Source organism: Phalacrocorax carbo, chromosome 13 (assembly GCF_963921805.1).
Source record: "Phalacrocorax carbo chromosome 13, bPhaCar2.1, whole genome shotgun sequence".
In the NCBI taxonomy this organism is placed as follows: Eukaryota; Metazoa; Chordata; class Aves; order Suliformes; family Phalacrocoracidae; genus Phalacrocorax; species Phalacrocorax carbo.
Window position 1 is genome coordinate 17,587,919 of NC_087525.1, and position 102,375 is coordinate 17,690,293.

The following is a 102,375-nucleotide window of genomic DNA, read 5'->3' on the forward strand; positions in this document are numbered from 1 at the left end:
GGATAGCAACAACTAAAACATCAGTGCATTAAGTAGTGCTTACTCTGAGTCAAGGACTCTTCAGCTTCCCGTGCTCTGCCGACAAGAAGCTGGGTGGGGGCACAGCTGGGAAGCCAGCCCCAGCTGCCCAAAGGGATGATATCCCATACCATGCCGTGTCATGCTCAGTACATAAACCAGGGGAAAGCTGGCCGGGGGGCCTCTGCTCCCTGCATCGCTTGCTTTGTATATTCTTTTATTATCATCATCACTGTTTTATTTCAATTATTAAACTGTTCTTATCTCAACCCACGAGTTTTCTCACTTCTGCTCTTCTGCTTCTCCTCCCACCCCCCTGAGTGGGGAGCGAGCGAGCGGCTGGGGTTAAACCACAACATGGGTGTTCATGTGACAAAAGCCAGCACTTAGTACTCCTAATGCGCAAGCATACTTCTGGCAGGATCCTGGCACTCCAGCTGTTACTCCGAGCTGCGGACTGGCTGCTTTCCATTAATCACTTCTGGCAGAAGAAACGGCCGTCCAAAAATCCTTCTCCTCTGGCCTATACTAAAGCAGCAAAAAGGATGTTGCAGCATATAAGGCTTGTGCCAGAAGGGACCTTCAGCCTAACACAGAGCATGAGTCTGAGGTTTTTTGCCATGAGATTCCCCACAGATCCATCGTGGAAGACTCGGCGGTCTTGTCAGCCACACCACATCTTTGGTTTCTCTGTCTAAATAGGGTGTTAGCCCTCAGTTACCCTGCCTGTGTTTGTAGCTAGCTGGCAAGTTAGTTCATGCCTAGCAGAGATCTGGCAAGGCAGTATTACAAGGGTGATGACTAGAAGACGGATAATGCAGCACAAGCTTTTTAAGGCTTCTGTGGTTGAGGGGAAAAAAGGAGGAAAAGGAATCAAGAAAACATGGATGCGAATCCAACTCAACCTCAGCCCTTTCTCCCCTGCACTTAGGAACATGAAAGTACAGAAATCCTTCAACAAAACTAAATTCCTCTTAGCGATCTAAAAATGAGAAAGCTTTTCAAGAACAGCACATTTCACTCAACATTACAATTAAATGTTTAACAAAGTCAACACATTTGATTAAGGAACCTGAACTACCTTTATTCTCCTTCTGATAAATGCCCTCAGAAACCTTGATGAGTTTATTTGCCTGTCAGCACGCTCTCATTAATCACCCTCATTTCTTACCAAGGGAGGTATGAAAGCCTCCTTCCTCAGCCAGCATTTTCTTACCTGTCTCAGGATGAGTTCTCACAGTTCTTCCACGGTTAGTTTGGAGTTTGGGATACCAGGGATCTGCATCCCAACCACCTACTGCCCCAGGATCCAACTGCATTTAAATTCCCACATCTTACACATCTGGAGATGGAAGACAAGAGCTCCCTTTTAAGAGCTGAAACAAAGAATGATATTGAGAAATATATATACATTTAGTCTGTGACTATACACACCAGGTAGCCAAAGGTAAGCTCAGGCTACTGTCTTCTCACGGATAACGTGCTCACCACACCCTGTGCTCGTAGGGAAGATCCTGTGACTTCCTTTTGGGCTCGCTTTCCTTGCCAGCTTCCCACGCAGTAGGAAAAGTGGAGGGGGGTTTAGTGTATAAATAGTATGTGGAAAATCGGGGGCAAATCAACGGCCACCAGATGGTAGAGCCTACATCCTCGCTGAAAAGCCAAAGGGAAACGACAGAAGTTGTGAGGCATCCATCGACCATGCCAGTTAGCGCTGGTCTGAATTTAACTCAGCCACATTTAGACATAGTAGAGAGGATGCCTGAGGAGGAGCCTGACTATGGATTTCGCTACTGGTGTAACTTGTAGGCAACTATTACTGGAATAAAATATGCTAATTCTGGCATATAAACCAGTTACGCCATCACACCAGACTGTCCCTGCTATAAGAGTCGGAGCCTGAAGCGGCACTGGGACGGAGGTGGCACCCGAGCCGGCTCCCACGTTGCCAGCTGGCCAGCAGCAGACACCAGCCTCCCGCTAAAGCGCTGGTTTTCGATTACTGCAACCCACAGCTTGGAGAAACTGCCTGATTCAGGGAAAACCAGACCTAAACAGAAGACCACCTTTGTGAAAGAGGAGTTGCCTCAGGAACAGCCAGAGGCCTTCAGCAAGGCCTGTGTTTAGCAGAGCCCATTGCAAACTGCTCTCCCTCTTCCTCTGCTGTCCCCTCTTGCTTATTTAATGCAGCCTGCAGTAAAGCAAACGCTCTCCTAGGTATTGCCAGTCTGTTGCGCCCCTCGGCATTAGCCAGGGGGACTATTTTCAGTAGACAGGGCAGAAACGGAGGTTGAGCCTTCGGCTGAGAACGCCACAACCCTCTGTTACTCACAGATTGAGTCACTTTTTGGCACTCCCATGAAAGCATTTGGCTAATGAACTCTGCCTGCTCTCCTCTTCAGAAACGGGTATCAGCGAGGAGCCCCCCTGTAACACGCTGGGGTCTGTTTTACACTGGGGCGGGGGGCACACCTTGCAGTCGTTCCTCAGGGCACTGCTAACCGAGGGGACGCCCCCCAGGGCCAAGTCAGAACCTCGCAAGAGGAGGCAGAGCTCGCTAAGACACGCTGAAACCTACCGAGAAGCAAAATAAGGCCTGCAAGAGCCTGGGCCTCATTTGGGCATCGACTACAACCTGGCTTGGCCGGAGCCTGATCTGGTGCAACACATTTGCGGTTTTACAGAAGCCGGAGCTGGTGCTTCGTGTTTTTATGGCCTTCTCTGTAACTTTGGCTCTTGTTTCTAGGTCAAACTGCCGCTTTGCAAACAACCCAAGCGTGCCCCGCAGGCCTGCTGGAGCAGAGCGCTGCCGTAACCCTGCTCCCAGGCCGGGCCCACTCTTCCTCGCTCCCGCCGTAACACGAAGCACAGCTTGGGCTCGCCCGGGAGCACAGGAGGAGGAGGAGGGGAGCACCGCTCACCTGACTTCTGCCAGAAGCATCCACAAAATACTTTGTGATGTGTAGCAGTTTTTATGCATGTGCAAAAAACAGCCTTATCAGGTTATTGTTCTGTACATAGTATTACAAGCCTCCCCACAAATACTAAAAAAAAGACAACCAAGGCATCTTTTTAAAAGTGCCATTAGGATATAGAAGGCTTAACTTCTAAGCTTTGCTAAAAAAAAAAAATCCCCACAAAACCCTAATATCATGAAATAATTTTAATCCAAAAACTTAAGTGCTGGAGAGGGGCTTTGTGATGAGACTTGTACGGAAGTTACAAAAGCCAGCAAAATTGCGGGTTACAGGTTGACCAGCCCATCAGCGCTTCCATTCGTACACTAGCGAGACTCCTTAGCAGACACAGTCACCTCCTGAATATTTGTTGGTAATCCCCCGAGCTTCATTCTCCACTCTCCTTCACACTATTTGTGAAATTAATAGCTTTCCCCTACATTTACTGAAGGCCTTTCTTCAGCGCTACAGTACAAATCGCAAACTCATTGCCTGCTGCGGTCTCCTCTTCCTCTCTGCCCCTTTCTTTTTAGGGCTATTGCCTCCAGTTATAGTATTTGAGAATCTCCCAGTGATCAAGAGACAGATGCAGTTTTGTGGACCTCATCTACCAGAGAGGGGTAAAAAAGTTAATTGCTTTTTATATTGAAATTGAATGATGCTTCTTTGAAAATAAGCATTCCCTATCTCCTTTCAAATTGATCTGGCTTGCTGGGTACGTTAGATTGGAGCTTGAGAAGTTCCTTTTGAGAAACTAACAACACCGTTAGGAAAAAAAAACACTGTTACCAAATTGGCCACCAATTTGTGTGAACACAAATCAAATGACTGCTATGATCACCCAGTGAGTACCTATCCTAGTACCAGACTTCAGTACAGTTTTGACAGCAACAGTAATTATTTTAGTATTTGGCATCTCTTCGGCGACCCAGAGAGAACCAGTAATTTCACCAGAACATCATAGATCAGCGCCAAAATGAAAAGCAAAGCAGTCATAGGTAGCAGCACACTTCAGACCACAGCTGTAACCTTTATCATAGGATCATTTCCATACCAGAGAAAGAGCTTGTAACACCAATTTTATTCTCATACCTACATTTGAAGAAATCACTTTCAGGTAGTCTGAAGTTAGTTGTGAAAATATGCCCCGTCTTTGTGAATTGCATCATCAACTCCACGAAAGGCGAGGATTATCAATCCAATATACATTTGGAATGATGAACAGTGAGACGGGTACCTGCACATTTAATAGTAAGAATAAACTACTTTCTTGCAGTCAAGTTCACTGAAGAAAGAGATAAGATGCAATGATATAATGAAACAGTTTGCAGATGCTAAAGGTGTTTTAACTCAGGAGAGTAGTTTCTGTTCTGTACCTAATTTCCTTACGAGAGTTTTGAAAAGAAATCTGAACAAAATGGTATGAGAAGGACAATCTGAAGCTGATTCTCCTCAAATTCTACCCAGTAAGAGCGTAGGCTAGCAGGGGGTACTTCCCCTGCCTTTTAACACCAAACTTAAACCAGAGCCTATACAGACAGGCTTATTTCTTCTCACTACAGATAGCAGCAACTACTTATCTTTCTAGCCCTGGTTGTAGGAGTAACGCATAGAAGAGCAAGTTATTGTGGAGGGAAAAGTTTTTTTAATTCAAAATTCACATCCCTAAGCAGTATTGTAACATATTCCGGGAAGCAGACTATTTTCCCTGGAAGTTATCCAATCTATTTACAGCGCACAAAGCACATACTTGTTTAAAGTTGCTCAGAACACAACCTACTGCTTCCCAGAATATTAGACCAAAGGCCACGGTAGCTACTCTGCAACCAGTACATGGAACCTCATTGCTTTCGCTTCCCCTTCCTCCCTATAATTTTTTTTTGTTGTTAAAAAGGTGCCTTGCCACATCGATTCTCCTTTGTGAATCTGGTCTTTAACAGCTTATTTAAAGGGAAAAAAAATCACACTAAGGAAAGGCTTCATATACAGCATTCTTTCTCTAAATTATCAGATTGATCAAGATTTTATAATTCAAAGGGAGGTACATGAATAGCTTTCTAACGGGTCAGTACGTTAAGTTTACCTGGCTCACACTAACTGGAGAATGTTTTAGCTGGATTAAGATCACAAAACACGTTTCCAAATCGCCATTTACAGACATGCAGATGCAACTCCAGGGCACGGAGCATACCTGGGACACCGTGTAAGTTTCTCCATAAGAATCGCTGTACATCTCACATACCAGATGACCCAAATCCTTGGCTGAAGGCAATAACAGGCCTAACGTACGAACCCATCAGAGGAGTTTGTAGGTATTCAGAAGTTAACTTTACTCTTTCACAGTTTTTCCAACAGTTGTTATACTGACTGCTGACTTACTGTTAACACTATTCACCACCATACCTAGAGTTGCTGAAGTTAGTTCAGCTGAAGTGTCTTTGAAAGCCCTCGTCATACTTAACCGAGATCTCACAAGGGGGGAGACATTTTCTAACTTTTTAATAACAAAAATACTTAAGTGATTTGCCAAAATAGTTTACAACTGGCAAAAACATCAGGCACACCGATACGTGCAGCATGCATTTTCACCCCAGTGAAACAGAGCTTTGGGGAAAAACAACTCTAATGCCCAGATGACTCAGGTATACTGCTGTGGTCACAACGCTAACAGGGGCGATGAACCATCATTTTACACATAAATTAAACCAGACATTTGTCATCTCTCAAATATTTTATTTTAGTTCTTTTAAATACGTTTTAATACAACAAAGATATAAAACAATATATTAATTCAATCTGAGTTTAGAATCAAAACAGTATTTACTTATTTACAGGACTCACTTTGAACTCCACTGCCATGCCTTCCAGCCATTAGGTAATACTATTTTCTCTGTTGGAACAAAACTGAAGTAACTGTTCATTGTGAAAATTCATGTTTCTACTTAAGTACCATGTACAATGCAACTCGTGGTTTCTCACCTTTGACAAATTTCTCATATTTGATAAAACTGAATTGAAAGAGCAAAATTAAGTTACGGTTAGTCTTTCTAACTACGCCGTCACTGAGCTAACAGGTCGGGTTATCGTGCTCCACATTTATCACCTGAAGTTCTTACATACCTATTACAAACTGGCTTTAAAAGTGTGCATGTCACTGAATTATGCACATAATACTCACTGCAAATGTCTTAAGATACAACGGTAAGTAGGCAGGATACCGCTATACGGACAACTCAGTCCTCACAATACTGTAGTGTTTACAATAGTGTTTACAGGGTTCTGAGGGGTTTTTGGGTGTTTTTCTTCCTATAATGAACAAACCGTAAGTAGGTTCACTCCAAAGGACCTTTCTTCCTCAGAAATACTGTTTTAATTAGAATAGTGACAGTGCCAAAGATACATCGGAAACAGAAACCAGTATGAACCATCTGTGGTCTACCAATTAACCCTTGGTTGCTAGAGTCTGTACGTGCAAAACAATTCAGAGGATCAGGCGGCTCACTGCTGGGACTTCTGCTGAAGGTACTGCCACCTTGACAGGACTATGGCAGCTCTAGTATTTACAGGTCAAGTTTCTGTGAAAGTATCCTAGATTATTCAAAAAAATCCCAGAAAAATCAATACTGTCTGTAGATTACTGCAAATTCTCCCCAGCCCTTCAGTAAAAACTACATAGGCAGGATGAAAAACTACCACTGTTGTTATAGGTTACTTTTCCTTTGTTACACTCCAGGTCCACAAAACCCACTTTTTTTTTCTTTCCCTTTTCTTCTGTAGACATCGGCTATTTCTTCAAATGCGTATGTAATGATTAAGACTCAGCTCCACAATAGTTTTGGTGCTTGGAAACCTAGTGGACTTTCGTACATCAAAAAAAACGGCTAAATAGTAATGACCACGCCTAACACTGAAGTATGCAAGCACTGCTCAAAAATCCCAGAGATAGTAACTGTTGCAAAAGACTTGTACTGATGTCCCAGTTCCACCCTTCCCCCTTCGATACTCTTTTTGGCACTACCTGAGACACAGCCGTACAGAAAAGATTATAGGAACCTGCACTTCTATCCTCACTGAAGGGTTTCAGTACTTCTGAATAAGGTTATTTAACACACTTGCATCAAAAAAGAAATTTTTTTTCAGATCATTTCACTGACTCTTGCTCCTTAAAGCAGCTAACGAACAATGCTTTATTTTGATACTTTTAAAAAAAAAACAAACCAAAAACCCAAACCCCCAAACAGATTTATTCTCTCAGAACCCAGTTAAGTAGTAAATTTTTTTTTTTTACATTTTACTGGAATGTTTTCTTTTGTAGTAGATGGGGGGAAGAAATCAGGGAAAACAAAGAGACAGGGACATCACCCACTCCCATTACTGCAGCAGTACAGCATGCATAGCACGTGCTGGCCTTGTCCAAGAACACGCTTAAACTAAAATGGTAACACCCTCACTGAAGTCAGAGGATTTAGTGATTTGCTTAAAGTTAAGCATATAATTTGCCTCATCCCAAGCAGCATATTTACAGGATCCAATTCTTACTGGTGTTGGACATGTAAATACCTCACGCCTATCTACATTTCTGTACCAACACGTGTGTGTTATCTTGCTTGCCAGAGGACACAAAGATAACCTGTGGAATCGTTCCGTATCGTTGTTCAAGAACAGCTGGAGGAACCACGCCTAAAGATCCTCCCAGAAGCTTCTATCAGTGTAATAAGAATTTGCTAAGACCCCACATCTATGAAAGCCTGATTTTTGCATGCAGGTGTAACGTCATAAAACTGCTAGTTTAAGGGATCTTCCAGAAAGGAAAAACTAAAGGCAAAAGGTTTAGGAAAGCTATTATAAGAAGCTGTGTCATAAGGTACAATGAAAAAAAATAATAGGAGAGGGGAATGCCTGTGTGCCTGTCACCTTCAGGTAGGTGCATACATATCCCCAAACTGATATTAATAAGGAAGAGCTCAAGACTATTGTAAAGTCTCAAATATCACTAGATTTGCTAAGCTACCAAAAACCCAACACCCTCCCCTTCTTTTGTATATCCAGTTACCGAGTTAGACCTTTCTACTTGATTAGTTCGTGCACTCTGTAGCAGTAACGTCGTTAGACACATGCACTTGCTGGCAAACACAGTAATCCATTCACTACTCCGAATTCAGATCATGCGTGCGCTCCCACAGAGCGCAGATGACTTTGCACAACATAGGTGCAGCAACTTAAAGGGCAGCAAAGGCTGCTGCAGGACGTAAGAGGGAAGGACGACCCTGAACGCATTTAGCATTAAATCCAAGGCCCAGCGATGCTCTGCTGCCTTTACTTAAAAAGTGCTTGTCAGCAGCAGAGAAGCAGCAAATTGCTTTTAAAACACTCTTTAAAAAAAAGGAAGTACGGAACTTTAAGCGTTGCAACTTGTTTCCATCTAATTAACAGCAAAGCTTATGTTACCAGCTTTACCAACTGACGGTGCTCTTTTGCATGGAAAATCAGATCTTTTTCTGTCTTCTATCAATTTCAAGCCGCCTTCTTGCATGCTTATAGACAAACAAAATAACTTCCAAAATAGAAGACAACAATTGTCCTGACAATGTTTTAACCCACTTCAATGCTCACGAAACCAACCACTGTATATTACTTATCCTGGACTCAAATATTTAGCACAAAAGAACAAGCTTCCTTTAAAAAACAGATAGGCAATGCTGATTTAAAACATGGATTTACTTAACAGAATTTGAAAAATTAAATTAGAACAAAGAGAAGCCTTATGTTTCAACATATATGAACTTCATTTTTTAAAAAAAATAGTATTGAAATGATTACTTTATGTAAACATTGTTACACTGGTCTGTGCTTGAAAATTCTCCTGCACGTCTAAGTTGCAAAATAATTTTCCAGTTTAGACATGTTATAACTCAGAGTCCAATCCTGCACGTCCTGAGAACAGATGTTTCCTAGGGTTTAAAAAATAGCATTCATAACTCTGTGTGTATTGCAAAGGCAAATATAAACTAACCAAGAGAGCTCTTTGATTGTAAGGTCTCAAGAGGAATGTTCAACTTCCTTTCTGAAATCAGAAAGGTAAGAACAGCAAATGAAAAGCCTTTAAACCTTTCAGAATATTTTCTCCTTTTTTTTCTTAAGTATAGCATACTCCTCCAATTTGGATGGAAAGAGCCATCAGGCTATGCCAGATTGAACAATATAGTATTATACCTGAAATTTTGCTAAAAAATGTGAATGTTACAAATCTAAAAGCCTGCAGAATAGTACAACGTGTGTGTGCTCAGTACAGTTGGCAGGAATACTCTAAGGTATCACAATTCCTCTGTGGAACCAGAGCTAAATTAAGTTACAAAAGTAATATACTACGAAGAGCAGAAGACAGTCAAGACAGTACAATCCAGGTACACAAAAGGAACACAATACAGCAAGGGGGAGCCCACAGTAGATTACAAGCCTCCAAATACAAAACTGTCTCGCAAAATTCCACGGGGATTCCTTTCCATGCAAACAAGTACATTGTGGCCATTAAGTCAGCTCGTACCAAGCTGGAAACGCTCCATGTAACCTTCCAAGGCTGACTTACACTACCTTTTGCACATACCACCTATTCTGAAATTGCAATAACCAAATTAAAAACTCAACACAGTTTTTCTGCTTTGCATCTTTTACCTATCAGTTTGCATTTAGCATAAATCTAATTTCAAGTCTCTACAGCCAATGTTAGCATTGTCCCCTTACACAGCACCACAGAAGAGATCACCAACCGTGTGACCCCTGCTCACACCAGGGACTCGAGCGTTGGTTTGGGGCATGTTTTGTGGTGGTCTTGTTTTTAGGGTTTATTTATTTATTTTAAAACATCCAAACCTCAACTGCTTATGGTACTTTTATCTTTCAGCATAGTAAATGAGCAACTCAAATCAAGCCCTAGCCTCTTTTCATACTTGTTAGAAGAACATATACTGTGTGTATCGAGATATATATATAAACAAATATACTGTGTATATAGATCCAGAGATACTCACCATATTGTTGACACCAGAGTGCTAAAACATACATCAATATGAGCACTATTTCCAATACTCACTATTATTACTTTTCCTGAAAGAGTTACTACATGCATTTTCCCCATCCATTTATGGGACAGTAAGATATATGAAGATAACTGTTCTGTTTTTCAAATGTTAAAAGAGCTGCTCCTAAAAAGCATGCACAGGTTTGGGTATAAAGCAATTAAAACCACACAAAAGTTATTTTGTGGCTTTAAACTCACTAAAGCTAAATTAACTTCACTTTCTGTGAATGCAGCATTTAACTCATTTATTTAAACACAAAAGGGAAAACTTTCAAGTGCTAGAACAACCATATAGACAACTTATGGACTAGACTAAATAAGCTCTCATTAGAAAAACATCATCACTGCATAGCCACAAGGCAGACTTTCATTTTTGGCAACCTGTACGCAGACCATTTATATTTATATTGTCAATTATACTTTAAGACTTGTTATTTAACAGTTAAGAGACCCTTTCAGCAAGGAGCTAGACTGCTTTCCTCATTATGACACACTACTCCTCAATCTTTAAGCACACACAGAGATTGTTTCAAAAATTACATTTATGACTGTTTTAAAAGAAAATCTTCATAAAGTTCTAATTTTTTAGTCAGTATATGTAAAGGCTGACATGTCAGGTAACGAAGGTTATTTGGAGCTGTAAAGGGCACATTATATTCAGTACAAACACATATTTGAGGTTAAAGTTAAACATTCACACAGCACCTTACTTAAGGGTAGCGGGATTCTGGTTCATATTCGTGGTTCGCTGATAGCCTTAACCGGTCCCTGCGTTGTTTTGTACTTAGCAACAAGAACGCAAAAGACAGCCCTGTGGTGTGGGAACCTCATTTTACGGCTAAGGATCTACAGAACAAGACAAGGAGGCGGCAATCACAGAGTGAAAAATCTTACTTAATATCCGCTGCCCCAGCCCCCCGCAGCTAGCCTTGTAGGATCTTAGTCACAATGCTTCAGAAAACCACGCGCTCTTCAGCCAATTAATCTTTTCAGTATAGTAGGTTTGGAGAAGGGCCAGCAATACTCATTGGGAACGGTACCATTAACATTGCATTCAAAAAAAGAAAACATTGGAAACCAGATCCTTGCTCTCCTACTCTGTTGATATGCTCTAGTATTAGCCAGCGTATGGTAATACAAAAAGAGTCTTGTAGTGATGTAAAAGGCAATGAAGACATCTATAGAATAATGTTCATGTGCAGCCAAAATGAAGAAAATTCCGAAGAGATTCAGGACCCAGGATAAGGTATGCAAGAAGTTCCAGCTCCTTGGTGTATCTAGGAGAAAACAGAAAGGGACTAACCTTGAATGTCTCAAAAATCTGGGTCATTACGAGATCCAGGCCTAGACACAACAAGGTTTCACACAGATTTTTCATCCAAAATGTGATGAAGTTACTGTCTTCACCTGGATATTTTTTTTTACATCTACAGGTCCAATAAATCCAATGAAAACAACCACACAAGTTATAATCTCTCATTTCATGACTTCACTTACGGCTATCATGCATTTCTGGGTTAATAGAGCATCCTAAAATAGTTTTGGACCATGCAAAGCAGAATTCTTCAGTCAACTAACTTCTTTCAATGAAAATCATGCCTTTTTCACGTAATAAGGGGAAAACTGTCACAAAGCATATATTATTCTGTTATCGCAGTCATTCCATCATAGGTGAACTCAAACTAATTATCTTAGCTTGCTGTATAATGTATCAAATAGCACTTCTATTTATGGGAGACTATTATTGTTTCATATATTCTCACTCATTATGAGGGCTGGTACTTTGGCTTTATGGATTACACTAAGTGTACACATGCCTAGCCTGGTATTTTGCCCAAGAGGAGGCAGATACCTAGGGAAGTGTACAGGAACAGCCAGTCATAAATATCTTCCCTAGTATTCTCCCAGTAGCAATCTAGAAGCCTTTCTAATTTTCTTGGCTCACTTGTTCTTTCAAATGTGCCCGCCCTACTCATCCTTCCGTTACTCTGGGAGGTGCTGCTCCTTTCCTGGGTGCAGGTGAGCTGTCACAAATCTGAGAAAGAGCAGAGCAATCCGAGTTTATAGCTGTTTGCTTTAATGTTACGCTCTGAACTCTGAGGAGGCTGAGCAGCAGATATTCTTAACACTTAAGGACATTCAAGTGTTTACGCTCTCGCCCCCTTGGTTGACAGCAAGCAGTACATACTCTTCGCACTTAAGGACATTCAAGCATTGACACTCTGTACTTACATTCCGTGACAAAGAAGTTGAGCATGGTCAGGACGACAGTGTGGCCACTGAACATGTAATCTCCACACGTGTGTACTCCCGTCAGAGTCATTCCAAAGCCACTCCATATTGCAAATGCCCGCTGGAGTTTTGCCCAAACATTGCCGTACAACTAAAAGAAGTGACATTAACCTTCAGTAAGTTCCAACCCCACCACCGAGCAGTATGTCCTTAGAGTGAGCTGTATAGCGCTATGTGTGTTTGGTGCCACTTGTCATGTCAGGGCTTTCATTAAAATGCAGGTCAGCGCATCTTTGTATTTTATTGAGGCAGTGAGTCACAATTTAGTAACGACAGTTATTAATTGTATTCATCATACCTCTGATGAATACTGGAATTTAGGGCAAGCATTTTGTTGCAAGTGATTTATATACAGACACTGCCACTTTTTAAAAAATGTATTCAGCCTCCCAGTGTGTCATTGCCAAGCTTCCAACTCAGCTCAAACCTCTTCTAACTAAAAGTTAGGATAAAACCATGAAATCCCATGTTCTATGGAATATCCCTTATTAGAAAGGGTGACATAATAACAACACACATCTAACATCATGGTCACAACAATCTTAATCATATCTAAAATAAAATTTTAAAAGAAAAAAACAAACAGAAAAGGAAACAAGAAAAATAAGTTAAAGCATTTGAAGTTTTTACCTTTCCAGTACACTGCAAGTGCTGGCCCGGCACAGAGAGTGAGGTAACAAACATTGTAACACAACGTAATAAGAATACTGTCCCCATGAGGCTGCACAGCCTTCGCAGAAGTATAGATCTGGGAAAAGTACATAGGAAATGTTTGCAAGAATCCTAATATATTGTATTTTTAAATCTGGAAAGTTATGATAAAAACATTTGCCCCCATCCAACCTAACCCCATGAAGTCCCTTCTCCATTGCTGCAAGTTTCACAGTAAAAAGTCGTTTGGGTGGTGGGGTTTTGTTTGTTTGTTTTTTTTAATTTTTTTTTTTTTAGTAGTACTATAAAGGTACACTTCCATATGACAGGGTGAGACACTAGCAAGCTCTCTGTCACCGAAAGGTACAGCCCTGCTCCTCTACAACTACACTTGTACTAGCTTTGGCACTCACCCCTTCTGTTGGCAAACTGATAAAAATCAGCAAACTGGTAAAAATTTAACTTAAAGTCCTCATGCACACAAAAGGGTTTTCTACCCTTCAGTGACAGCAAGCTGCTAGGCTGGCGCAGTCATCCTGTGGAATTTCATTCTCATAGGATTTTATTATTTATACACAAAGTTGTTACAGTATGGGAGTATATACTCACAACCCTCTGAAATAAATATGTTCTGAAGGAAATTACACATAAATCTGGTAGATAAGTAAATTCAGACTACTCCTTTGTAATTCACAAGTCACCATTCTTGATGAAATCCTCCCTAATCCATTTTGACAGGGACATACTGGAAGCTTACAAGTATCTTACTAAATGGAAAACCTTAAGCAATCATCACTAATTCTTGTTACAGTCCTTTCTCTGAATCAAAGTACCAGTTAATTGGAATTTTATATACTGTACCTGTGTTTGTGAAGCAGAAGAACCAACAGCCAAATGTAGCACAGAATTACACCACATACTTCAGTCATAGCAAAAGCCCACGGTATCCTAGGGACGCTAGAAAAAAAAAAACAGGATGAAGGAAGAAAGTTAAACTTACAATACAGAGGCTTAATTTTCCTCTCTAGCCTCAGTATTTAGAATAAAGGCATATAAAGTTCTAATTACAAGACTAACTTGCATTAGTCTGACAACAGCTTAAACTACAACCAAATATTATTTTGTTAGACTGAATTAAACAGAATTTGAACTAATCTTTAATTACACTATCTCCTTTCTAGTATTTTCAGCAGACATTTACTCAGAATTCACTACGTCAAAGAAACTCTCTAGCGTGCTCTCTGAATTTATGCATGCGATTTGCTAACAGGATGCGTTCCTCTACCATTGTTTCCCAACAACCTTTTTCATTCTGACACAAACTTGCATCACATCAGTTATGCTGCTTATGCTTGTAGGAATGCCATGTCAACACAATGAATGAAATGCTGCAAAGTCTAAAATCCTAAATACTTGTGATGAAGCAGAACTGTACGGGAAAGTGTTAGGAAAAATAAAAATTGTTTCCAAAGTTAGATTTCAATGATAATCACTATATGTGAACCCTTTAGCCTCGCTTGTCAAAAAATTTAAGCCTTCCTTGCACACATATGGCACCCGTAACAATTTCCGCTCTGCTACTTCACCAAAATACAGATTGACAGATTTCAAGAGAGGCTGCTCCTCGCACCTTTGTGTTGCCCTTGATACAAAGGGGTAGCAAAGCGCTACTCGGACGCTGGCTGTGTAGTAATCCCCTCGCATCGTTTTGCGAGCTGCTGCTTTCTGACCTCCCCCGTCCTCCTGCCCACTGAACACCGTGGTAGTGCCCCGGCAACAAAATCCAGTAGTGCCATAGCTCCCGGTCTCTCTCCTCTCTTCCACTCTGCCGGGTGTGGTCCATCCTTTCTGAGTTTTATCTAATTTTATGGGGGATTCTGCAAACTTACAAGATTAGACCACCACTGACTTCACAAAAACCATTAATGGAAATGACTGGCAGGAATAAGGAGACCACAAAGACTGAAATCTTGAAAAGTTTATCTAGTCTTTTAAAACTCTCTAGGCAGCAAGTTCTCTATGGTAAGTACACTTGCTCACCGGCAGCTTTTAGCCCCGGTTAAATCTGCAGTCAATGACTAGAATTTCACCTTTGCTATTGTGTCTCTTTTCTGCCCAAAGTAGAATATCTTCTTTTAAAAATGAGCAGGTACTGTGTAACTTACAACAGTGTTTTAGTACACAGATACTGTATGGTTGAAAAAGATACTGGTCTACTCAGTCTACTTCAGAGTTTCCCCAAACCATCTTCAGCGAGTTGGCAGTGGGGAGACAGAATCATACATGCTGTATGATATTAAATACAGTATCAACGCTATCCCCCTTCAATTTCCTTGCTCACTGGCAGACCAAAATACTCCTTCATCAATTTTTTCTGTTCCAAGACATACTAAACCTCATAGCAGCATCTGGATTTCAGAAAATGCATACGGCTGCTTACCTATGCCAGCTGACCATCACCCTTTTTACTAGAATGCGAGGCTGGACTAACTAATTCCTGTGTTGTGATTAGCTAAAAACGTAGAATTAAATACAAACTGGGTAGAACAGCAGCTCGATTTATTTTCCCACGACAACTAAATCTCTGCATCCAACTGACACACATTTCAGTCTTAGAGAGGGGTTTACTACACTATAATTACTATTTTGCAGCAGCATCTTCAAGAGCATATGAAACTTTGAGAACGAAGAAAATACAGCCTATGCCTTAACCTCTCAGTTACTGCTTTGCTTTAAAAGAAAAATTCTTACCTGTCTAGAAATATGTCTGGCAGAGGTGGATATGTTTGCATGTCGGGTACTCGCTCATGCACTATAACCATAACGAACGATGTAAAGCCAAACACTATGAAGACATACACACAACTTAAAACTGTCTTCCAATACTCTGGGTCCAGCCTTCGGGTAGAGTGTTTGTTTTTGCCATTCGCATATTGATACTGATCACCGTTCAAGTCAGTAATTGGTCCGTCACAGTCCCGTGGTACTTCACCGTTACAAAACCAGTCCGTCCCCTGCAGTAAGGCAACACTCGGGCCCGCTGTGCCAACATGACTGTCGCTGTTGTAACCCAGCTCCTCCAGGACATCAATATGTTGCTTCTGTAGCTTGCGTATGGACAGCATTAGCCTTTTGATATCCCCCAGGACTTTGATTTCCAAAGGAGGGGATCGTAAATCATACTCGGTAAGTGTCAGCAGCGTAATTCCATCTAGCCTGTGTCTATTGCACAAAACATCCACGTATTCACAGAAGCCTTCTTCCTTCAGCCACCTGGCCACGTTCTTGGTAGTCCAACGTCGAATGCAAAGCTGATTATTGCCCGCCATCCTCCTCCTTTATCCAATAAAATCGACCTGTTACATATTGGAGAAACAAGTCCTGAATGTTTAACAAAGATTACTGAAATGTCAGTGTATTTTGTGCAATTTTTGATGCTTAATTAGCCAAAGGCATTTTATGTAAGAGCCAGCTAAAAAACAGGCATATAATTTATTAGCTAAGTAATATAAAAATGCTTTCTAAAACATTTTTATTCAAGCAAAGCAAAATTATCTCACCTGCTCCTAAGCAGAAATTTAAAGCTACCAAGAAGCAGAATATCTCCTAGATGTACCCAGTCTACTTTTATTCTTTTGTTAAAGAAGAAAAAATCCGAGTTTGTTCATTACACTAGGCAATGAAAACCAAAGATTACTCTGTTTAAATACCAGCTTAATCATTAGTCTTTTTCACTGTTTGCAGTTTATGAACTAAGCAAGAAAGTATAGCCAGCAACCATGTCAAACTGAAAGCTAAAATAATACATTACAGGTCCCATTCATTCCACTGTTTTAAAAGATATACTGAGGCTGTGGTGGCATGACACTTCCCACTCACCCCTCCCAAGTAAACCTAAGACTAAGTATCTACAATGATACTGACCTGAGGCATCTTAGTTGTACGTTGATGGTGCAGCCATCATATTTCTATCTTAGTTTGATCTCAGTACTTAAGACAGATGCCTATTATATTGCAAATCCTTTAAAATAGTCAGCTTTCAAAATAAGGTTACTAGAAATCAAGCATTAGCTTTAATTCCAAAGCATCTTCAGAAGTGATGTGGTAATAGATAACACACACCAAAAGCAGAAGAGATGTGTTCTCTTCATACAGATTTCTCATTAATTGTTTTCTTGACTCAAGAATTGTTTGAAAGAAGGCAAGACATCTCAGCACCACTTCCACCACATGGAGGTGACAAGTCACCAGAACCACCAGCTTAGAACAACCACCAGCAAAAAATTAATCACAGACTGTTACGTGGAATACATGAAGACAACTCTAAAAGGCTACCAGTGACGTAAAAGTAATAAAAAGCTTATCTAATATTTAAGACCCACAGCAGTGTGGAATGGACTTGTGCATAATTTATATTTGGTGGCTTATGTACAGCTACAGTCTAAGAAACAGCTACCATTCCACCGCTCTTTTGTACTCTAAAAAACAGTCTAGTTCTAATTAACTAGAATGCTTCAATCATGCCAGCCAAATCTCAGAAAATACAAGACAGCACAATACACATACATCATTCAAGGTTTTCAGACTGAAAGCAAGGAAGCAGTCTATTTAATCTATTATTTAGCTTCTGTATACAGTAAACAGGTCCTCAAACTCACCATGAATATTCAACACAAAGTTTTACATGGTCTTGAGGGGCACAGCTCTTCCACAAACAGAAGCTCTTTCCTCCTCACTTCTCTTTTTAAAGAGGTGCTGTACCTATTGTTACAAGTAGCTTGTATTGTAACTGGATGCAACTTCTTCCAGATTACATGTAATAGGACCACACATTATTCTATATCAGGAGAGATTTGATGCATCCAGTGAGATTTCCCAGAAGTGCAAAAGAGATACTTTAGAAGAAAAACAAGCAAAATCAAATCAAAGCTGCCCTTCTAAAAGAATTAAAGGAGCGGTACTTCTGAAGATATTCTCTCTGGAGTTGATTGTTTATTAACACCATGCATAGTGCATAGCTTTAACTTCTCTAAACTCCATATACAGTCAATGCCTATCTATGCTTTAATACCTTGATTTAAGTAGCTGCCAATATATCCATAAACCACTGCTAGAAACTATGCATTTACTATACCCTGCCTTATAAAAGGGTATTTGCTCATTTCTATGTCGTCTTACTATTTTTGAAACTCTTGCTCAAAACAACTGTAACTACTTTGGTCACACAGCTATTCACAAAATAAATTATTAGATTTAATTTGTAATTAATGATCAGTTAATTGACCTTATTTGTACTACGTATTTTTATCTTACTCCAGTAAAAACAAACAAACAAACTTGAGCTGCTTATCTGGACTGCCAGCTTTCCTTACCCAGAACTACAAAATACTGAAAAAAAAAGTTAATCATGGTGGCTTTTCTAACACTGTAATCATCACAAGTTTTCTAAAAGCAGTGAATTTAGACTCACCATAAATACACTCAACTTACTGATTTGTCTTCTAGCCAAAGCAACTTCTGGAGGCAAAGGCAGGAGACTCTCCCTAGCCTACGAGGATCCTGTTCGTTTGTCACAAGTCAAGTAGCCTAACACCAGCCTAGTGTTTCTTCATCTGGCACTGCAGGAATAAAAATACGTGCAATAAAAGTGACCTTACAGCACTGAATAAGCACATCCACCAAAGGTCACTGCTGAAAGGGCTGGACCTGGGAGAAAGTCTACATTAACCTTAAGATGCACCTGAGAGCACTTGCTCCTGTTTTTAAACGCTGTCAAAGACATTTAACCGACTGGAGAAGACAAAGACATCAACAAAAGAAACCAGCACTTTCACAAAACACAAGCTTAAACCATTCCACACAGCTGGCAGCTAATTTCATCACAGCAGTTAAGTTCGGTTTTGATGATGAGGCAGTTTTTAAACTCAGAAGCTGCCTTCTCCAGACTACTCATTAAGTGCCACTTTTGTAGTTTAAAGCACTTTCCCTAATAACCTTAGCACCTGGAATACAATACAGATCCGTGTGCCCAACTGCTCCTGTTCAGTTTTGAAGCTTACGAATGCTACGTAACATTCCCAGCGCTACCCACCTGCGAGGCAAGACTGACTAGTGCAGCAGAAGAGACCGAGCCACCCGCCTAACTGTACTTGTCTTCTGAAAGAGAACAGCACTGGTAACTACTTTGCCTTCCACATTACTGGTTTTATTGCTGAAACCAAATAATGGATAACATTATTTAAGGATGAAAAACATGCATGAGTAACAGAGCAAGCACAGACTTAAGCGTCAGAGGGCAAAATATACTTTTTGCCTGACATCAGCAGTGTCTGTAGCTAGCGACTTGATTACTTTCCTGCTCCTGTGACTTTATATTTAGTCAGCTCATCAGCAGTACATATCATGTGTCCCGCTTCCCTTTTTCCTCCCCCAGTCTTTCAATTAACAGCATGAACACAACTAAATATGAACTTCATCGGTATGTGTAAAAGTATTTTTTTAAAGAAAAATGTTACTTTATGAGCCATGAACATTTCTACAATCTCATTAGGACATTTTAAACAAAATGAGATGCCTCCAAGAGGCTGAGTATACCCTTAGCACGGTATTTTTCCTAAATATATATTTAAATATGGAAAATTAATCTATCTCAAAGTGATTATCCACAATTCTATCATGCTTTCCTCTACTGAATTACTCCTAGTCAACCGTGAAGTCCCTAATCTTCCTAGCATGCAGACTCCGAGGCAGTATATTAAGGTAAAAATGTGGAAAGTTGAATATGATTATCACTACTCTAGCCAAGGAAAATTAGCATTAACATCACACTAACATCAGGCTGCAATCTAGTTCCAGAAACAAAAAGCAATTACACCAGAATCATAGCTGAAGCGTTAAATAAGACACTAGTTATGCCCATGGCAGTCAGCAGAGTGCTGACGGGATGCATTTATTCCAGACGCGCATGCAAAACTACCAGCACCATGACTGCTTCACCCCCTGCCCTCATGAGCCTGGCAGAGCCTAGGCCTCTCCTTGCTCACATGCCTCTTGGCTTTTTTCCCCAGGTGGGTTCAGTTCTCACCATCCACAAGAGGAATTTTAGGAAGGACACTGAAGAACTATCACATCTCAGGTGATTTAGCTTAGGTTTCTTTGTGGAAGGTTTCAAGCTGAAGTTTGAACATAGGCAATTCCAGCTCAGCCCCTCCTTCGCTGGGTCTGCCGGCCCAGGAGCACGGCATCTCACACCTCGGGGGGAAAAAGTTTTGCTGTACGAAGGCTGCTGGTTCACAACATGGAGAGGACCCAGGTTTGAGGCCCTGGCTCCGCAGCACAAACAAGCTTGCTCACAAAACCGCCTCGTTGTGCATCCGAGGTCTCAGATACTCTGCTGACTTGCACCAGAAGCTCATCACTTGCTCTTCCTGAAAACTCTACATTCTTCAGAGCTGATTTAAAGCAAATAGCAAAGGTATCATTGCCATATAGTACACAGTGACTTAATCCGTACCTTCTAAATGCCACCATATATAGTACAGTAACGTGTAAACAAGAGAAGAGAAAGAACACTTGCAAAAACAACACATAATTTTTCAAGGGTCTTTTAATACAAAAGCTACCATGCTATATGTAAAACTGATTGAACACAACAAAATGCCCACTGCGAGACAAACAAAACTGGAGAAGTGTTCTCCTGGAGCAAGCATACAATAACTTCAAATGCAGAATTATTCCTGTAACACTTGCATTCGTGTTTTGCTTAGCAACTTTCTGTCAGTTGTTTCACAAACATTTCTAATAACTGAGATTACCAGCAGTGTTTTAACCATATTCAAAGGTCTTCGTGATTTTTATGAAGATAAGAAATCTCATGAAGTAACACTTGTTTAGTTTATTGTATGTCTTAGGTTTCAAACCATCAAGGAAGATGTGCTTTCCAAGAATTATTCATTTGGAGTGCTGCATTGTGGAAAATACAGAACTGATACTGTAAAATCAAAGATTAGCTCCTTGGGCTCAGATGAGTCCCTCTCGGAACGCCTCCATGCAAAACTGACAGCAGCTACTACAGAAAGCCCTGAAAGCTAAGCATTCATATGAACCACTAAGCGCAGCTACCTATCGCAGCAGGCTGAACAGAACACATACTGCTCCCTGACTTTTACACCTCATTAAACCAAATGGGTTGTACTATACCCAAGTGAACACTGAGTGGCTCAATTCCTCACCTACTAACAAGCTAACAAAACATTTTTTATCCTACCACCATAATTCAAGGCACACACAAGTGATTTTTAAACAACTAATCAAGTACTCCACTGATCTTAGGATGTAATTCACAGTATTTCGTTAATATTTGTACAAGATCTTGAACATTTCACATGCTAAATGTCAAGTGTCAAGTAGTTTTTCTTCCAACTTCAAGAAACAGTACACCCATCTCGTAACAGAATGTTTGCTGCTCTTTACCCTTATACACCTTAGCAGTGAAGCAGTTCAGGTTTGCTTTTCCCCATTTATTTCTTTGGTTTCTTCCCACACCCTCACGGTTGGATGGAACTAGGGGGAGACACGAACAGCCTCTCCGTACAAATTAATACCAGGACAATATCTGAAGTGAAACTGTGTTTGTTCTCACACTCCACAACCATTTACAACCTGATCTTTCTGATCTAGTGAAAATCTAGGAGCCTTCTTCATTTTAAATGCATTAAAATAAAACAGAAATACAAAACTTTTAGAAGTTATGTGATTATCAAATAAATATTTATAACGTAATATGGTTTATGGATCTCTTCCAGCTTAGCAGGCTGTAAAACTGAGCTCTGTACAAAGAAAAGCGATCGCACAGAGCCTGAAAGATTGCAAAGCCTAGGCCAACCTGTATTTTTAATTGTATACTACAAAAAAACCAAAACACCCAAAAACAACCCAGCCAGCCGGCAAAAAGAACATCACATAGAAGGGCAAACAACATAATTGAAAATTCTTGGTCTTTACAAATCTACAGAATATTTCCTTCACAGCTAAGCAGCACTTTGGGAAGTTTCAAAGATTTTTGATCCGAAAGAGCTTCTTTCCACTGGGTATAAAAATCACTTCACCCCAATCCCGCAAGCTAATGCCACCTTTTTTCTATATCGCAGAGAGCAAAAGGAAGAACGCAACCCCAGGCATTTCCTTACCTCCGATACCCAGCAAGAGGCACCCCCCACCAAACACGAGGGGCACTTAAATGCCAGGGAGCATCCAGCTGAGTTCCTGCACCCCAGAGCACAGCGCGACCGCGGCTCCGTGGGGGTGGCACAGGCACCTGCGCAGGGCCTGGCGGCAGGAGGGAGCTCGGTGGGGATGGAGCATGCTTAGCGCGAGTGGGGTCTTCGTCGAGTCATCCTACGGCGCCCCGCGTGTGGTGGGGTCTTATAGAATAAGCTTTGCAAATGGAAGTGTCAAATACAAAGTCATGAGACCACTTCAACTCCAGTTACAGGCCAGTAAGTATGTGAACGTTAAAACTGCCTCTCCTTCCATTACCTTATGGAGCTGAAAAACCCTACCCTCTCGAAATATACTTTTAAAAAGCAGCAAACAGCAACCCAGTGAGGAGTCTGAGGGGCATTAGCCACGCGGAGTGGGGAGGCTGAGCGGGTAACAGCCCTGCAGAGCTCCAGCTTTCTAAACCCACGCAGGCCGTAACCTCACGCCAGCCCTGTCCCACGCAGGCAGGCTGCTCCTGGAGCCGCAGGGTTGCGCGGAGCAGCCACTCGCACCGCTCCTCCACGGCGCTAATCAGCAAACCCCACCTGCTCAAGAACTCCTTCGCCCAAAACTAAATACTCTGTCCCCAGAAAACCCACCAGTTTTACTCAGAGGGAGGTGAAGGACCTGCCCTGACCTGGCACGGCCGCTCCGACAGCCGGCTGCCGTAGCGCGGACCCGCAGCCCGGGCGCCCGGCACCGCTCCCGCAGGCGGTCTGCTCGCTGCGGAGGCCGGCGCGGGAGCGGGCAGCCGCGGGTTCCCCTCGCCGGGCAGGCCCGTCGCCGCCCCGCCTGCCGGCCGGCCGCCCCTCCGCCTCGCCGCGGCCTCTCCCCGCTCCTGCGGCGGGCCCGGCGCCTCGGCCCCAGCGCGGCCACTGCGGCGGGGCGGAGCGGCCCCTTCCCTGCCGGGGCCCGCCGAGCCCGCCCGCCCGCCCGCCCCCGGCCGCGGCAGGGATGAGGGGAGCGCCCCCCGCCCAGCCCCGCCTCACCTCGCCTTGCCTCGCCCGGCCTGCCGCGCCCTGCCGCCGCGGCAGCGCTGAGTGCCGGTGAACCGGAGCCGGTGCCGGCCCCGGGGCGGCGGCGGCTCCTGCGCGCCCTCCCTGCGGCGGCGGGCACCGCCGCCACCCCATCACCCGGGCGGAAGCGGCGGGCGGCGGAAGGGGCGGGGGCGGGGCGGCTTCCGACAGGGGCCGCGGCGGGAGCGGGAGCGGGACGGTGACGGGGATCGTGGACGGCGATGCTCCCCGGCCGCCGCGCTGCGGCCTCCGCGGCCCAGGCCGCCGCAGGAGGCGATGGCGGTGGCCGGCCGCGGGCCCTGCTGACAGGGCTCTGAGGGCCCCGGCGCCCCTTCCGCCGCCCCCGGGCCGGGGCAGCGAGGCCCCGAACGCGTACCGGTACGGCCGGAACCCGCCGGCGCGGGCTCTTCTGAGGTCATCGGGCACAAGTGACCTCATCTCCCACGGCCCCAGCAGCGGGCGGCTGCAGGGAGCAGCGAGGGCGTGCCTTGCTTTTCTGAGACCGCGCTTACGTGAAGAACATGCTTAACGTGGCTCTTACCGTCTTAATACGTTCTTAGTTAATGTATTAATATGTTAAAGTACTTATTTGTGCATATGTTACACATACATGTTATGTCTACGTTCAATATGTGTCAACTTACGTGCTTAAACCAGGGCAAGGCTCTAAAACTCCTCCCAGAAGACAGCGTAGCGTGTTTATTCCCAGTACGATCCCCCTCCGACATCGGGAAGTACCTTAGTACAGCCTGGACGTGAGAAGGAGCTTGAAGTTTCTAACCACGCTAAATAGAATTGTCACTGATTTTTTTAATGAGAAATTACTAACACAGAGCAATCCTGCCATCATTTAAAAACCCACTAGCAGTGTCATGAAAATACCTGCACCCTTCATTTACAGGCGTATGTCAGGAGGAAGTAGAGGAGACGTGCAGGACCCTCGTGCTGTCAGTTTTCGTATCAAGCAATTGCTACAAAACATTTCTCTTTGGATGCACCATTTTTTTCGCACTGTTTTTCTTTTCTGATGTCTGTAGAAAAAAAATAAATCTGAAAACTGGCAGGTGGCCGGCAGCACTCAGTCATTTATCCACAGTGATCCAAAGCACCAAGGTGAACAGCAGGGATGACTTGGGAAGGCCTCAACAAGACATCGTAACTTCAGGTGCTCTGTAACCTATAAATAATACAAGCGGAGGGGATAGAAGGAGACAGACGAATTAGAAACAAATGACTCCAGAAATAAATCTATTTTGTGAATCAGCTGGCTGTGGGGGCAGCCAGCGCTTTGCAGCAGCACGATGCAGCCTGAAGAACAAGCAGAATGCGCTCGTTGATGATGCCATTACTGGGAGGGCCAAGACAAGTCTCAGTCGTAGCTCCAGTTGGAAGTAAAAAGCAGGTGCCAGGGCAGAAGTTGGCCTTATATTCTTTCTTCACAGAGCGAAGAAAAAGGATCTTTTGCAATCTGTAGGCACGTGGAGCTACAGTGAAACAAGGAAATTCTGCATTTCAAAATGCTTCAAAGCTAAGTCGGCAAGTCACCATGCAATCTAATGCAAATGTCCACGATTGTACAATCTCAGTTGTAATAGGCTATATACCTTTTAAATAGATCAAATACTGGATGTTCAGGACAGAAACAAGCTGTAAGAACTTGTGCTCATTGCCACATGCCCTGATACTCATTCTAAGATGCTTATCTGTTCCATCCTGCTTTTATTTTTTTACACCAAATGATGTGTAGTTTCCCAGAGGAGTTGCTGAAGTTGGAAGGAATGTTCCGCTTTCCTTGCCAGTTTAGCAGCCTCTGCAAACAGCGTAGGAATTAACCACAATTTCAGTCCTCACAATGTTCCCCTTCTTTACCTTTACATGAACTAGATGAAAAACTGACAAGTCTGAATTCTTCAGTGACAAACTGTAGAACAGATGTATGAATCTGAAAAAAAAAAACAACCAAAAAATGAAATGGACATTGTCTTCCTGTTAATAATGGATCTGTTAATAAAGCTGGTTTAATTGAGGTAATTGAGGTAATTTTGCTTACTCCAGGTCCACATATTCATATTCAAAGTAACTAGCAGTTATCTGACAAGGAAGACACAATTACAGGAGAGCCAGGCAATTCAGTTACACAAGACTTCATGCTTCTCAGCTATGTGCATTCTTGCTTTTTTCTGCTGTGTATTTTTCTTCACCAACCACCCGTCAATCACCACTTTCTGCACGCTTCCAGGTGCCAAGTTGGTACAATTTACAAAGCATTGCCGCATTTGCTTATAGCTGAAAAACTGGTTTGAGCTAAAAAGGTAAAAATAAGTAAAACCTGAAATTAGAAATGGCTGCAAACATAACTGTAGCAGGCTGCAGAGCTCTCTCATCACAGAAGAGGTCACCGTGTCAGCGCCTTAAGCCCAGCCGTAAGCTAAATCACCTTTCGGGATCTCCTTAGCCTTTTCACGGGAGGTGCCGGGGAAGCGCTGCCTCGTTCAGAGTGCTATGGCTTCGCTGTGGGGGGTTTTAACATAAACGTGCACTAGAGACCACCAGCGCACCAGATGGCAGGGAGGAAGCAGAAATGAAAGCGGAAGTTTCCTCATCCCTTTCCCTGCGCTGCTTGTAGCAAGGCCAGCGATCTGCCTACAGATGACTTCACAAGTTCAGTCTCCAGACTGTAGAAGTCCACGTTGGAAGATGAGCCATAACTGTATAAACCTGTGAATCCAGGACTACCTGAAGCTTACAGGCCCTGCGGTGTGTTATATCAGCGATAGATCTCTGTGCAGCGAACCCCTGGCCCGGAGCTGCATCCGCGGTGAGAGTGGGGAAGGCAGAGCCTGGCCACACGCCCTTGGAGGTGGCCCCGTGCCTGGCTCTGCTGGGCTGGTTTGCAGCCGTGATTTGGCAACCTGGCTTCTGTCTGAAGTTATCACCGCTAATGGCATTTTTCTGCTCTGTCTAGTTTCATCACCTAGCAAATAGTTTGAAAAATATCAAATAAGCTTGCACAGAAAAGTGATAAAGAGCACACTTTAAAACTCGTAACTCTCAAATCGAAGTAGGCGTGTAGTAGCTGCTTAGCCACTGCACTTCCAAGCTGAAAACTACTTCTCCCTTCTAACATTTGATGTTCTTTAAAAGGGTGAATTATGTAAATAGTTTGTGCTTTATTTAACAGAAATTTCCAATAAACCTCATTCCGTCACTTTGAGTTATGTCACTTCATGCCATGTGACATGAACGCGTTGATGTAAGTTTGACAGGCAGTGCCAATGCTGACATGTCAGTCTGGGAAGTTATGACAAATAATATGTTACAGATATTTTTAGAACTACTGCAGATTGCCATGAAAAAAAGGTCTTTAAAATGTGTAATTACACTGGGTGCATCTTTAGATTGAAAACTATTTATTCAATTCACATAGTTATAAAGATTCAATGTTCAGGCTGACACTTAATCAGAAAAAAAGAAAGGAAATTTATATTGAAATTTCCCAACTAGCTCTAGTTAAAATATATTATATAGCAAAGGAAAACGAGATGTGTTAATGTAATGGGTTTTTTTAACACTCTGTTATTAAGTAATACTGTTAGCATTTAATAATAATTTGAAATAATCAATCTACCTCAAATAAATCTCAAGACTGTATGCAAGTGAGAAAGGCTCCAGCTGACTGGAGAATGAATTGCTTATGAAAATTCTCTTCTAGCAAAGGGAAGGGTGGGATCTTTCACTAGAAGTGCTAATTGATCTAAATCATGCTTTTTTCCTTTTTCTGGGTTTTGGGGTGGGTTTGTTTGGTAACCTAATTTTTTTAGAGATCAGGTCCTGCCTTAAAGTTGCTTTGTAATCTCTGTACTTCAGTTGAAGCACACTTAGATCAGTCATGTGTGAACTTCCAAGCATCTATTTTATCTTCAAACGTCTTACTCCCGTAATGGAAGAAACAGGGACTGAATGCCCAAGAACTAATAAAATTAGTGAAACATCATTATTTTTTCAAGGCAGAAAAGGAGCTTATTAGAGGGGGGTGGGGGAAGAAAGAGGAAGAGAGGGAGGGAGGGAGAGAGGGAGGGAGGGAGAAAAATAGAGTAAGCCCCACGTGCTAATCAGCCAAAATTGTTCCATATGTTAAGAATACATTAATGTTGTAGAACACCAGAAAACGGTCTCACTTAGTATTGACCTAAATGTACCAGTGTTCAGTTAGTTCAGTTCTTCTCCAATAGCTAACCATCCCAAAACTCACATCCCCAAACCAGGCTGATGAGTGAAAGGAGTAGATCTTTTGCAGTTGGAGGCGACTGTATCTATAGAATCACAGCTGGCTGAACTTCCATGCTGTCATGTTTCCACTATAAAAACTTTCTTCTTTCAGGATATGTGAACGGAGTTTAATTTTGCCCGGTTTTCACTGGAGAGATGGAACGGTGTCACAGACACAACATCAGTGCTTGTAGCAGTATTTCCAGTAGTGGAGCCTCCACGAATGTCCTGGGTTTGACCGCTGCGTGTTTTCCTGATGATGGCACGGTGCGTGCTACTAGAGCACTCCGTGGCCATTTACACTTTTGCCACCTCATAGAGTAATACCCAGGGAATGTTTGATTTAGATTATTGCACCAAGTACTACCTACAAAGTAATCACAAAGGCATAGTCCACTGATTAAAAGGGCGCCTTCTGTTGGGTGTTCCAAAATTAATCACACATTAATTTCAACTGAAACAGCAGCTATTTCAAGATCATATGTAATTGCACACAGATGTTTGGCTTAGAGCTGCCCACCATCCCAGTACTCAGGACAAGGTCCAAATTTCTTGCAATCTCCAAGTCCCTACTGCACAGACAGCTGATTTTGCCTCTACTCAGTGTGGCCATATATCAGTTTGTTGCTTTTTACATCCATCCTTAGTAGCTTCAGAAGGGCCAAGAACAAAGCAAAGCTGTGGAGAGCCAAACCCATCTGGACAAGAGGTTACACCTGGAAGGAATGTCCTGCCAGATTTGAGGACAAAGCTAAGTTCATGCTTTCCATTTTTTGCATTCAGGGTACTTTCATATAAACTAAATACTACAATTCTTCACAAAGTCAGAGAATTATGGCCTTTCCCTGAATGTTAACACAAGGACAAAATAAGGTGCTCCAAGAGCAATAGAACAAAGCCTTCAGCTTCACTTAGGGAAGGACTTCTGCTGAGAAGGCTCTCCAGCGTCTTGGGGGTTTCATGTCAAGGTATGTCTCAGTAGAGAAGAGCCTGACTGTCCTGCATTGACCCACAGACCTGATGGCTAAATCCTGTGTAAACACATGGAAGGAGAGGTATATTCCGAGACATCCAAGCCCAGTGCTGTGGGCAGAATGGCAGACAAGGGAAGAGGTGGTCTTATTCGTAGTTACGAAGGAAGATGGAGACTCCCTTTTTACAAGGAGAGGACAAGGGGGGATGGACACAAGTTGCTTTTGGGGAGATTCTGGTTGGACACGAGAGGAAAATTTTTCACAGTGAGGACAGTCACCCACTGGAATAATCTCCCCAGGGAAGGGGTCGACTCGGCCACGTTGGACACCTTTAAGAGTCGGCTGGACAGGGTGCTGGGCCATCTTGTCTAGACTGGGCTCCGCCTAGAAAGGTTGGACTAGATGATGATCCCTGAGGTCCCTCCCAGCCTGGGATTCTGGGATTCTTTCTAGTGAGGTTACACCTGTGGGTTAATGCATAACAGAGCTGGTCTGAAAGCCAGATTTGTGTCTCCTGTTTGTTTCAAAGACAGCTCCTGGGGGCGGGGGGGAGGAAGTCAGTAACACAGCTTTACCAAAGTCATGCTTACAGACTATTACAGGTTTAGAAGATGCTAGGTGTGGAAGGTCAGCATTTTGAAGCAAATGGAGGTATGCCATACAAATGTTGGAGGCACACAGGGCTTGGAGATCATTCTTCTGGAGTTCGGGTTTCTCTGCTTGAAAGCTTTCAAGCCGCAGATAAACTGAATTCTCAGTCGCTGCGTTTGAGGTAGAGGCCAATGAAAGTTTTGCAGCTGAAAAGGCCAGGATTAAACATGAGTGTCACATTTCTGACAGAACTTGATTAGCAACAAAAGAGCTGGGTTTACGTTTTAAAAAACCTGCTAGTAAAGCCTCAGCTTGAGCCTCCACCCAGAAGCGTGAGAAAAGTAAACTAAATTAAACTTATACCTGCTCGGTCAGTTAGTTTTCCTCATTCATGAGCACAAATCAATCAGCTTAAAAAGCACTAGTTTACCAAAGGAAAAAAAAGAAGAACAAAACAGAGAAAAAAGTAACGTATTAAGGACATGTATGTAGTGCTTGCAGTATAACTTTACCCATTTTTGCAGGTCTCTCCTCTGCTGGATCTGGCCAGCCGGTTGCACCCCTCACAGCAGAGCCTGGCTGCATGTCCCTCGGCCCCTCTAAATACGTACTGCAGCACTGGTGCTTGCAGTTTCTCTTATTTCACCTTTTAGGCCAGAACACATATGGCAATGGGAATGAACAGTCTCTTTTTATACAGGAGGCTCTTAAAACAGTTTCTTCTCTAAATCCACAGAATTTTAACAATTTCTGTTTCATGAAAGACTCTAAACCAAGTCACATTGTTTTCTCTTGCATACAATTTCAGCCCTCTGATACTGGAAAGTATTGCCTTGTATTAGGGTGACCTCTCAACCTGAGTACTCCTAAGCCTAGTTAATTAGCCCAGACTTTAATACATGGTTTCAAACAGCTCTTCATGATAAGACTCTTGATAAAATAAAATAAAGCAAACCCTCTCCCCATCACAGTGAATCAGTGCATGTGGAATAAAGGTGGTTCAGACCTGAGCAAGGGTTCCTTCCATTCAGTGCCCTTTTTCTACAGGGGATGATATCAGCAGCAAGCTTCTCTGAGGTCGCTTTCTCTTCTGGACTCCTTTGGTAGAGTCTGTGCTCTGCACATCAGCTTCCAGGCTTACAAAAAGCACGAGCATTTCTCATGTTTTGCCCTGTTGCTCCATCGCCGACAGCTTCGCAGCCCCCTGCCAGGAGTCACGCACCCCGCAGACCAGAAGCACGGGCACTGCAGCACTTGAAAGGACCCACCGCTATTGCAGTTTGACAGGATGGCTCCCCAACATGTGGCTCACCAGACCTTCCTATATAAATTAACTCAGTGGCTTACAAGTTTCACCTGACAACCATTATACTCACATTCTTTGTTCTCTTTTCAGCAGCAGGAGGTATCATACAATATGTGGCAGGTGTATTGTATTAACACATTGGTGAAAACAGTGACTGCAATAGAAGAGCTTAAACATACACATACAGTTAGGCTCAGATCATTTTACTTGGTGAAAAAACAGTAGCTTCAAGAAATACATTTCTCTAGATTATTGGTGATAGGCAAGAGATCATCATCCACTTGGTGTTTAACCTCCAGGGGACCATGTTGGCAGGGTGTGTTGGTGCATTTCTGACCCTTCCACAGCTCTGTTTTTAAGCACCTGAAAGTAACGTGGAGACAGTTGTTCCTGGGAGCTAGTCGCCATTCCTCTTGCACCGGACAGGTTTCTGTTTTTCCTTTATCGGGCTTTAAGCACTCGTGATGAACCAGCAGATGCAGCTGACTGCTGCTGCTGCGCCGAGGACACTGCTGAGGGCAGTCACGGCCGTCTCTTGATGGGCGTCCTGCGGGCAGGGGGCTGCTGCTGCATGCAGCTGACACCCCCAGCTCTGGGGAGCCAACTGGAACCAGTAAGGAACCAGTAAGGCTCGGTTCAGTACATGCATTCTTTTTCAACTGGCTGTGTCTGTCAGGGCAACGCAGAGGCGAGCGGCCAGCCCTGGGCAGGAGTTCGGGGGATGCCGCAGCGCGGGGGGCGGCCTGGCTTGGCGGCGGGAGCTGCTGCCCAGCACCCGCCCCAGCCCATCTCCCGCCTGCCCCGTGACCGCCGTCGGGGCTGGCAGCACCCCAGCGCACAGCGCCGTGCCTCTGGCCGCGGGGAGTGGGGGCTGCCCCGGCTCTCGACATGTCTGGGGCGGAGGCGCTGGGCCCCCGGGAACCCGCAGGCGCTGGGGCATGCACGGGAGATGTCCCCTCCCTTAAAGAAATCGAGCAGCTCCTGAACACGGGGCGGTCCTCTTGCAACCATGTTGATGAAGTGTGGCCTAATCTCTTCTTAGGAGACCTGTAAGTACAGCTGTATGGACACACCTCTGCCATACGTTCTGTTAGCATGCCTGGTAGCATAGTGCGGCTTTAAACAGGTCATGGTTTTGCTAATTGATGCCTTTTACACTGCAGGCAGTGCAGTTTCTGAGATAAAATTATGCCTAAGCTGGTACTTGCTTCTCGGTTAGCCCTTAGAAGCAATGCATGGGCTGAGGCTCTAGCAAATGGCTTGGGAGATGCAATCGCAGTGTCTCCTGCTCCACAAATATCTCTGCACCCATCTCAATTTGTCTTTTCCTTAGAGTTACAGCTCACAACAGATTTGTTCTGTGGAAGATGGGTGTGACCCATGTGTTAAATGCTGCCCACGGCACGGCGTACAGCCACGGAGGCCAGGACTTCTACGGAGCGACCATTCATTACTACGGTGTACTAGCCCACGACCTCCCAGGCTTTGATATAAGCCAGTTCTTTTTCTCTGCAGCACAATTTATCCACAATGCCCTGAACACGCCAGGAGGTATGAAATTATCGTTGGTCGCATTTCCATGTGAGTTGGCAGCCTCTTGTAACAGGTTGGCCCCACAAGTGGTGGTGGACAAGTCGGTCCATGGTCTCCGGCCAGCCTCTGGTCACCTGTGCGGTGGGAGGAGGGAGCGCTGGGTGCGTGCGTGTAGCTCTGACTAGGTCCCAAAAAGTTGATATGAGAAAAAAGATGACCAGTGCAGGAGAGAGACCAGGGCAGAGAGGAGAAGAGACAGAGTAGGGAGAAAAATATCTGGAAGGAAAGGCTGGTTCAAAAAGGGAGAAGGAAACCCATACATTTAAAATGGACACCTTCTCTTGAGACCCTCTCATGGCAGCTTCATTTTTAAGAACAAATTAATAAAGAGACAAAAGTCCTGGTTTCTACGGCCGCCAACTGCATGGAGAGGCTCATATATTGCAGATGAGCTTCTCGTGTGAACCAGGCCTGCAGGGCTGTGCCCCCAAGGAGATTTATAGCACGTTGAACAGGAGACTGAGCTTCTTGGCACTGGTGCAATAAAATACTAATTAACCTGTATTACATGAAAGACCATTTCTTAGCATGAGTAAACTGGCGTTAATGGAGCTGTCTCAATCTGTATCCCAGGTTCTGCCTTCGAAAGAGAATTACAGTCGCAGCAAATTGCCTCATTATGCAATGGTACTAGGCCAGTCGTTTTTCTTGGTGGCTAATGTGTTAGTGCCATCCTTTCAGGCCAGATTCTAGCATTCTTCACCTAAGTAAGCCCCTCTGAAACCAGTGGGTCTGATTTTCCTCTTGCTCACAACAAAACAACTTAATTACTCTCCCTCATTACAGAACAACTCTCATTACAGGCTTTTCTTTGATTTACCAGAGTTTCTGAGATCAGGTTGGGATCTCATGGCACTTCTCATACAAGTGAGTGTAACAATTGCAAATCAGACTTAATTGTTAGCAGTGCACGTGATCTGTCAAAAGGGTGAGAAATATATCATGTCTGCGGTGTTACTCTGAGCAAGCTGGAGAAGGCACAAAGGGTTTGCCTTCCCTTTAAATTAAAATTCATCTGCTGCTTCTCTTCTATGGTTATAATTATTTTTAAATTTTTGTTTTTAATCAGCAAAAATTCTGGTACATTGTGCAGTTGGAGTAAGCAGGTCAGCTTCCCTAGTCCTAGCATATCTGATGATAAATCACCACCTCTCGTTGGTTGAAGCCATCAAAACAGTGAAGCAACATCGATGGATTTCACCCAATCGTGGCTTTCTGAAACACCTGCGAAATTTGGATGTTCAGCTACGGCAAAAAAAGGATGGCTGAAAGGGCAAACCCATTTACCTTCACTGTTCTGAGTTTCAGCCTTCACAGCCATTGTGCACATACAGCTTCCTATGATCAACGCATGTTGAAAAAATGAAGAAAATTGTGCATCAAAGAAAAAAGTCAACAGAACTGTAGACGGATTAATTTTGATAGCTCAATTTCTCCAAGACCAGCGCAGTCAACAATGAGCACCGTAAGGACTGTGCGCTGCAGAGCTGCTGCACCTAGCGTGGTGCTACCAGATGACTCCTCTGGTTGAGATGGACTGAGTGCGTTCCTGGTTTGTGCTAATGCCAGAGGCAAGTTCAATAATTGCACCTAGCAGTACAGTAAGCTTGAGTCCCCTTTACTTGGGAGTGTAACTTGACCAGCTTCCTCATTTGGTTACAGTTATAAGAAAAGCTTTTTGTGTTTTAGGGCTGGTGATGTGGTGAGGGCAATTTCTTAGGAGCCCGGGCACCGCTACAGAAGCATTCCTCTTTCACTGGTCTGCTAAACATTGCAGCGCTACAGAAAACTGTGACAGCCTGGAGACCCCACACCAGCAGAACAAACTCTGTGCAGCTCTCTCTGCAGTCTCTGGGTCAGCAAACCCGCAAACCTTTCCTAGTGTAAATATATTTTCGGCAAGATAATGTATATTATGGAGTATATTGAGGACATTAAAAAAATCATGTCAGACCTTCAAACCATTTTGTAAGCTTTGAGTTCATCAGTTCACTCTCCCTCCAAATTATCCCAAATCAGTTCTCTGTAAGTGGCTTTGAATCATCTCTGGTTTAACAGCAGGTAGGAACTGAGCTAGCTTACATCAATGGCTAGGCTTAATTGTTACAAATTCGTTTTAAGCTTATTTGAGGGTGTCACTTTTCCTATCACCAGTTAATCGGTACTTACACCAATATGATTTTTATTACAGCACCAGCATTTGAAATTCATGCTACCACTCTGCCTGAAAATTATCTTGTTGCCTTGCGGTGAACCATGAAGCAATAATCGAATCTATTTTTGCCCTGTGCTACTGGTTTGATTTATTGATTAGCTGACCTTATAAACCTTCCCTGCCAGATTAAGTAAATACATTTCTGCTTGCTTGTTAGCATTTGAAGCACCACTTCTGATCATTTTCTTCTCTGCTGGAAGAGACTTGCAAGGTTATTAGAAGACTTAAGTAGTGTTGACTTATGGGTTGAACCGCTTCCTTCCCAGACCCCCGTATCCTCCGTAATTCTTGGAGAGGTTCTGACACAAATGCTGATTCTGCCTAGCACTTATGGGAATGTAGACATCCCTCCCTATTTCAGTGTACACAAATGCTTTGCAAAATAAGCATATTTAAGATCCTTTCAGAGGTCTGTGCAAATGTCTGTTCAGATTTTCCAAAATCTTGCCCAAGAGCTCCAGTGAAGAGAGAAAGGGAAGACACTACTGTAGTGTAAAAAGATCAAATAGAAAATCACATTTAAAATCCAACGGTGCTGGGACAATCTTTATACCTCGCAAAGCAGCAGAGTGGTGGAGGAGGAGCTGGGTTTGCTTTGAAGTTCTCCATTAGAATTAATAGGGATTTATATGAGTTAATATTTCATTATAATTTATACTTCAGTCACGATGCAGTAGATTTTAGTCTGGAAACGTTTGAAGACATGGCATTGAAAAATCTGAAATTCATGTGAGTGAAATAATGCATCTTAATGGCTTTAGGCTGGGCAAAATTAGACACATGTGAGCAAGATTAATGGAGCCTCCCATCAGGATAATGCTTTGCGTGCCCCTGAACATCTGTCCCGCAAAGCCACAGCTGTGAAAGCTGCTCCTGTTGTAAATTAGTACCTGCTCTCGGAGCTACTGCTCATCCTGGGAGAGCATTGTTTCTCCAGGGCAGAGAAGAGCACAGAGCGACGCTGAGTCAGTACGGCGTCCATGCCACCGATGAGATGGTAGTGATCCTGCACAGCAAGACTAACTTACCCCAGCGGAGGGAATGAATTAGTTAGAAGCTCTTTTCAAGGGCACTGGCAAATCACAGAAGTGCGTTAAATCTGCAGAGTTAGCACTGCCTATATTTCCTGCCTGCCCGTATTGCTCCCTTCCTTATACGCAGCTTAGCTTTGGCTCCAGGTCTGCTCAGGGGAAAAGATTCCAGTCAGCATGAGCAAAAGTGACAGAGTTAGTCCTATAACATCATAAAACGGAACGGACGGTCTGCCGTGCTGCGCTAGAAGGAGAAGAGACCTCTCACTTGTCACTGACACTATCCGCACTGCAGGTCATGATGGGACATGACATTAGTGCTTCACTGTTTTCCACTGTCAGCAGGAAAACTTGTATTTCAAACATTGCTCTGGCAAGTTAGGCTAAGGAACCGAAACAAAAGGAAAATACTGCCTCGCCAGTGGCACTTTGTTCAGAAACCGCACGTCTGTCAGCAGGGCCAGCACAATGCGGCAGGCTGAAGGCCCTGAATGTTAACTCCTAACTGAGGGAGGGTCCCGTTGTGAAAGACACTGAAGTACCCACAGGTAAGCCGGGCAGAGCACCTAGGCTCACGCAGCGGTGCCGCGTACCCTGCCGGGAGCCCGCAGCGGCTGCCAGCCGGACGAGGAGCCGCTTCCATCTCCTCTGAGGCACACAGGCCTTCCTGCCCCAGGCGTGCCTTATCGTACCATGGAGTCTCTCCTCAATCTATTCTTAATTTCTTAATCCCTTTTCAAGTAGTTTTTTTTTAGTATTTAGCTGAAGGATGCATCTGATGAAGCCCACAGCGGAGCGCATACAGCTCAGGAACAAGCTCCTCCTGTGGGAAAGGACTATTCCAGAAAGAAGAGTTAGACCTCCTTTAAAGATGATATGAAAACCAATTTCTTGTTCTTTTAAGACACCTTACCAAGTGGGTCATGCGGGCTAGCGCCGGCTCAGCCGAGGCTGCAAGCGTGTGCCTGTCAGCAGAGAGCACGGTGAAAGGAACTGCCCCAGCTGTGGCAGACTTGAATCTGCTTAAAGCAATCACAAAACCCCAGTGTCACCTGAAGGGTGCCGTGTAAAATTCCAGCGGAAACTTCTCTTCATTTTATTTTCCAGTAGAAGAACTGAGAGCATCAGATGAAGTCTGTAGAAGCCAGGTCTGAAACAAGAGCGAGGGGTTTAGGGGAGCTTGTGTAACGCCTTGCCACAGGATGCTGCAGAGGATAAAAGCCTGTAAATGTTCAGGGGGTAACTGGAAAGCTTTATGGAAGAAAAAGCCATTCAGGGTTACAAATACTTGAAACTCCATCCAGAGCTGGAAGCTCATGAGCTGCAGCCAGCTGGGAGAGTGTTAGAAAGCGGTATAATTCATGCTTGTGTGTTCTGGAGGCATCCGCTTACAGCCACAGTCAGGTGCAGGGTAGCGGGCTTGATGGACCTTTGGTGAGGCCCAGACAGCTGCTCTCATGGTCTTTATTTTGAACTGGCCCCTAGTGTGAGCCATCCCCTTTCCCGGTAGCTTATTATTAGAACTGGGTCACATGAGGCACCTGGGACGGTGTCTCGGTTGTGTTGACCGACATGTCTTTCACGAGGCAAGCTCTGTGCTGGCAGGCACAGCAATATAGCTTACGTGGGGAGGGCAGTAGCAGGGTGGTTTTTTGCATAAGATTCGCTTAATGCAGGCTTTTCATTGCTGCGGCTGTTCCCTGTTCCCTCAGGGACGTAGCGCTGAGCTAATCCAGGGAGGCGTCGAGGCGCGTGCCGTATTTAGGGACGGCCACCTGCTTGGGAACATCAAGCGGCAGCAAAGAGCACGCTTCAGCGGAAAATCTCCCCGGTGGATTCTGCAGCAGCACCCAGCTGGCTCCCCCCGGCCCAGATCTGCGTGTGGCCGCCGGAGGGGTCAGCGCCTGCAGAGGGTCAGACCCCGTCAGCCCAGGAGGGCCCGAGCCTGGCACCGCCCCGGCCCGGGAACAGCCAGATATTCGGGACAGCTGCAAGGTGGAATTAAATCACGTGGGTGAAGAGTGGCCTAATCTCTACATAGGCAATATGCAAGTGTTATTTGAGGCTGAGCTGTTCTGCAGGGCTGGGGAAGACAGTGCCTGTTAACATAGGCTGTCCAACTACTTTATTTAGCGTGGTTAAACTTCATTGCCTTAAAATAGACTTAGGATTAGCACAGAGGAAAGCAAAAGGTCTGTCCCGTAAAGAAGGAACCTACAGAACAGAATAAAATTAATTAAAAAGAGAACAAGACTCTCTTTATTGCTTTGCATTATTTTATAATTATTCAACATATAGGTTTTATAAATGCTGCAACAGTGACCATATAAAGCACACGACAGACTCATGATCCTGAGTAGCCTCAAAATTGAGCTATGATTGGTTTTTAGCTTTCTCAGTTTATTTTTAACTAGCATGGAAATGTTCACATTAAAAAGAAATATTCTAACTTTTGCTGTTTGTATGACAACTTGTTTTGCAGTTGAAATTTCTGACAAAAAAATATGGATATTCTGAACGACAGCAGACCTCACTGTTTATTTCTCAAACCTGTGCAGATGGTTGTTTCACTCTGGGGCATGGGGAAAGCACGCGGTCATCTGTGCTCTACTTGCCTAGTGCCCAGTGTTATACCAAAACAAGTTCCTCCCGCCACCAGCAGGTTGCAAACTTGTTGAAATATCCGGAAAGTACAATTACAATAATTCCTAAACGAGAGAAGCAGGAGGAACTAACGATCCTTTGGCTAACTGCCCACTGATCACAGCTAAAAGTGGACGTTCTTTTAGCTACGAAAAAGGAAAGCCTGAAAATGAGCTAGATGACGCTGGAGAAATAAACCCAGATTTTCTAAACACAGCTTACAAATTGCAGCCTGCTTCCTAATCTCACCGCGTTTCTAATCAGGAGCGTGACACGCCGCAGATGAGGCCTGTGCAGAGCGGGTGGCTGCCCACCAGTGCCCACCAGTGCCCACCAGTGGGCAGCCAGTGGGCAGCCAGGAGCACGGCTGTGCTGGCCGGGCCCTGGGTGGGGAAAGGCAGAAGCCAGCACCAGACGCAGTACTGCGCCGAACTGCTTTGGTGGTGAGAGCGGGAAACCAGCCTTTGCCTTTCCAGTTAAACCTCATAACTGTACTTGGAAATCAACTGTTTTACTTTATTAGAACCATTTGGAGAAATAAGGATTTGCAGAATTGAGCCAGACAGGGAGTAAAAGCAAAGATTTGAGACTCCATAAAAATCACTGAAATCATATTGTCTTAACACCGCCATTTGCTTTTAGACATTATTCTAAAACCAGTTTTAAGACCTCCTTTTAAAACCTGTGAGAATATATGTTCCAAATTGTTCTTGCGTGTTTATTTTCAATTGCATTCTATCTCCTGAAAAAAATGGTGGGCAAAAACATGTGTAGATAACAACCGTGTGTACACGTAGTAAGGAAAAGATGAATTTGGAGAACATTCATCTAGCAGGAATAAAGATGTAAACAGGTTTGTTTGCTAATGCAACAGCTGATTTCTAATACTGAGTTTAAATACAGAGTTACCGGGTGTGATCAGTGAAACTGGAAGTTTATAAAGTGCTATAAATGGAAAGCTCTTTATTCTGCCAACATCAATAACACAAATATGAACAAACCTGAGAATAAGGCTTCATGGCTTCTTTCTGAGGTGGAAATGGGGAATACAGAGAGGATTTGCACTGAGGGCCCATCCCAACACTCAGTGAAGGCAATAAAGAGAGGATTTTCTGTTACTGAGCAAGCCAGTGCCAGCATCGGGACTTCTGCTATAGCTAAAACAACCCGAAGCAGGATCATAAATTGTCACTGCTTGTTTCTGTGGAACCGGTTATGTGCAGTTTTTGAGGACCTACTGAAAGACCAATCTAGAATTGACGCTGTATTTTATAAGAAATATTTCTCCTTATGACTTTCAGACATTTGGTGATCAGCCTCTTTAAACAAGTTAAATATCTCTAGTAAATTAAAGTAGGGATGGCTGACTTTACATGATGTCTTTCATCCTGGAGGACTTTGTAATGGTCAACAAACTGATTATTAAATATTTGTCTGGCTATCAGCCATTGCTGATACTCCGGGCCAAGGCCAAGACCCTTTGGGCTGAAAGGTAAAATATTGTTAAAAGTGCTACATAATAAGCAGCTGAGGGCGCAAGATGTAAAATATCCTGCAGAAATCAAACTTCACGCTGAGTTTAAGCAGGCGGGCTATCAACTGGGAAGGCTAATACCACTCCAGCAACGAAACTCCGTACAGTTACAGGCTGAGGCGAAATGGTTACAGGCTATGCCAGAACCCGAGCGCGCTCTTCCAACAGACACGTTTCGAGTCCAATTACAGGGGGACCCGAGCTACCTTAAGAAGCGAGTTTTTCTAAGGTGTTTGGGCCACTAATTCCCAATGCCTTTGTAGCCAAACAGAGCCTGTAACACGTGCAAAATCTACAGGAAGTTATAGGCAGGAAACTATCTTTGCAGGACTGAAACAACTTGGAATTCTGCATTTTCCACATATATTTTGAATATATTCAGAAGTCACAACCTTTTACCTTTCTTTTACTCTTTCTTATACAACACATCCCGAAGCGTGGTGGGCACTGGGCTCTACAGACAGCCATACATTACAAGGCAACAAGATACTTCGAGCTGCTTTTTGTGGTGAGCTTCCGTACGTGGCTCTCCACAGCGCCATAGCCCGTAACAAGGAAGACGTGAGGAGGCTTGCTGCCACCCATGCACCGCACGCAGCACTTTCTGCAGGGGGAAGCAAAGGAGACCAAACTGTCTGTGGCCAGGAATCGCATTATTATGGAATGCCTGCAGAGGACTTGGTCGACTCTCACCCTGGCGCGCATTTCTGTGCCGCCTCTGAGCGCATTCGCAAGGCCAAATGGTGAGTCCCTCTCCTGGCGGTAAGCCGCTGCCCTTACACAGCGCTGTCATTAAGCGATCACAAATTACTTCAGCAGCATTAACTAAAGCTCACTCCACCACTTGGGTAAGCCCAATTATCCACTTACAGACACTGCCTCCGTTGGCGGGTGGTGGGGCAGCAGGATCCTGAAAGATTAGGAGTTACCAACAAAACAATGTCCACATCAGTGGCAAGGATCACACGCGGTCTACTGGTAACCATCAGAGTGTTCCTCTGTAGCAGGAGGGGAAAAAAGAAGCAATTATAAAAGGGAATGATGCTGTATTTTAGTGAGTGGAGAGAAAGTTCTGAGCTCTCAGTAGGAAACCACAGGTTTTTTTAAGTTTTTCCGGGTTGATTCATCAGAATACACAACACAAAAATTGTTACTTTCTGGTTTGAGAAACAGCCAAAAGCTGCAAAGAGCTGTCGTAGAGACATGCCAACTGGCCATTTACAAAGCCTGATGCCATGTGTTTTCCTGTCTTTCTGGACTCAGATCTCTAGTAACAAAAAAAAGTGGTTCTTGATTTATGAAAGGGATGAATATAATACCCTGGAGACTACTTTATCTCAGCTGCTGTAAATTGGATCTCTCAGAGCTGAGATGAGATGCGAGTGAGGCAGAAGTACGAACTTACGCACTCTGTGACCGTGGCACTATTCCGTGCAGCCTGGAACAGCACTACATGTATTCGTTTTCTATTTTGAAGGGAAATCGTGCTTCACTGTATTCTTAGAAAAAGCAGATCTACTTCCCTTGTGCTGACTTACCGTATGATCTTCCATCACTTTCCTCCAGGCAATGCTACCCAGAGTTACCCAGTGGCGAGCAATTTCATCAAGCTGCAGGATTTAGATAGTGAACCGAGATACAGTATACACAGGGTATGTAAACTCTTATGAAATAAAAAAAGATCAAAGTGACAGGGAGAAATGTCAGACAGACAATCTGAATTTGAGATAAAGATGAAAGAAACATACCTAAAGCTTTGGCATCAAACCTACCTCTCTGTTTAGGGGGCAGAGGGTTTCTGAATTTTGTATACTCCAGTCACTCCTCAGTCATTTGGGTAAAAGGAGGCAACAAATGTGCTAGGTCCTCCTCTAGGATACATTCCCTGCTTGTTGTCCATTCTGCTCATTAAAACACAGAAAACTCAACTCCAAGAGAAAACAGGCCCCTGTTTAAAGCTAAAGCTCTGAAGGATAGCCCTGGATATAAGAAGGTGCTAACCTGATTTCCTGCACAGCAAATGAAAAGGGGGGGAAATGTTGTAGTCCAACACGTACAAGAAGTCACCCAGATGGGGACAGAATTTTCTCACCCTGATGAAGATAGCAGCTCAATGGCCGGGGACTTTCCAGAGGTACCGACGTCCCACCATGCCCTCTGTCCAGCTCTGCCTTGCCTTTATCCACCTGAGATTTACAGTATATGTGATAAATTTTCAGCCATAAGTTAGCCTTCTTTTCATGCTCAGAATTCCCCATTCCCATGGTGTAAAATTCTCTTTACACAAGCACTACTGTGTCTCCAGCGCTAGTGAACACAGAAAGAGCCAAGCTCTTTAATTTTTATAGGAATATTTCAAAAGGAACTGGCCTTTCAGCCCTACTCCGCTTGCTCAGAAGACAGGTTTCTCCCAGTTCCCTGTCTTCTGTCAACGTCTCACAAAGGCAAGGGGACTGCAGAGATAGAATACTAATCAGGCTTTTGAAATTACTACCCAAATTGACAAGCTAAGCTAAACCGCCCTTGGGTAGCTCTCATCTTAGAGCAGTCCCGGAAAACAAATCGTAGTGTTAGACTTAAGTCCTAGACATGCAGAAGTAAAATACCTGGGGAAAGATGCTGGTGGCAATTCCGGCATCTCAGCAGAACTATGTAGCGTTTGCCCAGAGTTCATTCACCACGTGCGAGCATTTCTGTGCAAGATAACAGCAAGGCATCGGAACACCTACGCTGGGGCCAAATTAATCCCCAGGGGAACTCCCACCAAAAACCAGCGGTGTGACCCAGGGCTGAATTTGCCCTCCTAGCTCCGAACAGAGAAGTCTGCCAAGGACGGTATGGCCTAAGAGGCATACTGAGCTGGCAGGGCCTCAAGTGTCAAAATAGACCGAGCATCGCCAGCCACGTACATCCCGTGCTTCGCAGGCGAGACACAGACAAGAAAAACAATCAAGTTGTCTGGTGGAAAAAGCAGCTTCCCAGGATCGCTCTAGCCCCGGCGCAATCGTGATCAATCCGCACTGGCAAGTATCAGCTTCCCATGTGTGTTTCGCCTAACGCAGGCTGCCTGCGGAGAGCAGCTCGGGCAGGCTGATGCATGCTTGTTATCGCTGGCGTAAATATCTCTGCCTTGTGTTATTGTGGCACAAAGCAGCTGGACCATTTGAAAATCATTTAAAAAGCACTATAAAATTAGGGCTCCAGTGCTCTTATTTTACGACTTTCATGAGCAGCCATTGCCTAGAGAGAAATTATCCTCTTTATTTTCAAGGCTAAAGGTTCTTTTAACATTCATCAAAATCAAAGTGCACCCTTGATAACACAGTGAGCTGTTACTTATCTAGTACAGACTCTTTACCTTCTGCATAATATCACATCTGAGATCTCAGTTCTTTATATACAACTCATTTCATTGTGTCTGCTGTTGTTTTCACCAAGTGAATTTGCATAGTTTCAGGAGAGGCTGGCTGATGCCCTGAAACATATTCTTTTCATAATTCCTAATTTTTTAATAATTTCTAGAACAATAGCCCGGAGTGTTTTGGTTACTGATCCTTCTATAAAAATGGTCAATTACCTCTTCTGGCAATGGATTTACACAGACCAATTAACTACTGTAAGTGAAAGATTTTCAAGGGCATAAATAGGTGCATAACCTGACAGACTCCCCTTTCTGCCTTTGAAAAAGCTCTCCACCGTATATAAAAGAGGAAGCATTGGATAATTTTCTTTTTTTTTAATTTTGTTCTTGTTTTCACAGGCAGCTGCTTTACCAAACTCAGAAGAACGGTGAGTGAGCCAAAGCAGCATGACAGAATGCAAACAGTACAAAGGGGAAGCCACTCTTTTTAGACATAAAAAAGAAGTGCAGCTGTATTGACCATACTTAAAGCTCAGATCTGAAGGGCTTAGGAAGAGACACTGCATGAAGTCCTCAGCCACAGAGGCTGTGAGTGGGAAATGGTGAGGTCCTCCACATCCTCTGTCCTGCAGCTCAGGAAAACCACTGTTTTCCTCTGTGGTGTTTAACTTGCCTTAGGTTTCTCTGAGAGACCGGTCACCTTATTATCCAGACATCAAATACAGACTGAAGATAAAGATTTAGAAAGTCATAACCTTAGCTCTGTTCTCATGATTCCCTCTTTGGGCAGGATTTTGCCTGTCTCCTGTGGAGGCAGCAGGCTGCATTCCTGTGCCAGAAGGTGGCACGCAAGGGGGGGGCTGGCTGGCGCTAACAGATCCCGCTGTGAAAGCGTGCGTAGCCCCGCAGAGGCGTTGCAAAGTCAAGAAGCAGCATCCTGCATGGAGGAGATGAAACCGGCCAGAGGACAGGCTGCGTGCGTGTGACGAGAGCCTCGCCACCACCCCTGCTAGCAGAGGGAGTCTGAATTCTTAACCAGAGAGGGCTCGCCTGCCGTCACCCGGTGTGATCCACCAACAGGATGCTTAAGCTAACAGGGGGATGAGACGGGAGTTATTTGCAGATCACAATTGTTTACCCTCAGCTCTGAGGCATGTTTTTCTGTTGCAATAGTCAGCAAGACAGTAAGCACCTTCCTGCGTCTGACAGACCCAGAAATAGAAGAAAAGGGCCCAGCTGAGCTGACCTAGCTCTGGGCTCCTGCATTTCAGACCAGATCTGATCTTTTGGGTTAGGACCAATCAACCCAGCCTCAGCCCTCACTTGTGGCAAGGGTCAAGAGTAAGTGGCAGGGGAGGAGCAGAGTTCAGGGTAGCCTGATCCGGCACCACAGCTGCAGTTGTCTCAGCTGCGCAGGAGCCTCCTCGCTCCTGAGCTCACCTGCGCAATGATTTTCCCCTCTCAGGTATATACACCTCGCTCAGTAGAACAGAAACAGAAAACTTTGCAAAATCCTTTCCTCCCAGAGCTTTCAAATTCTTGGACAGCCCTGATTCGCCTTTGTTTTGGGGATAAACTACCTGTGCCGAACTGTTTCCCACTATTGTCTTTGCTAAAAAAGACGGCAAATTAACATTTGGAGTTAATGCTTCAGTGCTGAAAGGGGAGGATTTTCATTTCAGGCATGGAAGGGGAACAGATGTCTATGGAGTGCTGTTTCCCCTAAACATGCCTACTAAAACTTCAGCGTGTGAAGGCTATGTGCTTGCTCACCTCATGTCCAGAGCAGGATTAAGCATACCCTGGAGGTGCTTTGACCTAGATGATCAGTTGTTGGAAGCCTGGCAAATGACTCAGGTTGTAGGATGTCCTGGACGAGACAGATTCAAAGTAATTTTGTTCTCTGTTAAAGCTATTCATTTTCAGGAAGGCTTAATCTACTTCTGAATAGCAGGTGGGACCCCATCACGCAGAGGTGGGCGGCCAAAGGGCAAAAGAAAGCTGCTGGTTGCTGGCAGTGCTCTTGTGGTGTTGCCAGCGGCCTCAGAGCTTCTATCGCTCACCTTCCCTATAAGATGAAGCTGATTCCTGCTGCTAACCGCAGAACCAAGCTGGGAACAAAGTCATTTTACCAAAAGCAGCAATATAAGGAAAAATACCTTAAAGCGCCAAGTAGGATCAGAATCCTGAGGGCACTGGGGTCTGTGTTAGCAGCATCTCACGGGGCAAGGGTGTTCCTGCCCAGGTGGTGGGTATCCATATCATCAGTAGTTTTCCCTCATTGTCACAACAGCTGACAGTTGCTTTAAACATTTTTCTTCTGCTTCTCCACTCCTGATCCCTTGTCATCCTCCTCCTTGCTGCCACTGTGAAAGGAATCTTGAGTCATGGTGACAAATGTATTCCCAGCCCGGGAAGCACATGCTGGATGTTTGGTGCCTGTGTTCTAATCACTGTTTAGTAATGGATATTGTGCACACCTTGTTGAAAATATGGGCAGAAGAGGTGCCAAGGCAGGTTACACCTGAAGGTCTGGCTAGTCAATCATTCCCCATCAGCCCAGAGCAGAGTCTAGGGGAAGACAGCGTAAGAAACAGGGCCTGTGCAGTGCTGCCGTTCCAAATTAACTCCGACCGGCTAATAAGCGCCTGATAATTTTCACTGATGTCCAACAACCTTGGCCAGTTTTCTTTGGTTTTCTTCTATTTTTAAGAAGGATTCAAGGGAAGCATCACCCCAGATGGGGAGGAAGAGTCAAAGCCTTTGGTTAACTCAAAGCCTCCGACCTGTCTGATTATTGTAGATAATTTGATATATACACTCAGGTCAATACAAATTTAATCCTTACAGTACATTTCACATTCTTCATCCATCCAACCAGTGCAGTTCATTGTACATCAGTAACAGCTCCCTCTAAAAGCCAGTCATGACTATACTGTGTGTTTTTTCAATCATTCAAGATTGCTTTCTTCTGCCATCTTCTGGCAATATGAAAAATCGCAGTGTTTCAGTAACGGCAGTGTTGCTGCACTGGTCTAAGGCAAGAGTTGTCAGTAAAGACAGTGTATAATTAGATCAGCTGGCATAATTGGGAAAAAAAATAAAGCCCTTCTTGTTTATTTAAAAGCTTTCCTAATTCTTCCAGCTCTACCAGTTGATCTAGTACCAGGGGCTTGGGGGTTATCCCAGGGCAAGATGTCTGTTTCGTAGACCTTGTGTTTCCTAAAGGTCTGTAACAGCAAAGGAGTTGCACAATATGTGAGGATTTATCATTTTAAAACAGGACTTCATCGAGTGTACCCTAAATATTTTTTGAAGAGAGTCCTTTTTGCCAGTTTTGCTCTCGGCTCTTCATAGCTCCTTGACAAAAGCCAGCTTTGTTTCCTATCAAACCCCAGGAAGACCTTGTCCAATAGGCATGTAAATATTTTTCCTCTACGGCAACACTATTTCTTTCTGATCTGTCAATGTAAACACCACAAATCATGCCAAACCACCTTGCATTATTTGCTTAATCCTAAAACAAAACATTTTCAGTATTTTGTCAAAAAATTATGTCAGATTTATATAAGATTAAATTATGGTTTGTGGTTTGGGTTTCCCCCCTCCCCCCCTTTCCTTCAGTCACACAGAGGTTCTTTGTAAAGGACTGCTTGTGATCCCCACTCTCCTGTCACAATAGCTTTTCCCACATCGTTTTGCTAAAAATATGAAAGTAACGTATGATAATTTAAAAAGGAAAAAATCCAAAAGGAGAAAATGCCAATACTTTCCCTTAAAATAAACTCAAAATTCAAAGCCAGTGAGAAAAACTACTCACAAAATTCCAGCCTGCAAAGAGAACATAAATAAAAGCTGTTCAGTGCTTTGTTCATTTTCACTAGCACCAGCAAAAATGACTGCTTGGGATGCCAGGCATTGGAGAGGAAGGATGTTAATGCTATTTATAACTCACGGATGGCTCCCATTACCATTGTACCTGAGAAGCTCACAGTCCTTAATGTATTCCTGCTCACAGCGACTTTCTCAAGCGGAGGACAGCCTTCCCAGGGCTGTGCTGGAGGCACTGGGGTTTGCTTTGGGAAAACCGACTGTTACATTTGCAGCCTGTGCTCAAACTGTCTATTATAAACCGCCTCCAGCAAGCACAACCTCCAGCAAGGCTGCACCCCCTCCCTGCTACCTGTGCTTGTCTCACCCTCTTGGGAGCCACGAGGCTGCTGCTTCGCTGGAGGCTCTTCCTCCCTCCATCGCCACACCGGCTTTGGCATCGACCTCAGCGAGCTCAGCAACAAGCAGCATCAGAAAAACAACAGCATAAAACCTGACAAGATAAAGGTGAAAAAAAACCCCAAAACACTCCAAAAAACTTGCTGGCACGTAACAACCCTTGCTCCCCGCCCTGACTGCGCGACTCGGGTGTTGCCAACAGGGTACCTGGGGAGCGGGGCAGCACCCCGCTGCCGGCTCCTCGCAGAGACAGCGCACACGCCTTCCCACGCGCCAGCGAACACAGGACCAGCTCTGCCAGTGACCCTGGGACGGGACACCTCACGGAGCAGCGAGCGAGTGCCCCTGCCCTTGGCCCCTCACCCGTCACAGCCCGGAGAGGTGGCTGCACGTGCCGCCTTACCCCGACCCCGACGAGGCAGCTCCCTGGTTCCTGCGTTCTGCTTCACCGGCTACCCCAACACCAGGAAGGCGCTACAGGAAAACCACCCCCGGTTTTATTTCTTCAAGATAAGAAATTAGGAGCAAATATTCATCAGACACATAACCCAAAGTTTGCAAGAGAAAGTAAACCCCAGTTCTAGGCCTTAGTATCTCCTCTTAGCTGTTCTCATACACCTCATCAGTCAATTCCTTTGATACAAACTATCACCCTACTTAAAAGATGACTGAGTACAAAAACCCCCCAGTATTTTCAAGTGAGCAATTAAAAAATCTAAAGAAAAAAATATCCTGCTCTGCCCCAGTAAAGTACAGTGTCCCTTGAAAGCTCTGCAATTTGCCTGAAAAAGCTTAAGTGTCAAAATAGATCTTCCACTGTAGAGTTCTGAAGTCTTTTTGCTCTTGATTCCACTGCAAAGAGTTTGTACAGCTTTGCCAACCTTAGAAAAAGGTGCCTTTCTCGTATCTACCCTTTCAAGCAAGGCAAGGCAAGGCGAGCACTTCACTGCTTACGTTAGAAGTGCAGGGAGAGGCAGAGAGCTCAAAGAAACCACTGCCAAACGACCGAGGAATATCAAAACCCCTTTGCTCGTGCCTTCAAATATTCTGAAATCTTGCGAGCTTGACATCATTGTCAATTTTGTATTGACAGCAGCAGTCAGAGGGAAATCATTTGAGGAGTAAATCAAGGAGAAGAAAAAAAAAGCCCTTTAATCCACAGTCACACAAATCTATACTGCCTGCAGAAGGGCAAGTGCTCTGGAGCCCCTTTTAATAGCAATATATTAACATCCTTGTTTGTCTTTCCTGAAGCTTGCAAAGCATTCCCCCGCCCCCCCCCCCCGCGTCTGGTCTCTTCAACATCATTTGTGTCAGAACTGCCCGTAACTTACACCTATCGACAGCCCGTGACACCGATGCAATCTCGGCACGGCGCTGGCTGTGACAGCACTCACTGGACTGTTATCAATATCAAGGTCACTTTGTTTTTCTTGCTCTTGCTGGAGCTCCTCTGCCCGCGGGGCACGGGCTGCCCAAGGAAGCTTTCTGAGCTCCTCACAAGGCACAGCCTCTCCGCTCCATTACTGGCGTTATATAAGATTAGAGTGAAGTTTCTACTATTAGAAGCAGTTAGCTGCATCTGTGCGCTCTGATTATAGCATATAGCACAGTTATGGCTGCTGGCAGCAGGACCTAAACCTACAGCTATTTTAATTCAGGGAGAAGGATGAGTGTAGTCAGATGGGTCAAGAAAAACAGTAGTTTTGGGGGGTTTTAATTCCTAGCAGTAGTACCCTGGACAGGAGTGCCCCAGAAGAGAATTAAAGGGGGAAGCATCACCCTAGGCTTCACAGATATCCACAGCCGAGTCGGAAATTATGGTAGGAGCCTGTGGAGGGCAGCGCTGTCTTGCTGGGGATGGTACATTGAATAGCTCAGAGATGCCAGCTCATAAGGTAATACTTCTCTTTTTTTTAATCTCCTTTGAATCTGAAAGCTGCAGATGTAAAAGCTGTCGTCCTGCCACAGCTATGGCCTGTCACTGCAAGCAGGACTCCCCGGTTTCCCACCCGCCACCCCCATTCTCCAAGCATCCCTTCCTGCAGCGTCAGGCCTGAGTGGGCAGGTGCCTCTTCCTCGGATGCGTGGCTCTTAAACAGGAGGCTTGGGGGAGGCAGGATGGGGCTGGGGGGCTGGAGGCAGCATGGAGCTTCTCCCCCCTCCCCTTAGAAACATATGGTCTTGGGAAAATATGTGCAGATCGGTTCTATTGCAAAGCAAATGAAATGCTCTCCGGGAGCGCTTCCATGAGCTAGCAATAACAGCCTCTCCCCAAAAACCAGTGGGGCACAGGTGAAGCTCCTGAATCCTGAAGGCAGGGCTGTGAGCCTGGCTTGGCTCGTTGGGGCTTGCCCTGCCCAAGGGCGAGGGTGGCTGCGTGACCTGGGGTAGGGCTGCTGGAAGGGGCTGCGTGAGAGCGAGCGGTGGGCGGCCTCGCTGGGGCTCCCCACCTCACTCAGGAGCCCACCTGAGCTGAGACACTCGGGCTTCATCCCCACCTGCGCTACCTCACAGCGCTGCCCATGCCTGGCCAGGCACCCCCTTGTCTTCCCGCTTCACCTGGGATGTGCCTCACCACCCCGGGCTCTCCTGGCTCCCCAAACCCCTGGCCGAGGCTGGGTACCCTCGCCTGCCCACCCTCGCCTGCCCTGCCCTCTCTGACCGCCCGCTCTCCTGCCACAGCCTCGCACATCCCTGCCGTCCAGGTGCTCGCAGCTCCTGCGCAGGCTGTCTGCGCTGCGGCAGCCCCTCCAGCCCCGGGCAGCCCTGGCAGGGACAGGAGGGCTCCCGGGGCAAGTTTGCTCCCCGGCCCGGCTCAGGTTCCTCGCAAGCAGGGGTTGGTACCTTCCCGCTCAGCTTGGAGGAGTCAGAGGGCACCGTCACAAACGCACCGAAGCACCGCTCACGGGTGTGAATGGAGGTGCCAGGAGGGAGGCCAAGCGGGGCAGAGGGGTGAAGACTGATTTTCTCCCACCCAGTAAAACACAGCTGCTGGCGTCAGGCGAGGGGCATCTGTGAGCGGAGCTGAGCTGAGCTGAGCGGGTAGCTGTGGAGAAGGCTTGCAGGGCTGCTCCCACTCCTTCCCAATGCTGTGGTTAAAGAGAGGGCTGTGTTTTCCAGAGCCCTCAATCTGGCATCTTTCCCAGGTAGTAAATTCTCTTAAAAACCGAACCAAACAGGGCTTTAATTGTACATTCTGCTTTTCTCTTCACTCCGGAATAATGGCAATGGCATTAATACAGTGCTGCATTGAACACGTACCCGCACTGAGGCCGAGGGACCGATTCTGCTTTCCATTATTCAGGGGCACTGCCTCTGGTGAGGCAGATCAGGGTTTAAACAGCGAGCAGGAGCAATGAACTTCTACTGTTCCCTGCTGTTTGAGTGTGGGCAAAATAAAAGGCTATAATATATGATGCAGTCAGCCAAGAAAGCAATATTGCTCTGCCATGTGCACGGTCTACACCGAGACGAGTCCAGGATCTCATTTCTAAATTCCCATAGGTGCCTCATTTAAACCATCAGCCATAACCTGCTTCTCATTTTCAATACCACTTGGTATTAGAGCTGCAGTGAACTGCTGGTGAGAGATTCTAATTCCTGCAAACAAGCCCCTGTAGGCTTGCAAGGAAAACAGAGAGTTCCCCTCTCGGTTGCCTGCTAGGTTCCCATCTGGCTGTTTTAACTTTGCTATTGCTTTTAAATGTGCCTGTTTCTGCACACGAGGCTTTCAGCTCTACCTCAAGAGACTCCTGGGTTCTCTTAGCATCAGATTCTGGCCAAAATGTAGAGACACAGATTGGGTCTTCTTAACAAAAAGGAAGATCAGATTTCACATTACAGTATCTGAAAGATTAATTCCACTTACATGATCATTTCCCTGTGAACCACACTTCTTTCCATCTGGATTTTTCCATCAGGAGGACAAAGAGCTGTAGTGTTAAGCACTACCTGAAAGAAAAGAGCAAGGAGTGTAAAAGATGAGTACAGAGATGCTTGCTGAGCGAAAAGAAGAAAAAACAGAGTAAAGAGCAATTGCATTGAGAGCCTTCTATGTTTTTCAGGTTTTCATGTGAATTATATTCTGATCTCATGCTTTGGTATTTTGAACCGTTTAGCTTGCAGGTTTTGATTCCAGGTATTCAGGATATTTGGATGCAGGAGCTTTCCATATCACGTTGCTGTTATCTAGCGTTTGCGTTATTGTAGTAACCACAGGTCCAGTCAGAATCGCCCTGCTGTGCCTGAGGCTACCAATAATCTCCTGCAAGACCTTGTTATTGAGAGACACCTGTCCCCATCCGGGCTGCCGTCATGACCACGAGCAGCGCTGTGCTGGCGAGGAAGGTGCTAGCAAAAGGGACAGAGGAAAGATGACCTGGGGCCCGACTAATGCCCTGCCTGCTCTTGGCACTTCAGACAGTCATTTAATCTCTCCACAGCTCAGTTTGGTCTTTAGGAGACAAGGTAATAACCGTGGCAAAATGGCAAGAGGCTTTCCCCCGCTGCAGCAGTGAGAATGGGAGCTGGGTGAATAAGCGGCTGCTCAGTTAGTTTGTGTTCATTTCTGGTTAAACAAAACATGTTTTTCTCAACCAGGAACAAGCTGCTTCATCTTGTTTTAATGTTTTAAAAGATTTTCTGCAATGCTAAAGTAAAATTCCAAAACAAAAGTAGCTTTGAATAGAAAAATAGAAATGGTAATTTGTGTTTTAAATAACAAAACGAACTATTTTGAATCTACAATATTGGAGTGTTTGTGTTTTTTCCAGAACTTATACCGAGTTCTTTTACTGGAATCTGCAAATGCAACACAAATCTGTTAAATGCTTCAGCCAATTCAAGTCAGTGGGGGTTGTGCCTTTTTTTCTTTTTCCTTTTTTTCTTTTCTTTGCCAGAAAAATCCTCAGTAGAAAATGGCAATTGTTTCCAGTGTAGGAAAAGATAAAAAAAAAAAAAAAAGAAAAAAATAACAAACCCAAAACCTTGCAGACTGTGGTACTCAAGTGGCTGGATACATCAGGGAGACGCAAAGCTCGGCTTGGTTGCTGCCGACGCGGTCCTGGAGCGGCCGAGTCGCTCGGGAGCCGCACCCAGAGCGTGCGGGTGACCCGCAGCCCCCCGCGGGCGCTCCCTGCAGCTCGGCGGGGCCGGCCCCGCAGCCTGTGCCCGCCGGGACCCCCGAGCCCCCGTGACACCTCGAGAGCGACTCGGGCTCCACAGCTCAGAGCCGGGCAAGGCCCTGGCCATTCGCGGTGCGCCCCGAGCTCTGGGTGCCTGGGAACTGGTGCTTAACTACAGAATGGCATTAAAGCTTGTGCTGCCTTGTGTTCTCCCAGGAAAGCAAGGAGGGCTGATACCTCTGGACTGCCCTTAAAATCTCTGTCCAGTCTCAAATGTCTCCTATAGGTAGAAGGCTTTTTTTTTGTTGCTGTTATTTGGTTTTAACCAGAAGAAAGAAAAGGAAAAGAAAGGTAGAAAGAAAGAATCTAATTAGATAGTCTTTAGGTACTTCCAGGCTACGGTTTACAAGAAAAGTAATCCTATCCAACTTGCATGGTCTAGATCTCTGCAGACAATGTTAGTGACCTTGTAAGACAGAAATGTTTGTTTTCCCAGTCACAGGGGCTCCTGCCCTCCTGCAGTCACTGCCTGTTTCCAACTAAAGCAGCTTCTGGGAGCCACCCAGAGGGAGAAGCTCAGACAAATGTGATCAGTGGCAGCGCTTTTGCTAGCTCTGCAGTACCTTAAAGTGGGGTGCGGGGGGGACGACGATGACACCCTCAGCAAAGTCCCTGGCCTTCAATTAAAAAATTCTTATTACTTCCCTCATTAGTCCAATCATCTGGTATAGCTATTTTCAAGCTTACCCTGAAGGCCCCGCAGAGCAATTCAATTTCAAGGCCAGAGCAGCGCAGGACAGAGCGGCGTGCTCGGGAGGAGCTACGCTCCGCGTCGACGTGACGCGCTCACTTGTCTGGCATCAGTCACGTGAACTAAACGATGTTGACGCACTTTTTGGGAAGAGGATTGCTGTATGAAAGGGAGCTCTGTTGCAAAGCACCTCCCTGGCTGGAAAGGCTGGAGTCGCCTGCTAAGTTTCACCCGCACCAAAACGACTCAGTTCTTGCAGAACTTCCTCAAAGTCAGGTCTTGAACAAGAGGCCTCGCAATGTAATTCCCTCTGCTGGTCATCCCTTTCCCTCGCTCTGCTAATCACCTCCATTACTGTAACTAGCTGACAGGCTACAACAGAAGCTCAAAGCAGTGGGGGCTAGGAGAACTCAAAAGTTTAGTGCCCATCTGCTTACCTCCACAACTTCAGCCTTTAAACATCTGCAGTGATTGGGAGTCAGCCACCCTCCTTGCAAATCAGCCTGTGGTCTTATGAATCTCCTGATGTAGAAGCTGCATTATCTTTTTCTTGATTTCCTTTTACTGCTTCAGCTTAACGTTCTGTGTCGGTGAAAGTACAAACAGGTCATCATGACAATGCTGGCAGTGGCTCTTGAGCACAGTGCATGACTTTCGCAAGGCAGTAAAACTTGGAGGGCAACGCACAATATCTTTTTCCGCGCTATTCTTCACGCTAATCTGTGCTGGGATTGCACAACATTCTCCTTTACCAAAGCTCTTGGTGCTGCGTTATCTGCCCTGAAATATTTGTAGGCTTTTATCCCTATGTTCCTCTCTACTTCCCTGCAGTTCTTTTCTTTCCTCATTAAAAGTAAAACCAGTCAGCTTTTTTTCCCATCTCTCCCATCATTTTTATTGTGCTTTTCATATTTTGCTTATTAAGTAGTTACCCTAGGGAGACTTCCTTTTTATTGGAGCGTACAAAAAGCTATAACTGCTCTTAACATTTGTGGAGAGGAGGAGGAGGAAGGGGGCAGGAGAAGAAAATTTAGGCTGAGATCACAGAAATGTGTGGTGTGTTCAAGAATACGCCTTGCATCATCTCTACTTATTTTTCCATAAGCAACAAGATATCCTCCCCGGCTTTCTGCTTATTCCCCAAATCAGCCTGCACTGGTAAAAATAACGTACCTGGACGTTTGGACAAAGTTGTTGCTGTTTTAGGAGCCACATCCATCTGGCGGCTGCTGCTCTGGGGCAGGGAACAGACTAGATGGCTTCCAAAGGTCCCATCTGCGCTTGCTTTCTAGAATTGCTGAGAAAATAAACACGAACTCTAGATTTAGGCATTCTGGCATTAGAGTGAAAGCTGATGCCACATCAGAATAAACACCAGCCACCCCACTTTGGGAAGAGTTCTAGTGGGGCTCCCACATTGATTATGCCTTTAATACCAACAAGCAACCAAAGCAAGCTATCAGTGTTCTCTGGGGGCAAGAACAGCAATTCAGGATAATGAGGTCCCGGCAGGAGAAACGCTCCTAGAGTCTCAGAGGAGAGACTGCTTGGCTATCTTTGAACTCTTGCTCTCGACTGAGCTCTGCTTCAGGCTGGACCGGCTGGCCTGAGCTTCCTGGGTCTAAACCAGCGAAGAACATTGCAGAAGGGATGCCCATGTTCCATGGCACAATCTGTGAGGGAGCAAAGCAGTCCTCGATGGGATTCTCATCAGGGCAACGAAGAACTTTCAGCTCTATAATTTCCCAAAATTCAGACACTTTTTTTTTATTACATCCCAGTAAGAACCCTACCCCTCAGACGAGAGAAACTCTGGAGGCAAATAGCTATCACATTATTTATACAAAGTGGAACAGCTCCCAGAGGAGAGACTGAGACAGACAGACGCAAGTAAACCAGTATAGCTGAGTGTTCAGGGGTATTCACCTGAGAGAGAGGAAAAAACTAGTTCAAATCCTCTCAATTTCTCTTTATATACATACAGACATATATATACATATGTATATACGCATGTGAAAAATCTGTTCATGAGTATACATCTATACCTATGTATGTGTACACATATATTTAAATACACCCCTATAAATGAAAGGAAATTGTACACACATACATTTTATACATGTGTACACATACACCGTATGAATACATGTCTTACACACACATCCTAAGGTTTCCTCCTTGTCCCTAGAAGCTCTGTAAGTATAAGTCAGCCCAATGATTCATTCTTTCAAAACCCTCCAGCCCTAACTAACCAGAATCACGCGTGCACGAACACTTCGGTAGCTCGCCAACATAAAGCACTGGCGCTTTCCTGCACGCGCTCATCAGCGCTATAGCGACAGAAATACCTGCACCTACGAGGTTCAGCCGCTGCTGCACTCGGGTGGCACGGGATGTTCTTTTTCAACAGTGTTGCTTGACAAGAAATTAAATCATATCGTCTTATGCTGCTGCTTTCTCAGGGGATGAATTACATGCCTGTGGAGTCCTACCACAGAGTCAGTCCTGCTCTCTGGATGCTTTTAGCAACACCTGCAGGCCCTGCTGCACACACTAGTTATAATAATGTAATGCTATTTGGAGGGTAATGAACAGGACAACTTTCTAGGGAATATTATTTCTGTATGAAAATTTCCTCTTAATTCATTTCAGAAAAGCTGTGTCTGATACAGCTTGAGTGCGTGCAAGAGGAGCAAGATGCCTCACACCAGAGACTCTTCACCTCCGACTAGCAGCTCAGGGAGCGGAGCTTCCTATGAAACACCAGCACTATCAGACCTCCAGCGGCTCTGCTGGTTCAGAGGAGGCTCTGATAATCACGTGGACCAAGTCTGGCCAAATATTTACCTGGGAGATGCGTAAGAACATATGGTCTTATCATTAAGCTGTTGTCGGTCCCGGGGTGGGGCGGAGGAAGGGATGCGGTATGCTGGGGAGAAGCTTTTGGGTCTGCAGGAATGTTTTTGTGATACGGGCTTCCAAAACCAATAAAGAACCTGGACATCACAAAAAACATGGCATACAAAACGGTGACCCACTCACAGTGTGTCTGAGCTGGGTTTTCTATAGTCTGTGAACCAGACGGATTTGGCAGCATAAGACTTATTCGTATTCTAGACAAAAGTCCTTAAAGAACCCATATTGGTGTCAACTCTGAGATGCATTATCTGTCCTGGAAACTGTGCTCTAAGGCAGCAGAGGAGAGCGCAGTAGCCCTCTCAGTCAAATAGGAGTAGCAGGACCAAGAGCCAGGCAGAGCAGGGCCCAAATGAATTATACAATAGCAATTTTGCCAGTGCAAATCCAAGCTTTCTTTCCAAGATGGTAAAACTGAAAATAACAAACAGGAATTTTCATATAAATACCTTACTCTTGTGACCACTTCTATGTATTGCCATTTCCTTCTGTTTGGATTTCTGCAGATTGCATAGATCACCAGCTCATTTCTCCCAACTCCTCCTCCTCATTAATACATCCGTTAAGGATCACAGTTTCATGGAATAACTTCAGTCCCAGTTTATGGTGGGAAGCGGGAGAACCTGGCTGGTGAGCACGATGCAGCCGCTTCGTGTCCGAACTGGGAACGAGGCGCTGCTGCATCTGCGTGGGTTCTCGCCCTTGCCACCCACGCACACCGTGAATGAGAGATTAGCTCTACAACTTGCTAAACAGCTTTATAAAGGAAAATCTTGACCGCCTTATACAGCAAGACAGGTTCCCAGGGATTAACTGCTAGGAGGCATTTGCTTAACTAGCAGTATCCCACCGGCAAGTCTGCGCTCTTGCTGCTCTGTACAACCCTGCATCACATTTTTCACATGCAAAGCACAACGGGCTTCTCGCCATTTGCCTCTCCGTAAGCAAGCTGCAGTTCCTGCATCCTGCCCTAGCGGGAGCAGGCACTAACTTTAAGCCGTACTATTTTAGCAGAATGCTAGGAGTGTTGCCAATGAGCCCTTCGTGTCTTTCAACAGGTGGGCTGCTAGGAGCAAAACTACTCTTCAAAGCCTCAACATTACTCATATCCTTAATGCAGCAGATGGGCCATATAGCATCAACACAGGAGCCAAATATTACGAAGATCTGCAAATAGAGTACTACGGAGTAGAAGCATTTGATGATCCTTCCTTTGATTTAAGCATCTTCTTCTACGATGCTGCCAATTTCATAGGCAAAGCCTTAAACACTTCAGGAGGTAAGAGGGAGGCAAAGAGAAGCTTCGGGAGGAAGTTTCAACACGAGCCAAACGGCTTCTGCCTGCAGTAACAGGCAGCCAGCAAGGCTCAGATTCAGCATATGGTTCAAGGCGGCACACGGGGAGCCGCGGCGCAGAGGATGGGAGCAGGGCGCCGGTGCCGCGCGCTGCAGGGCAGGTGGCCGTGGGAGCTGGGGAAGGCTGGCTGCCCCAAGCCCAGCCCGGCGGCAGGAAGGGCCAACTCTGCGGGCAGCGCGAGAGGGAAGGGCAGAGGATTTGGCACCTGCGGGTGCTCCCCCACGGGTCCGTCCGGCAGGAATTGCCTCCACGCGCACCTCGCACCCCTCGCACGCCGGCAGCCTGGCGACCCTGCCCCCGTACCGCAGCCCGGCTCCCGCTCCCGGCGCGCTCAGCTGGGAGCCGCGGCGCTTCTGCGCTGGCTTAAATGCTTCACGTGCTTAAGCGCTTCACGGAACTGGAGCTTTATTCAGACTGTCTATTAAGCTAGAGAAGCAGCAGAAGTTAATGAACTAAGTCAAAAACTACGAGCCTGACCCGCAGCCTGCTGAATTTTTGTCAGCAGAGTTTGGATTATGGCCTAGTTATCATAATTTCCATTTGTTCCAGAGTTTGCTCCGACTCTGACTGGCTGCAAGATCTGCTGCTTTCACTGGAGTGCTTTATTAAATCCCCAGTTATAGCTCACACTGGGCTGCTGAGATACAGTAAATTATGAGTCCATTTTTTACAGGCAGACTATCCTACAGAGTTTATGGGACTTGTCAGTGATCACAGTCAGGGCTGGGCCAAAATTTTCTGCCAAAACAGTTTTGGGTTTTTTTTTTTCCACAGAAAAATACTAACAAGGTTAGTCACAAAAAGCTTCTCCTTCCACAGCAAATTTCAACTACTTTAATCTGAGGCCTAAGTTAGGTGCATGAGGCCAGTATGAAATACCACCTTGCCTGAGATGGATGGTATGATCTTACGCCAACCACCCTGAAAACATGAGCATCCGCTAATTGCCACCGTTGTTTTCCCAACTTGTTTCTAATAGTTCTTGCTCTCCCTGCGTCTTTGTCCCTTTAGAAGCACTGAAGCCCCCTCACCTTGCTGTGCTTCTTTTTCCCCGCAGGTAAGGTGTTTGTTCACTGCGCCATGGGGGTGAGCCGCTCTGCGTCTTTAGTGCTTGCCTTTCTAATGATCCACGAAAACATGACACTCGTGGATGCTCTGAAAACAGTGAGTGCTCACAGAGACATTTGCCCAAATTCGGGGTTCCTCAGCCAGCTCCGGGACTTGGACATTAAACTAAATGAAGAGAGGAAAGGAAGCAGAGCATCTGCCACCGAAGAGCTGTAAGAGTATTGCTGAAAGAGAGAGAAGAAAACGTTATTTGAGTTTTCTCCGGCTCTCTTAAATAAATTATATTTGTAAACTAAGGACGCAAGCTTACGATACACCAGAATGCATGTTATTACTAAAAGCAGATTTTACTTGATCTTTCCATTTTGCAAAACCCTCCTAGATTATACTTACGACTGGTTGTGTGTTGTATCCTTCACTCTCCACCTTAAAACACAGCTCTCCGCTAGTTAAAAAAATAAAAAGAAGATATCAGGTTCCACTTCAGAAATAGCTGTGTTTCAGCAGCTAGTGAAGCTCATATCACTTTATGAAGTGTTAGGCTATTTGAGGTGAAAGATGCCATATTATTTATGCTACAATAATGCTTAGAAGTTTTCTTATGAACCAGCCCCCTGCCCATTTGCTCCCCATATCTAAAACGGTGTGTGTTTTGAGACTTGAATCTGGCACTGGTTAGTTCTTGCTTCTACAATTGGTGGAGCCCCTGAGTTGGGGGTAAGGGGCTGTTTACAGACAGAGCAGCTGGGAAACACCACAAGCCACTCTAAGAAATTATTCCAGGTCTCTCTATAGTGTTTTCCCTCTGACTGTTCATCAGATACTCTTTTTTTCTTCTCCACGAAAATACCTTTGTTTGAGAGAGCGCTCAAATATTGTTCATCCTCCCTAGTAAAATTAGTCCAGGAGATGATGTGGAGGATGCTCCTGAAGAGGAAGGTGGGTTCCCAGGTGAGGCTGCAAGCTGCTGCCTGGGCAGTGGGTGCAGGAAAGCATTTGACCGCAAAGTTCAGCATATCCCAAATTTGTCTGACAGTTCAACATTGTAAGACTTGGGAATTTCTTCCTTAAAAATAAAGGTCATTAACATTGCAACATTGTGCTCTGTGGCATTTGCTTTTGTGAGGGGACTCAAGTGAAAACTGAAGGGACACAGGAACGGCAAGGGAGGTGCTGACAGACATCGGGCTTTCATCTTCGTGTCTCTGGGCCACCATAAGAGCACTCAATAGCTACTGTCATCTGACGGATCAGTGCTGCCTGGAAACTATGTGAAGCACATCTGGCTCTCGGTTCCCAGCGGACAAGCACTCGCAGCACAAAGCCAGCTTGGGGATGGCAGTTGTTTGCATTCCTAGTACCAAACTCAGGAATGCAAAGGCATGACTACTCCCCACCGTGTGAGCTGGCTGCTCAAGAACAGCACAGCAACAAGGGAAAACACTCCTTGCTGATCCCAGTGCTGTCTACAAGGCAGGCTTCTGCCTTCAGGACAGACAACTCAGCACCTTTCATAATGCTTTTTGTTGATATCTACACCTGCGATGTGGGCCAAGGCTGTAGGAGCAAGACCACGAAGCAGGGTGTTTGGCACTGAGGACCTGACTCTCACACCGAGGGCATCTTCAGGGATTTTGCTTTGGAGCAACCCTGTGGACTGGGCACCCCTGAGCAGCAGGAGAGCAGTTCTGGAGCGCTTCTTCGCTTTAGTTCCCTGCGTAAGGAAACCTGCTCACGAGCTCCAGGTCAACAAACGCACTGCGAGTAGGAACGGCCAGCTTAAAAGTATGCTTCAGACCCAAGGCAGAATTTAATATCCGTGCCTTGGTTACTAATTAAGTCTAAAAACTGATTCCAACTCACAACCAAGCGGGGAAAAGACCCCAGCGGATGTGGCTGTAGAGATGCCGCCGGCCCCAAGCGCAAGAACCACCTTTCCTTAGGCTTCCCACCTACGGGAAGACCCTCCTCGCCCCCAGCAGCCGCAGCCCTGAGGCCGCCCAGCCCGCTTCGGCCGCAGAGCGAGGGCGCGCTCGCTGCGGGTACGGGAGCACCTGCAAATCAAACGCGCTCCGCACCACAGCCTTCCCGCTTCTTCCAGGCGCTGCCGGGGCGGAGGGGAGGCCTGTCCTCGCCCCGGCGAGGAGCCACCGCGCGGGCTGCGGGGCGCTGCGGGGCCCCGTCGGGAGGGGGGGGTTCCCACGCTGCGACCCGGCCGTGGGGCGGGGGGGGGGGGGCGCTCCCCGGGCGTACCCCACCCCCGCCAGCCGCGGCCCCGGGCGGCGCCGCCAGGGGGCGCCATCGGCCCGGCCGGCAGGGCGCGCGCGGGGCGGGGGGCGCTCGCGGGCCTCGACCCCGCGGTGGCCCCTTTTGTTCCCGTTTCGGGTCAAAACCCGAGGGAAACGGAGCGGCCGGTGCTGGGGGGGGGAATGGGGGTGGTGGCTGTGCTCGGGGGACCCACACCCGCCGCTGATGCACGCGGCCGGGGTCACACCCGCCCCCCCCCCCCCCCCAAACGCATCCCAGAGGTCACCCCATCCCCACACTGATGCACATGGCTGGGGTCACACCCACCCCCCAAAACACATCCCAGAGGTCACCCCAACCCCACACTGATGCACATGGCTGGGGTCACATCCACCCCCTCCCAAAACGCATCCCAGGGGTCACCCCAACCCCACACTGATGCATGGTACCAGGGTGACACCTGACACCCCGCACCTCACCCCCCACAAAAAACCCCACATCCCAGGGATCACTCCAACCCCACACTGATGCACATGGCCGGGGTCCCACCTGACACCCCCCCCCCCACAAGCATCCGAGGGGTCACCCCAACCCCACACTGATGCATGTGACCACAGTGACACCCAACACCCCCCACCCCCAAAAAAAGCCCAACACATCCCAGGGGACACCTGAGCACCCAGGCTGATGCACGTGGCTGGGGTCACACCCATCCACCCCCAAAACGCATCCCAGGGGTCACCACGACCCCACACTGATGCACACTGCCAGGGTCACACCCGAGCACCCCACTGACACCCGCAGCAGGAACCCCAACTGCCCCCCTAACATGGTTGGGCAGGGGGCTAAGCCCAGCCTCCCCCAGTTGCTCACATCTGGGGTAAAGCGCAACCGCCCCCCCACCACACGCACAGGGCGAAACCCCGGGTCTCTGGTGCAAGCCGCAGGCACCCCGGCACCCTTCGCCACCTTGGTGCAAAGCCTGGCATCGCCGCCTGCGCGGCAGGCCCGGCCTAACCCCGCGCAGCCCAGCAAGGCTGGCCCGGTCACATCTGCTGGCACCACCTGACGGCCGGCCTCTGTCAAAACTCAGCCTCCCACGGCCGCTGCCCTCCAGTTGCCTCGCTCTGGCTGATGCTCGCAGGTCCAAAGAGAGTAGGGGATTATGGTTTATAATTAACGCAATTAAAAATAGTCTTTGAATAAGCTGAACACAGAGAGGCTAGAAATCTGTTGTGCAACTGGCACGTTAGGAGGAAACTAAGTGGTATTATTCAAACAAAGGTAATCCAACACACCGCAGCGCGGGAGCTTCGACTACCAGGCAAGTACTTTTAAGCTTGTTTACAAACCAACCCCCAGTGAACTCAATACATGCAGTGAGCAGCATGAACTTAACCACAGCCAGCTCCGCAAGCAGTGAGACAACTGCAGGGCTAGGCCAGATTACCGTCTCTGCCTTTGTACTCAGAAACTCCAATATTTGTGAAATTCTAGTTTGCTTTCCAGCTGGATTCCCAGGCTGAGGATCTCTCACTGAAAAAGATGCTTTGAGGGGTTTGTGTTTTTTAAAATACCAGTCTGGCTTGTATTTAAATTACTTACAGATCTATCTTTAAGATAATAGCCGTGAAACACCGTATCTGGGTTTCCTTCTTCTCAGCTGATGTTCACAAGAGTCAGTCCTGGGAAGGAAGAAACCGGCCAGCCAGTTGCACTGGAGAAAATGTGAAACAGACTATGAATAAAATGGTCTGCAGTTCAAACACAAAACCTGGGGGAGGAGAAAACAAAGATTAAGAAGTTTGAGAGGGGTAGAGGGGGATTTTGGAGTGGGTTTTTTTGCCTTTCTTTTTTAATACAACCTCTTTATAGTTTGGGGCTTCTACAGATTATTTATAACTAGGATAGAATTTTCAGACAGAAATGGGAATTTTAATATCAGGAGCCTTCCTCAGAACATTTTTATTGAGGAAATATGTTTGTATGGCTGAGGAAGCCATCGGGATGCTTGGAGTGAAAGAGTGCAGAAAGAGAAGACTGGGTTAAATTAATTCCTGCTAAATACCTACCAGCAGACTTGCTGTCTATATGGGGAGCTGGAGACAGAATTGTACCAGGGTAAAAAGGATACTGTGTCTATTTATAGCACTGCCTTCAACACCGTAGGAATTCAAAGGAAAACTCCAACTCAGCACACAGTCTTCTCATCATCTGCTTCTGTCAAGATTAAATCAGGGCTGAGATCATTCCCTTCCCCTGCAAATCCCTGCTAGGAAGGATCTGCTCCTTTCTGCAAGTAAGGAACTGCCAGGGTACAAACCACTCCAGAGCTCGCGCGGTGTGGGCTCTGGGAGCCATCACCCAGCCAAATGTCACCTCTTTCCTCTTGGGAGTCGGAGGAAGGGGAGAAGGAGCCTCACAAGCCTCAGCACTTGAGCAGGGAAGACGGAAGGTGCGTCACCTTCTCTGCATCCCTCCTCCCCAGCCCTCCCCCTTACGCCAGCTGCCCTGGGGCACTTGCAAACACACGGGGAGCTCCAGCACACCCCCAGTGCCAGGCGGCAGGGAGGGGAGGAGGAACAGGGTCCTGGCACCCGCTCACGGCCACTCGTGGTGCCACTTACTGAGATGAGGCCCCTACCCACAGGGGGTGTGCCCCTCTTGCCACTCGGTGCCATCCATCTCTGGAAGGAGGGGGCTCCGGTAGGTGCGTGGGGCACCTATTTATGGGTAGAAATTGTCTCTGAAGTTAACAATACAACTGAGATCAGCCTTGGAAAAGATATTAGCAAAAACCTGACCACCACTCTAAAAATAAGGCAGGCTCCTGGAGTTCCTTAGCTCCACTTCTCTTTTAGCATCATGGTGCCTCAGATCTTTCCTTCTCATCTTCCACCTTCCAGTTTCTCTTTAATAAGAGCTGCCCTTTTGTTCTTCACAAGGCACTACCTACTCTACTCTCTCAGTGCTTCCCTTTTGTAGTTCCCTTATCAAGCCCTCTGCTAGGTGGGGAGCAGAAGGGGCAGGACTTGGTGCTGCCTTTGAGGTACAGGTAATTATTATGTGCATCTGTTATTGTGGTTGCTTCCTCAACAGGTGGAAAACATGCTGTTCTCTGATAGATTTGCAGCTCTCTGTGCTCCTGCCTTGTCTTTTCTCTAAAGCCAGTCGTGTGGTGTTCCTAAAATAATAAACACAGCCTCACTGCTGCCACAAAAACCCCTGGTAAATATATTTTTATGGGAATGAAATATTAAAGGATTTGAACAGTTATTCACTGGAAGCAAAATATGAGCAGTAAGGTTGGGTAAAGATTCAAAGGCTGGTTCGCTTCCTTTCCCTGGGGCACATCAAGGCTGTACTGTTTGCACTTTAGAGATGGATAGTGGGGAATTACTTAACCCAAAATGATGGAAACAGTTCAGACTATAATAATATAGCATGAGAGTTTCTCACATTACATCTATTCCCCATACTGCTGGCTATATTCTGCCTGCAGATTCACGTGCATTGGATTCTGAAGGAACTGTATTTGAAGCCAAAATGCATTTCATTGTCTTTCTGAAGCCTCTCTACGGTTTAGTTGCTAAATCCTGAGCTCAGGGACGGGGTACAAAGCTTGTATAAACATTTCCCAGTGTCTGTCTCTGTGAGATTCCCATCTGCTGCGTTTTATTTCGAATTTCATCTTCATACTTCCCTAAAAACACAAAGCAAAAACACACGTTTCCTCTGCCCTGGAGTGCAGGAATCACCAAATTTCCCAGCAGGTTCTCTCACAACATACGATGGATCCAAGTTTGTCTGAAAATGCTACAAGCCCTTTGTGGAGTAGAAGGGGAGAAGACCAGAAACGCAGGCCAAGTTTCTGAACGTTAACAAACACCCCCCCACCCCCAAGGGGACTCCATATCCTGTTTCCCCTCTCCCAAAAGTTTCACCTGGCTTTGGGTTTCATTAGGAGAAATACGCATTGCTCAAGTCCAGGCTCTAAGTCTTCAGTTCGTGCTTCCTGCTGACACTGCAGAGACTACGAGAGCCACGAAAGCTGAGTCTGACCTGGGGGCTTCAAATTTACTACAATAGCAGAGCAAATTAAATGGAGAGCACGTTAAGCGGGTCGGGAGACTGTTGTTGACCAACAAATCTTCATTAAGTTCCCGCACCAAGCTGTGCTGCACCTCCGCTGAAACTGATTATTGTGTCTCCATCTGTGTTGCAACTATTTTTCTACCAGGCTTAAAAGAAATTCAAACTTGCTTTAGGTCTAATTGGAAATAAACCACAATATTAATCCGCCTTTTGCCCGACACATGCACCTAGTTTGGAGGTGCTGGTGCACCGTTCAAATGGGCCAGGTTCCACCCTCTCCACCACCAGTTATTCACTGCCCTGGTTTTCGCTAGCTCTTTTATTCACTGCCAGTGTCTCTCACAGACTTTGTTCATTGTTTTATGGGGACTTTCTGGATTAGTGGCTTGCGTTACCAGACGCAAGGTCTGAGATCAGTTCCTGGCGCTGCTCTCCAGACCTTTCAGCTCAAGAGCCACCAGCACAAACCCCAAGAAGTTCATACGACTCGCGCCTCCCCACAGCAAAGCCTGCGCTTGGCCTCACAGCAGCTTTCACGGGATTAGAGCAAAGCCCTTCACCGATACTCATGACTGAAGGGACGTTACCACAGCTGGAGCCTCTGACAGCCCTCCCCTCAGGCCACCACCAGAAATACAGCTCCACAGGTAACACTCAGGTGCCAGGCTCCTCTGCTGTACGGGCTTTAAAAACACTCTGCCTAATTTAGACCAAACAGAGCAAGGTTTGAGGAAATGCAAGGAAAGGAAGGGGAATTAAACAGCAGCACGCAGCATTGCGTAGCTTTAGCATCTGCAGTACGCACACAGCGCAGGATCTTCTGCCACAGACTGTCCTTGCCTTAGGGTAAGGCGAGAAACAATCATCAGCGATTTTTCTTCTGAGTATAAGGTAAAAACCAAAAGGTACCTACAGATACACCTTGGATGAAGGCATTAGCCTTTAGTATCAGTCTTTGCCAGAGAACTTTTATGGTGGCCAAACTACACGTTGGCTATGGAGATTGGCCACACCCCGTACCGTGTTGTCCTCAGAGTCAGGCAGCACTTGAAAAACACAGAAGGGACTCGACCTTTTCTGTACCAAGGAGAAGGCGTGGGCTGTCTATGGGGTTACGCAGGAGCACCCCAGCACGCAGGCTGTTACTGGTTCCCAGCCCTTGGGCACCGCGAGGCAGCCTCCCCTTTGACAAAGCCCTGTTTTGGCCCAGGTGAGACTGAAAAGCGTGACCACAGCAGCTGCCTTCTGATGGGACCTGAGTTGTTTTTTGCCAGTGGTTAATTGGTTTCCAGCTCTAGAAGAAAACGAGTTCTGTTCTTTTTGTACCAGGTGATCTATAACATTTGGGGGCAGATGTTTTTGACTGCTCGTTTGTTTTAGAAATATGGTAAGAGTTAACCTAAATGATTAGAAATACCTGTAATCCCAAGAGCTAACACAAACGCTGGGAAATTCTAGACCTCAAATCAGCTGTGCTACAGAATACGACAAGTTCCTATTTTTTTTTTCCTTCAGCAGGCTTAGTAGTGAGATTTTACAATGAGAAGAAAACAATTTGCTTAGCTGACTTGGGATTTCATCTCCTTCCATTGCATCTCTTAAGACTCTACACCCATCAGCAAGCAAGTCTCAGCTCTGTTCAGTCTCAGTCTGACCTCTGTACTAACTTGAGGTATTGTTTTTAGTTCTCAAATAGTCTATTACGTTATACCCCAAAGGGTCTGATTAGAACTGGCCAGTATTTTAATGATTTATGAGGGGCACCTGGGACTGCATGGGTAGCATACGTGTTGTGTCACTGCAATAGGAGGAGTCTGTATTGATCCATACCAGGGTGCTCCAAGACAAAAGCGTGTCCAATTCCAATAAGCTTTAGTTCACAAACCTGATTTGACAGATGGCCAAGCGTGCACTGGGACTGACCGTAGTTCTCATGGTAGGAATAAAGAAAACAGCTGGATTGCTTCTAGCCATTGCGTTACAAGAGGATTTCCACTCCTTTCTCTTGTTCTACCTTACACAGCTTAAGGAGGTGTTTATCCTTCCTAGCTCTGTAGCCAGAAACCTGGGCAACAGGAGCTTGCTATCAGCTCTGTGGTTTATCTTTCTGCCAGAAGATACTGGTGAGAAATACAGGCTACTGGAACTAGCCTTCCAAACCTCTCTGAGCCCTGCCATGGCTATCACATTGCTAGAAAGTCTCATATCAGAGAGACCGGGGTGAGAGAGAGAAAGATGAAGCAGCACTTAGACAATGGAGTTGTTCTTAAGCCATAATGTCACTGCATTTAATAAGGGATCATGCTATTTTTTTAGGGTATCTCTAAAGAAGGACTTTGCAAGCAGAAAAGAAGGGTATCAGGAGCACAGCATGGTGATACAAGGTTTCTGTGTCCTTGGTTTGATTTTGCATGTTCTGAATCCTGTTTTGAGCACCAGAGGCGAAATCTGCCAAAGCATTCTTAGGAAACCTCGTCCCCCCAGCATGGAAGTCCAGACTTGACATTATGACTTTCACCTCATAATGCAAGCTGCCTTTGACTCACTAGAGGTGGGCACAGCTTTTGACCAAAATTAAACCCGAGGGTGGCTCTTCACCCTGGTTCAGCTACCACTGCAAGTGTTTGGCAGCACCCTGCCCCTGGGATGCCTCCCAGCTCAGACTTGTGGAGAGATGTAGAAAAATCATCCAACTTAACTTTACCATCTCCACCTGTGCAGTAGGAACAGCAGTGTCTTCCTCCTGGGCTCACTGCGATGAAAACTAAAAAAAAACGCATTCCAGTGCTCAAGAAACACCAGGGAAACAGCTGCCTACCTCCCGCTGCTTCCCATCTTCCCTCCTAGCAGGTTGCTCAGCTCTCCTGCTACGCCAGCGTAGGGATATGTGTCTGCTGCCTCCTGTAAATTGGGTAGCATAGAGCTATCTTCGTGGTGATGGCAGGGACCACAGGGCAAGAACAAAGAGCAGCGAAGCTGTCAATGCCCCCAAACAGAACAGACCCAAAAATGAGCAATATATTGTTTTTAAGATAGAAGAACATACCAGAGCTAGTCACAGGGGAGAAGGGCTTTGCATTGTGCCATCCTTTCGGTTAAATCCTTGGAGCAGAAACCATTCATTTGTAGTGGGATTCTTTGAATTCTGAAGCTTGATGTTTCCAGCGCTGGGCTGGAGGACACTGCTGGATTAGTTATTGTTAAAGCAGCCTCATTCACCTTCAGATGTGGCCTGCTAAACTCTGGTGGGGACACAGGACACCGACCTAAGTGACTGCCTTACAGCTGGGGTGCAGTGTAAGGCACGGCACAGGACATGCTTGGCCTCTGAACAGTCATTGCTGAGGCAAGAAAAAAAAAGGACTTCTGCCTCAGATAATTTTGGAGGTGACCTGGGAAAATGAGATCAGGCTAGATTGAGAGTAAGCCTGAAGAGTAAAACCATGGCTGAGAGACTGGAAACAACACCCAAGTGACACTTTTTCTTTCGTTAAGCTAGATGCAGCGTGCCAGCAACCCATCTGTGGCTTTCTTGTGTTGTGTGCAGTTAGAAGTGAGGTGTCCGGATCGACACCCCTTTTGCATGTAGGCAGCATGCAAAAAGAGTAGTCAGGCTGCTTGGCAGCCACAGTTTCACCCCAGAGCCAAAGAGAGGGAGCAGAGAACATACCCTGCGGTGTACAGCACTAACAGGCTCTGCCTCCCACGCAGCGACGGTGCTGAGGTTGAAATGCATCACCGCAAGTGTGAGCCTCCAGTCCACTGGATCAGCTTCAGAGAAATAGGCTCAGCACATTTCAGGCAATCTGTGATTAAACCCAAGCTTGTACCTCTCTGCAGGGTCACGCTGTACTAACATCATCCAGTAATGAGAGCACCGCACACTCTCTGCACTGTAGGCTGCAAATATTGGTAGAGCATTACCAAAAGTCATGAAAAAGCAACTAGGTTTTGTGTTGCTCAGGGAGGGTGAAGGCTTTGGAGTGGTAGCACCAAAACACCAGTGTAAGCCAAACAACCCAGCTGATTCCTGGCACCTCCAAGAGGAAATCGAAGTGGCACACATTACTTCTGATTTACAGCAACCTGCACCAACTCACCACCTTGTCTTTCAGAAACATTTCATCCTTTGGGTTTTTCAATAATCTTCTGAGGGTGCTTCCAGAAGAAAAAAACCCAGAGTTTACCCACTCAGAGTGTACTGGCTTTTGCCTCAGACAAGTAATTCCTGAAGGAATAGAGATAAAGTGATGTAACAACCCTTGTGCACAGAAGAGCCAGCCTTACACAGGAAGGATGGAAATTTAGGTAAGCTTGTCTTCAAGTGGGAGCATAGGGGTAGCAAGAGCATCTCATGAATGTAGCACGTCCAAGAGCTGTTTAGTGCTACAATACCATAGACTGGGATTTTTATTTTCTCAAGAGGGAGTGAAAAATATCGGTACTGCATGGAGGAAGGAGTTACAGCCTGTCAGAACCGATCATCGGTCAAGTCTGATGGCTGAAGTCTATTGCAGAAAAAACTAGCAATGATGTTTGATCTAGGAGGGGTAGCCTAGCGGGGAGCTAGCGAAACTGTCGCACATGGGCATGCTGTTGCAGTGACAAATAGCACGGAGATGTGGTAAATGCATTTTGGACCAGCCAGTGTCTTTGGGTCATACGCAGTGTGCCTGATTCTCTACCGGATCGGGTTGGGTTAATGGGTATAAGGATGCACTTGGCAGCTGAGAGCACAGGAGTACCAAGGGGCTCCAGAGGGCCCAATTTTGCAGCTGAATTTCTGTGCTCACAGCCAAAAGCCCTGAATCTTTGCTGGGACTAGAGCTGGGGGGGAACCGACTTCCCTTTGCTTGCTTGCCAAGAGCCAAGTTCAGGTCCTTAGAGCTCTTCGCTGCTCTCGCTCCAGCTGATGACTTCATGAACACCTAGCATCGGGAGGAACACAGCTCCCTGCACAGCTTTAAATGTTTGTGTTTCCCTGCATATGCCGATGACATCATTGCCACCTGAGGGCCTGAACTCTGGTCTTGGCAGGTAAAAGCCTTTCGGGTCACCTTACATTGGGGTTCTTGCTCTCGATGCATATTTATGTAATGATTGCTAGATGGCTGTAATTAAATGACTGTAAAGCACCACCTAAAATGCACTAGTAATAAATTCTTAATAGCTGATGCTATAACAAGCAGTTACAAAAAAAATATCGTAACATGCAGATTGTTAACAGTGTCTGGGCCTGTTTAATGCACAGCTTTAAATAGTTACAATGCACACTATTAAAATGGCATGTAAAATTTGTAACTAGTAAATAGAAGGTCCAATTCAGCAACAAAATATAGCCAAAGATTCAGTGGTGAAGAAGCCACAGAAAAGCTTGGGGTGGATGAGCTATCTCCTCTTATCTCTGCAATCCTTCTGGTGGTGCTACCTATCAGCTGTGGTTTCTGTAAAGCACGCTCCATGTGCCCACCCCTGCCTGGTGCAGACTCTGCCCCTGCCTCTGCCCTCACTCAGAGACATGGTTAGGATCCCATTTGTATCATAAAAATGCAACTTTGTCCAGAAAACCCTTGGCTTTTCGTTCCACGAGGAAGGGGTGGGTAAGGGAAAATCCATTTAGCTGCCCGTATTTTTCACTTCTCTTTTATCCAGTCAAAGCTGCAGTGCGGGCAATATCTCTACAGAGATTATTTCCCGTGACTAAAGAGTAAAATCAATATACATGCAAGACCCAGAAAAATTAGCAAAATCAGAAGCTTTCGCACATTTGGTACAACATTGCTGCACATGAAAGGATGGCTGCTTCTGTCTAGTACCACCAGGAACCACACACATGGTTGGTAAATACAAGTGTACTAACCAGCTGAATGCGAGAGAATATTTTATACTACAGTTACAGAGGAAAACTAGGCCACCCTGCCTCGGGGCCTGCATGCTGATGCACATCCTGAAACAGTCAAGACCATCAGGTCTGAGCCCTGCTGGCTGGCCCCACAGACTTGCTATGAAAAAAATTAGACATTTTTGAGGCTTCTGAGGCCTGGCAACCCATAACATCAGTGGAAGCTGTGGTAAATTCAGCATATTTGAGAACCAGGATGGGTTGATTAATTTCTTCCTTACATGTGAGTAGTGCTTTGCATCAGAAATGTCGCTGCTGATTTCCCTGGATGTCACATGGAGGAAAGCTTTACTTGGACAGAGCAGAGGTGCCGTGATCCCTCTACAGTTAGGACAGAAGATTTGGTACCAATGCAATACCAAGGGGAAAAAAAAACAAATCAGATGTTTTCCTCTTCCTTGTGCTGCTCAAAGGTGTCCAACACAGAGATTAGTTTAGCTGGGCTGCTCCTCAACATAGGCTCTGCGTGGTCTGTTGAGAGCAAAGCCATCTAAAAGGGTTTTGCCAAGTCACACCAAGTGGGTGCCTTGCCCTAAACATACAGCTGGGTTAAAGTTGTGGGTCTGGAAGCCTCTACTAAATTTGGAAGTGCTGTTCAGATTACATCCTCCAGCTGCTGGAGAGATTTTCTTACAAACAGTTGGCTACTCAAATACCTCGTGCCTCCCTGGAAACCGCCTCTGTCTCAGCTTTCAAGTCCAGCCAGCCCTACCTCAGTCATCGCTGTATTTGATTCATACCATCTATATCCTGTAGCGCTCCTAGCAATTGATAAATTACGGCTCCAGCGAGACTATCGGGTTAAACTCCAAGGAAGAAAGAATGATGATAGTAATACTTGTCATTTGTGTGGAGATGTAGCAACACAAAACCCTCTCTCAAACATATGTTATCTTGGAGGAATCTTTCCAAGGGATAGGCTTTCTGAGAAATGTTTATGACTTTTGAATACACGATAGGCATGAACTTGACACGACCTACTTTGGCCAAGCCCTGGGCTTCAGCCTGGTCCTTCACCACCACAAATCAAACGGTCTGTTTGAAGTGCAGTCAGACCGATATCTTCACTGAGATGACAAGGTTACAGCACATACCAGCTTGAGAAAAGCCAGGATGTAGAGCGCTTTGTTCTCCGGATTTAAAAACTCAGAAATATTTTTACTGAAGCCAGAGGAAAACAGCTATGTTCTACCCATACACAAAAGCCAATACAATGCCTGGGATGATGAAAATATTCATTACATCATTGAAATGAGAGCACTGACATCCTTAAATTATACACAAATCCCTCCTTCATCTTGTCATTGGAAAAATGCAGGGAAAAGCAGAGGGTGTAAAGGCTTTCTGCTAAATATCCTAAACACAAGAGTTGGTTTTTTTCCTGAGCTTCCACAGCATCATGCTGCAGGGTTCTGTGACGCCCCATCTCGGCCTTCACGCCACCCTCTCAGCTTGATCTCGTACCAATGTAGTGCCAAATTGTCAAATTATACTGACTTTTGAGTTTGTTGTTCTTTGATTAAACACTGTGGTGTTGCAGAAATTGTGTGAAAGGCGGCACATGTTTCCAAGGGCTGAGACACCTGCCAAGGGATGCCTGTGTCTAAAGGCCCTCTCCTCAGCACGGCCCTGGACAGCCCTAATTATGCTACAGATAAAGCTGTAGTCGCTGAATTAGCGGGAAAACCACCAAAGCATCCGCAGCACGCACAGTCCACAGGGGCATTCACCTGAACGCTCAGGAAGGAGATGCCGTGTGTGAGCTCTCACAGGACCACGTCCCTTTCTCCCTGGGATATTCCATATATAAGGAACCATCGACCTGGCCACCCTCGTAGCCCAGCTGCAGCAAAGCCACTAATGGGTTCCCAGAAAGGGGGCTACAGATGCGGGCCTGGCACGGTGACACGTCTGGCCCGTGTCATACTCTGGGTCACGCGAGGTGGTCAGCATGACCTGCTCTGCGATAGGCCTCTTTGATTGCAGTTCTCCTGCTAGTCGTAATTAAGGAAATTCTATTACACAGTTCAGATACAATTACAGTTGTAGTACAAACCAATTCAAAATTAATCTGAATATAATGGTAAAATTTCTCCTATGTGATTGAATAATTACTGCACTACAACTCCAGTAGGGCAAAGATCAGGAACATTTCATATGAATATCATTCGGAAACCAGCATTTTAAAATTGTATTGCCCATTCATACAACTCACATCACAGAAACAAAAAGCAAATATAGAGGAACTGAGCTGAGAATCATTAAAAACATCTTTTTTAAAATGAACAACCACCACATTATTACATATAATAATTTTCCTTTCACACTAATTTCTTTTAATCTATTCATGCTCCTTATAAAACATTACACAAAATTTTAATCATAGCATTGTTTTCTTTAAATATGTGCATTTCAGTAAATGATACTTGCATGTATAAATTTAGTAAGTTAAAATGTTAGACTGATGCTATAACCGAGCAGTCATTTATTCAGAAAAAATTGCCTTGTTTTCCTCTCTGTAAATTTTCTGTGGAAAGCTATTATTTTTTTCAGTGTATTCATTATCCAACATATTAGTTTAACAGTCCTGCAGAGAATTCTCTGCTTTTGAATCGTTCCCAGCCTGTTAGTTCCAATTATTTCATATTTGAAATTTGAACCCCAGTCCTTCGTTTTTATTGGACGTACACTTTACGTGAACCAACGCTGTTCTCCAGTTGAACAAATGGGACCAGAATGCAGATGGAAAGAGTTTCGTACACAGCATCAGCAGTTCACGTCTGTGTTTCAATAGGAGTAAATTCCTTAGCTATAATGCAAGATCAATGTGAGCAAAAGCTGAAAGTCATCTTAGGATAATTCTGAAGAAGCACACCCATCTTTTAAAGACCATTATTCCACAACTTTCGATATCCACATAGCTCACACTACCTTCTTTTGCCAAACCTACGCAGTTATGTTCCCTTCGAGAAAGACAACTTAGATAAAAAGAAAACAAATCTCTGAAGGACCGCTCTTCCTAAGGTGTGCTATACTTCAGAGTCGTCCACCCAGCTGTGGGAGGGATGGAGTTACGGACCTGGAAAGCACAGAACACCTGTCCCTCCCCATCGTAATGCCAGCCGGAACACCGCAATGCTACCAGTGCCCTGTCAGTCTCCACTCCCGTAAGGCTTAGCAAGGCACGGCTGAGAGCAGCCTTCAGTCTTCTGAGGCTAGCTAATATGAAAATCAAAGTATGAATACCGTGGAGAGGGTGAGGGGAAGGGACAACAGGCAGCAGTAAATAAAAAAAAAAAACAACCAAAAGAGTTGAAAGCAACTTTATAGGGAGTGAGAAGTGCCCTAGAGTGGTCATTAGCCACACTGAAAGGAATGAGATACATCAAAAAAGGGGAATATTTGCTGCAGATATTATGAGGTGGGAAGGATTGGAGGAGGCTGTTATTCTTGAAAGTATTTAATGAACTGGCAGATGGCCCTGTGGTCAGGACAGAGGAAATGCAAGGCCCATTTCTGCTGCAGACCTCCTGCGTGGGAGCAGAAAAGCCACGCTGGTGCCTGAGATCACCAGCAGGAGCCAGGCAGACCTGGCACAGCGGGCACTGGGGTGGCCAGCATCAAAGAAGCTATCGACATCGATGGGGATATCCGTTCCAGTATGGGAATTTCTCCATGCTTCCTCTTGCATAAAGCCATCCAAAATGGGCAAGAACATCTGCTTTTGTTTTCACAGTAAAAGCTGACACTGGAGGAGATATGCACATTTGGGAGGGGAGCACATTCCACAGTGGAGCTCTTTGTAATACAAACAATAAGAGACCATCCTGGGAACATCGTTATTTGGTGAAAACTTATTGTATTCAAGAGGACAAGCCCGCCTGTGAAGGTGGCAGAAGAAGGTGTACTGACAGAAGAGAGGGCCCCTCTTGCCAGCTGGGTGGCAAGGCAGATCTCTCAAGTGCCCGGCAGAAGGGAGGCTGCTAGTCAACGTTCGGTGGCCAACACAACGGTTACTACTCCCCTCCTGCATTTCCGTGCACGTTTCAGGGACTCAGTTGCTCCGTTTCTCCTTCAGCAAAAAGAACGGTTTAATATAAAGGTGCAACGAATTCCCACAGCAGGCCAGTCTTCAGACTCTCTCTGCCTTTGTGCATGCAGAGACAAATATTTCTAAACAAAATTACACCGAAACATGAACTTAGGGCTGGTGAAAGTACCTTGGATGGGAAGCTAAGAAAACCTTTCACCACAGTTAGTCTTTGGAAAGAAACTGTCAATAGAGGTGCTTGAGCATGAATACAACCGATCTGTAAATGGCAGAGCTCAGTAGAAAGAAGTAACATTTTAGGTTTTCTGTTGTGGACTGTTCTACCCCAAACCACCCCTCCTATCTTTTATGCAAAAGACATTCATCAGTCAGTGGCAGAGCAAGACTTTGACTTATTGACTACAACTTCATCCAAGTCCTAGACAGATGCTTCTGTTCTAAAGCTGCCTGAGTTGACAGAGCTCCCAATATCTCTGTAATGCAGATACTTGACTAACTTTTAGAACATATTTCTATGTTTCTATGTTTCTTAAAACATAATTCTGGTAAAAATAGAGTTTCTGCTCTCCTCTTCAAGAATCCTCCCAACAGTTCAAATCTATGGCTAACATGAAGAACCACTATTTCAAAAGAAATGTATCATATGGGAACAGAGTAATCCCAGAGATAAACTGATGCCTAAAAACCCTGTTTCTCCTTGTAATTAAAGTTCTTACTTTAGGATTGGGCGGGGGGGGGGAAGCAGAGGGGAGAGGAATGCAAATGAAACAACCTATTAAAAGTATATTAATGCTTATATGAATGGCAGCTGGAATCACTATAACTTACTTATGTAGATTCTTTCTACCATAAACATTTTTCATCTGGACAGCAAGTATGGCTGGCAACTGCCATCGGAAAGCGCCAAAACAATCTTTAAAGAGGTTCCCCTGTTGAAGCTGACCATCAAGAGTTAAGCAGCGAATAAGATTTTTGCATGACCAATTCTATTCAGCTCAGCTTGGTTTGTTGAGCAAATTATAAAAGACAAATCAGATAAAGTGTATATAAGCACTTAGTTATGTGGTTAAAGGACAAGCTCAGCCTATGAAATCCATAACTTGTTTCTATACCCACTGCGGAGCTACATTTACACTATACCTTCTCCATAGTGTTACCTCTTTCCATTCAAAAGCAGGACTCTCGCGCCGGCATATCGAGGGCTGGTCTGTTTCGCTGTGGTAGCAGCAGTGTCTAGAATTCCAGATAGGAACTTGGGAAGTTCATACTGCTACGAAAAAACCTTTAAAACTATAATCATGACATTCCAGTTGACTGTTTGCCATACCTAGAAAGAAGGGTTGAGTAGTCAGGTCAAAATAAGCCTGATGAGGCCCTGAGCCTAGTAGCTGGAAGAAGCTTTAGCTTCCAATTTGACACGGTAATACAAAACTTTATTTAAGAAGCACATGCTTCAAATTCATTGTCTGAACCACAGCATGGGACTATGGGAGCCACTGGACTGTTGTTTAGATTGCGACAGTGTTCTGAGCCATGGCCTCTGCTGTGAAAAGTATATTAACACATGAGAAAGAGACATTCTCTGTCCCAAAGAGCATACTACTGTAACTGCGGGCAAGCTTTGGGAGGGGGTTAAGGCGGGGGGGGGGTGAGAAGGCGACAGGGAGACCTCAGAAACATCTCTGGCTGGTGGTCAATGTCTGCCCTCCATCTTTCAGGATGGCCTGGGACTCGCTGCGCAGCAGGGACTTACTGCGCCCCAAGATCAGAAGTGCCTCAAGCCGGCCGGCCGGCAGCCGGGGCAGTGCAGAAACGCCGTCCCTGGAGGAGCTGCGGCGCCTGCTCTGGACACGCACACACCCCACGGGGCACGTGGATGAAGTCTGGCCAAACCTTTACGTGGGAGACCTGTAAGAGAGAGGGAAGGGTTGGAGATGTTAATGCAGCTCTTAGCCCCACCCTATACACCCTGAAACCATCTACTCTTTTTTTAGAAAGAGCTAGGCACTAACTTGGTGCCTCACAGTAAGTAAGTGTTGAGCAAGGCTGAACTGTGCTTAGGATGCTGTAGCATAGAGCAAAGGCATCCTAAGCATCCCAAAAGAATACTCCCCCTCCTGATTTCTCCTCCTGCATTTGTACAGGAGTCCCCCACTCCGACAGCCTGGCGGGGCCGTGGCATTGGTACCGCAGCGGCTGCGCCAGAGCTAGGTAAAGCAGGATCAGCCTTGTGAGATCCTCGCGTTGCCAGGTGGCACCAGACCCCTGAACCGAGGGATGCTCAGCAGAGGTCACTTGGTGAGAAAGCAAACCAGAAAACTCTTGGCTTGTGCAGAATTATCACCACCACCTTCTTCACTTTTTGTCAGTTGAGGAGAACTACCTAAACTGATGTTTGGGGGGATAAAAATGCAGGAAACGTAAAAATCAGTTCTTGATGAGCCAGTTCTGTTTTGAAGCACTTTGGTGGACACTTCGTACCTCATCAGCCTGTCAGAAAACAGCCACTACTGGTTATTTTATACTGTTATTTATAGTTTTAAGATACATATGAATATAGAAATAAATATCTTTTCTGGTTTTTACTTTTATATTACTTATACTATATATACACTAATACCTTTATATTATATATACTTATAATATTTATATAAGAAAATAATACCAATAAATAGTATTTATACTATAGTATAATTGTATGAATACTATTTATACTATAAAATAACACTGCAATTTTAACACTGTTAAACCTTCACGCAGTTTTAACAAACCGCCCCAGCAGCAGCATGTCCCACCCTGCGCCGTCAGGCAGCAGGCGAGCACAACCCCCCACCCTTCTTCCAGGTACGTCGCTCGTGACAAAGCGCAGCTGAGCCGAATGGGCATCTCCCACGTCGTGAACGCTGCCGCCGGGCGATTTCACATCGACACCGGACCCAAGTTCTACAAAGACCTGCCCGTGGATTACTATGGAGTAGAAGCAGAGGACAACCCGAACTTTGATCTCAGCATTCACTTCTACCCAGTTGCTCGATACATAAGAGCAGCACTGAACTCCCCGAGAGGTAACTAGACCACCCGTGCGTGCTGCAAACCCTCGGCGCAGGAGCCAGGTAGGGCGAGTTATCAAATAGTATTTGGTGTGAACCGCCTGCAGGCGTGGGTAAGAATGGGGATACCCAAACCAAGCAGCATCACGCCTGCCTCCCAAACCCCCACAGTGAGTGGCAGTTCCTGTGTTCCCCTGCAACAGGGAAGGATGCACTGAACAGACTTTTGAAGGGGTTTTCCTATGCCTAGTGCCATCCATTAGCAAACGACAAAACAGCAAGTATCCCTTATTACCTATAGGGACACGCTGAGCTGGGAGGAGGCACGTACACTTTATCCTTTCAAATTAGTGATTGGGTTTAAAATAAAAGCTGGGATGGGGTAAAAAGGCCAAGCATCATATTTGAGTGAGAATAATCAACTATAACGCGCAAATCCTACAAACACAAGATAGGGAAGAACTTGCTAGGAAGAAATGCTGTAGAAGAGACTCTAAGCAACACTGCCAGCTGGGAGATAATGCTGTGCTGTTGCTGGGAGTATAACCTTGAAACAGGAAGATAACCCGCAAAATCCTTGGACTCAACACGGGCCAGCTACAATGCTAGACGGCTGAGGCTAGTTGGGGGATCATTACTATTAAGGACAAACCTTCACAAAAGCAAGTCTCGCTGTGCCACAAAACTGCACAGATACCCACTCAAAAGCAAGTGGAGTTATTAGGAGACCAGTTATGCACTCAGCAGACTGTTTTGCTTGTGTCATGGTGAGCTTTAATATCAATGAGGGTCCTAAAATACTAACTAGCCAGCTTAATCATACGCAGCTAGCAGACCGGACCTACCCCGTACAACCTGGGAAAGGGAGACCCAGTAACTGAGAACAGTGCACCTCCGTGCTAGATATCTCAGGGTTCACTGCGATTTGGAGGGCGCTTAGAAAGTGTTTGCCTCTGAGAAACTGAGGGCTGCATTTGGGTTTCAAAACAGCTAACCTATCTGGGGAATTTGGATCCGCACCCGTTTCTATCACAGCACACGCTATTTGCAATTGAAGTCGTTATGGTGGTGCTCCAGAGAAAGGTAAGATCCAAAATCTTTTTATGCCTGTGTAAAAAGTAAAAAAAAAGCTCCAAATCAATTGACAAAAGACAGAAAACAACAGATGAATCGTAGTGGCCACAAAAGCAAACAAAACCAGTGCTTTGCGAGATGCATGCCCAAATACTGGAAGTTATGAACGCAGAACAAGTTAGGGCCCAAGGCAAACACAATGAACCCATCATGTCTAGGGTACATATTTATCCCCACTGCCTTGCTTTTAGATATTGCTTTACTGAACTCCATATGGAAGCAGGGTTCTGGGAATGGAGACAAGGCGAAATTCAATCATATACAGTCCAGCTGTTGCTGACATTCATCATTTTACAGAAAGTGCAACAGTTTAGAAAATATATAAACAAGATGTTCTGGAAGCATAATTTCCTGTGGTACAGAAATTTAGCAGCTAAATACCCATAACCTGTGCAGGGATGAGACAGGGAGGGGATTGTTACTCACATCATTTAGAAGAAGAGAAAAAACCCCAGCATTTATTATACGCAGTGATGCCGAAAAAAAAAAAATTATACCAGGTGACAGGAGGCCCGTTCATATTAAACTCAGGATGTAACGAGGTACCTCTCTTTGATGGAGAAGTCATTTAAGACTGCCGCTTAACTATTACAAACAAATTCAACTTTTTTTTTTTAAATGGAATTAAATTACCTTTTTCACCTGGGAGGATTAAGTTAAGACTATGAGGCACAAACATATTTAAAACTATGAATCAAACACTCATTAGGATTAAGCAAGAACCATTACTCCCATCATTCTGTTAGTCCACTGTCCACTAACACTACACTGTTAGTCCAGAAAATAACATGGTCAGATTTATTCCAGATTTCTACCCTAGCTGAACAGAATATGTCTTTGATGAGGTAAAGAATTTATTTTTAAGGCAATTTCTTCAACCCAGATGCCAGAGCACGAGCAAAAGGAATCAGGGGAGCGTGCACTCACGTACCCCTAATTGGGAGCCATTCCTGACACAGTAGTCAACGGCTGCATCACACCCTGAATGACTTCCTTCATCAGCTTTGTCGTACGGATTAAGAAACAGAGGCGCTACTACTGCAGCCATGCCACATACGCATTATCTCATGAGCCCTGCTTCCTTGGCTGCCTTTCCTTCAGCACAGCCCCCCTGTTCCTTTGCCCACGTAAGAGAGCTGTTCGGGAAGGGTTAGCCAAGAGCAAGCAGATGCACACTCCGCCCCTTCTCTGCAAGGGAAAACATGGTGTCAGGGAAGTACCGGCCTTCTCCCTCATGCTCATGCTCGAGTGGCAACACCTTGAATACCACTCTTGCCCCTTTGCATGGCCATCTGTACAATTTGCATTTTTCTGGAGAACAGCTAAACCTAAGTGTAAATCAACAGGGTTTGGTAAAGTCTAGCAGAAGAGGGAGGGAAAGACAACTTGAACAGATGAAAGCATGCCATGAAAACTATTAAATGAACACCATGCAGAGAGAAAGGTTTCCAAGTAGAGAGCTTCTCCTTTTATTGACCTCCAAACACGTTTAAAGCAGACAGGTTAAAATCACCCATTAACTTCCTGAAATGGCGAGCCCTCTGAAAGGCATTTCCCTTCTTTCACTTCACTGGAGCGAATGGGAAGTGAGGCTCCCTCTCCCACTGGTGGGAAGGACCGCCTTCTTGGTGGTGGTCATGACAGAAGCTTAACTTAGGAGAAAAGGGTCCTCTCTCTTGACTCTGCCGTAGGTGCATTACACACATCCGTTTCACCTCCCACCCTCCAGCAGAGGACAGCCCTTACCTGTTCCAGGAGGCGTGGGAAGAAGGGACGTGCCACCATTTAAAGCTCTTTGTAGGCTTCTTGCTATTTTCAGCTGTGACAAAATAGACACTTGATTAATCAAGAAACAGACAGTTGGTTCTGTACCTGGCTACGGGATGGTGGCTAAAACGTAGCAGGAGATGAGGGAACCACGGTGGAGTGGGATGAGCCCCCGGGGCCCACTAGCCCAGCTGAGCTCTCCTGGTGAGCAGCAAAATTCCGCTGGATTCAATGGAGCGAGGGCAGCTGGGGCGTTCACTCCGGGTGACGGTCTGGAGCCTGGTCTTAAGCCAAATTAAATCCATCCTGCAAGAAAGCAAGGGCTAGTTCAGGACATTTAGCTAAGTTAATGATGAGTAGCAAAAGGACAATAAGATATTATGTGTTTTAATGACTAATTTGTTCAACAACATTGAATTTCCCAACTTGAACTTGGCCAACAAAGTTGAATGTGCAAACTTTATCCCTAGTGCAAACCCTTTGATGTCAGTACAGTTACAGCAGGCCTGAGCTGGATATAATATCCATAATCCGTTGTTAAAAACCAAGCATTATTGTTCTGCACAAATCCCAGCCAGATGACAGTTATTGTCTGCCTCTGCAAAAAGTAGCTTGAGATGTGCGGCGCAACATTTCAAATAAGGATTGCAAGATTTAATAATGCCAGAAGCTAAGTGCCCCCACTTCTCCTCAATTAATCTCATTATTCCTAGGGGATCCTGTTACATGCTCAGAGAGAAGGTTGCAACATGGCCTTCTAATATGGGATCAGTCCAACTTCCCTTTGCACCACTTGTTAAAACAAACCAGGGTGGGGAAGGCCGATTTGGAGGATGTCAGCTTGTGGCATGGATTCTGTGGTACAGCAGATCTGGTTATAACCTCCTAGCCCACCCCATGACAGGGGCATGTGCCACAGCTGCCTCCGTGACCACTGCTTTCCCAGGCTGTGGTCCAGCAGCCTCCTGGGAACCCGGGCCTCGGTGCTGGGAGGCTGCATCTCGGCTGCCTCCCGTGAGAGGCTGATGCGACGCGCTGTTATTGAGGCCGCTGCAGCCAGCCCACGTGGTGCAGAACGCTTCAGGTGCTGCTCGGATGCAGTACGTCACGGTGGGCTCGGCGTGTCACTTCACCCACTTCCACCTGCTGCCAAGAAGGGTCTGAGCCTGTAAACAGAACCAAAGAGCAACACGGTTCTTGTTTCCTGACTCAAGTTTAACATTTAATTTGTTTGCTACAAATAATCACATAGTAAATTCAAATCTGCTTTCATTAGAGCAATTTTACGTTAATTAAAACATTTCTCGTGACTGATTTATCTGCAAACAGACAGTCACTTTATTGTCAGTGTACCAGCATTTATCACAGCCTCCGTGCGTGGGGAAACAAAGGCTAACAACGTGGAATAAACACTGCACGTGTAACAGAGATAACACACGTGTAGCCTCATGGGAACCGCTGTATTAGAGAGCCACGCAGGTTAGGTCCAAGGTCAATAGTTGGGACTCGTCCAGGTTTTGCGGAGACACCTTCTAGAGCTGGTTGCAGATATTGGAGGACTCTTTTGAAGTGCAGATTATCCAGAGAAGCAGGGAAGAACACTCAGTGCGTTCTTACTCACCACCTCCTCCTCCCAGACAGAGCTAGATGTAAAACTGTAGCATGCCAGCCTGCACAAGCAGGAGTCTGGAATTTGTTCTGCTTTCTGTGCCCCCAACAAAAACACATCAGGCAATATTTAATGGCAGCATCTATACCCCAGCTCGGTTCCGTTCCAGACTGCAGGTGGGGCTGGGCATTTTCCAAAGCAGAAGGCTCCATCTGGGTGGAAAAAAAAAAAAAATGGACCCAAGAAAATTTTTACAGAAATCAGGTTCAGAACAGCAAGTCTCCTGTCCCCCATCCAATTTCTGGCCTAATTTAGATTGAATTTCAAAATATTTAGTGATTCCAAATCAAATCCAACAGCAAAGCCATCTCTTTTTGTTTGGTTGTTTTTTTGTTTGGTGTTTTTTTTTCTCCCTCCTGGTATAGTTCAAACCATAAATTTAATTTATTTTTCTTTTAGTTGTAGAGTGCTGGTAGCTCAGAAGTTTTCAGGCAAAAAAATAAAAAGAAAAAAAATGGAAGCTGTTCTGGTTCCAAGGAAATTTTTCAGAACATGTTATTCCTTGCCTTCTGTTATCTAGGTCGTGCATTGGGGTACATGTCTGGGTTTTCCCAGTCCCTGCCACTACGTTGCTGTTAGGCCGACTGCAAACTACTGAAGCATGGATTTTCCAAAGACCTTTCGGACTTAGTCCTATTCACAGCATTTCTCAAAGGGACTCTGTTACATCCCTCTGAAAATCTCAGACCTGGGTTATTTGGGTCTGAAGTGCCTCCTTTGGGGGAGATAATACAGCATGCATATTCCACAAGGTTGGTGTGAAGGCTAGTGATAGTGCAGCACATCAGGGGAAAAAAGGTGTCTAGTGAAAATGCAAGCTAGCATTATCTTTCAGCAGGCGTGCAAAGCATTTCTCCATATCCCCATAAAGAGTAGGGCTTCACTTCCAAGAATTCCCATGGAGTTAATGGGATTGACACATAGATGTAATTTAACTCGAAGAATGGCATCAGTATCTCAATAAATTCTGTGAAGCTGTATCTGAATGGGAAAACATAAATAGAAATCACTTTATCTTCTAATTCTGCAAAACCGACATTACATCGGAAAAACCTCTTCCTTCCCCCAAAGGTTTCAATGCCCAGTCTGCTGCCACCAAAGCCCTTTTTGCTGCTTCCTTGGAGACTATATTTGTCCCTTTATTTCTACTGAAGACACGTCTATCTTTAGGGCTGAGCTCAGATTTCCCATGCCAGGATAATGAAAGGTGGCTGTGTCACATACATTGTGGAATTCAACACTTCTCTCAACCTGCTGGCCAGAGCAGGTTTTTACAACACATGCTCGCGCTCTCCGAGCATGTGGCTCTGCCATCATCATTAGTCAGAACTGGAACGGTTGCTAAATAAATACTCTGTCACAAACAAAACGGGATTTAAGATGAAAAGCTGTGCACAAAGTACCCAGAATTAACACCCGGGGAGATGGGGGCAATCAGTCTGAGGTGTTTGGCTGGATCTAGGCTTATCATCCAACAAGGATATTTTTGCCTTGCTCCCTGGTAATAGAAATTAAGATGCTGTAAGCACAGACAAAATGAGGAACTAGCTCTGAAAAGCTGTCCGTTCTTTCTACCCCTCCTTACATTTCACAGAGAAGCAGCATCTGAGGTACTTTATTCCACTTCCAATGGAAAAAAAGCAACATGGAATTGTTTTCACTGCTTTTCACCTTTTTCTGGATATAAATTGTACTGTTATTAAATTGCCTTTTTACAGAGCTATACACTTAGTAAACAAAAGACTACAAATGTGACCGTGTAAAAAAATAAAATTTAAAAAAATGCATGTTTCATTTCAAACTTATGAAGATTTCCAGTGAAGAAGTGTTCTGAAATTTTCATGCTAAAAACACATCTTTTTAGCTGCCTTGATGGGAGACAGAGCTGTCCGTTAGGTGGTCAGAAGTTCAAATCTGATTCTTATCACTGGTTACGTCAGTAGTGCCCAATTGCTGAGCCACAGTCTCTGTGAAAAGACTAGATCTGACTGCAGCAAAGGGCAGGAGAGTGTGAAAATTTTCAGGCACAGCTATAATTTAGTGGAACAACAGAACTTTTTTTTCCTCTGATTAAAATTTTCTCATCAAATCATGCAATTTTTTTTCTGCCAGTTGAAGCATTTCACATTATTTACAAGATGTAGGTTTTCAGATTCCAGAATGAGCTCTTTGCTCCAATCCAGAGCGAATCCAGGCTCGCTTACAGCGACATGGAAGGACCCACGATATTAATGAAGATGCACACCTCACACTGAAATCTCCAGGGAACTCAAAACGTTTCATAAACCATTTTTCTAGTGATGACCCAACGCAGCGGGGAGACAAAGGCATTAGGGAGGAACAGTGACTATAGATGTACAGGGTAGGCTATAGAAATAAAAAAGCACAAGCAAGCTGGTGCAAACAGCATGTACGAACAGGCCACTGCTCTTACCGGTAACACCCATTTCCAACACACTTCCAGCAAGGTCTGAGCAGCAGTCAGCACCTCCAGAAAGCATTACTGCCCTGGGCAAAGAAGAAAAAAGAGCTTGTGGAAAACTAGGGGCCTTCTTTGTATCTTGTAATACAGTGAGCACTCCTGAGCATCAGACACTTGAAACCCCAAGTTCCCAGGCCCTCTGGCAGTAAGCAACCCACCACAGCTGCCTGCCATAGTATGGCCTTCAAGTATGAAGACTTGAAGCTTTGCCAGCAAGTACATCACTCCCAAAACCACGTGTGAGCCAGCAGGGACAACAGGCTGGGCAGGAGGGCTAAGGACATGCCATCAGGCTGACGGCGAAGCCCAAACAAGCACAACTGTGGGTCCTGCAATACAGTTGGGAATTTTCTGTCCCCAGCCATTAAAACCCCCGTTGCTCCCCAACAGCACCGCACCAGGTCTGCTCTGCAGGGCTGAGCACACCGGCTGGCTCAGCCCCGATATCAGCCCCACTTCCACCTCTGCTCCAGCACAATCAACCTCACCAGTTGGCCTCCTGGCATAATTGCATTTCTCTCTCTCTCCTTTTTTTCCAGGCAAAGTACTAGTTCACTGTGCAATGGGAATCAGCCGATCTGCAACTCTCGTCCTCGCTTTCCTAATGATCTGTGAAGATATGTCCCTCGCTGATGCAATTCAGACTGTACGCTCACACAGAGGGATCTGCCCCAACTCCGGCTTCCTCAAGCAGCTTCGGGAGTTGGACCTCCAGTTAGGAAGAAGGAAAGGCAGAGGGGCAGAGGCCCGCTAGTGCCTAGGGGGATGTCTACCAGCACCAGACCACGAGATGCTGCCCTCACTGAAGACAGTGCAAGGATGCTGTCAGGACTGGTCTGTAGCTGCACTGAGAAGCTCCTTGGGAACTGGCTAAGCATAAGCAAGCTGGTAGGAGTTCAGTATGTTGTTTTTTTTTTTGGATAAGCCCACTATTTGAAAGAAAATTAAATAAAGAAGGATTCAAAGTGGCAGTTTTGCCCACCTGGGCCTGTTTATTTAACTACCTGTTGGGCAGGGCATAGGGAGCAATTGGGTTTTCATGCAGAATTAAAAAGGCAGCACAGTCAACTTGGAAAAAAAAAAAAAAAGACTTTTTACTTGCTTATGATTGTATTTATATGGCAAGAGGGAAAATGGCTAACCTAGTAAAAAGAAAAAGAAACCATGAGGTTTTTAAGCAAGTCTTTAACATTTCACATCCAGCTGGCATAGGGTGAGACCTCAGGTTTTGCAAGCTGACATGCTCCTTTAGTCTGGCATAGTGACACTCGCCAGGATCCAACTCAGACCCTCTCTATTAGGGGCCATGGAGGCTCTTGCTGGGACCTTCACAAGCCCGTTCAGCTTCAAATCTATGGCAAATACTCAGAACTTAAAAGGACCATGAAAATCCTCAGGAGCTGGCACTGGAGGTCCCAGCCAGAGGCTGCACCCTGGGGCACGCCTATCAACAGCCTCAGAGGGAAGGAAGGTGTCCCCTTGCATGCGTAAGGCAAGGGGCACGCTGCCCACTGATGCACCGGGGGGTGGTGGCAGCGCCAGACAGAAACGTCCTCCTCTTGGCTTGCAACCCACCACTCCAAATCACATTCCCTAGATTTCCCCGTTTTAACGGAAAGCCAGAACCCGGTGTCATCATGTCAGAGCAAAAATGAGCAATGCCTCTAATAAATCCAAAGCAGCAGCTCTGCATTTCGATTACTCTTTTACGCCCAATTGGCCACATTTAATCTTGTAAAGAACTCGAAGCAGATATTTGCTTCAGTGCAATTACAGCCACATACAGAACATTGGCAAATGCAAACAATATAGAATTTCCACTTGACGGCAGATTAATTTGGTGTGATGTTTTCTCTTGAGAGGTCTTAAAGGCTTGCAGTTCTGAAAGTACCCTGCAATTTGTATTTATAGCACTATGGATGTTGAATAGAAAGAGAGAAGCATACACTCGTTCTGCACTGAAGTTTCTTTTGCCACCATCCATTAAAAAAAATTAACTGAGCATAGCACACTTCCACTGCATTTCTCATAATGCAATATGGAAACATGAATTCCCTGCAGAGCCTATACAGAAATTCAGGTGGTGTTTCCACTTTTATAAACATGGTAAGTAAAACACAAGCAACGCTACGGGCTAATTTCCTCTCAGGGAACAGAGAGATGGGTCTTCCCTTCAGAGAGGGTCCCATCCTTTGAGACCAGAGTAAGCAGCCAGAAGGGAGGTCATGGCTAATGATGGAAAAAATCAGTGAAGTTATAGCTTTCACAGACCTCTTACTGGCTGCTGCAGCAAGGAGATGAGATTTCAGTGAGCATGGTGGCTGAACCACTCCTGGCACTTGGGTCTCCTCCACCTCAGGCTGTCTGGGGACCCTTTTTTATTGCAGACCATGCTGCATTTTTTTGTGAGTAGTCTTTTCAGTTGCCTCACTAACCACTCCCTTCAAGTCTCTGTAACTCAGACTATACCAAGCCAAATGGCACTACATTAAAGCACAAGGGGCGTACGAAACACAACGGTCCAAAATCTCTGTGCATTGAGCCCATCAGGACAGGTCATAATTCCCAGCAAGTTGCACATCTGGAAATGTCTGTGTTTGTCGGGTGGAATTTAAAGTGAACAACTTTTCTGAGTGACTGAGCCTAAATTTACCCCAGCTGAGGCCTGCTAGCCATTGCGGGACTATTTCAGCTGGCCAGGGACAGCCATAGATTCCCCTGCCATGAGTGACCTGCAGCTGGGAGCAGTTAAGTCTGGCTGGAGCTGCAGCCTGCCAGGAAAGCCAGGGCACTAGCAAAGCAGGGCTGCTGGCTGGATGTCACTCTTACAGGTGTAGAGTGGAGACTCTCTCTTCTCTTTGGAAAAAAGAACAACGCAAAACAAAAACACCAAAAAAAGCCAAAAAACACCACCCCACCCAAACAATGAAGAACAAGAGGTCAAATCACTGACCCAAAGACAATAAAGTAGCTATCGAACCCCAGAACATAAATTTCCTTTTCTAGAATATCCTGGGCTGGTTCCAGCGCTTTGCATTGCTGCAGGCAGGAGGAGGCAGGTCCCCCCCATCCCCTTGCAGTTTCTTCACCCTCCAGCAGATGACAGTCCCTGAGCCCACCATTACCTTCTCTCAATTAGGCAAGGGCTGCAGCGTCCCCGAGGTGGCCTGGCAGGGGCGCCGTTCTTGATGACTCTAAGTTAATGACAAAGAAGCAGTCCTGATCTCTGACCCACGTGTTGCACACTTCTTGCCCCGTGCTTAGGTAAGCAAAAGTCTCTTTAAAATTACAGCTGGAATCAAGACAAAGAACATGAAAACAATATTGGGGGTGGTTCCAGGTGTATCTTGTGCTACAATTTCCAGATCCGGAGCTGCTGGCTCCTTCGCAAGCTGCGAGCTCAGCCCAAGCAACAAGGAATAGCTTCTTTCCACCACAGCCATCCTTGCTAACAACAAAGCGCTTGGTCCTGGCAAGCAGCTGTCAATTCTGCTGCTGCTGAGTCAGGCAGAACGAAGCCCCCCTCGCTGCCCTGCAGGTGCACTGCCTCTGCGGAGCCAGCTGTAATCGCACTTGCCCAGTGCCCCAGCTAAACATCACCCGCCAAAAGCGGTGTCAAGTGAGACTGCACGCAGGGTGGAAGCGATCAGAACGGCAGATTCAGACATATTAACGGACAGAGCAGTGTTGATGCTACCATCTTTTCCATGCCTACTTCTTACCCGGTACAGAGCAAACGCTGAGGTTTCTTTACCAACACCTATCCATTCTGCGTGCTTATGGAGGACTGTGCTGGAGGTGGTGTACTTCCCACACAGAAGCCCGCAAGGGAGAACGGGCGTCTTAGCCCCTTTGCTCAGACGAGGCACCTGGAGCTTCCCTGAGCAGCAGGATGTTTGGGGAAAAGTACAATGGGATTGCTCGCCAGCCTCCGGAATTGGCACGAAAGCATGAGCATAGCTTCGTTGCATAAGATATCTTGCCTTCACCAGCTTTTCCTCCCAGACTTTCAGCAATGATAAATACAGAGACTATTGCTGCAAGCGTGTCTGCACTGTGTTATTTATCCTTTGGATTTGCACTTAGGGTTTTATTTGTAAAACGAAAGTGGGACCATAAATCTGCTCTACAAAGAGCCAAGGGAAGAGAGAACAGAATTTTTCAACAAGGAGATGCTGCTAAGCACAGGTTTCCCATGGAAAGAAATGCCAGCCAGGCTATTGCCCAGGTACACACCATGTGTTGTGGCGATAGCTGAGTGTCAGCCTTTTTCTTGCAGGTGCATTGAGTCATGCCTCCTTGCACAAGTAGCTTTCAGGTTGCTGCAGCAAGGATGGCCCTTCTGTGGGACCTTCTTAAGTCATAGCTTCTGCCCTTTTTCTCTTACAAAAAAAAAAAAAATCTCAACTGGGACTAGAATGGGCCACAAAACTAAAAAACTAAGGGTGACCACGATTAACTTGTCAGGGTTGAGTAAGAAGCCACTGGACAAGCCTAAGTTGTCGACATTCCAGAGTAACCATTGTGATCATGGCCTTCAGCGTGCACACGACGGCCCTTGGGGTGCCGTGCCCCAAGTAACACACCGCGCCTGCAGGCGAGGATGGAGCCAGGCAGTCTCACAGGCAGATCTCCTGGTTCTGCATTACACTGGCCTGTTCCTCTTCAGCCAGCGGCTCCCACTTCTGCTTCAGCTTCGGCACTGCCCACCACGACCAGTTCTGCGTAACCCCGGTGTCCAGATCAGATCTGCCCAGCTCCTGCCAGCCCCTCCAGAATTCCAAAGCACTGTCAAGTCCACTTGCCAGATGTTATCCTCCTCCCATTATTTTTCATGTCTTGTGTTTTCCTGACAACAAGGCTGAGCTATTCGTTGCTGCAGAGAGGGGCTTCAAAACAGCTTGTGCCTTGCAAATCCACTTCATAGTCTGAGGTTCAAAGAGTATATGCAGCTCCTGAAGCCAAGTCAAACAGGAATCTAGGGCCTGCAAGGCTTTCAACAGTTAAGTTTTCTTTAGGCTACAATTATTTTGCTTAGAAACTAGACCCTTGATCTGTTGCAGGAGGCTGCAGTTTAATAAAGTCAAACAATTTGCTCTTTGCAATGTACTATTTGTGGTACAAGTATCATTGAGTTATACCGCTCACCCTCGCCGCTGCCTCCTGGAACCTCGTCTGTTTATATACAGAAAGCACTCCTAAAAATACCCAGCGATGTTAGCTGAGGATCTGGCTCTGTCTCTCCTCCTCCTGCTTCTGCCTCCATAACATCCTTCCATCATCTTCATGCTCAACAACACCAGCTGTTCAAGCAACCTTACTCCTGTCTCACCCTCTAAAAATTTGTTCTTTTCCTTCCTCCTTTGCCAGTAGCCATTATCCACCCAGTCACAGAGCGCCTTCCGTGATTTTGCCATGCCACATCCCATCGAGTGCTTTCTCACTGGATCACTAAGCTACAGTGAAGGCCACACTGTCTTTATCAAATCCTTGAGTACACCTACACAGCTCTGCCCACTCCTCAGACAATAAGAAGATTCCAAGTTGGGACAAAAATAGCATCAGAAAAATAACAATATATTTTATTACTGTCTAAAGGGGCATTTGAAGACTGCAAAACAAGATGCAGTACTTTCCACAGACTAACTTTTAAAACCACTCTCAGGGAAGGCACCCTGGAGACAAAGCATCTCCCAATGGAAACACCACTGCAAATAAAAAATATTTTCATAGTAGTACAAACAGAAAATTTGCAGAGTAAAAACCCAGCCAGCTGACAAAACCATTAGTTATTAAACTTCAGGTAAAATTCAAAAGCGGGTCTGGGACTCAGCTCACCTTTCTGATCCGTCTGGTGCCCAAGATGTGGGCAGAGCCTCCCCTCGCACAAAATGCCACTTGTCAAGCGATAGGGGCTTCCAGCTGCTGCAGTCAGATCCTGCTTGCTGCCAACAGTCCTCATGACCACAAAGATCTCGAGTGCGTTCAGCAGGCCGAGACTCATAGCGGCATGAAGGATCTTTGATCCCTCAGGCTGTCCACATACCACCAACTGACTCCAATGTTTCTCTTCCGTAGGTGTCCAGCAGACAGACCCTGAAAATGAAAGCTCAACAACCCTGCCATCATTGCTTAGTAGTAGACAAGATCCACCTTTGTGGTTATTCCCAGTGTAAAACTCTTCTGAAAGACAGTCGCTGCTCCACAAGCCCCTTTCTCTGAAAACAACACATCTCATTAATTTAACTCCTCCTAATTCAATATATATCATATATCATTCATATAATTCATATAACCAATATAATTCATTAATTAATCTAATATTAAATATCAGCAATGAGATAGTCACAAAAATTTACAATCAAAATGACTCACCAAAGCCCTTAAGCTTGCTTTAGGAGGACCAACAGTTTTTAGACAAAAATTCAAAAAAACTGAGGAGCACAGAATGGTAAAAAGTGAGACACTGATATCTCTTCCACTAAAAACATTTAGGTTGCTTACAATAATTAAATAAATCAGTTCTCTACAAAAACCCCACCCATCATTGGAAAACCATCAGCCGGCAAAGAGCGAGCGAGGGATTATTTGCTCAGCTCTGGTGACAATTGGCTGTTACTAGAGTTATTCTGACACATTGTTTTGAAGAACATCTGTTTCCACTCCGACTCCTTTAACTTTCAGATGTGGAAAACAAAAGCTCGTTTTCATGCCATGTCTCCCATCTTCAGTTGGCAACAGTTGCGTGATTGTGAGGTTATTGTTATGCTGGATGATCTGTTTGTCAGTTTATATTTTCCTATCATATCTATTTTTAGCTGCTCATTAGTATTACTTGGAGCCTCTCCTATAAATCTTAAACATTTATAGCACATCTCGACAATTCATCAAATGGAGCCAACCTCCAAGGAAAGGAAACCCAAACCACTTCCCCCTGCTCAGCTGAATGAGATTCAGATCCTTGTCTTTTAAACTTCAAACTCAACATTTTCCCATCTGCTCTTTATACACAACAGCCCTTTTGCTCCACACCAATATTTTATTCTCCATTCATAACTTTTTACCTCCCTCCAGAGGTTTCCTGATGCTTTTAGTCTGCTGGACTCATAGAAGACTTGGATTTTGGAGGGTTTCCCCCCCACACTCCATTGAAGGGGAAAAATAATCATTCAGCAATGAATGGCCACTTTTCATTACTCATTCACAAGAGGAACACAGCGGGATCCCAGGGCTGGACTCAAAGACACTTTTCTTTGCCATTCTCGCAAGAGGAAAAGAGCATTTTATCAGAGACTATTCAAACTAAGGATATTTACAAAATCAAATTTACTTTTTGCTCTCTGTTCTGTTCATTGACTTGCATTTCTGACCCTCCGTGCGTGCGTGTATAACTATCAACCAGCTGCACAATTTGTGTAGCTGTGACCATGCCTGGAGGTACCAGGACACCCGATCTGGCCGGGCCACCCTCGCAGGGAACATTTCTAACGGCCACCGACAAGATGATTTCAAGAAATAATAACCAGAAGACGTTGCCTGGCCAAGAGTTTGCAGAAGAAAGGTCTCCACTTGCAAAGAAACACCATCCCCTGCCAGGCAGTGCTCGGCTGCCAGGGGAGGCTCTGCAGCTCCTAGCTGGTGGTGCCAAACACTGCCACAGGCCAGGGGAGATGCTCTCCTCCTCCTCCTCCTCCTCCGCTCTCCGGGGGAAATCCCAGCCTTGCATGCTCTGCACATTTCAAGGCTAAGCAACACATTTCTCACATGGAACTGTTACTCGTCTGTATGTAATCAGCCGATACCTGACTGCAACACACAACTGATTAAAAATCAGACTGACCACCTTTTCCATTTCCTACACATTTGAATTAATCAAAGGAGACATCATACAACCAGAAATGAAAACTGTACCAAGGAAAACAGCCCTGGCGTGCATGTTAGTCTTACAGAGTGGCTTTGATTTAAACTGCTCATCTGATCAGGCGGATAGCGCTCTCTTGCTTTTGAGGGAGGTAGGAAGCGCCTGGGAGAAGGCAGTAACAGAAAGGAGTATTGAGATTTTTTACAACTAAAGTTGCTTTCCATCAATTCACACAGTGCTTAAATTCACCTGATGCCTTTTCCTACTGTCATCTTTAATGGAAGGAAAAAGAACCCAAACAAACAAACAAAAAACCAAAACTCCAAACCAAAAAACCCAACCAGTTTAGACTCAGTTATGCCTCCATGTCGTTACATTCTGATTTTACGATCACTGTAACCTCCAAAGTCCTGCAGTTTCTAACCCACCCTGCTCCGCACCACAGACATACGTCAGCTTACCTGCACCTCTGCCACCTCAGACCCTTTTGGTCAGATGTCCAGTACCAGTGCCACAGCAGCCTGTCTCGCCAGCCACCCAAAAGCATTGCAAGAAATGAATACTAATATATCCTTTCCAGGCTGGTTGACAACAGTCATCCCAATGCCTGCCTGCCAATAAAGGAGCCAGCTTGCAGCAAACCCAAGCAAGTCAAAGAAAGCACCACCGTATCAGGCTCTCCTCCCCATCCCAACCACTTTTCCCATTAAATGGGCATGCCAAATCTCTTACAATTCTTTCAAATTAAAACACAAGGCTAAGCTGAAGATTGACACAAACTACAAGGTTCAAATCTTACCCGGACTTCCCTTAGCACTAGACACTTACAGACCTGGGATCTTAACGTTTATTATGGTAATAGCAACTCTGGATCCAGAATCACAGCTAGACTCAGACATATATACAAATCACCCCTTTATCTAAGCAAGAACTGTATTTCTGCCAGCCCCAGATGTTCAGAACTCCTGTATCACATCCCCCCACTTTCTCATTGTGAGACTGTCTTTATAAAGCATGAGATTTTTATTATTATTTGTCTTAAGGTTCACTGTTTTCATGCTTTTCTTGACAAGGGCAATAAACTTATATTCCTCCTCCTCTCCCCTGCCAAGGAAAGCTGAGGTTCTCTGGTAGATTTAGGAGCGCGTACCATGTTATGAGACATGGAAAAAGCTACGAGAGCTAGAGTACTGCCACCTGGTACACCACAGCCGTGGCCTGGGGCTAAAGCAGCTGGGAGCACATGCTGTTTCATTTACTTGGCCATGCCTTAAACCGAGCGGTGCCAGGGAAGGATGTATACATACATATATATTACAGCATCATCGACATCCATGACATTGGGACATTTAACAAATCTCTTCCCTTACCAGCAGCTCCAAGCCCTGCCCTGTCGGCTTTGGGAAGGAACAGCCCTTCGTGAGCTGTCAGTCACGCTAAGATCACGACTCAAACCGAGACGATTCCCACCAGAAAGTAGAAATTTGACCAGGCCCTGTGTTATCCCATACAAACTGATGGAACAAATCTGTGTCTCAGTTTGAAAGGAGTCATTTACTAATGGAGCCATAACCAATCCATTTTTTTTATTTTCTTATTTGTTTTTATTTTCAACATCTGGAAAGACCATATAACAACACGATTTATACAAGGCTTCAGCCTTTCAAAGGAAGATTTAGCTACACTAGCTCCTAAGACGCACAAACTGCCCGATTTCGAAGCTATCCTTTTAGCAGTGTTGTACACACACACTCAGATGAGGGTTTGGCTGTAAAAGCAGGGAGAAAGTCACATGTCACTAAAAAGTAAAGGTTATAAGATGAACCATGGCGTAGTCCAAAGGAACCCAGCTGTAACAATGAAAACATCATTATTTAATTTAGTTACTAATAGCACAGCATCAAGAAACACAACTCAGAAACCGAAAACACTTGCAAGCCACACTTAGACACTAGCGGGATGCAAGAGATGGGCCCCACGACGCAGCGGGACCGCGAGCTGGCAGCGGGCTGGAGCGGCAGGCAGCCCGGGGTGTGCCAAGCCACCACCCCTCTCTGCTTGCCTTTAGACCTTCCTCGGATGCTACTGCTCACCCCGACGGGGGCAAGGGGATGCTTCGGCCCTGAGCACAACGGTTGCATGACCGCAGGGTGGCTAAAGAGATGGGGAGGGGGTCAGGACATAGCAGGGGCCGTGGGAGAACAGGCACCCCGAGCCACCCCAGTGAGCCGCAGCTCACCTCCCCCAAAGGCCTGGACTCCCACCAGAGTGCGGTGATGCTTCGTCAGGTTGTTTCTCACAAACATTAGTATGGGCTCGAGGTTTTCGCTGTCTTGTCATGGCTGCCCGAAGGATTTAGAGTTCAGGCTGAAGACTTTACTAAAAGCAGCATAGCAGGGCTCTGGAGACACATGCGGTATTTATAGCAGCCTGAAAATTGTACCTCTTCTCACCAGCTGAACAAGTTCCCTGAGCTGAATGCTACAGCTAATTGAGAGAAGACTGTCATACACCATCAGCTAAATTTACTGCTGGTCCTCAAGATCAGGTTGTGCTGACTGCATTGTGACAGCAGTGTCTAAAGGGAGGTCATCTTCATTTCTAAATTTTCCCTCTAGGAACCGGAGTTTCTACTGCATCTGCACCACTAGGCTTCTATTTATAGGCTTGAACCCTGTGAGGTAATCTTCCTTTTTGTTTCCAAGGAAACAATATTTGATGTATTCTAGTTTCCAGTTTTTCTTCCTTTAGGTTCCCCCCCACCCCAGCTCTCTCCCTCCCTTTTTAAAGAGATGTCAATAGGTAAACCCTGTACTTATCTCTGGCATGCAGCATAGTTCTGTCTCTCTAAAACCAGGCTTAGTCATATCACCAAAAAATTCAAGACATTTCAAAAATATGATTAGCAGTAATTTCATGCACTGTTTATATATATTACTTTTGTGATAGTAAATGAGCTATAATTGTAATAGGCAGCAACGTCTGTTGACAGCTCAATTTTCTCAAAAACTTCAGTTCTGCATCTCAGCTCCCAGTCGTCTTTTCCCAGCAACATTTTTTAAAGCCCTCTCAGTGACCACCCAGCCAGCTTTCCCACGGTTTTTCTCCTCAAGCCAGGGTTCCCGACGGCCCGTCCTGTCCCCTGGCACTCCCCTCTGGTGGCAGGGAATCTCCCAACACCTCTCTGCATGCTCCTCTCTGGCACAGGGCGGTTTTCTCAGGTCTGGTGTGACTCTGAGTTCGTTTTCATTCACATGAAAATCCTCTACATGAATGTTCTTTTCAAACAATTGGCTGTCACTTCACGGTCTGTAAGTTAGGAAAATGCAGGGGATTGAATCTATAATTCATACTGAAATCAGCATCTGTAACAGCTGGAATAGAGTGCGTTGAATGGACTCTTGGAGAAATGCGGGTGCTTTGGCGTATTAATGGAAAAGCAATGGGTCAAGCTAAAAGCTTTCCTTAAAATCCTCAGTGCTAGTGTGTTTATATGGACGGGTTGAATGGTGTGGGAGAAACGGGCTGCTTTCGCAAAAAGAGACTATTTTAACACTGCATAAAAATTCAGAGCAGCGACGCTCATAAACACAGTTGATAATTCTGACTGGAAAACACGCACTCATTTGTTACTCTCCTGCCTTCTGTCTCAGTGATACAGAACAATAAATGAGCTGGACTGATGATCTGCAGCTCTACATACAATGATGTTACAGCCAGAATTTTTTTTAGGACTACTCACTCTGGAACATAAGAAGGCAGTTAAAATCCCAACCTAAATGCGATGATGTGAACCAAGAACACTCGATAACAGTTTGTGTGGTGAAGGGGAGAAAAGGCGATAAAGCACACGCTGGATATACAGCCAGCAAATACTACAAATTTTATGCCAGCAAAGAAACCATGAAAGTGAAAAAGGAAATTATCTGCAGTCAGCATCTTCCGTTTTGAGGTTAGACTAGCTTGTAGACTAACATCCTAATAGGTCCTACATCCAACAACCTAAGGATCCTACAATCTATTAGGTCATAGGCTGTGGACCAACATCCATCAATCCCTGTGTCAGCTCCAAAAAAGGCCAGGCTCTTGTTTGAGCTATCAGATCTCAACTCAGAAGCTCCAAGTCATTCCACAAAATCTCTGACTTGGCAACAGCAAGGGATATGGGATGGGGAGACTTACACGATCTAGATTCTGCCAACATCTGTGGATCCTTTTCAATAATTCATCACTATTTTTCCTCAAAACCCTAAAATAAAAGCTTTCCCACAGTACATTCCTCCTGGATGCTGCTTCAGGACGCCACTTCTCCCCCCTCCACCTCAAAAGCATTCATAGTCAGTTTTGCCCCAGACAATCGCAGTTGTTATCAAGCCTTCATATCTCCCAGTCCAACCACGGCTTAATGATCTGACAACACTGTCTCCTTCTTGGTGGTTACTCAGCCTCTTGAAAAACCTCAGTAAAAAATCACATTTGACGGGAAAGGGAACAGTAGCAAGCTTCAAGTGTTTGTCACTAGGTTTTCTTAGTTTATTCTGAAGCAGAACATTTCTGGTAGCTAAAATGCAGAGCACATTTCATGGTCTGGCAATGCATTGCTTTAGAGATTGTGGTGCTCTAAAGAAAGAGCTTTATCAAGTTTGTCTGCTTCTCAAAGACACTCCTTGGCACTGGACAGGTCCAGCTGGGTCTCAGTAAATCAAATGCTTATTTGATGTCAGTGAAACTGAGATGCAACTGCTGTTTTGCTCAAGGTTGTCAGAAAGCTTTTCGGTAATCAATTTCAGCCAGAATAGATGCTCAATTGTTCTTCTTTTCTGCTGCAAGGGGGGAAGAAAAAAGCAGCTTGCTCTTCCTCAATAATTCCCTCATATTTCATTTTTAATCTCTTAAGCAAATTACAAGTGAAGACCTTTGATGTATGAGCCAGCCAAACTCATTCATTTCTCAGTACTTGCTGGACTAGAGAGGATCTCTCGTTCTTATGCATGTGGATGATAATAACAACTTCAAAGCCCCCAGGCATGTGTTAGCTTTCCCTGATTTCCTCTCTAAGTATGCATTTTGTAGGCCCACACCAGCTAAGAGCCATAAACAGCTGCACTTGAATGCCATCTATTAAGGCAGTCTTGCTCTCTCTCATAGCCTAACAACTCTATTTCTACCTTCACGGAACTCCTTGGTCTGGCTTTTGTATTTTTCCTGAAATGGAGTACCTAATTTCCAACATTTATGGTGTTCTCAGCTTAAAAGAGTCTGGAACCTGATCAAACTCGGAGTAAAAAGCCATTAAAAGGCACTTGCCCTGAAGTGGCGTGGAGCATTCCTGGTGGATTATGAGGCATTGTTTTGCTGTTGTGGGGTTTTATGACATGAAGTGTACTTGATTACTTCTAGGAGGACGGTAGGTTGTAGCCATATGGTACCATGGGACCAGATGTTCCGAGTACAGCAGAACAGCTGCACCTGAGCAGTGGTCGGGCAAACTTCCCCCAAGCTGGCTCAGGAAAAAGGAAAAGGGGACATATTTCAAGCCAGTTAATGTTATAAGTTATAGTTATTATCATCATTTAGTCTGTTGAACTCATTATCAGAACACTTGGAGACAAAGAGCACAGAAGAGTTAAAGAGAATATCGGATAGTCACATAAATAAGAAAAACCACCACCAGAGACAATTTACATTGGAAGAAAAGAAATAGTTTTGGAAAAGCTGTAAAACTTCATGCTTCAGGCTTCCAGCCAAGCTTTATCTAAGGAGGTGGAGTGGGGAGATTAAACAGATTTTCTGTGGGGCCGAAAATTTATCTTATAAGTGGGGAGCACAGATCTCATGTACTTTCCTTTACGGCATTTGTTACTGACCACGGCCAGCGGCACAGACACTGGACTAATGGCACCAGCGCGGCAGCTCCGGTGTTGCTCCATCTGCACTGCCAGCGAGCCAGAAGCCTCTACCAAGAGACAGCACACATCAATCCAACTTCTGGCTCTCAGCTTGATTTAAGCCTAGATTTGGCACTCAGAATACCATGAGATTACTCTGACCTGAAACCTTCTCTCAGCATGTCTGGACAAAACTTTCTGATCAGAGTTAAATACCATGTACCTACTGTTTTTGTTTGTTTTTTAAAAAACATGCTATGCTTAGGGAATAGGTTGGGGCACACATTTCTGGAATCTCTGCAGCAACATGTTATTAAGGATATAGAGATGAAGAAGAAAAAAAACAAACCCTTTTTATCCCAATGAACAATAAGAGTAGAAATACCCTGTGGCATTTTCCCATCTTTTCATCAAGAGAATTTCCGTGCAGTCCTGTGTGTGACACTGTGGTATGTTAGGGGCAAAAACACCTGCAATTTTGGCAATGCCATTTTCCTTGTAGGGTAGCTTAAGTGCTATGAACAATTAGAGGTGCCGGATTTTTGGACCTCAGGAGCATGTCGGGATGCCCTGCACAGCACGGAGCGATGCATTCGCTGGTTAACACTCTCTCTCCGTAGGGTTTCTCTGGTAGGTGCCCTTCTCGCAGGGCTTCCTCCCAGCACCAACTGAGAAACAGGGGGGGTCAGCGGTTTGGGGCCCCAGGCCTTCCTCTTCCCAGCATTCTTCAGTAAGGGGAGGTTAAAAGAAAGCCCTCATCCCATATTTTCCACATTACTGTGCCTTGGGATCTATACTCCACTTGAACACAAATCTCCCAGAACATTTTTTCTGCTGACAGCGAGAGAAAAAACAGAACAGTGAACAAAACTCCTTTCAGAGCCCCGGCCCCAGCCTCCCCCCACAGGCCCAGGGAAGGCCAGGGAACCTTGTTCAGGACTGGGGTCCTTCCCAGCCCCAAGGAGCTTGCTTCATCCCTAGCCTCAAACACTGCCCTACAAACACAGCCACTGCTGCTGGGCTGCTAGCCCTGTCAGAGGCGTAGCAAGAAGTGCACCAGCCAGTAAATTTGACTCCTACCACGTCAAATCCAGCTTACCCTCCTGGCAATACTGCCTAAGAAGCTAATAAAACAGTATTTCTACCTATTATGCTACTTGGAAAAACAACATCAACTGTTATCTACAAGAACACTTGCTTATGGACTAAGCAAAACAACATAAAAAGTAACGTACCATGAGCTATCACTTCTCATGGACCTTTCAGTTCCCCTATTTTCATAATTTCAGAAATGCTCCTAACGTGTTGACTTAAAACATTCGGACACTGAAATCCTTGCCCTGTGAAGCAAAGCTGCCCCTGTGATTTGATTTGCAGAACGGTCTCCCGAGTCAACATAATTCCGATTCCCCTGCTGATAGAAGCTAGCACAACCGACATCGAGCTGAAATACAGTAACGAACACAACAGGCAATGCTTGTTAAAGAACCAGATAAAACTCTGGATACATCAATCAAAAATAAACACCACAATATTTTCTGGTAATCCTTAACTAGGAGATGAAGAGAGGAGAACAAACTCAAGCTCAAAGGGTAGGTTACGTAGGGCAGCAACTCTCCTTTTTGTTTTATGGGTCTGCAACGCCTGCCTCAGCAGAGCCCCAACCCCTGATGGGGGCCATTAAGCAAAATTTCAGTATAAAGAGAAATTAAACAAGTAACGCCCAGCTAGATACTCATGCACGCAAGGTAATGTCAAACAAGTTTTATGTAGTGCTGCTTAAATGCCAGTTGACTTCAGCAAGAATCAAGGGCATGCATTTTGTGAGGAGGGCACGCTGTCATTTAAAACATTTCTCTCTATCTGCAGTAATCAAAACAAGTTATAGCCAGGCTACAGCTATATGTCTAGTTTGAAGACTGCTTGTCTGTGCAAGAGAGAACCATCTGGATTTACTTTACTGTTAACTTTAAAATATATATATATAAGGTTTCTTAACTTTTGCCAAACAACTGGAAACATAATGGTTTCTGCATGCTGTTAGCATCTCGGTACAGCTGCAAATGTCCATTAGGACAATCTTATATAATTATATACTTATTCTTCCCATGCAATTGTTAAAACCCCAGCTTTTCCAAATAATGGCATATTTTGTAGCAAGGAGGAAACCTTCCAGTCCACCAGGTTGGAATGGGGGAGGGAAGTCTTCCGAAGCAGAACTTTACTCAGAGCTTTTATTTTAAGCTAACATAAAAATTTCAAGCCTTAGAAAACAGAGTGTCAGATTTTTTCCAACTCTACCTCTAGTGTGGTCTGGCCAGAAATCTATCATTTCTCTCCCTTCTCCTTTTCTTTACCCAGTGTTTGTGGAAGAAATTCAGTCTAAGAATTTTTTTTTTAAAAAAAAAAGCTTTTGGTTTTTCCCCCTTCCCACCCCCTCCCCCCTGAATGGGACTTGAGCTCTCATCCTTCCCACAGCTCCATACTCTGTGCCACAGAAACTCCACCTAGGAAGCTGGTCCGTGGTATTTTTTTGGCCAGTCTTGCTCATTCTGCTTGGGTGCCATCCTTTTTCCCACCTAAGCTTTTGCTTCTTCTATCTAGAACATCTGCTCTCAAGGCTAGGAATTGCCTTTCATCGTGTACCTGAACCGTGCCTGGCGCTGTTCGTGGTGGGCCCGGGGAGACTTTCAGAATACACATGAAAGCTAAAGGGATAACGAATTTTGCCCAGGGTTGTGTTCTGGGGCTGGGGCAGTCGCTTCGCTAAGACAGGCACATGGGGCCAGCGGGTGCCCGCACGCCAGAGCCGGCCACCACCAGCAGGACCCGTGGGCTGAGCAAACGCAAGGCTGCGGGAAGGGCAGCGATCTCCATGTTCAAAGCACCATCATCAGCTTAGCCAAGGTTTTCAGAAATGACCAATAACATGGCAAACATCTGCTTTTAGAAGCCCAAGGCAACTATTCTAGAGGGCAGGCGCTTACTTCTTCCAAAATAAGAGCCTTCCTGCTGCGTTTCCCATGTGTCCAGGCTCCAAAGCACTCTAAGTCATTGGCCACTATCAAAACATCTCAGCAGCTAGTATTTCTTACTTAACAAAAGCAAAAGTAATGGAAACACACACAACCTGCCCCCAAAATAGAACGTTTTTCCAGGAGGTGAACGATCCCTCCCTACACGTTCCTGGGACCCAACGGAGAGAGGGGCACAAGGGCTCATATTGTTTTGACAGCCAGGCAGACAAACAAATACTTCTGTTTCAGCTTAATATTCCCAGAGCTCAAAATGCCAGCCTAAAAAAACAATACCACAAAACATTGTCATGCCACTGATCTGACATCAGAAAGACAACCTTGTGGAGTGACAGCCCAAGAGAAGCAACAGCTCACCGCCCGTCCCCGCGCTGTGCCACTTGGGGTGCACAGACCGTCCATCGCACACCCTACATAGCCTCCTCTCACCAGCACTGCCCGACCGCTGTATCGTCTTACCCATGTTCCCCCACACTGGGTCGCCTGCAGGGATAAAAATAAAACAACCACTGCTAGTTTCTGTTAAATGGGGTCTGTATCTCCTCCTCCACAAAGTTTCTCTGTTATCAGTATAGAATTAATTTGCACAACAACCTTCCAAGGTAACTTAGAAGGCACAGCAGGTTTCTAACATCTAAGCTCTTATTTTAAGAGTGACTATCTGAATAATTGGCAGGGAGGAGTTTGGCTGCTCTGTAATACAGAAACTTGGCTAGAGTGATGCTGTTAGCGTGAAACAGCGGCAGATCCAATGCCCAGCACTTGAACTGAAACCGTTTGTTATTATTTCACATCTGTACTGCAGTATTAGCCACGGGCCATGACCAAGCCTGGTCCAGGTCCTTCTGGAATGAACTTTTATCTCTTAAACAGATAGAGGATGACAAAGGTGGCTGGAAGGATTTGAAGCAACATTAAAAGTAACTGATGTAGCCAGGCACTTGTGTCCCCCCGAA

General features: G+C 45.5%; 4 protein-coding genes and 1 long non-coding RNA gene across 14 annotated transcripts; 3 read left to right on the forward strand and 2 right to left on the reverse strand.

Annotated features, from left to right (window-relative positions):
• Nucleotides 1–7,184: 7,184 nt before the first annotated feature.
• SAMD8 (sterile alpha motif domain containing 8) lies at nt 7,185–23,713 on the reverse strand. Of its 10 annotated transcripts, none has more exons than XM_064464934.1 (7): nt 23,247–23,601; nt 18,487–18,614; nt 15,748–16,352; nt 13,858–13,953; nt 12,976–13,093; nt 12,286–12,436; nt 7,185–11,330 (listed from the first exon to the last, which is right to left on the reverse strand). In XM_064464934.1, the coding sequence occupies exons 3-7, from the start codon at nt 16,323–16,325 to the stop codon at nt 11,026–11,028; spliced, it is 1,248 nt and encodes a 415-aa protein (XP_064321004.1). In that variant the 5' UTR covers nt 16,326–16,352; nt 18,487–18,614; nt 23,247–23,601; the 3' UTR covers nt 7,185–11,025. The 10 variants fall into 10 exon arrangements, with proteins under 10 accessions (XP_064321004.1, XP_064321006.1, XP_064321007.1 ...); XM_064464936.1 differs by having other exon boundaries at nt 23,242–23,601; XM_064464937.1 differs by lacking the exon at nt 23,247–23,601 and adding an exon at nt 22,895–23,159.
• Nucleotides 23,714–26,049: 2,336 nt separating this feature from the next.
• On the reverse strand, nt 26,050–42,171 carry LOC135315627 (uncharacterized). Its single transcript, XR_010375112.1, has 3 exons — nt 42,036–42,171; nt 30,484–30,567; nt 26,050–27,909 (listed from the first exon to the last, which is right to left on the reverse strand). It is a non-coding gene; the product is annotated as an uncharacterized LOC135315627 (long non-coding RNA).
• On the forward strand, nt 31,227–34,568 carry DUSP13A (dual specificity phosphatase 13A). Its single transcript, XM_009503619.2, has 3 exons — nt 31,227–31,462; nt 31,747–31,964; nt 33,076–34,568. The coding sequence occupies exons 1-3, from the start codon at nt 31,302–31,304 to the stop codon at nt 33,273–33,275; spliced, it is 579 nt and encodes a 192-aa protein (XP_009501914.2). The 5' UTR covers nt 31,227–31,301; the 3' UTR covers nt 33,276–34,568.
• On the forward strand, nt 40,098–59,311 carry LOC104052930 (dual specificity protein phosphatase 13B). Its single transcript, XM_064464945.1, has 6 exons — nt 40,098–40,172; nt 40,996–42,456; nt 43,194–43,218; nt 55,550–55,755; nt 56,872–57,092; nt 58,228–59,311. Exons 4-6 carry the CDS (start codon nt 55,595–55,597, stop codon nt 58,452–58,454), a joined length of 609 nt encoding a protein of 202 aa, XP_064321015.1. The 5' UTR covers nt 40,098–40,172; nt 40,996–42,456; nt 43,194–43,218; nt 55,550–55,594; the 3' UTR covers nt 58,455–59,311.
• Nucleotides 59,312–76,252: 16,941 nt separating this feature from the next.
• Nucleotides 76,253–85,904, forward strand: LOC104053937 (dual specificity protein phosphatase 13B). The gene is made up of 3 exons (XM_064465002.1): nt 76,253–76,443; nt 77,378–77,598; nt 85,175–85,904. The coding sequence occupies exons 1-3, from the start codon at nt 76,253–76,255 to the stop codon at nt 85,387–85,389; spliced, it is 627 nt and encodes a 208-aa protein (XP_064321072.1). The 3' UTR covers nt 85,390–85,904.
• The last annotated feature ends 16,471 nt before the right edge of the window (nt 85,905–102,375 follow it).

Excerpts from the sequence above, each read along its gene's own strand:
- SAMD8 (XM_064464944.1), bottom strand. The coding sequence starts at position 16,325 with ATGGCGGGCAATAATCAGCTTTGCATTCGACGTTGGACTACCAAGAAC. Across the intron at positions 13,954-15,747 it reads CCAGACATATTTCTAGACAG|CGTCCCTAGGATACCGTGGG; the intron begins GTAAGAATTTTT and ends TTTTTTTTCTAG. Across the intron at positions 12,437-12,975 it reads ACTTGCAGTGTACTGGAAAG|TTGTACGGCAATGTTTGGGC; the intron begins GTAAAAACTTCA and ends CACTTCTTTTAG.
- DUSP13A (XM_009503619.2), top strand. The coding sequence starts at position 31,302 with ATGTCTGGGGCGGAGGCGCTGGGCCCCCGGGAACCCGCAGGCGCTGGG. Across the intron at positions 31,463-31,746 it reads AATCTCTTCTTAGGAGACCT|AGTTACAGCTCACAACAGAT; the intron begins GTAAGTACAGCT and ends TCTTTTCCTTAG. Across the intron at positions 31,965-33,075 it reads TGCCCTGAACACGCCAGGAG|CAAAAATTCTGGTACATTGT; the intron begins GTATGAAATTAT and ends GTTTTTAATCAG.
- LOC104052930 (XM_064464945.1), top strand. The coding sequence starts at position 55,595 with ATGCCTCACACCAGAGACTCTTCACCTCCGACTAGCAGCTCAGGGAGC. Across the intron at positions 55,756-56,871 it reads AATATTTACCTGGGAGATGC|GTGGGCTGCTAGGAGCAAAA; the intron begins GTAAGAACATAT and ends GTCTTTCAACAG. Across the intron at positions 57,093-58,227 it reads AGCCTTAAACACTTCAGGAG|GTAAGGTGTTTGTTCACTGC; the intron begins GTAAGAGGGAGG and ends TTTTCCCCGCAG.
- LOC104053937 (XM_064465002.1), top strand. The coding sequence starts at position 76,253 with ATGGCCTGGGACTCGCTGCGCAGCAGGGACTTACTGCGCCCCAAGATC. Across the intron at positions 76,444-77,377 it reads AACCTTTACGTGGGAGACCT|GTACGTCGCTCGTGACAAAG; the intron begins GTAAGAGAGAGG and ends CCCTTCTTCCAG. Across the intron at positions 77,599-85,174 it reads AGCACTGAACTCCCCGAGAG|GCAAAGTACTAGTTCACTGT; the intron begins GTAACTAGACCA and ends CTTTTTTTCCAG.